The 144,179-nt window shown below is 40.2% G+C and overlaps 1 protein-coding gene across 1 annotated transcript; it reads left to right on the top strand.

Annotated features, from left to right (window-relative positions):
* Positions 1-49,443: 49,443 nt before the first annotated feature.
* LOC149300018 (A-kinase anchor protein 13-like) lies at positions 49,444-143,375 on the top strand. Its single transcript, XM_089485506.1, has 38 exons — positions 49,444-49,476; positions 57,678-57,828; positions 62,687-62,980; positions 66,348-66,531; positions 73,175-73,361; positions 74,105-76,754; positions 80,092-80,168; positions 94,426-94,507; positions 95,755-95,888; positions 101,604-101,971; positions 103,055-103,108; positions 103,739-103,801; positions 104,675-104,870; positions 105,351-105,459; positions 106,006-106,125; positions 107,356-107,398; positions 108,576-108,708; positions 119,176-119,350; positions 127,820-127,887; positions 128,378-128,441; positions 128,730-128,865; positions 129,320-129,432; positions 129,895-130,041; positions 130,527-130,777; positions 132,213-132,338; positions 132,423-132,540; positions 132,851-133,099; positions 134,099-134,175; positions 134,583-134,764; positions 134,852-134,934; positions 135,332-135,520; positions 138,908-139,069; positions 139,273-139,343; positions 139,785-139,823; positions 140,242-140,292; positions 140,873-141,322; positions 141,969-142,239; positions 143,326-143,375. The coding sequence occupies exons 1-38, from the start codon at positions 49,444-49,446 to the stop codon at positions 143,373-143,375; spliced, it is 7,950 nt and encodes a 2,649-aa protein (XP_089341632.1).
* The last annotated feature ends 804 nt before the right edge of the window (positions 143,376-144,179 follow it).

Raw genomic sequence — 144,179 nt, 5'->3', positions numbered from 1 at the left:
TTCAGCTCAGATCCAAAACATAACATTTCCAACTGTCAACTGAACTCCAACTTAAAAATGGCCACTGACCATAGAGTTCCCCACAAACAGTCCAGAGTGTCCTTTCTTAAAGCAACAGTATACCACAACACCGGTCCAGGTCAGAAGGGCCCTTTCTAAACTATTTTGAACCGGCAGCGGTAAACAGGACCGTATCGGGGGGCACGTTATGTCATGTGACCCCGAGGTGAAACCGAGGCTGCTTGCACACTGTGTAAGCAGCCAGAGAGAAAGCTGCAGGAGCAGTGAGAGGTCATCTCGGGTGGGAGGGTGGTGGGATGTATGTATGTATATGGGTTTGTATGAGCATGGATGTGTAATTTGTGTGTGTGGGCCTGGATGTTTAATTTGTGTGTGTGTGTGTGTATATGGATGTGTAATGTGTGTGTATGTGAGCATTGATGTGTAGGTGTTTGTGAGCATGTATGTATAAGTGGGGTGAGATAGAGTGTGTGTTAGTGAGTATGAGTAAGTGTGTGTAATTTGTGTAAGTGTGTTTAGATGTTGTATGTTGGAAGGGGGGGCACAAGGGGTAAAGAAGTTGTTTGGAGGCAATGATGACACAGACCAGCTGTTGAAGTTGGGGGGAGCACCGGGACAATTTTAGTACTAGGCCCCTGTAATTTATAGTTACATTACATTACATTTATTTATAAAGCGCCGGAGGATTCTGCAGCGCTGTTACAGTCAGAAGAACAATTTAGAAACACATACAATAACAAACTGGTGCAAAGGAGAAGAGGGCCCTGCTCTTGCTAGCTTACAATCTAGTCGAGTAGCGCCCCTGTTGGTGTTCAATGTATGCCATAGCACATTCACTAATGGAGTAAAATTGACTTGAATTACTTTAGCATAAGGAGGATGAGACAAAAGTAATTAAAATGCAAGATAAGTTGGGGAAGGCAGAACATGTTCAGGAATCTAGGAAAGTGTCCAAATAGCATCAAATTAAGTGTAGAACTTCATTTAATGGTCATATTGTATTTGAAGGATAGGGAATAATAAGTAAATTGAAGACCACAGTAAGAGGCCTGTGTTGAGCAACCCTATATGTATTGTGGCATTCATGTAGGATTGGTGGTGGAAGGGAGGTATGTTTTTCCTAGGTTCCTTTCCTATGTGAAGTAACACCCGAGTCTTCCACCTGCTAGGTAATTAATTTAGGTGAATGAAAGGGCGGATATAAAAGGGAAGCCAGGAGGGCAGATAGCTGTCTCTGGCTGAGGACACAGAAAGCCTGTCTGTGGGAGAGACATTTGAGTAAAGTGAGTAAAGGTTGCTGGACGTATTATGTTAAGTTGGCAGAGAGAAGCTCTCCAGCTGGTAGTGAGGGACATCCCTTGTATAGTAAGTGCCAGACAGGCAAGGTATTTCTTTTGTTGCTGTGTTGTTATATTACTTTTTGTCTTTGCAACCTTTCTAATAAACCTGACCCTGTGTCAGATTGCACAAACTTACTGCTGTTTGCCTGGTTTGAATGAAGACTTGTCCCTTGACCTCAGCGAGGGGCAATCCCTGACCTATCTCACAGTATTTACCCTGTTTTGGGTAGAAAAGACTGTTTCTTGGAAGATGTCCCTACACAGGCCTGAAATCAATACTATTTGTAAATACAATAGAACAAAGAAATGAGAGCCAAGACCATGACATGGTAACAAACATAATTTCTCAGGCTGCTTCTAAAATAATAATGACCAATAAATACATATAAACACAAAACATTCAAAAACCACCTATTTAAGGCATCAGTCTTGGGGATTCCTTCACACTATATCAGGGGCCCGCACTCATTTTTTCACTGAGAGAAAATATGGCCTTTTAGCTTGATAATGCATATTAATACAGGGTTAATTTGGCAATAATGAAAAAAGCTGTGGAAAAGTTTTTTTGATCAACTTTTATATGTCATTCTATCAGTCATCAGTCCACAAACCATTTAAAACAAGTTTAGCCAAATAAAACTACACAAGGCTGGAGCGCACTATGGGAACAAGCTGGATTTAACATGGCTGATGCACACTGGAGGCCGGCCGGATTATGAGCATCACGGGCCTGGTGCTGAGGATTTTGGTGGCCATTTTATGGAAACAAATAAGATTTATTAAAAAAGCAGATTTAAATAGAGTAAATAACACAAAGCCTTTACTTTTCCTCTCACTGATTTCTGGGCCAAGAAAGTTTTGTCCTCTGAAGTGACTACAAATTCAGGAGGATGTTTTATCTCTGGATAAGTAAAAATTAAATAGTTTTATTTATTCCTGCAGTAAGTAACGTGCCAGGAAACAGACAACCAAATACACACCAGGACAGGCTCTGCCACACTGACACCCAAACGCACACACCAGGACAGGCTCTACCACTCTGACACCCAAACACACACACATCAGGACAAGCTCTGCCACACTGACTGACAAACCAAACACACACACCAGGACAGGCTCTGTCAGGCTCATCATATTGCAGCCCTTAACTGGATGTTGAAGTCCAGAGCGGAGTGTAAGAACGCAGTGATTGAAACAAACTTCACAAATGACACAAGCGGAATGTTTGGTTAAAGGGTTTTATTACACAAAGCAAAGCAAGACATCTCACCAGAAGCAGCAGAGTAGGAGGCATATCATGCATACAGACTGCTGGGGAGTATGAGGGTAGAAAAGTCCAGGTAAGTATCCAAAAGGGTCTGGGAGAGGTAGCAAACAAAAAGGGGAAATCCAGTAGGCAGTCCGGGTCAAAGAGGTAACAGGCAGGCAGGTAAATCCAACAGACAGATCCAGCGTCTGGTATGAACTATGGCTCCAAAGAACTTAATGAACTTACACCTCTGTTACTGGGAGGCCTGTTCATTAGATCAGGTGTGAGTTGTCAAAGGCTTCAGGTGAGGGAGGCAGGGTAATGGTATAACAAAACACAGCTGAACATAAATACACAGAACATTGACTATATACATAGCCAGATAATACAAACATGGTACAGGATGCCACAAAGGACAGGGAACAAGGCAAGGAATACAGGGGATGGAGTGAGGAACTGAGATCCTTAGATGTATAAGGGAAAGAGGGCAAATAAACAAGACAGCAAGCTGTGGAGAGGAGTTCAACTCCAGGCAGACCTCTTAAAGGGGCGGCCACGTCTGGCAGTTTCCAGGGCTGGGGCTGAACCCTGACAGGCTCTGCCATACTGACACCCAAACACACACACCAGGAAAGGTTCTGCCACACCGACATCCAAACACACATCAGTACAGGCTCTGCCACACCGACACCCAAACACACACACCAGGACAGGCTCTGCCACATCAAAAGGGGCATAGATGCCCACGACAAGGAAATAATTCTGCCACTGTACAAGTCACTAGTCAGACCACACATGGAATACTGTGTACAGTACTGGGCACCAGTGTACAAGAAAGATATAGTGGAGCTGGAGAGGGTTCAAAGACGGGCAACCAGGTTATTTAGTTTGGAAAGAAGACGGCTAAGGGGGGACTTAATAACTATGTATAAATATATAAGGGGGCAGTACAGAGATCACTCCCAGGACCTATTTATACCCAGGACTGTATCTATAACAAGGGGACATCCTCTACGGCTGGAAGTTTCTACAGTTTCTACGGCACAGACGAGGGTTCTTTACAGTAAGAGCGGTGAGATTGTGGAACTCTTTGCCAGAGGAAGTGGTAATGGTAAACTCAATACAAGAGAGGAACCTGGACGTGTTTCTTGAAAGCAATAATATTACAAGTTATGGATATTAGATTAATAGGGACAGAACGTTGATCCAGGGATTTATTCTGATTGCCATATTTGGAGTCGGGAAGGAATTTTCCCCCTGGTATGGGGCAATTGGCATCTGCTTTATAAGGGTTTTTTGCCTTCCTCTGGATCAACACAGTAGGCACACAGTAGGTATATAGGTTGAACTTGATGGTCTTTTTTCAACCTCATGAATTATGTTACTATGTTACATCGACACCCAAACACATCAGAAAAGGCTCTGCCACACCGACACACACACACCAGGACAGGCTCTGCCGCATTAAAAATGGATTTTCTACACCGCTTTGTCATTAACTGCCCCTTTTGCATTTTTGCCCCCTTGTGTATTGATGCCCCAGCCCGGCCCCCTTTAGTATTGAGTAATGTCCCCCCCACAACCTTGTGTATTGCCCACCTTTGTGTATTTTTGCCCCCACACCCTTGTATATTGATTTATGTGATGTCCCAGCCAATCCCCTCCCTTGTGTATTGATGCCCCCCCACCCCTTTTGTATTGGCTAATGTGATGCCCAACCAGCCTCTTGTCTAATGATGCCCCCACTCCCATGTGTATTACCCCCAGCCACCCCCCTATTGATTTTGTAATGCCACAACCCAGCCACCCCCCCTTTTGTATTATTTAATTTTTGTCCCAAGGGAATCCCCCCTTGAATATGGGTCCACTTTCCTAAAACCCCTAACAATTTTTTTGGTAATACTTACATTTTTGTGTTTTTTTCCCCCTGCTGCCCTCCGATGGGACGATCCTCTCCTTGTCAGGGGGAACTGTTCTGTGAGCCTGCCCCCCGGAATGTCACGTCTTAAAAGGGGCGGGATGAAGAGCTGAGGCACTGCTGCCACTGGCACGGACGCGCCGTTCAAAGCAGCCATCGTGCAGCCGCTTTAAATGATGGTCTGCCGACCCAAGGACCGGCTGGCCCACCGGGAAATCTCACGCGGGCCGCACGTTGGATGTCCCTGCACTATATGGTACATTACATTACCCTAATGGAAAGTGAGGGGAGCATTAAAGGCTTTGTTTTAATCAAATAAAGTTTATGACTATGATAAATATGAAAGGCTGGTTTACTCATCCCCAGCATAGATGTAAAATGTCCTTATGGTTAAAACACTGAGAATATGCAATCAAAATGCCTGTGGCGACCAATGGAACCAACCAGCTGTTTGTCTGCTTTATATGTTTAAGTTCCTAGAACACGCAGTATAGCAAAAAGTACAGATATTACAGGTACTGTACGATTAACAAAGATTTGACTGCCTCGTATATGAAGACAAAAATAATTAATATAAACAGCTATACATGGTAAATAAGATTGTTTATTAATGCATTATTCTTAAAGACGTGCGAAAAAAGTGAAAGGTTCCCTGGTAGCTCCGCACCTTACTTACGCTACTACCATTTAAATGCATATTTCTTCCATTACTTGCTCTGAGCCATTCAGTTCCACCTATATGCCTTTTTAATTAAAAAAAAACAATTGTGGTGGAGGACCCCGTGGGTTTTGTAGCTAGGGGGTACTTGTAATGTAAAGCTTAAACGGCATTGATATTTTGGCTAGAATACCGCTGGCGCTCATGATTCATTTTTCCAGTTTTACAAATATATAGAAGATCAATAAATGATTGAACCACCTTTTTTTTAAAAAAAAATGTAAGCAAATTAATTACAATCTAAAAGCCAGTAGCCGAATCATATTTTAGAAGGGGTTAAAGCCGTCTGCAAGACTCAGGAAACAGATTTGATATAGTCTTTGTGAACGAATACGGCAGGATGTGGTGTGTCTTTTTTTTTTTTTTTTTTTTTACAGAGTTAATGCAAATATCCAGTTTCCTCAAGACCGTAACTTGTTTTTCACCTACTAACTCAAGTCAAAGCTAACCAAATTATTACATTTATTTTTCACACGCAGAAAACACTGCAAAAAAAATAATCAGGTAGAAAAAAAAACTTCTTTGGGTCGTCATGTTCCGCTTTTATATGTGAGAGTCTATTGCACGTTTTGAATAAGGGAAGTTGCAAACAGAGATATCACCAAAACGTCCCAATCAAATGGTTTTGTATGTTAATTGCCACGATGTTCAGTTTGTGTGTATTTTAACGATAAAAAAAAAAACATATAAGGCTGAAACCGATGCTAAAGCAGTACTCAGCTCAACTGTTTCTGCTGCCGAGAGTCATGGCAGGGTAGCAGATCTCCAGTTAACAGACGTTTGGTGCCATAACTGGTAGGGTGGGGTCTGCAGGAGACAAAGGTGTGCCGGTTATTCTAACCACAGCGGATCTTCCACCTTCACAGCTTTCAGCATTAACAACAGTATTTTTTAAACGTGCATATCATTTGTGCTTTTTGATCAGTGCCGTCGTTATTGAGAAATTCGATTCAGGGGCTGAAATATCACTTTAAGTTTCTACATGGGGTTGTGACGTCTTTCAGTCTTTTCTCAGGTAAATCAGATTTGAAATTAAGTCTTTGATGAACACTACTTGGTGGCCATTCTGAAGAGTGACATCAGACTGATGACATCACTTGATCGTGATATCCTAAATTCTAGCGTTCCTTTACCTCTGTCTTTATAAGGTGGCTATAGGTAAATATACTTGCGTTGTTGAGGACAGATGTGTTACTCCAGTGGTGTAAATGCAAAATAAAGGCAATTGGTTTTTGGCAATACCAACGAATTGGTTTTCAAGATAAACTTCAGAGATTATGGATCTCCCTCTATAAAGCATGAAGCAGAAGAAAATTACATACTACTTGTTATGTCCTGTGCACCTATTGTACAGCGCTACGGAATATGATGGCGCTATACAAACAATGAATGATAATAATAAAAAGTAAGGAGGTCCGCACTCAAACGGGTTTAGGAGTAGAAATAAAAGAATTTATAAACAAATTATTAGGTAGATTAAGCCGCTGTGTTGTTTTGGCTCACTTTGCCTACTGATTTTGCATGCATTTTGTGTAATGCATAATTAAAGGCCTCTCCAGCACTCAACAGGTTAATGAGGCAGGACGTACAGGTAAAATGATACAGAGTCAGGGCGTATATCGTGGTTTTGGTTAATTAAAGTTTCTTTGGATTGTGTTAATTAAACACTTTAGAAACCTCTGCCAAACCATTTGTAAAAACTTTTTTCTCCTAAACTGTTGACTTCATCCTGCCAGCAAGTAAGAATGGAGATTGACAGGGTTTACAGCCAATGGGCGAACGCCTTCCGTCCCGGACTGTAAAAGCCTGGTATCCGAGGCGCATGCGCGGTGAAGCCGCTTGCCGTCTCGACTGTAGTGGGAGCGGAAAGTGATACATTGTAGCAAGTGGTGCTGAGTGTCCATTGTGTATTTGCACGGAGCGGGTACCGGAGGCTGAGGGCCGGGTGCTTACAAACTCTTACCGAGGAACCATGTGTGGCTATTGAGTTTGAGGAGCGGGACATGGTAGGGTTCCCGGAGACACTTGTTGGATAACCAGGAGGTGAGAGGCCCCCCGGGCTGTGGGGGATGGGGGGCTCTGTAATGTGCATTATTGAGCTGCCTGAGAAGGACTGGGGGGGGGGTACAGTGATCTGAATGATGATGGGGGGGTGTTAGTTGTACGGAGCAGAGGGGACATAGTCTTCTACTGGCCTTAGAATTAACCCTTTAACTTCCTCAAACCGGCGCCTCCCGCACTGTCACTTTCATCTCTTCAGTTGTTCATCATCTGTTGTTGGACCTTAAATCTCATCATTCTTAGCCAGGGAAGGGCGAAGGTCTGTGGTCCAGGCTGCAATATGTTGAGTTTAAAATACTTTTAGTATATGCTGTTTCCCTTCTCTACCTGATCTCTTGGTCCCACCATGTCAGGACACCCCGTGTGGTGGGATTTGGTAAGAGTTGGGTGGTCGCTTCTCAGTTCGAGTTGTAGTAAAAGGTCCCTCAAGAGAGGGTTTCGGTTTAAAGCTCTTAATAGCCCTTTCCTTCTCCTTCTCTTGTTGTAATGGTATGTATTGTATACACCAGCCCCGCACTCTAACTCTGTGACTGTCTAATAGACTGCATGCAGACTGTCTGTCCCACCATGTGAAAGCAGCCTTTTGTGGATTCATCATTCATGGTGAAAGGAAATGCGATCAGCAGTTTAATATCAAATGCGATATTGGATGTGGGATTTCTCATGGTGCTTCTTGGTGCCATCATAAGATCTGATCATGTGTCCTCCTTAACAAGCATCACAAGGACTAATTGGAACATTTATATGGCTTTATAGTACTGGATCTGCTGACGGTACACTCTGCGCTGTACTCTGTTTTTGCACCGATTTAATGTGCAGCTTGAGGCTTAGGGGGATAATGTGACTTGTCCTGATGTCACAAGGAGTTCACATAAGAATTCTGACTAACCTCCTTGCTTAAGGGCTGATGCTCAGTCTGGTAACCCAAGGAAACCCACCCAACAATTACTTAAATGTGATAATCACAATTTGTTTCTGTTTTATGTCTTTAACGCCAACATCTTGCGTTTATTTCTGTTAAATCTCACTTCACTCCTAGGATTTCAGCTCCTACATCTACGTGAGAGACACTAAAGATGTTAGTCCGCATAGCAATCCTCGAGTTTATTCCTTTTTATAGCTTTGATGTCTATGACAGTTGAAGCTCACGGTCATTGTAATAGGCAAGTTCTGGATTTGGGGGCTAAATTGTCATCTGCACATTTTTGTTACGTTCTTGTTGTGGATTATCGGTAATAAAAGCATTAAAATGCATTTTATAACACTAGGTATTTGGTTACCAAGAGAACTAAACAGTATGATGGCCGATAATCATTTTGCCCAAGTAGTCTGCCTGCTTCTCCTGACGGAACGACTCAGACCTTAATCGGTCTCTTGGTCTCGTCTTAGGGGCCATATGCCATGTCACGTATTTAAATCCCCTCACTGTAGATTCCTTCCCCCACTTCTGCTGGGAGGCTATTCCACTTATCTCCCACCCTCTCGGTAAAGTAGAATATCATTGCGCAGCGTCTGTGTCTTTTGGTCAATGTGATAAATGTGTCAGTTTCATAATCTTGTGAAATCAAATTTTGCTGGCTTTTCAGCTCCCTTCTCCGTGCACGATAACTATATTTAACTCCGTTTAAGTAGAACATCGTTCTTTCTCCAGGCAGATCCTGTAGGATGCAGGTGAAAAAACAAATGTGAACTGCCCAGCCATCTCTCACGTCTGCTCCTTAGGCTTCCAGTAGTTTAACAATATAAGATTCCCCAGCCTGTGCTTCCTTAACAGAAGCGTTTGTCGGGGACGTTTCATTCTCATAGCCGTGGCAGTAATGTGAAATGCTGGTATGTTTAGTAGCACATACACTGTAAATAGTTTCATCTGTGTACTTGATGAATTTCTGGGGACTCTCCCAAAGACTAAACAAAGCCTGAGTCTGAATTATGAGATTGGAAAAATACTTTTCAAGAGCTGGGCTCCAAGAGCTAAGTTCCATCTTCTTTTTTTTTTTTTTTTTTTTTTTTTTCAACGTGCGGTTTAAACGGTTGTTGCGCTGGACGTAAAACATTTACATGGTACAAATGTTCTCTTGGCCGAGCTGCCACAACATATTGTCAATCATGTTATACCAGTTGTTGAAAGTGTTTTCGTGGTACGGGTTCTAGATTTGCTAATAGAACCCGATGTAATGTCGGTCAAGGATGACAATAGTTTCTGGCCACTGCTAGTTTTCTTGGTGTGTGCGTTTCTCTTGTGATTCCACATGTTATCAGGACCCGTGACTGGATCCATTCTGTACTCTTTTACATGTAGTGCTGGATCATGGATGGATCCAGAGCTTGCTCTTACGAGGGGAACTGGTAGAATTTGGGTTGCTGAGCATGGTCCTCCACTCCTTTGCGTTGCTTGGGGTCCACATGACATTTAGTGACCACGCGTACTTAAGTGCTGTCTTATTGACCTGCTGATGGGTTTAAATTTGTGAGATATTTTGAATGGCATCTAATCCTCCCCATTTCCCCGTTCCCATCCGCATCCTAGTCATTTGGGCATCCTGACATTTTTCTGCCTTGTCTCTTAGCTGCACGTCTTTTGGGTTTCAGACAAACTGTGGCCAAGTGTTGGTACTCGGCTGGAGCATGTCTGGTCTGCTTCATTACAAATGATTCCTAAACTGTTGATCTTCTGTTACTTTGCTCTTTATTACGTCCCCCCCCCCCCCAATACCGAAGCTTGTATTGTGGCATTTAGATTCTACGCATGATATATATGTCAGCATTGGCTATAAAACTAGTGACCTTTAAATTGTGCAGAATAACTAATCCACCTTCTGTGGCTGTACTTTCTTTGAGACATTGATATAGAGGACCCATTATCGAAGGTCTGCTTTACAGTTTCCAAAACATTAAGCATTATGTAAACTGGACGGACTTGTTTAGTTATTTTTTAAACCTACATGCATAAGCAGTTACTATTATGCAGGCACTAATAAGTTGCAGTTCCGAAAGCCTTTGCTGTGTAATATATATTTTATATTAAATTATGCGGTTTCCTCCTGGCTGCACATAAGGGAATCCTTGTTGAGAGAGTCCTCATTTCCCTGTATCTTTATATTGTACCTCAGTGGACTAAAGGCTTCCAACGTAATATCTTATCCATGTCCCAAATCTATTACAATAGTGTGAGCAAAAATTAAGCTAGACAAGTGAGACCATTACACTACTAGAGGAAAGCCTAAGGTGAGCTTTCAACCCCAAGTCTTAGTGTTACACCTACACTATCTTCTTTGGGTTTCTCCAAATGAGAAGAAGCATAAAAATCATCTTCAACAATCACTAATATTTGCAGAGTACAATGTGTGCTTTGAAATGGTGCGGCACTTGGTACACCACTCCTCACAGAGCTCAATGTAAATTGGGGCTGTTGCTGTGACTTGAGAATGGATGAAGTATTCATTGCTCTTGAGTTGGTCCTCTGAACCAAGTTGGATGAAGTGGGGTCCCAAGTCTGGAGAAAAAGAGACCTCTTAGCTGCTTCATGATTTTATTGTCTTGATTTGGGATGATTGCAGTCTGTATGATATCTAATGTTGTTTTTTGGTTTGTGTACATTGCCTGGTAATACTAAAACTCGTAAGCATTGGCATATACTGGAATTATTGTTTCATATAGCAATCACCATAGGGAGAATATTGGTTATCCATGCCACGTTTAATCCTGTACATGCGTTTACAGCTTCATTCTCATTACAATCCAATTCCCTCATCATATGTACTGAAGGCTTGAAAGTGTTTGTGTAATGTCAGCCATGTGCATAGATCCTTTGAGGCAGAACTAACCAAGACAAAATGATACATGCCCCATAGGGGTTTACAACTGTTTACTATTTTTTTTCTGATCTTGCTCTAGTATTTCTTTGCATTTAGTTTTTTCCTGATCTATTCTCATAACAGCTGTTTGGGGATAAATGTATTGCTTGTTGTATTTTCCAGTTTTTGTAAATATGTTATCCTAGTGAGGAGCCTCGGTACGGCTGATGCCACCGTTAGGGTCACGTTGACTACTCCCGCACCTAGATGCGTCATAAGAATTTGGTAAGTTCCGGTAGTCCCCCTGCAGAGGCATATTACTGATGCAAACAAAACTAGCAATGCACTGTAATCCTATTTATAATCATAGGTAGACCAATATTCCTTATGGATGTTTACTTACGCACACATATACACGCATGTGTTTAGTGAACTGAGAAGTGATGCTGGCAGGAGCCTCCCATCCTCAATTATAGTTTTCGTGAATCTACATGTTCTTGAGTTTACAGGTGTGGTGCAGGCAGGTTAACTGTTTGTGTACGAGAAGAGCCTGGGGACACTCGCATTGCAATAGTGAAGAGAGAGCTTGTCTTTGTTCTGGGCATCTCATGACACTACGGATGTGATTTGTGTTCTGTGGTTACAAATCAGAACTAACAGGTCTTTAGCGTTGGTGAGAAGTTCTTTTAAACATGGATGAGCCCTAATGCGCTTGTTCAGGGACCCCTGACCCTCTTAAGAATTACATAATGAATGCATAGTATTTGAAGGGTAGTGAAGTACCAAATGAGGTACCAGAGAAAGTTTAAAATCCTTCTCTGTAATAGTCATGAAGGCTGTTTTGGGACTGGAGCGCTTCAGCATGACATGACAGTCATTCCACCGGTAGAGGATGCGGACATTCCTTTAGTGGAGCGCAGAGGCATTTGCTTGGCCAGATCTGAAGTGACTGCTGCATTCTTAACCTATGGCTTGAGGTTGTTTGAGATACTTGTGGTAAGAGGCAAACCGGAATCACTAGACATTCTTTTTTTTGCTGACATTTTGAAACTTGCTTTTCTGTTATTAGGTTAGTCAGGAATGTTGTAACTATGTTGACCCTTGACAAAAATTGGCATTCCACTTTCCAAACTTCAGGTACGCAAATACAAGAGACGTATGTTTCTTAGCATCCCGTTCTTTTAACCTATATGTGGATATATATAGATATATATAGATAGAGATATATATATATATATATATGTATAGATATTGCGTGAAAGAATTTTGCTTTTGTTATTAAATAGTATGCTTATTAAAGCGGAAAAGTTGAAATAAAAATCTATAAACTATTATTTGGCTTTAAATGTAACCTAGAGCCTCGGAACCACCAACATCAGTCGGTATGCACTGAATGGAGAACTGTACGTAACTCTCTCAGGCTTTCCACTTCTCTCAAGTTTCGCTGTCAACGTCCAACAATCACACTGCAGTATTCTTCATTAACTCAGCGTTCTATAAAACCCACATTAAGTCGGGAAGCTTTGTTTTCATGAAGGTCGGGGACTGACAAAACATAGTGTGAGAAATTCTGTACCTGTCTTCGAAACCAAAAAAACAAATACGTTAATCTGTGTGTAAGAGTCTGGCTCAGCTCCCAGTTTGGGCTTTTGATTCAGGATTCTTTTGTTTACTGCTGTGTTGTGGCAAAAGGATAATTGGTACTTGCCTCCCTGATTTGTATCCTGTTAATGACTTTGTTGGGACTAAAGTAGAGAAAGAGAGAGAGTATTTGGTTTGAAGTCTCTTTACAGGAGATTTTTTGGATGTATGCATGGAGAAATAAAAGCCAACATAACGCCCTAAACGTTGGTTTAGATGTCTACTAGTTAAAGTACTTTTTCCATATCTTGTATTTCATGCTTTTTAAACAGGATAAATGTATGTAGAGGGAAGCAGATTAAAATAACAAGTATATGTATGTGCTAAGGCTGAACTTCCATGTGATTGGTATTCCTAAGGCTGACAAAAGAAGATGTGAACCAGCAACAGGGTTATGGCCAGCCAAGGCTCATTGATGCACGTGGGGGACGACGGCCAGACGAGCTACTGTAGGTCAAATTACTGAAAAATGTTGGTTCTGATAGAAAGGTGTCAGAACACAAGGTGCATCACAGTTTGTTGCGTATGCGGCTGCATAGCCCCAGACCAGTCAGAATGCCCAGGCTGACCCCTGCTCCCTTCCAAAGGCACCTACAATGGGCACGTGTGCATAAGAACTGGACCATGGAGCAATGGAATAAGGTGGCCTGGTCTGATGAATCTCGTTTTCTTTTACATCACATGGATGGCCAGGTGCCTGTGCATTGCTTATCAGGTGGTCCCACCTTGCAACTTACAGGACTTAAATGATCTCCTGCTTCAGAGGTCTACTGGAGTCCTTGTCTCAAAGGGTCAGTTTTGGTGGCAAAAGGGCGACCTACACAATATTAGGAAGGTAGTCATAATGTTATGGCTGTGATCGGTGTGTGTGTGATTTCTAGGAATAGACCTACCCTGAGGTTACATCTGGCTCTACCAAAGGCACAGCTAGGGTGTTGCATGGATGTCTTCTCGATAAAATTTTCCATTTGAATCCTCTATTGGCCCATGTAGGAAGTTTAAGAAAATGCCAGGGCAAGGTGGCACTCGCTCCAAATCAAGGCATCCTAGGGGGAAATTGTCCCCTGGTTGACCTCTGAGATCCCACCGGCCTCCTGGTGATGCAAAGGACCAAACCGATTTTGGTTGAGCCCTGGCTTATGCCCTTGTAACTTCTGTAATGTCATTCACTCCGAGAGCAAAACGGATATTTAAAATGTGAATATGCTGTGTGTAAATCAGTTGTAAGAATTAGCGTTAAATTACCTGGAATGTTACGGTTCACAAACTGGGAACTACTGTTTGTGTAGAAGTTCCGTTTCTCTGTGTTATGCTTTTGAATATGCAAACCTTAATATAATGAATAACTGTTTTTTACAGTGTATTTGCCTGGCGTCCTGAGTGGAGCTGTATGTCTGTTAGCCGGGCCATTTAATTGTTACGGTGACGGTTGTTGTTTTTAGTGTGTAACAGAGTACTAGCTTTGAGTGGTAGGACGTCTGGCTGCAGTTAGTCTCAGCATGGACAGTTTGTAATCGGAAATACAACAGGCTGTGACTTTTGGGAAATGAATGACATACCGTCTAGAGAAAGCGAGGCTGTAGCGAGAGCTGCGGGTTTCCACACAGTGGTAGTCAACAGTTGGTTGACTCTGTATAATGCGCGTACTTTAGTCGACTTTAAGGAAACTCGTTGTTTTAACTTTGTAGGAGAAGCTGCCATATTCCTGCATACTTCCGCTTTATTGAATACACCATAGAGTGTGAGGTGGAAAGGATTCATTAAACAGCGAAGAGGGGCTAACTACTGTTTTAAAGCCTATAGAGCTCTCTAAATGTCTGATGTCCATAGAAATTAAGGTCATATTTATGACCATTGATTCTGTCTTCTCGCGACTTAATTTGCGGCCTAAATTTGGTGATCATTGTTGTAAAAGCCTGCGTTAATCACTCATTTACATAATGCAGTGTATATTAAGTGTCAGTGTTCTTGGCAAGTGCATTCATATTTGCCAATCCTTTGTTCATTTCTATTCTGTGCTGAAACACTTCAGTGTACATTTTCATTATTGTTTGAAACATGGTTTGGTACATTCTTAAAAACCACAGAGCTCACAAAACCTCATCTGGATAATCAGTGGAAAAGAGTTTTTGTTGTTAAACTGTTGCTGCCTAGAATAGCAAGTATGATTTGGTTAATTAGGATCAGGTTATTAATTAGCATGACACTATTGGGTAGACATTGAGTTTAATACATTGGAAAGATTGATGTTTGGCAGTCCAAGGAGCTGGGGATGGGGAGAGCAAATTGGCAGGGGTGGGCGGGATTTTTATGAATTTGGAAGGGGAAAAAAATACTCTTAAGGCGCTCCTAAGCTATCATACGTGTTATGATGTATGTGATGCCTGGAATGTCTCTTTAACTGCAGACCGGATATTGCAGCGTTGGTCCCAGAATAGAATAGTGTGTGCGCATACATATTCATATAATAAATATGCTGGCATATCTGAAATGGTCCTAGAAATCTGTGCTTACATTAAGCCCCACTGGAATTTTAGGGAAAATAGGATATTATCTACCAACATGGGTAAAGCAAAGTTCTAGCATGTGCTCCATAAACAGGTTATGGATGAGTCCTGGCACTACGTAGTTAATGAAAAGAATGTCTTGGGATGTGTCAAGTATGAAAGGGGTGAGAAGTTTATTGAAGTCATGTGAGCCTTCTGCGCTTACATGGTTAGCAAAGTTGTGTAGCAACTTTTGTAATATTTGGTGGTAATTTTGTGTTGGCGCTCACGCACCTCTTTTTAAAAGGACAGGTCAGCCATCATACGCACTTTAATATATATAATAGCTGAATGGTCTCTTTAAACCTTTATGTGGTCTCCATTGAAAGTGCATGTAGAAGTTCAAGCAGCCAGTCAGCTGTGCAGAAACTGGACCGTGGATGGTGTTAAGCTGCAGCTTCTCTTGAATATAAGGTGATTTTCTTGGTGGAACGATGGGTGAGGCTTCGTGGGACACTGAAGCATTCTTAAATGAATAAAAGTTATTAGTAACAATAATGTGCCATTTTTCACTTATTTTTTATTTTATTTTTGTTGATGCTTAATCAGACCTTAGTTCTGTTTGTTGCTGTGGATTTGGAAACAGGTGAACAGAGAGCTTCCAGCCTTTCCTACTTTAAAAACAGACGAGCGCTTCTTGTAGTTGAAATGGTGCAAAGCCTCTGAGATGTCTACCAGCCAGTGCATGTAGAAGCACCCATGTATTATGAGCGAAAAGAGAGGACTAACGCAAAAAAGGAAGATGTTTGGCTCTTTGAAGCTTTCTCTGGAACGGCAGCCTTTCTGTTCTTTTTAGGCCTTTGGCACGTAAATGCACAGTTCTTCTAATTTACTTAAAAAGTCTTAAAAACAAAATGTTCCTCCTCACAAGAGCAGTTACAGGATTCCATGTGTTATTGCTTGTACTTATATCATTGGTGAGGGTCCCCCCAGGCAGTAAAGCTCATGAAGTTTCCGATTTTACTGTTGGGCCTGCCCAGACTTAATATTCCTTGCCAGATGAGAATAACTTGCTCCTTAAGGTGCCGAAAATATAAATACTAGACCACATCTGATTGATATTTTAGGAGTTGGTGTCCAACAGCACCTGCATACTCTTAATGTGACTGCTGCCAGCATTGTGAACGAAGCTTATAGTTCCAGTTGCGTTTGCATGTGTTCTCCCTGTGGGATAGAACAGCCAACTCTCCCAGATTTCCAGGTGTAGTCCTTAGCTGTGTAGTCCTTAGTATTCTCTTCCACAATTGTTTTAAACATGTTGCCGGTTGATTGTAAGTACTTTTCGGGATTTTTTGAAAGTATTGCTCTAGTTTTTGTCTTATTTCTCTAAGCATATGCATCTGCATGCCTTGTAAATCACTGAAACTAGGCTACCCAGGAGTTAAAAAGTCCCCAGCAAGTTTTTGAAACTTTGGAAACTATGTAATGAGTCTTTGTTCCCTAACGAAACCCATAATCTTCTCATGACAATTTCATGTGGCATTAGCCCTTAATGAAAAGTATTCATCCCCTTGGATTTTTTAGAAGGATGCATATTAGTATGCGGGTACCTCTCTTACATTAGTAATCTACTACAGTAGGAGATGTCCTTGGAAATTAAAATTCCCATGAATCCACTTTTTTGAAGTAATAAGTGGAATGTTGGCTTCCAGTTGCTTTTGGATGGCTAAAAGTAGCTATTCTTGGCAAATGGTGGCTTTGATTTCTAACAGCCTAAAATCAGCTCGCAAATAAAGTTTTTAATGAAGTTTGGTCCTATATAGGAAGTGCGACCAAACCACTTCTGGGCATTTTTGCTAGTGTGAAGCATTGTAAAGTATTGATTACATTGGGAGTTTTATTGTTTCATTTCTACTTTAAAAACTGTGGAGATTCATAGAATATTTCTCTTTCACGGTGTGTATAAAATGGTTAAAAAAAATATTTTGAGCAACTATTTCACTTTAAACCTAAAACTATTTAGTGTTAGAATAATTACGTGTCAAATGCAGTTGAAACTAGTTAAGTGTTTCAGTAAGTCCTGCGCATTTCCTTTCAGTCCCATGTTTACAATTGTGTTGTACGCGGTCGTGCAGAATGTGTTTATAGCCGATCTTACTTTCTACCTGCTATTTACTAAGTTTCTTGACTAACAAAATGGTCCTTACTGCTGTGACATACAATAAGAAACAATACACTAGCTAAGTGTTTGTTACCATTAAATATGTGATATTAAGAAGTGGACACCTACTTAGTAGCTATGACATAATGGTTTTTAGTGATTTTATTAAGATAATACCTTTTTCAGGTCTTTCTATATAACCCAGATAGGACGATAAAGAGTTAGTGTTGCTCAAGCTAACTCAGTGTAAACCCCTTGTAGGTTTATTTAGCAGACTGGATGTTAAAGGTGCTGTTCCACATAGACATTTTATACATTATATACTACTATGGTAGTATTACTTTTTTTTTTATTTAATCTTTTACTTGTTGAAAACATTTCAACGGGGCCTCTGACATCTTCACTGCTTAGCCCGCCCATTCCTGAAATCACTGGAGAGGCATTGCGTTTAAGGTTTATACCTCCCACCTATCGCACAAACACCTCACTCCCATCACACCTATTGCACAAAACACCTTGCTCTATCACACTCACTCCCTATCACTCCCTTTGCTACTTCACCTGCATGAGCATGGAATGGGAAGCAGAAGTGGCTGTAGGCGGTCATAGTATCGTGAAGTAATGCATAGAGGAGGGATTTGGAGGAATGACAGGACTGTAGTATTTCAATAAACTTTTAAATACATTTTTTAAGAGACCAGGAGCATTAATTAGAAAAACAAAATGGCGGCTACATTTCTTTTGCTTCTCTCTTCACAAATGCAGCACTTATCTAGGGATATTTTTAAAAGGCCACAGAGGTGGACCAGCACCTTGTAAAAGTGGGGTCAAAACCAATCTATCTTGAATAGTGTCTTTCTTACCTTATTGGATTTCTTTTGGATTAAAAATTAAGATGCTTTATACTATAACAGTCCTTCTAACCACAATACGTTTCTCCCCTGAAGATTACGATAGTGATTTTTCATGGATAGTGTTTGGCTTTTCTGCCTGATGTTTGCCCCAGTCATTAACACCACACCATATTCTGTTCCTTAATGGTTATTTAAAGCTGCTTCTTTGTATAGCAAACATTACAGCCTTTACTTAGCACTATTATGACTTCCCCAACATCAAGAATAAAGTTGTTTTTAAAGTTAATTGACATTGACCTGGATTCATATGTAAATGAATCGCTGTATGGCACAGACTTTGCTTTGATAAAGGCAAAGATATTGCACGTTGAATAGAACCGTGGAGGTTAAACCACTTCTTTTGCTGATCAATACAATCATTCTCTTGATTCACACAAGCTTGGTGCTTAATCCAGTGCTGTTAATGATTACGAATTCTACTTTCCATTAAGGAAAGGTTTCACAGCATTTCCTTTCCCACTGCAGTTAATGTTTAGTTCTCAATTAACAGCAACAGCAGGGATTTTACCATGGGTTCATCTGGATGCGGATTAGTACAAACTAATTTAGGTTAAAATGGCATAGGATCACCCATATGTTAATGTTTTATTATTAAATATTTTAATATAGCTCATGCTGGAATTCTTTTTTTTTTTTTTTATTTTTTTTAGGTGTTGGACTACCTATGAATATTTATATAATATTGAGTTGGCTTAGGTAAGTAATTGTGTCTTTGTATTTATTTTTAATAATTTACGATATATAGAAAGTAACTTTTCAACCAGGAGTTATGATTTTTCTCATTATCAAGGTTTTTATGGTCGGTTTGATATTGCTCTCTGAATACAATATACACACAGTTGTGTTTGGGACCACTTTAGAAAGAAGAAAGAAAACATCCTTGACAAGTTACAATAATGACAGCCATCCAAACAACATGTATACGATTAACACAAAGGGTGGAATTATTATTTCATGTGTACACTAGACTAGACACCTACCTAGTGAGTTTATTCACTAAAGCCCAGTTGGCAGGAGAAAATGGGGTTTGCCAAGCCTTGCCGTGCATTTACACACACTAACACCATACAGTAACAGACACATGTTAACATAATATGCCCACGTACACATATGCTAACACCATACACTAATACATACAGTTTAGTACTATATGCTAACATACACATTCATGCTAAAGACACAATACACGCTAGCACCATACTCTTATGCGCACACTATCCAACAACATGCATACACTGTATATACATGTACAAATGCGATACATATATAAAGTTACACACGCTAACACTATGGACACATACACACTGAATCTGGCACTATAATACAGTAGACATGCTGACTCTGAGATTATACATTTACACACACACACTGACTCCAGCATTATACATACATACATACATACATACATACATACATACATACATACATACAATCGATCCTACACTATACAGATACTCGCAAACTGACTCCAGCACTGTACATACAGTATACACATTGCCACAGTATACACACTGACTCAACACTGTACATACCGTATACACACTGACTTCGCGCTTGGTATAACGAGTTACCATCCCCAAGAAAATAACCCATTAGTGGGATATTAGCTGCAATGTTTTGTGTAAGAATACATTTTCTATGAATTTGAGAAGGTGTTTTTTTTTCTTTTTTTTAACCATTTTTTATAGAAGGTTTTCACAAGAATAAAGAAAAGAGGTAGAGGGGCTTTACAATAGCTGGCACAAAGTACTTACAAGCCATGTGTTTAAATACCATCCCAGAAAACACCTACTAACTAGTTCACATAATCCTTGTGACTGGCACTAAACCATCAACCTTCATGTGTGCGATAGAGAAAAAGGGAGGTGGTTAATATATTTATATAAACTGGAGGGCATAAGCTGTAAATGTTTGCACACATTGGTATTTGGTTGAACTACACTCTCGGGGATCATCTGACATACGGCCCACCTCAAAAGGTATACAGCTACTAAATCTTCTTTCTGCCTATACCACCCTTTCTCTCTCGAAAAAAAACGTATATATGTACACACAGAAAAAAAGAACACCAGTTGGTATTTTTTTTTTTGTCTTCACCATTTTGCAGGTCATCCTATTTACTCTATTCGGTACTCCGGGTGTGCTAGGTGTAGGACGCCCCCATGGCCTAGCCAGAAATACAGTCTAATTATACACTAAAATAGATCCTGATCAAAATATGTTGACAGTTTTAATTAGCCACAATTAACTTTATAAAAGGTGTGGTGTATTCTGCAGTCAGCTTCTTTGATTTTTACAGCTCCATTTTTCGCAGATACCCGAGTACAGACCACAAACTAGGGTAGCTGTAGAAAGGCATCTGGTATATCCTGCTAGCCACGGCTAAAGGTGCTTGGTATTATAATGCGAGTAATAAATCACTTTTCTGATATTAGATTGGGTTGTTTTTTTACAACGTTGGAAATATAGTTAGGCAAACTGAGCTGCTGGAAAAATCTGCTTCTCCATCTTTCTTTATTATGGTCCCCACAAGCGTGTGCAACCCTCTTTGTTTTCTCGCTAAATTCAGCTCATGTATCAAGTCAGCTTGTAAAATGTTGCTTAGGGGATATATCTCATTACTTGTATGTTATATGTTTAAGTAAGTTTACTACTAGTTCAGTAACTTTCACAATACAGTGTAAAAGAAAAATTCTAGTAATTTCAAAAATGTATAAGACCTAATGGCATAGATTCGCTGTTCCTTTCTAGAAACCTGCAATCAATCATAATGTCTTTACTACATTATGAGCAACCCAAATGTTTTCATACTGTATTAGTGCAATGGACCTGTTAAGCAATCAGATTATTCAAGGGAACTTTTTTTCAACTGAATTTTAACTCTTTTGTATTCAGCTAGTTGCAAAAATATGTTAAAGTAGCATTATTAACGACAAACACTATTGTCATCCTGTAGTTCAGACCTGGGCAAAGCACGGCCCGCGGGCCACATCCGGCCCGCTGAATAGCTCGGACCGGCCCGCAAAGAGTGTCCTGGTGACTCACCAATGAGTCCGGTGTCAGCAACGGGAAGCAGCGAAACTATGCACTCCGAAGCCTTGTTCATTTTGTTCACTTCTGTGCTGTGCTAATAGTTATTCAGGCCTTACTTATTCAAGCACCTCTACCAATGACGTAGGCTTGAATAACTTTATTAAACAGCACATAAGTTAACAAAATGGACAAGGCTTCGGAGTTTGTAGTTTCACTGCTTCCCGATGCTGAGTAAGTGATGCCACTGTAACTTCTGAGTGCCAGGATGCTCGTTGCGGACCTTGGGGAGTGCCAGGACAATCGTTCCACGCTCGTCATTGGTAAGTGTCAGGACTTTTCCCTTTGCATTGTAATTACAATAATAATAATGCTAATAATATTCACTTTTTAAGCTCTCTTCTTGGGGCAGCTCTCTGTGCCCTCTCGTATGTTGGTCTGGCCCTCTAAAACCATTCCAATTTCTCATGTGGCCCCATGGGAAAATTAATTGCCCACCCCTGCTGTAGTTGTTCGAATAGAAGGTGCTTTGTATAGACCACACAATTGTACCTATAGTGCTCTCTAAACAGTAATTCTTTTTTATTGTCATGTAAATCGATAAAGATATCTAGTATTTAGTATCTAACCTACTTGTTTTTGTCTCTATAGTACTAATTGACTTGGACTTCTATTTGAATTTTTATATTTGGAACATTCATTCACCTAATAGCTAAAGTAGTTGGCCATTAATATTTGAGAAAGTCCAGGCCTTGGAAATAGGTTTCTCAGATGAATGACTCAATTAATTCTGTGGCGTGTCTGCTTCTAAACGCTGTCCAGACTAGTGCTGTATTGCTGTATTGAAGGGGATTGTGCCAAAAAATGGAACAATGAAGAACCTAATGGAGCTGGCATTGACTGTACACTTTGTATGTTCTGCTCAGAAGAAGGAAATATCCAATGCACTTCCACAACATCTGTCCACGAAATGTTAAAAAAATGGTTTAACAAAGCTACAAAAACATTTGGTAAAAGTTAGGTACAGAATGTTTAAACAAGACTCTGTTGTACTTTCCAGGGATGGCTCAGATTGGCTATTTTCCAATAAGCATACCATCCGTTTGTGATCAGTATGTCTTCTTGTTGATAACACGAGACAGACATATAAAGGAAGCACCCTTCCTGTTGTAAAGAGAAGCCGGAAGCAGTGTGTATTATAATACAATAAAATGTTATTGAACCATAAAATACAATGCAGAGGGAGGGGAAATAGCGAATCCTGGATTTTGTGCCAACTCGCTTATTCATATGTTTTATAGGTGTTGGATTGGTTACTGTCCTAGTTAAAGTGGTTGGTGTTCTATGATGAGGTAGTTTGTAGACGTCCCTATGGTACACGGCCACCAACTGTAGACATTAAATTCAGAAAAGACCTGGATGTGTCTCCTCTGTATAGTGGATTTGGGGTTCCACCAACAAAGCAATGCACTGTATAATATCTTATGTCATCATTTTCCAACTTGCTGTAGGGAAGTAAGATCTTTTGCAACTGTTGTTTTTTCATGTTTCAGGATTTTTCCATGTGGCCTGCTTATCTCGAGAACATTAGTGTTACAAAGGAATGGTGAATTCCTGGGACATGGTGTTAGAGACCAAATATTTGCGTGCTTTGGAGAAAGGGTCAATTCTATTAGCTCAATTGTTTTGTTCTTTAGTTGTTTTCATAAAAACACTTACTGTATTATAGTCAAGTGACTTAAATGTTAATAAACATGGATTGGTGGCTGTCTTTAAGATACCACTTTTTAAGCATTGCTTGTGTGTCTTTTCCAGTTTTGTCCTGTCTCTTGGTTTTGAAGCGATGGAGGAAACTTTTAGTGACCCCATAATGTGTGAACCTCTTCTGTTCTCTAGGATCCTTTGGAAAATATTATCTCAAAAAAGGAAACTGCCCCACTTCCTTCTCTATACAATGAATGTTTGCAAGAGAAAGGGAAACGTTCATTCTGGAGAGACTAAGACCTTCGTTTAGACTTTTTGCCTATCTATTTTTACATTTGTTTTTTGGCAATACATGCAGCCAGGGCCCAAAAAAATAATTGTTACCTGGTATTCTATGAAGTTTGTCTCAAAGAATTCAGTACATCATGGGGAAAATGTACAACTTTAGAAATGAAATTAGAAATATCTAAAATAAATTAATGAAATTTAGAAATACAAACAAATGACAGAATATTTGTGATAGTTGTTTTAGCCTTTAGTGGTAGAAGGAGTTTCTCATATTTACTTCCCATGTTAGATATATAATGTTTGTATTTATAATGACTGTGAGTATTTAGATCATTATCCAATAACACTGGGCCTCCCATTCACGTCCCACAATCCTCTGCTGGCCGCTTTAATGTTGGCTTCTGTGTATGTATATATATATCTCAGATGCTGGACATCAATGCTGCATTGTTGCATGTCGTCCATAGTTCTTTCATCTAGTTTGTGTATGCGAGCCACAAATATCCTTAGCATTTTACAAGTTAAGATGCTCTGGGCGGCCTCAAAACCTTCCTACTACTGCAGTATAAATCTGTGGTTTAACAGTTTTAGTAGACTAGTATATGTTGAGGTCACATTGCAAGCACATTTTTAATGTTCAATATCTCTTAAAAACGTAATTGCATCAGATCAAAAAAAATAAAAAATTTAAAAAAAAAACAGGTCTATTTGCGCAATATAATGTTTAAGGCAGCTTGATATTAGTAATTTGTATAGTTCTAGGTCTCTTCTTTAGCCCAATATACTAGACAAACACTCCCTATTATACTGGCTGTGGTAAATAATAGTATGACTCAGTCTTAATCACGCAGTCTGACACTCCTACTATTAAAAGTCTCTGGAAGAAAGGATTTCAGTAGCATTCCCATCAAGTACCGGGTCATGTGTTGGCTTCATCATAGGTGAGCATGTCCTTCTTGTGTCCTGTGACTTTGAATTCTCTCTGCACTATGGCCTCATCTCAAGGACTGTATGTTTGCACATTGAAAGCCTTCATATTTGATTATTAAACTGTGTGGCTTAAATTAAAAATAGGATGGTGTTGCTTTTGTAATTGTTTTAAAAAGTATTACTTATTTTCTAAGGAAAAAAGTTTTTGTTCAATTATATCAGTTGCAATTATGCTTGTCTCCATTGTGGGAAAATATGGAGAAATCAGGAGGAGAAGGGAATGGACTTTATTTGGTGGGCACTTGGCCATGCCCCCTCTATGGCCGTTGATTGGAAATCCAACCAATGGGATTGCAAATTGCTTAAATGTAAAAGCTCGGTTTATACTATAAGGTTCTTTGTTGCTATGGTAATTACTCTTCCTTTAAATCTATGCTCTAGAAATCCCCCTAACAAACGTTTAACCTCCCAAAGCTCCCTGTAAACATATTTGGGAATTGGGACCGCTGTTTTTTAAGGGTTATCTGCCTACATAGTGTTGGCAGGTTATGGTAAGTTTACTGAAATCCATAGTAAAAGTGCAAGGGATCAGAGATTGTATGACTGGCATCATGGGCCTAGACGCTGATGACAAATCCCACTAAAATACTGTCACCACTATGTGAAATTACCCATACTTAAAAGTGATATGATTCATTATATGACTAACATGACCTTTATCCATATAATTGGCTGGCCATTGCTTTAAAGCAGGGGTGTCCCAAGTTTTTTCTGCAGTGGGCCACTTCATCAGAATTGTATACGTGCGAGGGCCGCGCTCATTTTTCACTGAGAGAAAATATGGCCTTTAATAAGATATGCAGATTAAAATAAAGTAAATGACACAAAACCTTTACTTTTCTCTCACTGATTTCTGGAATTTCTGGGCCTACAAATTCAGGATTCTGGATAAGTAAAAATAAAATAGTTCTATTTATTTTAGGGATGCACTAAAATGAAAATTCTGGACCAAAACCAGAATTAGCCGAAACTGAAAATGACCCCCCCCACACACACACACTTTTAATAAAAGTAAGTTACACACCAAAATTGTACAAAAAAATTATATATTATGATTGTTAACAGCAATCTCAGGCAAACCCAGATTCCAGCATGTACTGGTTGGCTGGGCATTGTATTTTTTGTCCAATTTTAGTGTGTAACCATGCTTTTATTAAAAGTAACACACAACAATTGGACAAAAAAAATCAACAATATGACTTGGCATGATAGGAGTCTGATTGCTAACAGCAAACACACTCTTTTTATACCCAGGCAACCAGTGAATGCTGGAACCTAGGCATGATGAGACTGTGATTGCTGTTAGCAGATTGCTGTTAGCAGATTGCTGTTAGCTGTTAGCAATCACACTCCTATCATCCCAAGTCAGCCAATACATGCTGGTACAGGGTGGCTGTGAGTGCAGACCCCATACTGCTGGCAGCCTCAATACACAAGGGGGGCAGCTAGCCAGGTTTCAGCATGTACTGGCTGACTTGGCATGATAGGAGTGTGATTGCTAACAGCAAACACACTCTTTTTATACCCAGGCAACCAGTAAATGCTGGAACCTAGGCATGATGGGACTGTGATTGCTGTTAGCAGATTGCTGTTAGCAATCACACTCCTATCATCCCAAGTCAGCCAATACATGCTGGTACAGGGTGGCTGTAAGTGCAGACCCCATACTGCTGGCAGCCTCAATACACAAGGGGGGCAGCTAGCCAGGTTTCAGCATGTACTGGCTGACTTGGCATGATAGGAGTGTGATTGCTAACAGCAAACACACTCTTTTTATACCCAGGCAACCAGTAAATGCTGGAACCTAGGCATGATGGGACTGTGATTGCTGTTAGCAGATTGCTGTTAGCAATCACACTCCTATCATCCCAAGTCAGCCAATACATGCTGGTACAGGGTGGCTGTAAGTGCAGACCCCATACTACTGGCAGCATCAATACACAAGGGGGGCAGCTAGCCAGGTTTCAGCATGTACTGGCTGACTTGGCATGATAGGAGTGTGATTGCTAACAGCAATCATAGTCCCATCATGCCTAGGTTCCAGCACTTACACATCCATGCTATCACACACACACACCAATTATTCATTCACAGATTCATTCCCTCAATCAGACATACTCATTCACACAACCTACCCCATCCCCTTACCTGCTCTACAGCTCTCGATGCCGCTCACAGACTTCAGCAGGGGGCGCGGCCTCCCTCGTTCTCCCCACAGAGGAGGCAGGACTGGAGCAGATAATAGACCCTCCCACAAGTAAGCAGCAGGGCTCTTATGATCCTGGCTGCCGATCTCACGCGGGCCGCATGTTGGACGCCCCTGCTTTAAAGCATTGAGGATCCTGTGTATGTGCAAGAGAGCAAATGCATAGAGCGGATTTCTGCTGTATCCCTTTAATGCGCTAGCATGCCACCCCCCAAATAAAAGCTTATACCCGGCTAGTATGCATTGAGGTGCATATGCCTGCTGGTGTGTGACTTTAATGGTATGGTATCTAGTGTTTTAGTAGACCTGATCTATATATGTTTAAGAAACATGTCTTCGCTTTTATCATTTTAGAAATATTGGATTAGATGATAGTATAGCTATTAAGCCTACCTTGCCTCTCAGACCACAATAGGCGCTGGTCTTATGGACATAGTGAGCTTACGTGACGTTGATACAGAAGCAGCACTTGCTGGCTTTGCTTTTATATCTTTCATGAGTTTTTATGGGGGACCTTTAGGCAGATTTGGCATGCACACAAGCCAATGTTTTTGGTATAAAGGGGCCAGTTTGTGAGTTTAGGATGGGTGTTTATGAACGATCTTGTGCTTGTAGTTTATATGAGTAGCGTGAGTGCTGTGTAGTTGTGTATTCATGATGACAACATTGCTAAAATGTAATTGGCAATTACCATGTGATGTGCCCTGTTGCATGATAAACCAGACACCTAGACCAAACGTGTGTGATGTCAGAAGCAGTGTACGGATTGTTTGCGCTATAAATAAAAGATAATATATCACTCTGCATAAATCTTTGGCACTAAATAAATAAAAGATAACATTTATGTTTTTGATTTTTTTTAATTGCGTTTTATAGAATTTTACAGATGCATGGGGGAAAAAAGTACCGTATTTGCTCGATTATAAGACGAGGTTTTTTTCAGAGCAAATGCTCTGAAAAATACCCCTCGTCTTCTAATCGGGGTCGTCTTCTAATCAGACCTCAAATAGAGTCTGATTAGGAGACTAAGATCCAGATCCCCCGCACCGCTGCAGGGGACCTGGATCCTCCTGTCTCACCCCCCCCCCCCCATCATACACACTTACCGGTGCTTCCTGCTGTATTGCCGGGGCAGCGGGTTGACGTCTACGCGATCTGCGTAGACAACGTCCGCTGCAGCCGGAAGGAGGTGTGGCTAGCAGCGGGGGTTGTCTGCGTCCGTCGCGTAGACCTTCCCCGACTGTCAGAGATCTCTGATCTCTGACAGCCGGGGAAAGTATACGCGACGGACGCATACAAACCCCCGCTGCCAACTCCACCTCCTTCCGGCTGCAGCAGAAGGTGACGTCAACCCGCTGCCCCGGCTGGAAGCACCGGTGAGAGAGGGGAGAGAGGAGAGAGGAGAGGGGAGGGGGGGGAGAGAGTGTGTTAGTTAAATGGGGGCATAGGGCATTTCTGGAGTGGCGTTAAGGGGGCATTTAATAGAGCACTCTGCCTCCTGAAATGCCTTATACCTCCCTATATGCCACTCTGCCCCATAATATGCCTTTTAACCCCCTAAATGCCAGAGTGGCATATAGGGGTATAAGGCATTTCTGGAGGCAGAGTGCTCTATACAATGCCTTTTAACTCCCTTAATGCCACTCTGCCTCCTGAAATGCCTTATACCTCCCTATATGCCACTCTGCCCCATAATATGCATTTTAACCCCCTAAATGCCAGAATGGGATATAGGGGTATAAGGCATTTCTGGAGGCAGAGTGGCATATAGGGGGTCAAAAGGCATACCATGGGGCACAGTGGCATATAGAGGGTTAAAAGGCATATCATGGGCCACAGTGCCATATTGGTGTGGCAAGCCTGGGGGCAGATGTGCGTAACTGGGGGACAGGCTGGAAAATACAAGAAATAAAAACAAAAAAAATATTTTTCTCAATCATAGCTTTTATTAAAAAAAATAGTTTACATGAATTAACATTTACTGGTAAAACTTTTTTCCTTTAGGGTCGTCTTATATTCAGGCTTTTTCTTTTTTCCTAAATTAATATTCAGATTTTGGGGGGTCGTCTTATAATCAGGGTCGTCTTATAATCGAGCAAATACGGTAATACAAATTTGAGTTTATTTATGAATATTGCATTTTAGTATCTATGAGGCTCACTAATATCGCAACCTAATTGGTTTTCTGGTTTTCAAAAGCTCCACTAGCATAATCTGCATTTGTTTATTTAAAGAGGGCACACGGCTAATCTCTTGATAATCCCAATGCTGGTTTCATCAGAATACATTTTTTAATTGAGCTTTGCAAATGTTTATTTGCTTAAATCGATAACTCATGCCTTAGAGAGCAACAAGGCACTGGAATGTTACATGTCTTCCAGTTGTCTCCTTCAGCATTCCAAGACATTTTGGACAATGCCATACTTTGAACTTTGTGGGAACAGTTTGGGGAAGACTCTTTTATATTCCAGCATGACTTTGCTCCAGTGCACAAAGCACTCGTGTGTGTGTGTGTGTGTGTGTGTCTGTATATAAATATATATGTATGTATGTGCGTGTGTTTTATAGTGTTTGTTGGAGGTGGGGAAAGAGATCAAAAACATTAGAATAATTACTTTTACCCATAACCCATCTATTGTTTGTAGCAATCTTCTTTTTCTTTTTATGTCCCTTGGTATATCCTTTATTGAGAAACAGTGCAGTCTTATCAATTTTTTTTATTATTTTGTTGGATTGCTGAAATCTAATATCAAAAAGGTTAATTAATACTAGAGGATTGTGTGCTTTCTTAATCGCTGATCAAAGGATACCTTTTCTTGCTGAACTTCCCACATGATTTATTGCATTTATGGCTTGCAATTCTTCCAAACCTCAAGTCAACGCCTGTCTCTGAGGTGTCCTTCGCAAATAGAAACTACGCTTAATTTATGTCCAAAGCATCGCAGGTGGATTAGAAATTAACCAGAATTCTTGGATCATGTCCATTTTTTTTCTAGGTCAGCATTTGTGACCAAGTCTGTTGTGTGTGTGTGTGTGTGTGTGTTCTCATAATAGCACTACCTAATATCACAATGCAGGAGATTAATCCAGAATAGAGCTTCCAGCCTATCTATAAAACAATTGTAAAAAAGAAAACCTGATTAACCATTGGAGAACCAGGTCGACGTTTATTGTATGGCGAGACATCTTTTTTTCAATCCTCTGGCACATTTTTACTTTCTCGAAACTTCATCTTTTGGCTTTATTTTTTATTGTAAAACACTAAGCACAGCTTATTTAACGTGTGAAGTACAAATCTTTGGTATTTTTAGTTTACAGAGCATGGAATTAATATTATTTGACTGTTGCACTAATTCTTGACACTCTTTATTACAGGCTTGTCATGGCAGGCAACACGCGGCTACTGTTAGTGATGTATTTCCAAGAATGTAGTTTTGCGCGTGAATCATTGTCTGCGTCTGAAGGCAAATTGTTTTTTGTGCGCATGTATTTCTGCAGATAATTCTTCCTCTTACAGACTACCTGGGCAGCCACCTACTGTGTTGTCTTTTACGTTATGAAACAATTGCATGCAGCAGAAGGGCATACGTGCCATAAGTTGCATAGGGTTCTAGGAAGGCTATAGCCAGTCTTGTCAGTATAAATAACCAGGCTAGCCCTTGTGGCAGCAGGGTAATAGTGATTTGCATGACGACATGTATATGAAGTCAGAAAGTACAATGCAAATGGAGATTAGAACTCCAGAAATCGGCACAGATCATTAAAGACCAGGTTTTATACGGAGAGGACTGATGCCAAAATGTGACACGATATTGTAGGTAGGTATCATGGTGCCGTTCCTTCACCTCTGTCAATATCCTGCCATCACTTATAGTGCTTCAGGACTTTCAAAGTCTCCTGCTGACTTGGTAACTCACGCAATGGAATATCTCACTACACATCCTGTCGCTGTTATTTTTGAGGTCTCATACGCGCACACAGGCTCCCTTGATAAAAACCTGATCAAACACCGACTAATGTCATGTTAGCATTACCCCTGGACGTTTTTTCTTGTTGCTAAACACACTTCTCCGTTATTGAGTTTCTTGGGGATGAAGTGTACCATCATACCAAAACAGCCCCTGACTCGAGATGCAGTTACTCATTTACTTATCAGACATATTTCAAAGTCCTAGACGCGCTAAGTGGACAGAAATATTCCCTCCTGGACTGCTTTTGGTGTCATTCTCTTAGGAATGTCACACCGCAGCAGGTCACCCTCTCTCTTGCAAGCTAGATGGAGTTTAAATAGAGGTCCCAAATCTCGGTACAGGTTCTGCATCGATCGACGGGAAACATATGCTCCCTGGCACGTATCTAAATTCGAGCGGAAAAAGAAAAATACCAGATGCAGTCTGATGGTACCTAAGATGTCAGGGAGCAGATCATTGCTTCACTCCTGTCTGAAAATATTAATTTCATTAAAAGATCTAGTTTGTAGTATGGAATACAGGATTTATTTTAAGAAAAATGAATCCCTTTTTGTGTAGTGTTTTTCTGTTCTCCTGCCAAAAGTAGTAATAAATTCTTCATAGTTGTATTGTTATATTGCTGCCCTTTTTATTTGTAGGTATGGCTGCTCGTCTCATGTTTTGCTCGTGCGTGCTACCGACAATGTGAACATGTTTTAATGATTAGGATTCTTGAGAGGTCGGTGAGTCAGGGGGTTATTAATATACGCACTGTATGCTGTCTAATCCAAGGCCAACTGGTAGTTTGGATTAAGAGGCTCGGTTGCACTACACTTGCCTGGCTGTGGTTTTCACAGAAGATCAATAAAATAGGAGATTAATTTCTGAGCTGTACTAATGAGCTTTGTTTTGAGTTTGCCAATTGGTAGCTCTCCAGCTGCTTCCCTACTACAACTCATGATTTTCAGGTAGCTGTTGGTTTGCTTTGATGTCCACCGATAGATACCTCTTATAAGAGCAGTAAATGCTGCCCTTGACATAGGCCCTTTTTGGCCGAAACATAGCTTTTTTTTTTTTTTTTTTTTGCTTTCTCTAAATAAAGTAACCTAAGGATTGGAAGCTGTTTGGAGTGCTGGGATTCCTTTTCTTTGTTCATGACAAGCATTGCTGTCAGATTTTAATATGTCGGGCTGTAGATGCTCTGTCGTCTAGTGCTTTTGGCTTCCCCATTGGGTACTGGTGAAGAGATGTATGCCGGCAGTCTTGCGGGTTCTTTTTCCATGCTTAGTGGAGTGGAAAACTGAATATTAACGATATATCCTTAGAACCTAAGCTTTTGCATGCTGCTTGATTCTGGGAAACTTTAAGCAATACCAGCGAGTTTCTCCTGAGAAGGACAGAACTGGCCTTTTATACTCTGCAGCTGGAAGACTTTATTTTCTCTGGGCCTTTAAGTAGATCAGTGTGATTTTGTATGATATTAAAAGTTAGGTAGTGGCTTAATACTAGGGGACATACATCTTTTCATTAATTGTTTTTTTCCCCTAGCAGTCTTGTATGAAGAAAAGGAAAATGTATAAAGGAAACTGGAGAGTGGCCTCCTTGATTTTATTTTAATAGGCTTTGGAAATGATTCACACAAAGAATAATTAAATGATTCAATTACAGGGAAGACAGGGCAGCCAGCCTTTGAAAGTGACATATTACTCTCTGGACCGTTTACTCAGGGTTGTCCTTATGTTTTTTGTGTAGTGCCTTTTATATTAGTCATTAAAAAAGAATATAATAGGTTAGCGTGATTAGATTAGAAAGAAGAATGTTCAATCTGCTCCACATTTAAACTAGGGCAACAACAATAATAAACACATGAAACCGTAGGCCGACAAAACATCAGGTAAGCCGGTAGTAAATGCAAGGGTAAAATAATTTGTTCCACATAAATTGAAGAGCTATAAAGAAATTGAACAATGCCACAAGACATTGTACATAGCAAGCACTGCAGCATTCAGGTTTATTTCCCTCTCCTGGAATCTCCATGGATTCTCACAAGATCAACATCCAGAACAAAGGTCCCATCGGGAGCAGGGAATAAAGCTTCAGTGTGCAAAAATATATTCTTTACTACAAAATTATAATCCAACCCGTGGTTTACAACATCAGGGATACACCTAGGAGACATGAGGATAAACACCTTTTCGCACTAAACTTCTCCCTTATTCATAGGCGATGAATCCACAATCTTTACAGATGGGAGAAGTTAGTTTTATTTTTCAAAGTCTTGGTCCAGCTTTTGCTTAAACACCATTCTACATGCAATGTATAAATAAGAAAATAATTGTGGATGCTGAAATAGAGAAGTGCTAGTGTATTGCCGATGTTCCTCCATATACTGTGTCGTGGCACAAACTGAAAGAGCACACTTTTGCAGTAACATAGTAACATAGTAACATAGTTCATAAGGTTGAAAAAAGACCAAAGTCCATCAAGTTCAACCTATATACATATTGTGTCCCTACTGTGTTGATCCAGAGGAAGGCAAAAAACCCTTATGAAGCAGATGCCAATTGCCCCATACCAGGGGGAAAATTCCTTCCCGACTCCAAATATGGCAATCAGAATAAATCCCTGGATCAACGTTCTGTCCCTATTAATCTAATATCCATAACTTGTAATATTATTGCTTTCAAGAAACACGTCCAGGCTCCTTTTGAACTCTTTTATTGAGTTTACCATCACCACTTCCTCTGGCAGAGAGTTCCATAATCTCACCGCTCTTACTGTAAAGAACCCCCGTCTGTGCTGATGTAGAAACCTTCTTTCCTCCAGCCGTAGAGGATGTCCCCTTGTTATAGATACAGTCCTGGGTATAAATAGGTCCTGGGAGTGATCTCTGTACTGTCCCCTTATATATTTATACATAGTTATTAAGTCCCCCCTAAGCCGTCTTTTTTCCAAACTAAATAACCCCAATTCTGATAATCTTTCTGGGTACTGTAGTCCTCCCATTCCCCTTATTACTCTGGTTGCCCGTCTTTGAACCCTCTCCAGCTCCACTATATCTTTCTTGTACACTGGTGCCCAGTACTGTACACAGTATTCCATGTGTGGTCTGACTAGTGACTTGTACAGGGGTAGAATTATTTCCTTGTCGTGGGCATCTATGCCCCTTTTGATGCACCCCATGATTTTATTTGCCTTAGCAGCAGCTGCCTGACACTGGTCGCTACAGGTAAATTTACTGTTAACTAAAACTCCTAAGTCCTTTTCCATGTCAGTCGTCCCCAGTGTTTTCCCATTTAATACATATTCCCAGCCTGGATTTTTCTTCCCCATGTGCATAACCTTACATTTATCTGTGTTGAACCTCATCTGCCACATCCCAGCCCAAGCCTCCAACCTATGCAGATCCATTTGTAATCGTGCGCTGTCCTCTATTGTGTTAACCACGTTACAGAGCTTAGTATCGTCTGCAAAGATTGATACTTTACTATGCAATCCCTCTACAAGGTCATTAATAAATATATTAAAAAGAATAGGACCCAAAACTGACCCCTGTGGTACCCCACTAGCAACAGTCACCCACTCAGAGTATGTACCATTAATAACCACCCTCTGTTTCCTATCACTGAGCCAGTTACTTACCCACATACACACATTCTCCCCCAGCCCAAGCATTCTCATTTTATGTACGAGCCTTTTATGTGGCACCGTATCAAATGCTTTGGAAAAATCAAGATATACGACATCCAGCGATTCACCCCGATCCAGTCTTGAGCTCACCTCCTCATAAAAGCTGATCAGGTTAGTTTGACAGGACCGATCCCTTGTAAACCCATGCTGATATGGAGTCATACACTTATTTTCATTGAGATACTCCAAAATAGCATCTCTTAGGAAACCCTCAAACAGTTTACACACAACAGAAGTTAAACTAACAGGCCTATAATTCCCCGGGTCACTTTTTGTCCCCTTTTTGAATATTGGCACAACATTTGCTATGCGCCAGTCCTGGGGAACAGACCCTGTCACTATAGAGTCCTTGAATATTAGAAATAGGGGTCTGTCTATTACATTACTTAACTCCCTTAGAACGCGGGGGTGAATGCCATCTGGACCTGGTGATTTGTCTATTTTGATTTTTTTTAGGCGGCACTGCACTTCTTCCTGGGTTAGACAGGCGACATGTACTGGGGCATTTATCTCATCCTGCTGTATATTACCTGGCATTTCATTTTCCTCTGTGAATACAGCAGAGAAGAATATATTTAATAGATTAGCTTTTTCCTGATCCCCGTCTATAACTTCTCCCTCATTACTTTTTAAGGGGCCAACGCTTTCATTGTTAACCTTTTTACTATTTATATAGTTAAAGAACATTTTGGGGTTTGTTTTACTCTCTTTGGCAATGAGTCTTTCTGTCTCCAATTTTGCTGCTTTTATCTGATTTTTACATATTTTATTTTTTTCCCGATAGCTTTTTAGTGCTTCCTCACTGCCTTCCTGTTTTAGTAGCTTAAATGCCTTTTTTTTGCCATTTATTGCCCCCTTTACATTTTTATTTATCCACATTGGTTTTCTCTTGTTCCTGACTCTTTTATTCCCATACGGTATGTACCTTTCACAGTGAGAATTTAAGATATTCTTAAAAATCTCCCATTGAGCGTCTGTACTCTTGTTTTTGAGGACATTTTCCCAATTTACAGTGTTAAGGGCTTCTCTTAGTTGATCAAACTTTGCCCTCCTAAAGTGCATAGTTCTTGTGGCTCCTCTAAGAGTTCCCTTATTGAAGGACAAGTTATAATGCATCATATTGTGATCACTATTTCCTAGATGTCCCCTGACCTGCACATTAGTTACTCTGTCAGGTCTGTTGGTTAATATTAAGTCCAGTAGGGCGCCCCCTCTGGTCGGGTCCTGTACCATTTGGGACAGATAATTATCCTTACTTATAGTCAGAAACCGGTTTCCTTTATGAGATTCACAGGTCTCGGTTTCCCAGTTTATGTCGGGATAGTTAAAGTCCCCCATAATAACCACCTCATTGTGATTAGCTGCCTTGTTTATTTGCTTTAATAATTGATCTTCTGCTGCTTCCATTATATTTGGTGGCTTATAGCAAACCCCGATCAGTATTTTATTATTTTTCTTTCCATATATTTCTACCCATAATGACTCCACATTATCATTTCCCTCACATATATTCTCCCGCAGTGTGGCCTTTAGGCTGGACTTTACATAAAGGCAAACTCCTCCCCCTTTTCGTTTTTTCCGATCCTTCCTGAATAGACTATACCCCTGTATGTTAACCGCCCAGTCATAGCTATCATCCAACCATGTCTCTGTTATACCCACTATGTCATAATTTTCTTCAGACATTATTAACTCCAGTTCGTCAGTTTTATTGGTCAGACTTCTGGCATTAGTAAGCATACAATTTAGAGGTGTATGGTTTTTTTCCCTATGAAGCCTATCCCTATTAACTATTCTAACCCCTCCCTCTGCTCCACCCCCAGGTACATTTATAAGCCCCAGCTCTCTATCTACACTATCTTCCCCTTCTATATTGTAGTTTCCCTCCCCCCCTTTCCCTAGTTTAAACACTCCTCCACCCTTCTGACCATCTTCTCCCCAAGCACAGCTGCACCCTCCCCATTGAGGTGCAGCCCGTCCCTACCGTAGAGCCTGTATCCGACAGAGAAGTCGGCCCAGTTCTCCATGAACCCAAACCCCTCCTTCCTACACCAGCTTCTGAGCCACTTGTTTAGCTCCCTAATCTCCCGCTGCCTCTCTGGTGTGGCACGTGGTACAGGTAATATTTCAGAAAATACTACCTTGGAGGTCCTTGCCTTAAGCTTGCTACCTAAGTCCCTGAAATCATTTTTAAGGACACTCCGCCTCCCTCTCACTTTGTCATTGGTGCCAATGTGCACCATGACTGCTGGGTCTTCTCCAGCCCCTCCCAGTAATCTGTCAACCCGATCCGCGATGTGCCGAACTCGAGCGCCAGGCAGACAACACACTGTTCGGCGATCCCGGTCTTTGTGACAGATCGCCCTGTCTGTCCCCCTAATAATTGAGTCCCCCACTACCAGCACCTGTCTGGCCTGCCCTGCGCTCCTCCTTCCCTCCTTACTGGAGCAGACACCCCTCTGGTGGTCAGAGGCAGTGACTTGCTGCAGTACTGCTAACTCTGAACTAACATCCCCCTCATCTGCCAACCGGGCAAACTTGTTGGGGTGTGCTAGATCAGGACTAGCCTCCCTGGCGCTTTTCCCCCTACCCCGCCTTCTAACTGTAACCCAGCTAGCTGCCTGACTGTCCTGTACCTCCATCCCACTATCCTCCCCCACCTCTACCTGCGAGAGAGCTTGCTCAGTGAGCAGCAGACTCCTCTCCAAGTTGTCAATAGATCTCAGTGTTGCCAGTTGCTCCTCTAGACTCAGGATTTGTGCTTCCAAATGAGCAACCCGCACACATCTCGCACAGCAATATGCACCCTCGAAGCGCTGCTCAAGGATTGCATACATTGAGCAAGATGTACACCTGACCGCATTGTCAAACATGGAGGACATCTTGGCAATGGGGATAGCTCCAATAACTGGCAAAAACAGACAGTAAGGCGCAAAATATATATAAATATATTATATGCAATCACAAGGATTTATACTTTACCCTCCTTCTTGCTTTTTAACTCCTTCTTGCTTTTTAACTCCTTCTTTGCTTGTAACTCCTCACTTAGAGATGTCACTTAGGAGATTCGCCCCAGCTCAGGATTCGCTTGTGTGTCCAAGCTAAATGCAACTGCAAAAGCCAAGCAGAACTCACAGAGAAGTGATTAACTGTAGTAAATTGTCTCAGCTTCCTTCTTCAGTGGGCACTGAGAGGTCAGGTTTTAAGGATTTCTCAAATTCCAGTATTTGGAATGACTACAGACTCGGCTCTATGACTTGGTGACTCACTTGTCTCCGTCCCCACCCTGTAAGCACTGATTTGCGTTATTTCCCACAACACTGTCAGGGACGTTATCCGGTAGCAATCCCAAGTGTTTTCTTCACAGTGGGGAGACCCACTGATTCAGTGTCAAGTCCTTGAAACTATTACAAGTGCAATGGTATATTTGTGCTTGAGAAAGGTAAACTTTGGGTAGTCAGGGCTTTATACTCCCTTTTTAATAAAATTGTGGAAAGAATAAGGAATTGATGATTTACAGTCTTTTTTACATGAAAAGAAAACTAGAGTATGATACATACAAGAGCTCTCCATGGCAATGTTTGAGTCAAGTAGCGTCTATTACTGCTTCAATGCCTGCCCTGGAATATGTGACAAAACTGTCCTTTGCCGAACCCTATAAATCAAGAAGTATAAGTGAGAAAGTAGTCCAAAAATGTTCCTGATTACATTTAGAAACCCCCCAACTTCCATCTTTTGTGTAAGCTAACCTCAGATAGCGGAGACCAGTAATGTCTGTTGTCTCAACCTTTAGGGTGATTTATTGCTAGATTTCATGTAGTTTAAAAGCAAAACTCACAAGGGAATATGTGTGTTGCTCAAGTTGGCATCTGAATGAACCTGATTATGATTTGTGCAAAGAAGAGCGAATTAAACAAAATTTAGGGGATAAGATCTTTTTCTCTTTGAGCATAAAACTCAGTGCAGTGTTCATTTAATGCAGGTTAGCATTGACAGAGACTTGGTTTTATCTAATTTTGTTCCAATAAACGTCCTCTATCTGCAGACCTGGAAGCTGCCATTATTGTCAGTCATGTGATATTTTGGATGGCTTTCCCTGCACAATCACCACACTGCGCTGATTCTTTATAGCAATAATATATGAATTATAGTATATAATAATATGAAGCCTACATAGACTTTTCTTAGTCAGCGTGTCCTCCTGCTGGGTGGTTAAAAATGAGCCATTATATTGTTTACCAGGGGCAGTATGATAGGATTCAAGGTGTTAATCACGGAATGGTCCTAGGCACAATGAAATTAAACTGTTGGTGGCAAATCGGAACATAATACTAACGTAAAAAATGTTTACAGTGCGTGAAGCAGTGCTTTGCAAACACATCTTATGGTAATTGATGCCTTTAGTAACTAACTATTTTAATGCAGAAAGCTGGACCCAAGAACCCCCTAATAGGACAGGTTTTCAGGATATCCTTAAATGTGGTTATGTGTCCCTTGTATTGATAAATATGTATTAATAAAAATGGATCACAGAGTGAAACATCTGACTTTACTTGAGGATATCCTGGAAACCTTGTGCTGTTTTGAGGAATGTTAAATGGCAAAGGCCTTTGTCTCTGTTCTCTGCAGCTCTCCTTCTCATTGTAATCGTAAGCTGAAAAGAGACAGAACAGTAAAAAAATAAATATATATATATTTTACCTGACCCAAAGGGTGTTTAATATATAGTTTTAAGTTAATATTGTGTGTTTTGAGGTTAGTTAGTGGGGAATTGTTTATATAAGATAAAGTTGGGGTTAAAATAATAAATATAAATAAAAACCCCCCAAAAATCTAAATAAATGAAAATTATATAGGAATATAGGGTGGCTCCCAAATCACGGGAGATTAACAGATTGTTTTGACATACCTGTAAAACTGAAATGTTTTTCTTAAATTTTTTTAAAAAGTATATATCGAAATATGTATATCGGTATGGTTTGTCGAGAAAAAAAATATTTGCGCGAGTACACAGAATGAGAGAGGGAAATAACAGTTGAATGAAGGACTACTTAAAACCTGACAATGCTCTGGTCCTGTAGTGTAGAATATATTTTAAGGGGTTAAATGTCACCAGACCACTTTTTGTCCTGCATTGTGTCCTATAATGATACTAGGATCTATAGGTCATTACAGAAGAAGGTGGTCAAATGAGGACCATGTTTGAGATATCTACTCTGCAATCTTTTGTTCCATGCTTTCTTTCTGATCCACAGATTTTTGCTGTAAACATAAACCTGCCATACTTTTTTGTGTGTTGCATAATTTTGGTTATTGGGATTGTCCCAGCAGATCCTGGACTGTTGGCAGCTCTGATGATTTTAGCAAGCAAATTACGACTTTGCTTCCCTGTAAGATCTGTATCTTTTCAATAGAAAAGGTTGTAGCAATTGTTTTTTTTAATGTTTCAACCTTAGATCTTGTATTGCATTTTCCCCCATTTATCCTAATGGATTTTGACATGCAACCTGTGAAACGGAGCATGGCATTGGCCGGGGTTTCAGTTAGTTGCTAATGTGTAGGTATATATGTATACATAATAGTAAATGGTATAGTATATATTTTGTTTGGGTCCATTACTGTTATGCTGTGTATGTGGGTGCATTTGTACAGTAACTGACATTGAGCCTATTTCTTTCCTATAGATCAGGCAGCTTCTGTTTGTCTCCATCGCTCATGCATGCTTTTCTACACATGCTTTCAAGATTATGCTAGAAGTAATGCCTTGATTAGAGTAACATCATCCAGTCAGAAGCTACTTAATTCCTAACCTCAGATATAAAGGCTAGAGGTCACCCTTTTCTAACCAAAAAGAACGTGTTTGTGTAGAATGTTTAAGAGTAGTGGAATTTAAGAACTAACCAGTTGAAATGCCACCATTGATGGTATCAATGAGGTCTGTTCATGAAACCCTAATGTTACTGAAGAAACAATTTAAATATAAACTCAATAATAAACATTCTTTGTAATTGCTGATAATTTGTGAACACAGCATACCTTCCCAGGGTGATTGTACTTGGCAGGTAATGAAAACGTATAAAAAGTACCAAAAAAGAGGGCCACATGAAGCCCTAGGGTAACTTTAACACATCTGCTGTACACAGGCCTTTGTAGTCTCTCTCTTCATGTGGGTCATGAGGTTTGAGGAAGACCTTGCCCTTGACATAAACCTTCTGTACAGTTGTGTTATCTTGGAACCAGAATCAGAACAATGTCACAATATGTTGTAGTAACGGATTATTTTAAAGCCATGTAATAGCTCTTTTTTTTTTAAAGAACAATGTGATTTTAATGAAGCTGAAATCAGATAGCTACAAATTCAGGTTTGCTAAGTTTCTATTGGTTATCAGATTGTAACGAACTTTTGAAGTTTGCACTTGGACACCTTCCCAAATAATTGCAGCTATTAATATTGGTGGTGTTGACAAAAGTGAACCAGATTGTCTTTCTTTAAAAAGGACTCCAACGTCTACTTAATATAAGGCAATACCAAAGACCAATGAAGGTCTGTTTTTTAGCAAACAAAATCTACAGACTAGATGGTCTGGATGGTTCTTATTTGCCATCTTATTCTATGTTTATTGCCCATATAATTTCACTTATGCTGACCTATTCTAATGGTTCTTGAAGCAGTAAACTACAACATGTTCCTGTTACAACCATCTCCTTGTTCTGATATTTTTGACATTTATGTCCATTAAGATATTGTCTGTTCTGTAAGCAGCAATAAAAGTATGTGGGAGGCATCATCTGGTATTAATGGCCAGTCCTTGTCTGGCTGAGGGGGGATAAAATGCTAGTTTTGCTACCCTTTGTCTCCAACACTATAAAACAGATGGCAAAGACATAAGTTGTATGAATTAAGTTATGGTAAAAGCTGTTAAGGTGACACATCACATTTAAACTTCAATGAGCCATAAAAAACTTTGATGCCATCTCTCAACAAGGAGAAACTTCGCTGGACTGGCAGGCAGTCTACAAAGAAGGACAGATATTTAGGTTTAAGTGACAGGTTTATTCCCTCAGAAAGCTGGTGTCTTCAAAGGCTTCCATTTTAACAGGGCTCAATACTATGGAAAGCCAAAACCGCTTTACTTTGAATCATTCGTTCATCTTAAAGAAACATAAATATACTTTTTTCCCCTTTTAACAGCCATATTTAGACCCGGTTCTGTGTGTGTCTGTTAAGAATGTCAATTTTGGTCTAAATGCCCTTTTAAATTATAATGGAAGTACCATCAATACCGAAGCTATTATCTCAGGCAGTGGGGCGAGGAGCTTCACATAGTGTACTGCACAGGAATAATCGTACCAGTGTTTCTTAAATTAGCAGTATGACCTTTATTTATACAAATCCACATTTATAAAAATGCTGTAATGCACCTATGGGGGTAAGAGACTGAGCCATCTAATCCCAGCCAGTTTACTGATAGATGTGAATAAAAGCATCCATTTCACAGCAGGAATAGTTTCGACCAATCTGGCTGTTGGACCTGATAATGATACTGATAATGCTCGCTGTTTTCCCTGCCTCCATTGTGTACGTTTACGTCATAGACTGATTTGGAAACTTGGGCAAGTTGGGGGTAATTTGACGGGCTTGTGGTACTTCTGCTTAAAGCAGATCCGTTCTCCCGAAATGTGTACTTTACAGCTAAGCACCAAAACCTCCATAAAAACAACAGTATACCTAAAACACTAATCTATCTATAATTACTATATTGTGATGCAGCTTGTGTAACAGACTTAACTCTCTCATTTATGTTATAATTTGTTGTATTCATATTCTCATAGTTTTTGCAAGTTTTAAATGTGGATAGGGTTTTCACTGTTCATGTTGCAGGGGGAATGTGTTTGGGGTAGGACTGTTACTCAGAAGGAAATGGTCTTGGGATATACTGGTCATAACAGTCATACTGGTCATAACTGTAATACAAGAGAGCCAGCATATCAACAAGAGTTATCAGAGTCCATCCTCATATACAAGGTTGTTTAGCAAACCCCTGAAAGGGCATAAGGTCTGTATATTTTTTACTTTGTACTAGTAATATGCAAAAGATAGATAATTTAGGGATAAGTCATTAATGCATATTATTTGTATTTTGTTTAGCTCTTACGGTGAATTTTTGGAGTTAAAGGAAAGTTTACAATAAAGCTTTTAAAAATCATCAGTAAAGTTTTGGCCATCATTCAGACGGGGTCTGCTACAGTAAGAGCTTCACCTTCGTTGGTTCAAATACCTGCTGCACATGGTTGCTTAAGGTGGCAATATTTAAGGGACTGCAGCATATTGGAATCAGCATGATGGTCTAAGGTGCTAGGACATTGTAAAAGAGTTCACTATGGAGATGGACACTGAATATCAAGAATATGAAAGCCTGTCTCATACAGAAATAGAAGGTAAAAGGGAAAATAATATGAAGGGAGCAGTGAAACTTAAAGATAAAAATATATCTGAACTACAGTGTTATGTACAAGAAAGGGAAGAACTACCTAGACGGTCAGAACGTCCACATATTATTACAGAAAAAATGCTTGCTTACCAGAAAGATGAATGTTGTAAGAAAGAAAAGAGGCTAAATACTTTGTATGAACAATGGAAAATAGATGTTCGTAAGGCGAGACATGAGTTAAAATCAAACATATCTGATAAGCAGCTCACTGAAATTGCTGATTCTCTGGAAAATAAAATGAACTGTATTATGAAAATCTTTAGTGAAATAAGGGAACATATAACACCTGTGTCTGATTTAAGACGTAAAGTTGATGCATGTGAAGCTGTGACCAATGACATTGTCAAAATTGTGTTAGAAAGATTAACCATGGCAGATGATGAGTTTGATGCAGAAAGGGAAAGGAGCCGTCTACGTGAACTTTCAGCTCATAGCTATGTTCGCTCTATATACGATTCTAGTGCTTCACAAGCAAGTGTCAGCAGCTATTCTAAATCTTCTGGTGCAACAAGCAAACGAGCAGATGCTGTGGCAGAGCTTGCTGCAAAAGAGGCTGCATACAAGATGATGCATTCAGAAAGACAGCAAAGGGAGAAAATAAAAACTCTAGAAGAGCAACTCAAAAAAGAGCTAGAAATTCAAAAGTTTGAATTAGAACGGCTGCAGTTAGAAAAGGACTTGGAAGTTGCACGTGCCAGAGTAAAATCATATGATGAAGTAATAAAACAAGAAGCGAAAGGTCAATTGAACTTGATACAAAATGAACATGAAAGTGAGAGAAACGAAATCTCTTCTACAACACATCCACAATACAATGTTGTTCAGTCAACAAATCTCAGTGAAGTGGCTCTCCTTGCTCAAGCAGTTCAGGACAGCATTGCCATCAACAGGTTACCCACACCTGAACCTACAGTCTTCAACGGAGACCCAATTCAGTTTGTGAACTGGAAAGCCTCATTTATGTCACTTATAGATAGAAAGGGCATCTCTGCAGCTGACAAACTTTATTATTTGAAAAGGTACGTGAGTGGCTCAGCACACAGATGTCTTGAAGGCACCTTTTATCGAAATGATGAGGAATCCTACAAAGATGCTTGGAACAAGCTTAACCAAAGATACGGGCAGCCCTTTATCATTCAAAGAGCATTCCGGGAGAAGCTATCAAAGTGGCCTAGAATACAGTCCAAAGATGCAGAAGGTCTGAGAGCATTTTCAGACTTCTTAAATGCCTGTCTGCAAGCCATACCTCATGTTAAAGGCCTGGAAATATTAAATGACTGTGAAGAGAACCAAAAGCTGGTACAGAAACTTCCTGACTGGGCAGTCTCCAGATGGAACCGCCAGGTCACAATATCCCTTATGGATAGCAAAGAATTTCCAAACTTTAAAGACTTTGTAAAATTCATGTCAACGGAAGCAGAGATTATGTGTAATCCTATTACTTCCTTTCAAGCTCTGCATTTACGTGAGTCTCAAAAGGAAACCAAAAGAAACAAAGCAACTGTCTTTAAAACTCAAACAGCTTTAAACAATGATAAACAGACAAAAGCAAAGGGACAGTTAAAAACACCATGCATGTTGTGTCAAGATGACAATCATCCACTTTGTAAGTGCCCAGAATTCATGCAAAAGTCTCTGAAAGACAGAAGAGCATATGTCAAAGATAATAAACTTTGTTATGGTTGTATAAAACCAGGTCACTGCGCCAAAGAATGTCGTCGTCGCCACACATGTGACGTATGCAAGTTACGTCATCCCACATGTCTTCACGATTACAGCTATGAGGCTAACGAAGATAGGAAACAATCACTGTCCATGGTAAGCAATGCGCATGTACAGAATGGTGAAACTACTAATGCCATGTCACTTAACATCACAAGCACAAGTCATTCAGTCATGACATCTATGATAGTACCTGTATGGGTGTCGTCTGTTAAAAATCCATCCGATGAAAAGCTTGTCTATGCTTTGTTAGACACTCAGAGTGACAGTACTTTTATTGACGAAGAAATAAGTAACGTACTTCAAGTAGATACTCACCCAATAAAACTTAAACTTACCACCATGATAGGAGACAATATGGTCATCAAAAGTAAAAGAGTGTCTAATCTTCGTGTAAGAGGGTACAATTCCTCAGTGTATATCAATCTTCCTCCAGTATACACAAAGGAGTGTATTCCTATTAATCATGATCACATACCAACGCAAGAAACAGCAAATAACTGGGCTCACTTGAAGGTAATTACGAACGAAATGCCACCTCTTCTCAATTGCGAAGTAGGTTTACTGATCGGCTACAACTGCCCTAGAGTGCTAGCTCCCAGGCAAGTCATACTAGGTAAAGAAGATGAACCTTATGCTATTCTGACAGACTTAGGATGGAGTATTGTGGGCTTCTGCACACCACGCATCAACGTATCATCAGCAACCAGTCTTTGTCACAGATTAACCACAAAGGAGATACCAGCATTCACACCCGTGGATGCAATCCGTATACTAGAGTCAGACTTTAAGGACGTCACAGCAGATGACCAGACAATCTCGCAAGATGATATTGCGTTCCTAGACAAACTGAAGGGCAGCATAAAGAAAAATGCTGAAGGACATTATGAAATGCCCCTTCCGTTTAAACAACGTCCATACTTACCTGACAATAGAGAACATGTTAAAGTCAGACTTAATCAGTTGCACAAGAAGTTCTGTAAAAATGAAAAATACAAGACAGACTATATTGCTTACATGAAGGACATAATTGAAAGAGGTGATGTAGAAATAGTAAATGAAGATGGATCTAACGGCGAAAAATGGTACATACCTCATCATGGCATCTACCACCCAAAAAAGCCAGATAAGCTACGTGTCGTTTTTGATTGTTCTGCAAAATTTAAAGGCACAAGTCTTAATGAACATTTGTTACCAGGACCAGACATGATAAACAATCTCACAGGTGTCCTTCTGAGGTTCAGAAAACATCATATAGCTATAATATGTGACATTGAGAAAATGTTTCACCAGTTCCATGTTCAAGAAAGTGACCGGGATTACCTGCGCTTCTTATGGTGGGAAAATGGAGACACAAATTCAAAGCTTCAAGATTACCGAATGAAAGTGCATCTTTTCGGTGCAGTATCCTCACCAGGTTGTGCAAACTATGGACTAAGATATATAGCCAATGAGCATAGTCAAACACACTCATTAGGCGCTCAGTTCATCACAAGGGACTTTTATGTAGATGATGGAGTCACAAGTGTAGAGACAGTAGAAAAGGCCATTCAGTTGGCAAGGGAAGCACGAGAGTTGTGTGCAAAAGGTGGTCTTCGACTTCACAAGTTTATTTCAAATGACAAAACTGTCCAGCAAAGTATACCAGCATCAGAATGTGCTGTAAACTTTGAAACAAAGGATCTTACCTTCAATGACATGCCACTCGAGAGAGCTTTAGGAATTCATTGGAACATACAAAGTGATAGTTTCAAGTTCTACAGCCCATTAAAGGGACAATCTACAACACGTCGTGGCATACTGTCAACCGTTGCTTCCATATATGATCCTTTGGGCTTTGTAGCGCCATATGTTCTCAATGGTAAGAGGATCCTGCAAGAAATGTGTCGTCAAGGTATAAGCTGGGATGATCCACTTTCCCCTACACTAAGCCCTTTGTGGGAGAGATGGCAGAATGATTTCTTCAATCTAGAAAAGGTGAATATACCACGATGTTATGTACCTGCTGAATTCGGTCAAATTGTTGAAACAGAAATACATCATTTCTCTGATGCGAGTATCTGTGGTTATGGTCAGTGTTCTTATCTGAGAGTGATTAATGAGAAGGAAGAGATTCACTGTACTCTACTCATTGGCAAAGCTCGTGTTTCTCCTACAAAAATTACTACAATTCCGAGATTAGAGTTGACGGCAGCAGTGGTATCCGTCAGAATGAGCAATATGCTCAGAAATGAGCTTGACCTTAGCAATGTCAATGAATTTTTCTGGACAGACTCAAAAGTGGTTCTGGGTTACATAAATAATGACGCCCGTCGTTTTCATACGTTTGTAGCCAATAGAGTCCAGAAAATACGCCAAAGCACGGTACCCAAACAATGGTTGTACGTCCCAACAGATGAAAACCCATCAGACAATGCTTCTCGAGGAAGAACAATAAATGAGTTACTCTTATCTAACTGGTTCTCCGGTCCCTCATTTTTATGGAAAAAAGAAATACCAACCTCAAATGTTGTATTGGAACTCACAGTAGGAGACCCAGAAGTAAGAAAAATTCAGACATTACAAACAAAGACAACAGAAAGTAAAAATCTTGTAGACCATTTGTCCAAATTTTCATCTTGGTCTAAGGCTGTCAAGGCCATTGCACGCCTTCTGAGGCGGATTAAGAAAGATAAAACCCATTCACCTGCATCCGTAAGTGAACAAGATGATGCAAAACGCTTGATTTTTAAGGGTGTCCAAAAACAAATATATCAGAAAGAAATAGATGCTCTGAGTCAAGGAAAACAACTTCCAGGTCATAATAAACTTCATCACCTGGACTCCTTCTTAGATACAGATGGTATAATCAAGGTGGGAGGGAGATTAATCCACTCGTCGTGCATTCACTCATTCAAGCACCCACTGATTCTTCCTAAAGATCATCATATAACAAGGTTGATAATTGCACACTATCACGAAAGTGTAAAGCATCAAGGAAAAGGTTTCACAATTAATGAAATCAGATCTAGCGGATATTGGATACCTGGAATAAACAGAGCTGTCACATCTTACATTCGCAATTGTGTAACTTGTAGAAAACTGAGAAAATCTGTTGAAGGCCAGAGGATGAGTGATCTCCCCAAAGAACGCGTGGAGCCTTCTCCACCGTTTGTGTATTGCGGTATGGATTGCTTTGGTCCTTTCATGACTAAAGAAGGAAGGAAACAGCACAAAAGGTATGGTCTGCTTCTAACTTGCTTTTGTTCAAGAGCCATTCATATAGAAATGCTAGAAGATATGTCCACGGATGCTTTTATCAACAGTTTACGCTGCTTTATTGCAATTCGAGGCACAGTACGGCAGATCAGATGTGACCAAGGTTCCAATTTCATCGGCGCAAAGAATGAACTTAACTTAGCATTACAGGAGCTTGACTCAAAAAGGCTCACTGCTTTTCTTGCAGATAAACAGTGTGATTTTGTTATGAATGTCCCTCATTCCAGTCATGCAGGTGGTGTATGGGAGCGCCAAATCAAAACTGTCCGGAGTGTTCTTAATGCTACAGTTTCCCTCTCATCGGGCAGACTCAATGATGCTTCACTACGCACTTTGTTTTATGAAGCCATGGCTATAGTCAATAGTCGCCCCCTTACAGTGGACAACCTAAATGACCCCAAGAGCTTAGAACCACTTACACCTAACCATCTGATTACCATGAAATCCACCACAGCCCTTCCACCACCAGGAGAATTCACAAGAGAAGATTTATATGGGAAAAAGAGATGGAGACGAGTACAGTATCTTACTGAACAGTTTTGGAGTAGATGGAAAAAGGAGTATGTTCTCAACATCGCTACTAGGCAGTGTTGGCATGCTTCCAAGAGGAATTTTCAAATTGGTGATGTGGTCATGGATGCAGATGATAATTTGCCAAGAAATGAATGGAGACTTGGACGGATTATAGACACCATAACCAGCCCAGATGGACTAGTAAGGACGGCCACAATAGCACTTGGTGATAAAACACTAAACAAGAAAGGAGAACGGATAAACAAGATCTCAGCAGTAGAGAGACCAGCACAGAAGTTGATCTTATTATTGGAAGCTGAATGACTGAATGTTCTAAAGGACTTCACTATAATTTATTATAGTTATTAATGTGTTATTAAGTGGAAATTACTCATGTTTGGAAAACATGTATAATTTGGTGGGAGTGTAACAGACTTAACTCTCTCATTTATGTTATAATTTGTTGTATTCATATTCTCATAGTTTTTGCAAGTTTTAAATGTGGATAGGGTTTTCACTGTTCATGTTGCAGGGGGAATGTGTTTGGGGTAGGACTGTTACTCAGAAGGAAATGGTCTTGGGATATACTGGTCATAACAGTCATACTGGTCATAACTGTAATACAAGAGAGCCAGCATATCAACAAGAGTTATCAGAGTCCATCCTCATATACAAGGTTGTTTAGCAAACCCCTGAAAGGGCATAAGGTCTGTATATTTTTTACTTTGTACTAGTAATATGCAAAAGATAGATAATTTAGGGATAAGTCATTAATGCATATTATTTGTATTTTGTTTAGCTCTTACGGTGAATTTTTGGAGTTAAAGGAAAGTTTACAATAAAGCTTTTAAAAATCATCAGTAAAGTTTTGGCCATCATTCAGACGGGGTCTGCTACAGCTTGCAGTGGCACAAGATGTAAAAGCAAATATACATAAAATTTCCAGGGGTGCGGAGAGTGGGATCGCTGCACGACTGTCTCTTGGGCAGGTGAAAAGTGGGGCGTGATAAGCAAATCAGCGCTTATATACGGCTGGCAAGAATAAATGCGATTCTCCCCCGTTAAGAATGTATACGGACATTATAGGCCTGGTCACAGCCAGAAAGACCTTCCACGCTTGGTAATATTGGAGTTAATGAGATTGCCTGTCTGTTACAAAGGATACAAGTTCAAAACCAAACTCTGATTTAGAAAGCATAATTTCACAAAATGAGATTATATATCGAATGTTGGATCTAGTGATGTCTCTGAGCCGTTTAATTACGTTTTCTTTTCTCTATTTACAGTGTCCTGTGACATGAAACTTAACCCCCAGCAAGCACCATTATATGTAAGTAAATATTATTTTAAAGAAAATACATTTCGGCATTCTCACTTTATTGGATGATGTGTGAGGTTTTACATTATTGACCTAGAGGTTCAATGTAAGGATATATGTATCCTTACATATATCCTTACATTAAACCTGTATCCGCGTGTCCCTTTCTGGAAAATAAAAAGTCCACTCTTTCTAAATAATATTAAAAAAGGCAATGAGCTATACAGCTCGTTATTGTTTTATATAGTGCCATCATATTCTGCAGCACTTTTTCATTCTTTTCATTTTGTATATAACCGAGTTCCCTGCAGATGAACATCATTCTTATTCCCTAGAAACGTAATCTGCTCTGGAATCTTTTTCATCTGTGAATTTTACTTTTCCTGGAGATTATTAAATGTAATGAAAAACTAAGCATGAAATGCACTATTGTTAAAAATACGACTTTGGTTTTCTTTTTAGGCTATAAAATCTCATATACATGTTGCAGCAGTACATTAAATAGCAAATGTATAGGTAAAAAAATTAGTATGCTGTCAGCCAAACACTACAAATGTGTTAACTGGTGGACAATGAAAGCATCCGAGAGCAAGTCTGGAAAACCTTTAGGGATGTTTAAATTTTTCTCTGTACATATGCTTAAAAAGCATGTATTGATAGAATTGTGTATACTACCTGAAGTGGGGCTTGTCTATTAGGAGCAATCTTCTATTGAGAGTGAGTTGCAAGATGCAGGAAAATGGACCTTTGCTCACTAGTCACACTCTGCTTCCTTCAACGCCCCATCGTTAGCTGATTGATCAATCCACGATGCAATCTATCTTAGAACTGCCCTAGGGGAAAATCTACCAAAGGGGCACATAGAGCATTTCCTCCATGGCCCTAGAATTGTAGGGGCCCAGAGCTCATCATCATGTAATACTTACTTGGTTTGTAGTAGTCTGAGCTCCTCTACGGATGTCCTATACGGTGTGGCCTGTGAGCTCTGGATTAATATGAGTGACCGCTGGCAGAGAGGATCCGCTCTACAGCAGGTATGTATATTACCTGATTAATCCTGTGCAGAGCCGACTCCTCTCTCCCACTGTCCATCTGCGCCCAGACAGGAAGTGTGGGTGGGCTTTAAGGCACATAATAAGCTCTGATTGGCTGATCAGGCTTTTGCTCCATTCTTTGCTTCACTGCCCTTCTTTTCTGTTTCCTCCATGTTTGAATGGATTTGTGTGTCTAGTCTCAGGCTGTACCCGGCTGGTGAGAGGACCGCAGCCCCAGATAACAAGAAGGTTTCTTTCAAGTGCAATGCCTGATATCTAGGTCAGTTTAGAGGCGCTTAGGTGCCTGTTTTTTTTTTCATCCCTATGTTGAGCGGTATATGTGATATTACGTTGTACCTTATATGAATGGGACAGTCTTGCCCAGAAGTTATGTGCCACTTGTCAACAATCCTGTTATTATTTATTGTTTATATAGCACCATCATATTCCGTAATGCTATACAACGGGTGGGCAGGACATAACAAGTAGTACATAACATAACAATTTGACTTATAGAAACAGGTGAGGGGGGGGCTGATCAAATGGGCTTACAATCTACAATCTTGTCTAATGTCACTACAGATTGTCACTTGATTGGCCGCACATCTTCTCTTACAGAGAAACATTATGCACAGTGGGCAGGCCTTAGATTAGATGGGACACGATGTGAGGCCAACACTTAATATGAACAGTGTGACATCATGAACAAATTGTAAATCTGCAATGCATTTTTGTATTTTATTTTACATTATGTTTTTATTTGTGTTTGACGTGGAAAAATAGTTTGACACAAAAAAAGAGGGCCTTCTTTTATTCTTTATAAATGCTTTAGGACCCCAAGGTTTATTGATCAGTATCTGGGAAATAAAACTGGGTTGCTTTAATAAGTGAGCACCAGCAATAGGGGCCTCACCAGAGCCGGCCCTTACATGAGTTCCATTGGGTTGGGTTCATGGGACCCAGGTGTCACTTTTTAAGGGCGACAATTTGCAGCCCCAAGACATGTTCTTTCGGGATAGCGTTTCTGCACCTCTCTTTGTCCACCAATCTATCTGCATTATTCTAGGCCTCTTGTTGCACTTTTGCAAAATGGTGTAGCCATGGGAACAGGCTTTCCCCTGTCCCTCCAATCGGGACTGCCCTTTGTAAACAATCTTGGACTGCCCCCTGAAAGTAGCATTTTACGAGAAACGCATGGCTGCTCACGGGTGGAGGGAAAGCTGCGGTTGAAGTAAGGGAGGGAGGGATAGGAAGGGAGTATGCATGCATGAATGACTGTATGTGTGTGAATATGTATGTGTGTGTGTACATGTGGCAGCATGAATGTGTATGGGTAAATGTGTGAGTGGGGATGTGTTGAAAACACAGTTGGGTATTGGGCAGGCACTATATTAGATTTTTTTGCCCAGGACCCATCAGAGCCTTGAATTTGCCCTGGCTGGAAACAACTAACATTAAAATATGGCTTCATCATGTGTGGATTTCCCTGGTCGGAAAAGTTCTTACTCTTCTTCCAAAACTATACATTAGGGGAACAGAATTCATTTATGGCTAAAACAAGACACAAAAGGCGAGCTTTTATATCAAAGATATTCTTATAGTGAATGTCCACTGCGTTTCTTCACAGTAGCAAAGAATGAAGGAACAAACTAGATCTTTCAGGTTAAGTGTGGTTTTCCTGTGACTACTGTGCATCTGAGCGTTTTAAAGTGTAACCGCATTCCTCCTGTGGATAAAAGGAATGGAAAGATAAGCTAATCTTTGGCGTGGAGAGCTGAGGTCTCAAATGCTTTATGACTGGTATAATATTTGCTATTGTACTATCTGAATGGTACAGATTTAGAACAGTTTTTTGAGGTCAGATAGGGATATCTCTGGTTATAACTGTCTGTTAAATGAGTAGTACACAGTTGGCATTTCATTTATTAAGTTAGAAGAGTCCTGCACTAAGAGATTAATGTGCTTTTGCTCTATTTACAATAATTATCAGATCAGCAGTGCAGACCCATTGCAGCCTTTTCGCAAAAATATTGCTAATTAGCATACCTGGGAACTTTCAGGCCCCCCGGAGCCCTCCCACTTCGGGTACACAAACACTCACTGTCAATGTAAGTGAAGGTGAGTAACGGAGGCCATCTGTGCACATCGTGCAGACCCCCACCGGCTGACAGAGAATCGAGGTCTCCTGCAGAGGATCATCCTCTCTTTCAGCTGGTGGGGGTCTGCATCGCACACTGCCTCTGTTACTGCCTTCACTTACGCTGGGGCTTCTATGAAGCTGCAGTGAAAGTGCCTGTCAGCAACGGAGGTTCACAAAACACCAGGGAGTCGGGAGAAAGGCAGAGTGGTGTATGGGAGGGGGGAGGAGTCAGAGGGGTGTATGGGAGCCACCCTCCCATACACCACTATGGCTCCTCCCCCTCCCATACGCCACTCTGCCTCTCTACCCAGCTCCCTGGTGTCTTGTGAACCTCCGTTGCTGACAGGAGGCAGAGTGGAGTATGGAAGGGGGTGGAGGCAGAGTGTAGTGTCTGGGGGAGTTAGTGGTGTATAGGGGGAGGTACAGTGGTGTATGGGGGTATAATGAATTTCAGAGTGGCATATCTGGGGGAGGCAGAGTGGTGAATCAGGGAGTATAATGAATTTCAGGGTGGTGCAGGGCATTTATGGGGGGATGGAGTGGCATATCAGGGTTCACAGTGGCATATAAGGAGGTATAAGGCATAAATGGGGGCGAGTGGCATATTGGAAGTTATAGGGCATATAGGGGGTATAAGGCATATCGATATTAGGCATATCTGGGGGTAAAAGGTATATCAGTGGGCTCAGTTGCATATCACTGGCATATAAGGAGTATAAGGCATATGGGGGGCACAGTGGAATCTCTGGCATATAGGAGGTATAAGGCATATATGGGGGAAGAGTGGCAAGCTGGGGGTCAGATGTGCATAACCGGGGGCAGTTTGGTAAATAAAAGAAAATATAAACAAGGCTTTTTTTCTCATAGTTTTTATTAAATATGAAAAATAGTTAACATATGGATTAATATTTACTAATAACTTTGTATTAAAACCTAGTTTGAGAAACATTGTGTTTGGGTTCTTGTAGCTTTTATTATTATGTCAGTAAAATAAGAAGGTGAATAGGGAGAGAGAGGCCATTACAATAAAGAGATAAAAGTGTAAATTGTACGTTTTTTATTACATTATTTTAAATTGAAAAAAATTGCATTTTTTAATCCGATTAATCGAAAAAATAATCGGCCAACTAATCTATTATTAAAATAATCGTTAGTTACAGCCCTATATCTTTGCACACCTCTCGCAATTACCATAATTCCCATATTTATGCCACCCTGGATTGTAAAGCAGTACCTTATGTTTGAACACATTTACAAATAAAAATCAATGTTTAAAATTAGTTTGGAACTTCTTTATGATGGATCCATTTAGGGAAAGAGAGGCTTTTGTTCAGACAGTACAGCATTATTAGTTTTATTGCGATTGTCTATTGCTGAAGGCAATGTGAACAGTAGGGGATCACATCTAGCTCGCGTGGGTTAGATGGCTAACTACACTCCTACTGGCAAATGTTTCATTTTTTCATGCTATAAATAGGATACAGCTATCATCATATCCCTAGCCTCGCAGGAAATCTATGGCAAGCCACAGAGTTTGCCTCATTGTATACCAGCCTTTCAAAGACATTAGCAAGTTGTACTTCCATTATTTAGGAGTCTGTGAAAATTCAAGCCCAGCCGACTTGATGCTTTGTTAAAATGTTCCTTTTTGTTCTTCTAACCCTGGTAGGAAAGATGTTTAAAAGCTGTGATAATTCTGGCCGAATTCCCTGGGGCACACTTGGGACATGTTGTGTTTACCCAAAGGCTGGTGTTTGCCAGCCACAGCAAATTGTAGACAAAGGCTAATTATAAGAGGGGGTGACTGCAAGGGGAGAACATGCTGTGCTGCTGAGTAATTAGCTAGTAAAATAAAGCCCGTGGTGGGATATTTGGCTGGCTGCGCATTAGAATAGTTGATATGCAGTGGAGCCCTGAATCATAGGACATACTTGGTACATTTTAAATGCAAACACGATGTGCATATTACGTCAGGGGCAAGGACTTTTGAGTATTTGCTGGCTTCCTGAGACTGGAGGTCTAGATAGAGCATGTAATTCTGCCTATAGAAGTTCTCTTTATGATCATCGGCTGTAAAAAGCCATTTTAGGCCGCTGTGGACACCTCGACTCATTAGCCCAGCTGCATACTCTACTCTGTATTTTAGTCACTATGTAAGGTGCTGGTTTTTCTGTTCCTATAATCATTATCTATAGACTTCTTCCTCTCTACAGCCAGACGATGTTGGTCTCTCAGGTGACGAAGGGTTATTTTTGGCAGAAAGGGGTCAGCTTCTAATAGTTTTTCTCAGGATAGCAGTTTTATATGAACTTTCGCCCCTCCTGCCCTGCACTTCCTTTATGTCATTAGACACACGTGTATGCAATTTCCTGTTTCACATCTGGAGGTCACTTGTTACAAATAGTCCTTTTCTTGTTGTTGTGTTGATGGCCATGTATTAGGTTAGGAAAACTAGAAAAGAAATCTAACGTTAATATTTCCATCCGCACTGTTTATTTACTGTAGTCACACAGACACAGACGTCAAACATTTAATGTTTATTTTTATTAATATCTTTCACAGTTTACATAACGCTTCTTACATACTTTCAAAGGGTACTTTAATTAGGTAAAGAGGTCCCTGCTTGCAAGCTTACACTCTGCGGCAAAGATATATATATATATATAAAGGTGGTAGGCTTTAAGGCTTTAAAAATCTTGCCAGGGCTTTTATAATAAAATCTTAAATTAAGTGATTGTGCACTCATGGCCTGTTCTCACTGCCACTCATGTTGACAGATATGATGCTCCATCTATATCGTTATCTGCATGTAAGAGCCGCACTACACTGGGAGGCTGGATTTAATGACTTTGACCTTCCCTTGTACTTTTGACCCAGTTCATTGCCTGCTGCTTCCACTTTATCAAGTGTTTGGTGCTCTCTGGACTGATAAAACAGAAGGTGAAGTCATATACAAAAGTATAAATAGTTGAGACTGACCAGAAATTATGCCTTCCTGCCAGGATAAACCTGACCGATTTGTGCACTCACGTATTCTTTGCTTTTTTTCCTCCTTAATTGCTTTCTTTAGAATTTTGCAACTTGCACCCCCAGTGTACCCCAATCTCTTCACTGATACAAATCATTGCCTTTGTCCCTTGTTTATGCGCCACCAGTCGCATGCGAAATCTCTGACAAACTTCAAGGTGCATTTATATGCCTTCTATAACGCTTTTCAATTGTTAATAACAAACGCTTTTACCCTTCGAGTCAAATTAAAATATTTCATGTACCGTCTGACTTTTTTTTTTTCTTTCTTAGTATTTTAGTGTCTTCTGACTTTAGTTAAGTTCCGTACACAACTAGATTAAGGGCTTCTTGTAAAGGGTGTGACTTTTTCCATGAATAGAAACGCTTGCCTTGTTCATTATACTAACTGGATGTTCACAGAAGAGCTTGGTGAAAGCTAGCAGATGGTTGTGAGGGATTAGACAAGTGTGTGTAAAAATATACAGCAATCCAGCCTGAGACCGGCTCGCACAGTGCCACCACCACGCTAATGAATGTTGTCACATGAAGAAATAGAATTTGTACTTCTTTGTACTGTCTGATAAACACGTAGAAAAAGGCTCTTTTCATATGTCTGTACAGTTTCTATACATGCTTAGAAATGGTCAAATTATAATTTAATGCAATCCAGCCCATTGCCTGTTATAGTTTCCAGAAGCCACTCATGTTCTTAAATATTACGTCAAAAGAGAGTGTTTGAAGGGGCCGTGTCATCTGATGCTTTATACAATGAACATGGAGCTTAGATTGTTAGTGGTGCAAGCATAATTCCGTGTAATCACGTAGAACAAACCTTATTTTATGCTACCAGCCCTGTGCGTCACCCATAGACATGTGGAACCATATGCAAGTCAAAGGTCACCTTAATAATTTGCGTACGTTACCGCATATATCTAAAGAACAGTACTCTTGGATGTATTCACTGAAGTGTGAGGCTGCAGGAACATGTATCCCTTATAGTATTATGCAGAGCCAACCCCAGGGAACCTCTTCTGCAGGAAGAGCTTGCTTGGCCCTTTATAAAGTATGGTTTATAAAGGGCCAAGTGTCGGCTTAACCCTTTTGACGGAGAAACTGGCAAGGATTGGCCCTTCACAATGCATCGCAAGTCAGTAAGTTGGAGCCATTGGGAATTTCCAACGATGGACCAGTGTTGTTCACATGAAGACTAAAGTAGGGCTCCACATTATTTTGAACTGCTGAATTAAAAAGTCTGCGGTCTTCTTCCAGCCTTGGGTTTAGAATATATGTTTCCAAACCAAAGATCTTAATTTACTTTGGATTTAATTGGGGACTTTACGGGTTTAGGTAGATATACTATTTCATAAATATAAGTTATAATATTATAATATATAAAATCTAGTTTGGCTCAATCCACACCATTTAGAAACAGAAATGGGATTCCTAGAACTGTTTTACATGTTAATTGCATTTTTGCAGAAGCACTAATAAACATCCTTAATCACATGATGATATTTATCAAATATTGTGGTTTGATGCAGCTGCTGGTTGTGGAAATTGTCGTGGTCCCATAAAGAAGCAAAACATTTTCAAAAACAGGTGGAATCGGCGAATATGCAGCTGATTTGCTTTAGAATTGAAACTTCTCTTTTTACAGTACGATGTTGATATACTGCTTCGTAATTCAGTCAGTGGTTTACTTCTGAATTCCCAGTTGTGTTGTGTTATATTTTGCTTGCACGTCCTGCATCACTTTGGGCTTTTACTAAATATTATTTTCTTATATGAAAATGTGGTTATGTGTCTGCCGAATGACAGATGGGAGTTGCAGAATAGGATGTTGCTCTATTATATGTCCTAGATCTGGATTATATTGAAGAGGTCTCTTAGACCCAAAATTCACCCATCATAGAGTAAATGGAGTGACATTTACTACTTTAATATATTTATAAGGTGCATTGACATCAAACACGCTTAAAGGTCATAAACAATGATGACATGAAATTCAAAACTGCCATTTTGTATCGTAGGGTGACAGCGTCCTTACCGTGCAGCTAACCGAAGACAAGGAACTGGAAGGTGGCGACGCTGTGTTTTACCTTCTGTTCACTGGGTCGACACTCAATCATTTAACCAGTACTCGGAAAGTGAATGCTGCCACCCTAGAGACGGTCACCCCAGGTGAGGAACATTGAAGTGTGACGCTATGCCTTGGCTGTGACAGGACCTTTTATGTCCCTCCAGATATCGCCACTATCTGCATAAATGTTATAACAGTATTTTGAATATTTGATGTGTTCTGGACCTGCATGTGGCTATTTTTACCCACAGGAAAAAGAGTGTACATTTTTAATTTGCAATTTGTATTCCTGTCCAAGCATATAAATTCTTAATTATTCTATTAATGTTTGATATTTGAGAAGAAAGCCTAAATTAAAATCGATTGTTCTATGCCAGACCACTGAAATAGTATCAAGATTACTTAAAAAGTCTCTGAAGAATATTTATTATTAAAACCTGGTAGCATTTTCTTGCCCCCCCCCCCTTCCTAAACTGCTGTTATACATGTTCATCATGTGATAGTACAAAGATAACTTTTATATGGCATAGTCCTTTATGTTGGGTAGCAGGTGTTTTATGTGTAGCTAATATAAGCAATCATCTGTATTTCACCTTTTGGTAGCCCGAGAATGATAGGATTTATAGTCCCTCAGATGATATTCTGTAGCCACTATCTGTTTTATTAAGCAGGAGCACACGAAGATGGGGCATCTATAGGACCCCCAGGGCCCTCGTGACTTTCTGTAGTTACAGAATATGAAGGCATTGTATACATCAATAAAAGCATTTAGATCTGTTAAATTTAATGTTGCATTTTTTTCTTTTTAATACAATATTGTGTTGATCTCTGTGTACTCGGTGAAGGTTAAAGGTGCGTCTAAAATTTGGGTGCAGATCGTCTTTGCATTAGATTTGGTGCAACTGACATAACTTGCGACTAAAATGTCAGACTGCACATTTCTCTGTGATTTCTATCTGGATTTGCAGACATCTGCTGTTGTGAAGCACATGACACAAACAGCCCATTCTTGCTAAATCAACAGCAAGGGTGGCTGGTTGTCCTCGTACGTTTAAATGCTCTCATTTTTTTTTTATCCTTGCATTAAGCTTTTAAACGTTGAAAAAGTTTCACTACTTTTAATAAATGAATGATATATTGGTTTGAATGGTGCTCTTAAATAATTTTAACACTAACTTTTAAAACAGTCACAAAACGTTTAGGATTTGATGCTTTGATTTGACTGGTCTACCAATTTTTCATGCAAGTCTAGAAGTCGCTAATCAGTGAGTTTGTCTATAAATTACGAGACAGGCGGACAAATCTGGGAGCCCACTTGATATTTTTCCATTATGGGGTTAATATCAAAAGATTGTAAGGGTCGAATCATTTGCAGAGTTCTCAGTTATGGTATTTATTCAATTTTTACCAATTAAAATAAGCAATATTTATGTATTATAACTCATCTTTTGTGTGTAATATGTGAGTAGCCATCTTATTAACCTCATGATCTGTATACTTTTTGCTGCCTGTTAAATCGCCTATTGTTAGGTTGTTGTTTGGTTCAAGCAGCCTTTGTCAGGACAGGATAAGGAAAAGGGAGATCGGTTTAGGACAGGAAGTTGATGAGATAATGCCATCTGTGCCACGTGCAGCCACTGATCATGGTTTCTATGAGGTTACTTACAAAATATATACAAATAGGTTCCAAACTATTGCTAAACCAAGCATGCTGATTAACAAAAAGCACAAGGTTTGAGTAGTTTTAACCCCGTAACGACAATTGACATGTCATGGGGATAAAAGGAACTTAGAAAGCCATCGTCAATCTATTTGTTCGTTTGTTCAGCCGGTGTTGGTGAATATCTCAATATTGAAGCATTTGGCAGCACAAAAACAAATTGCAGGGGCAAAGGCTCAATCCCTTTCAGAGCATTTGCTCTGAAAAAACCCTCATTTTATAATCGATAAAAATCGATTCAACTAATCGATAATGAAATTCGTTGCCAACTTGAACAGCCAAGTAATCTCCGACTAGAGAAACGTATGCTCCTGCCATGTGATAACACATGTGACAACTCCGGGGACAATGCTACCGTTGCTTGTTTCCCTCATGTAATACTTGTGTTGCTAGGTGGCTGCCCCTTTTTTTTAAATCAAAAATTGTATCGTATGCAAGTGTGTATTTTTACCATTACCAGAGAAATATATCCGTTTGGGGAACGAGCTGTTCCTTTAACATGGAAGTGATTTCCATCAGCGCTGGTCTAATTGGATTAGGGATTAAGTTCTATTTAGACATAATGACGTTGCATACTCTTGTCTACCTGTGAAAGCACTCGGGGCGCCTCTGCGTTTTTTCCAACACGGCTCTTGAGATTTCTTTCATATTTTCTATTTACTAACGTTTGTCTCTTTCGCAAAGTAAAAACATGAACATAATATTGAAATGACATAATTCTGGTTTGTGTATTTAATGGGCTAATAGGTACCCACGTATACCTGGCTGCTGGTTGCACGTATTTAAACAAAAAATAAAAAGCTATAAGCTTTGTAACGTGTATAATGTATATTGCATGAGAGGCTTAGTCTAAATGTCAAGTAAAAGCTAACACATTGAGTGCCTTCTTATACAGCTTTATTATATGTTTATTCCGCCCATGTGTTGCATCTCCTGCTAAGAAATAATGAATCCAGAGTCTGTCTCTTCTGTTGACCGCACAGTAGCGTTAATGCTGTTTTTCCTGTGGATTTTTATTTAATTGGGATGTAAGTGCATGCGCTAAGTATAATAAGAAGTGTGTATATAACATACTTTACCAGTGTTACATTTTAATTTGTATTTGAGATTTTTGGGTCTCTGTGGCCCGTTCCCTAGTCCATGCAGGACGTTGTGCTAAAGGGTGCGGAGTGTAAATCCTGCCCGGCTCGTTCCTAGACTTTCTTTGGGCCTGGCTCGCTCTGTCCCTAAGACTTTCAGCACAGTAAGCTCTTAATGTCTGCAAGATTAAAGGAGTTCTTCTCTTGATCCTTGTGTTTGACATCCTGCTAATGCGGTCCGTGAGTCCTTTACATAATCTTTTTTTTATGTTCTGCAATCATTCTCAGCTCTCTTTGTTCCGCAGCATTGTTTTCCATTGTGCAAAACACACATGTAAAGAAGGTCAGGCTAGCAGAGCAAAACATTGCTAAATAGGAAGCGAACACCCTTTCAGCACCACACTGCCCCTCCGTCCAAGATGAACCATCCAGCGATAAATGAGTTTTAAAATGACATTTTAATGCCTTAAATCACCAGTCCGTTTAGTCACTGACGCAGTGCCTTTGTGCAGCATTTTCTTTCCTGGCATTGTTTGAGCCGTAGTGTTTAATATTGTTCAACACCCACCCTTCCTGGGCACATAAGTTGAATGACTTTGTAGAGTCAATGACCAGCGGGGCAGCAGATGTACTTTGCGTGGTCACATCGCATTCGGCCGGTATGCTGGGGGTACTGCTGTAATGGACCTGTTGATCTAGAAGTGCCAGAAACAGAAAACTGCAATGAGCTGCAGGGTAAGTCGAAGGAGCCGAGCGTCTCCTGCTTCCTAACTGTGAAAATGTCCCGTGGGCAGAGAATGGTGGCAATTGTTATGCTCTGATTTTATGGAAGGATTTTGTATAGTGAGGGACCTGAATTGCTGTGAAGCTCCATACCCGGTCTCTGGTGTTAGTAGCAGATGGCTGGTGTATGGTTTATGCCGAAATTCCGCTAAAAGCAGCGTTGTGGGCCTCATAAACTTCCACAAGCCTTGTCATGGACACTGCAGTCCAGGTACAGGCACTTTGCCTAGCCCTGATTGTGAGTAAACCTGTGTCAGTGTGCAATGGCACACAATGTATCGGCATTGCCGTGTAAATACTGTAACTGAGCGGCATTACTTATAATAGGAAATATATGTGCATGGTGTACACATGGAAAAGTTTGCCGAACTCCGCGAAGGTTTAATGTTTTTGATTGGAAGTGATTGTCAGGGGCTTGAGGTTTATATGACAGTTTGTGCTATGGAGCATTTCATTTTAAACATTGATATAACATAAAAAATGTGTAAGTAATGTTAAATATACAGCTCGGCATTTTAAAGAATTGATATCTGATCATTTAATTTAATAAGGGTACATTAACACATTAATGTAACCGGTCACCAGCCTTTTTGTTAGACGAAACTGCAACTTTCTCTTTACTGTAGTCTTTGTCGTATTGTTCTGTATACAAATAAACCGGACAGTCCCACTTGGAAGGCTCTTATTTCATCCTGACAGCCTCATCATTACTTCATGTCTTAGTTCCTGGTGGTTAATTGAGCACAATGTAGTAGGTTTTGTGTGTGTGTGTATTAACCCTTCATTATGGGTTATTCTCCCCATTATCCTCTGTGTGTTATAGTTCCTTTGGTTTACTGCATTGCTTTACCACTGCTGCAAAAATACACTGCAGTGTACAGCACTTGCAAGTAATGCAGTAAAGCGCGTCTGTTCTTCTGTTTGTTGTCTTAGGAAAGCTCCATAATGTAGGTAGTGCAAGTTACAGTTGGGGTTGATTGTCTCCAACCAGGAATCATGAGAGTTGTCATTCTAGAACTACTATGTGGTTCCCCAAAGCTCACTGTTCATGTTTGCGGAGTATGTGGTTTTGTGCTCGTTGTTTGCTTGCGTTGAGAATATGTAGGCTTATATCTGCATTTCCGCAGCAGCTAGTTTGTCGTAGCAGGGACTCTGAACAGAAGCCCTCTGTGCCCCTATGAAAGGGTACATGCCATTTTCATTTAGCATCCTGCTCCCCATGAACTCCTTGCAGCGGTACTGTATATGTCTACAGTTACAAAAAGCTGAACAATTATTACTTTGCTGTAATGTATTTGTTTAGAATTACAATAGAGATTCAATTGTGTTTTAACAAAATGATTTGGTTTCCATTATAGAGTATGTTTTCTTTCTCAGGTCACGACTGCTGTGAACGAGTCAAGGTATCACTTTGTGCTTCCAGGAAAGGGTTTTCTGTGGTGGTGGCGGAGAACAATTTTGACTTTGTGCAAGACGAGGCATACGATTCGGCTCAGTTTTTAGCTGCCAATGCAGACAACCAACAGGCACTAATATTTGCCAGGTTTTTGGACAGATCGAGACCATCACCTGGGGATGTGACTGTTCTAGATGAAAAGATCACACTCGCCTTTCGACATCTGCACTTGCCCAGTGATTGGAATGTCCTTGGAGGAAATCCAAGAATAAAAGGTACGGTTGAATTGATCCTTCTGCATTACATCTATCTCATGACGTCATCGTCATCAAACCGAGTAAAAGCATGGTGAAAGCAATGGTTTAACACAAAGTAACACCAAACAAAGCTCTGGTAACCTCTGGAAGGTGATGCATTGTAGAAATATAAATCTTGAGATCCGCTAATAATTATATAATATACACACACAATGCAAAGTATGGCTCATCAGGAAATACATTTTTATATAATGGGGTTCCATATGGAAGGGAGTTCTGGTGCAGTGGTCTGCTGATTGGGCCATACCATTTACGACATTTTGCAGCTGGAACCCTTTTTACACGTCTGCAGCACGATCTGTAGAGGCACTTCCCTTCCAGGAAGCGCGTTCTCTGTATGTGTTTCTTAATGGAGGTTTCTTATCTGCGCTCACTTCTGAGTGTCTGGTATAAATTAGTTTACGAGCTTATAGGTGCTGTTCCACTTAGACAAAACAGTAGGTTTGATGAAATAAAAACGCAAAGCTTTTTTTTATGGCCGCAACCTACCGATACCTGCTTTTGTGTCACACGGCAAAAGTTCACAGGAAAATTCATGACTAAGGCAACCTTTTACATGGTTAAGTTATTTCTGGGTAGGTTTAGGAATTCAACAGAACTAGGGATTATGTTTTTAATGCTGCATTTAGTTACAAAAGTGTTCAATTCAATAGAGCGGGTGAAAGAATGCATTAAATGTGTTTATTCTCCAGACAGCTTAGGCTAATTGCTGTTTCTAGACTCACAAGGACAGGGAAGGAGATGGCATTGCTTTATGTTCTATATATGTCTGTGCTTTGGAGGAAGATATTTAAAGACCATGGAGTCTCTGCTGAGGGAAATCATTCATTATCTGGAGAATGATTCCGGTATCTCGTACTAAACCCATATCCAGTGGGTGGTATCTGTCACCAGATGCACTGAACACATTTGTCAGTTTACACCAGTTCAGCTGTCTAAACAGCCTCAGCTCCCATCTCCAAGCTCCTTGAACTTCACATCTGTGAGACTGCTGAACATCGCAGCAATAACAGTCCGCCAAGGACACTTTAAACAAACAACGCAACAGACTCTGTATTCTGTGCTCTGTTTGCTTTTGCACGGTGGCTTATGCAAATAGACAGGGCATTAGATTGTTTTCTCTATGTGCAGATTTTTGTCATTTTTATCATCTCATTTTGTTAAAAAAGATAAGACCACATCTTCATCAATGCAAGACTGTTGTTCTTAATTGTTTGAAAATAGAAAGTTAAATACGTTTTTAAGACGAGTTGACAAATTTTCCAAAAAATGTAGGAATCATTTTTTCTTTCCTAGATACTAACATACTTAAACACACTAACACACAGTTATACACACACTGATATACTAACATATTTACACGCACAGTAAGATGCTTAGTGTACTTACAAACACACACAGCGACATACTTGCATACATACTAACACAAACACTGTTTTTGTACCTTTGCCTGTGTTGGTTCGGTGGGCCTTCGTTGCAGAAAGTACAGTGCTCCCTTGCAATTTTTTTTTTTGCCATGGCAACTTGGGGTTTGTTGAGCCCTGGTTTAAGGTATGCCTGCTTTCGCACTGGTAACACACATAATTGAATGGCACAGTAAAAGTATTGATATTCTTACAACTGGCACTGTGCAGGTTGACCATTCTCCTCCTTTAGCTTTGCCATAGGGGCAAAAAAATGGAGAAGACTGTTAGTAACATACACTCGCTGAGGGACACAAAATAAATTCAACTTATTAATTGATGACACATTAATGGTTCTTACCTAGTTATAATATTGGAAGTGTCAATAGTTACGCCATTTTCCATATAGAACCTATACCTTCATAATTTCCTCCTATGTAACAATGTCCAATAAAAACCAAGCCACACCAACCAAAATAAATCTGAAAAAGGTTGCACCGCAGCAGTGGCTTTAGAAAATTAAATGAATAAAAGGTAGGATTTATATGTGATTTTGTATACGTAATCTAAATACGTATAGAGTATTGGAGTGTGGATGTATACCCATAAATAGACTATTGATATGTTTGTTGGATGAGCGTGAGAATGTTTTGATTACTTATGGAGGATTAAGGTCCATTACACGTGAAACCAGTGTCCAGATTAAGGAACTGGTGGAGGTGTGAAAACACACTATAATGATTATGACTGTTGTGTATACTTGTTGCTCAAAGACCTGGTTAAATCCCTGTTCTGCGCTGAACTCTTCAGAATAATTAACTGATGCCAACAAGTGGGCCAACATTTAACCAGTGGGTGGCAAAATATTCTAGGCCGCTTTCTGTATCCTTTTACAATGCATTTAATGTGCAATTCCATGTAGAGCCCCCATGATCTCTGGAGTGAGTGGGACTTTTGGTAGGATCCAGAGGATGACTGGGTTGTTTGTGTTCAAATCCCCTTTGGATCGGGGTGGAGAATGTTGCCAAGCGTGCTTTAGCTTCTTAATTAGCGGTCACATCCAGAGAGAATGTTACCAGCCGTCTTTGTGGATAACAATGTTATAGTAAATACTTAATGATTGTATACTCCCCGCAGTATAATGCAAGGTTTGTTGGGACTTTCCATAGTTGCAAAGCAGCTGTTTGAATACCACCCGTGATCTAGAGCAATATGAGTCGGGCCGAATGATTGGTTTATTGTTCTTTATTAATATTGTAGTTAAGGTACTGGCGCTGGTAGAATAACATAAAGCTGAGGTGTAACAGCAATGCTATGAATGTGGAATGTGGCCTTATGACTCATAGTAACCAGCCAGCTGCTAAACCAAGAACAGTGCTGGCTGCCGTTCAAAATACACAGGTGAGCAGACTCCGCGACGAAACCGGAGTCCGAACCCTCAAACCGACTCGCGTCTCTCGCTGCCGTCCGCTTCTCCCCTGGGACTTTTTTGCCGTATGGGATCCCTTGTTAGTAATCATAGTCACAAGGTATGTTCTGATCTATGCATCTACTTTTCAGTAGGTATCCCTACAAAAGTTTTAAACTTTTTCAGAGTAAACTTGACCCTCAAAGTGGTTCACTATACTCTTCCAATCTAGATTTAATGTTGTTTTTTTTCTGTGTGCGATGGACAAACGGGGGTTTATTCACTTAAGCGGCAGTTGTGGTTTTGACTAGTGTTATGCGTGACTGGCTGGGCAGAATTGACTGGCTGACCTTAACACCAAGAGTCATGGATATCTCCTTTATTGTTCCCATAGACCTACATGCAGTTGTCATTTCCTACTTGCAAATACGGTGCATATAAATGTGAGTTTAAGACCTCCACCTTAGTGCTGGTTGTAATTTTCCCACCCTGCTTCTCGGTTTTTTTTTTTTAGATGTCCAGCTGCAGGAGACGTTGATGCACTTTGCAGCAAGACTGGGCTTGTGTCGACTGTCAAAGTTCCTTTTGGAGCAGCCGGGAGGAAGACGAGCTTTAGCTGTACCCAACAACGAAGGTGCTACACCTTTAAGCCTGGCTCTGGAGAGAGGCTTCCTCAAATTGCATCATCTGTTGACAGTGTAAGGAACTGCTCTCTGCTCATAATAAAATATGTACTTTAAATACCTAATCTACTGCCATTCTGCAGATCCATTACTTTAGATGAGGTTAAATAAAACCTGAAAAGAAGAATTAAGAGACGCAAAGCTGCACTGTCCGGTGTTTGAACTCTGGTTATCCCTCACCCGTTTTCAGCCATTGGGACACTCCGAGTCCTATTGGCCGAGGCAGCGTCGCTACTCAGCCAATGGGAGCTCCAGGTTAAAGGGTCCATCTAGAAACCCCCCGCATCAGTATGGATCTGTAAATTCCTGAACTCTGCTGTCATAGGAAAACCAGTGTACCGTTTCCAAATGAAAACTCTGTGAAAGGAGCTATCAAGAAAATAATGAAGTTGTTCCTTCAAGGCATTTATAACACTTGCTAGCCTTATTGCTTTGATCCATCACCATTACTGGCCTAACCTTTATACAGAGCGCTTCAGCCAGACTTTATCAGCGTGGATTTCTGTATAACCAAGGGCAGCTCCGGTCTCGTGTGGCCTGTAAAAGTATATTACATATTTTAATTTCGGTGCGGGTCATAAATGTGCTATACAGCCATTACTTGGCCAAAGAATATTGGCCTTTAAGGTTCACAATGAAGCAGCTTTCCAAACATGCAGCGATAAAGCCCTCATTAATCAGCAGGGGTTCTGTAAAGAACCCAAAGCAGCCCTTTTAATGTATGTTTTTTATTGCTAACCTGTAGTATTATTAATAGGAGAGAGAAACATTCTATTGTATGTTTTTGCAGCATCGTATAACCGCAGAAATTGCCCGAGGATCTAGGGGAATGGAGCCCGTGCATTAACTCTTTAATTGTGTTCAGCGCACCTCTGACTTATGCATTAGATTGAGTTGTGACTGGGAAGGTTTTCATTTCTCATTTTAAGCTTATGTTCTTTTTTCTGCTCTTGTTATGATTTCATTTGTTTCTACAATTAGTTCTACAAGTCATTTTTAAAGTTAAAAAACAAATAACCCCTTCGACCATTTTCAGTGCCACAGCATTGATCTTCAATGCTGATGTTTCTTGATATTCCCGTAACTCTAGGCACAGGTGATGGTGCCCTTATAGAATGCCATTTTCCTGGTTTCATGCGGGGTGATATAAGTATGTATCAATTTTAACCCACGGCCAAAGGCAGAGGGAAAGACAGATGGACCATGGAGGGCACTCCAGAGAATAGGGGCAGCCCTTGAGAAGTTTTGCACGCCTGCATGAGATCCAGAAGTCAGAGGAGAGGACAGAAGGAGATCATCGGATGATGATGATGAGACAGACTGAATGTGGGGAGTGAACGAGAGGTCAGAGTCAAGGGTGACACCAAGGCAGCGGGTGTGAGGGGACGGGGAGATGACGGCTCCATTAACATTGAGGGATTGCATTAGAGGGGGATAAGTACTTGGGATTTTGCTGCCATGTTGTCCACATTCTGCTAGTTTTAATAAATCAAAGTTTTGTGCTTTTTGTGAACGCTGATGAATTATACAAATGAACGCAGGTTTCCATTTAAGTGGGCTTAATGTTATACATGTAACAGAACATAAAGTCCCCCCCACCTGCTGCAGACTATTTTAGCAGGACGCGTATTGCCATTTGGAGCCAGGTAGTCTGTCTCCAACTCGCTCCTCAGTCTGCCGGCTATCATTATTCTAATTGAAATACATCGTATATTTACTCTCGAGCATTTTCCCCTTTTCATGCGTCTTATCACTGAAAGTTCAATGGTTGCCACAAAATAAATACCATGAGATTAGACTAAATATTTCTGCAGTTTCCTTAATAGCCCTTGGTTATGTACCCTTCTTTGTGCCACAGAAGCAGGATACTTTATATAAAGCCACGTGGATTATCGTGTATCATGAAGCAGTTAATCCCCTAGATGAACCCAATATTTTCCCTGTAATTTCCTTGTATGGCAGTAGATTTTAGTACATTTTCACATTCTCAACGTATCTTGTATTTTATCACCTGGAGCAACCTTTCTATACCTTGAAGCCCTTCTCCTATTAAAGGGTTAAACAGATGGATACATTGCTTCTGAGAATAACAAGAGTTACAACCCGGCCTGCACTGGCACACAGGGCAAATGCCAACATCCCTCCATACTCCTCTGGAAAGGCAGATGGAGGGCTCCGGTGGTTGCCCCCGTCTGGATGTGCTATACAAGCAGAAAAACATAACTTGTGGTCTGTGATATCCAACGGTCGGCTTACCCCATTAGATGGCTGCTGGCCTTAAAGTGCCGGGGTCGCCTTGTTACCCCAGTAATGCTTTGGTTACCACATTAGTGTGTGAGTAACAATATATGCCATACCAGTAGCACTGTAGCTATTAATTATTGTGTCTGTTTAGAATACTAAGAGGCTTAATAATGCAAAGAAATATGAGGTCATTAAGCGTCTGCAAGGTTTTATTTTGCAAGCAAGTAGCCCCATCCCCTCCCTCGTGGGTCACGCAGGAAATCTGTTCGGCTCCTGCTGATTCGCTACCGTTGGCTTCACGGCTCGGCGTAAGATTTTATCTTTAGATTTGGTAGTCGGAAGGGAAGTTAATGCGCAAAGTGCAGAAGCTTCACCGGAGGTTTGTTACGGAAATAAATTCATCTTTATTGACTTTGGGACCGTAAAAAGAAAAAGGCAGACATTTATCTTTATAATTCATATTCTATTGCATAGGTCAGGGGCGTCCAACGTGTGGCCCTCCAGCTGCTGCAGGACTACATCTCCCATACTCCTCAGCCAGCACCTTAGCCGAAAGAGCATTATGGGAGATGTAGTCCTGGAGCAGCTGGAGGGCCGCAGGTTGGACGCCCCTGGCATAGGTGTTAGAACCAAGGATCACACCGTAGGATGCTCAGTGGACGCCCCCATCTGTGTTTCTGCTGTTATTTTGTGGCAAGGCATATGGCATAAGGTTGGTGATACGCACAAGGTAGGGTCTGGGTTAAATGCCTGTGTGATATCTGAGCTCGGTGTGTAAATCCATTAGGTGTTGTGTTACACAGTACACCTGCAGTACTGGGAAGCAATCAACCCACCAACAAAAGGGTATCACGGGGGCAAAGAAAGGTAAAGAGAAGCTTATTATGCCAACGATTTAACGTGTAGTGAATGTTATTTTTAACGGACACTCTTGTGTTTATTATGGCATAATTTGCATGTGCCTGATGTCATACACACCGTGGCGTAGTGAACAACATGATGTAATAAGAAATATCTATATTGTTGTTGCCTTTTAAGACTTTTCCACTGGAACCTTCCAAGCCTACTGCTGAGTGCTAGCTCTGGCATTGCCACTACTCTTGTTGGCATTTCAAGTCTCAATTTGTTGGCTTAGATGTAATGTGAGTCTTTCTTCACTAGGAGAGAGGTAGATAAGTGGAATTGCCTCCCAGCAGAAGTGACTAATACTGTGAGGCTGTTTAAATATGTGTTGGATAGACAAATGGCTCCTGAAGATAAGACCAAGGACTTAAGGTCTGAAGAAAAATGGGCAGACTAGATGGTCCAAACAGCTCTTAGCTGTCATCAGATTCTGTTACTATGTCACTCTCTAATCTCTATGTATAAACATCATCAAGAGTATGTGTAATAATAGAATTATATAAGAATAATTTTACTCGGACATCTAAAAATGATTGCTTGACTGTGAAGTTATTCCCACCGTCCTCTCTATCATTCCCAGAGTCCTCTCTGTCATCCCTGTCCATGTGTGCAACCATCATAAAAAATGACAGCTTTCTTAACCCACGCATGCTTCCACGGGATCAGGAACGTGGTTCTTCTCAGCAACCTAACTTTTTTGTGTTGTCACCTGTATATATTTCAGCTGCATACCTGAAACATTTTACTGGGTAACTGTACACCAAACATCACTGCCTCCGGCCTGATTTTTAATTCTTTAAATAAATTGGTGTATAAAGTCCTAAACACCCCCTTTTGTTGAACCTGGCACCTTGGCCTGTGCGTATGCATCTGGCTTCCAACGGGCCACCAAGGGGGGTAAGCGTGTGGTGATGCATTGAGCTGGTACTTCTAACTGGCCCTCGTTCCCACTGTCTCAGGGGGCATCTGGAAGTTAAGTAAACAGAGCAGGGTTTTTCATGGAAGCCATGGTTATCTGAGGGTGGGAGCTGGACATTGATATGTTTTGACAGGAGTGGGGGGATCAAGGAGTGGGGGGATCAAGTGCACAAGGGGATCCGCCCCACCTACCCTGGCAAAACTTTAGAATTGAAAATTGGGAAATAATAATTATTACAGTCTCTTTGTTTAAAAAAAGAAAAAAACCCCAAACTCTTTTTAGGGAAAAATATCTTTGAATTTGGGAAAACCCCCTAAATGATTTAAAATATCTTTAAATATTTCTTGATCGCTGATTAGAATGTTTTCCCTTCTGATCATGAAAGGACCATTGATCTTTGGTGATGCAGATGATGTCACGTGCCTAATAGTTTATCCCAAGCCCTGCAGTTGTTGTTGTTGGCGTTTCCATGGCTCGGCAGTTTGGCTTAGGCGACGGGAGGGCAGGGTGAAAAGTTGCTAAGGGAGGGACTCGTGTTGCTTTTTCCAAATACTGATTTAAGTGCTGTGCGTTTTCAGCTTGTAACAGTATGATTAAACATTACAGAAATAGCATCGTGACCTCACAGCAGACAGTGACGAGGAAGTGTTATCCCAAATAGATGCCATTCATCCACGTTTGCTTTTCATTATTCTCATTAGGGAGACGGCAAATATAGTGTTTGTTCTGAGCACTTTAATGATGATTATGTAACTTAATTAATGGTCATCTGGGTGTTGGGTAATTGCCACATCAGTTTTCATAGGCCACGTAAAACACAGTGTGTAATCCATATATCACATTTTTATGATTTCAGTTAACCTTTACTCTCCCACAATAAAATTCACAAGTATGACTTTAATTTCCGGGATTTTGTGGTAGTGTCTCTGGTTTGTAAGCATCATTTCCAGTTTGATCTTTGGGTGCTGAAGCCACCTTGCAGGATAAAAAGAGACTCTGTGAGAAGTTGTTGAAAGGAGTCTTATCCCCATGGCAACCAGTTGGTATGGTCCATTAAGCAGGAACATTCCATCGACTGCTATGGGGATAAGACTACTTATCAGACTTTTGCACCAGAATTTTTTTTTTTTTTACTGGAACATGAAAATGAAACTTATTTAACACACGCCGTGCTGGGAGGTACATCTGTTAAAAAAGCCAACACAATAGTCTTTTAATCAACTGAGAAATACACATACCATTTTTTTTTACTGGACCATGAAAATTTAACTTATTTAACACACGCCGTGCTGGGAGGTACATTTGTTAAAAAAGCCAACATAGTAGTCTTTTAATCAACTGAGAAATACACATACCATACAAACAGGGCAGACATAAATGTGCAGTTACTACATTGTTATAGGACTACATTTCCCATAACGTCTTTTCAAATAGATTCCAGAGAGAACCCCATCTACAGCTGAAGAAGGGATATTTTTATGCTATTATCCACAAATATCCAGTTCAATGGGGTGAATAGCAGTTATGGTTCAAGCTTGCGTAGCCGGGTTCCTTAGTGATTGCACACCTTTATGCAAGGCTTTCTTTTTATATATAACCCCTATAGACACAGTTTTTCAACGTCTGTACCCTAGCAACATAATGCAAAGTTTAATGGAAATGGGATTCCTCGATTTCCCCTTCATCAACACTATAATCTGTTGAGTGGTGGAGGTTGAGTGCCTTTTTTTTTTTTTTTGGATAAGTTAAAAAAAAAATAAAAAAATGTAACAAACACTATTAAGCTTAAAAATCCTTGCAAAATAATTTAAATGAATTATAATAATTTTGCAGCAATGCGTATGGTGCATTTGTTAGTATGCTTTCATTTTGCATGGCCTGTAAATAAGCTGGTTGTGTTTTGTATAAAAGCAGAGCAAGGTGTGTTTATTGATCACGTATTCTTATTTTAAATAGTGTAGCTTTGGCAAAATGCTGTTATGGCTTAAAAAGGAAGTCCTATGGAAAAAAAACTTTTCTCCTTAAGCATGAAATCCAGCCCTATATGTAGTAATGTAGATCAGAAATTGCAAAAGCCTGGCTTTATCTCCTTTTGTTCCAATATATGTTGTTTATCGACCGATCTGGAGGCTGCCTCTGGTGTCAGTCTTGTGATATTTTGGGTGACTTTCTCTGCACAATCTCCACACTGAGCTGATTCTTTATGGCTCTAGGCTGTTTAGTCTCTCCCTTCATAGACTTTCATTAATTGGCATAGCCAGCAGCAAGAGGCCATTCCATCATTTAACCACAGGCAGGGTGATAAGGAGTCGGGGTATTTGTCTAGTACATTGAGCTAAAATAATAGAGCTAGAACACATGCAGATGGCTAAAAATGGTATATAATGTCAAAACTATTTCAAAAAGCACATCTTAGAAAGTTATTTTTTAAAGCTGATACTCGTTTAACTTTTCATGTGTCCTCCTAAGTCCGTCGGTATAACTGACGGTGCTTATAAATTACCCGAACTCGGCACCAAAGGTTACTTTTTTTTCTCCTAGCAAAGTCTGAATTCTGTAAACTAACTTTTCTGCAATGCCTCATCTCTTTAGGGAGGAAGCTGGACAGCAGGACTTCGAGAGTGAAGCCTCTCACGTTGAGCGTGTCGGAGACTCGTGTGTGAAGCACCACTGTGGATTAAATGTTTACACTCTGAGCAAAAAATCCCAGGACGAGACCAACATGGAAAACCGCATCGAAGAACTGAACAGCTACATTCGTAGCCATTCTAACTGTCCGGTAAGAGAGAGAATAAGGTCATGAGTCGCTATGAGCTCATTCACCGATATCTTTGTGATCCGAGCCTTTACTCACTCCGTGTCAGGTTAAATAGAGTGGCGTGTCACACATTCAAAGCCTATTAACTCATAGCTGAAAAATACTTGTTTAATAAAGTTAAATTAACTACATCCTAAAGTTGGGTCTGCCTCCGACACTGAAATGACTGAAAAGAGCTGTTTGTTCCCGAACAAGTGGCACTTTTGTTTACTTCTGAACTTTCAAAGAGAACAGCATCTTCAGTGTCCAGAATTCTTAAAAAATGATATTGGAATATTTTCTAAAACATTTTGTTGTGGGAATTTGTATGCACTTTGAATGTTTTATTTATCTGGAATAATTGCTGACTAATATAATTAATTATTTTAAAGATGTTTTAGCAATTCCTAGCCCTTCTAGGTTGTATATAATTTTTTTTAAATGACATTTCATTTTAAATAGGTGTATGTAAGGGAATGGCTGCAATTTCTCAGTTTTATTTTGCTGCCGTTTTATTGTGAACAATGCAGACTTGGTAGCCCAGTATTGTAGGCTTTCCACTTGCTGTAAAATAACTCATAATTTTAGGGCTGTTGTATCTGAGAAATAGATGGGAACTTGTGCCGTTATCTGGGCAACAGTTATACTGTACTGGCATTGATTCACTTTTGCCCTCTTTTGTTAAAGTGCATTAAATTAATAACCTTCTTTTCTGTGGGTTTTAGGGCAACCGTGTAAGAGCAGAACAGGAGACGGCTTTGGAACAAACCACTGATTTATGCCACTTCCATGATGACCTACAGAACTGTCCTGTTGATAAGACACTCAGTCCAGGAAAAACCGTACTCAGTGATGCTAAAAATACGGACAGCCCAGACCTGCCCTTGGCAGATGCGGAAAAAAGTAAAAAAGAGAGCTTTGTTGAATTGGACAATACTATGGAAACTGTGGGTGAGGAAGTTGCAGTGTTTTCCTTTGAAAGTAAAAATAAAGATATAGAAGCCAAAGAGGAAGAGGTGGGGTCTGCGCCTATTGTAGAGTCAGAAAATGTATCGCCAACCAGTGACTATATACAGAGCTTGTCCAGCGATCGACACACTGTTGAAAGCCTTCTGTCGGGTCAGAATCGAAATGAGGAAACTGGAATGACATCACCTGGAATTGTTCTGGACCAAGAAGGCCTGTGTGAGAGAGATAGCACTAGTCAGGAAATGATAACCACTGAAGAGACAGCGTCTGTAAATGCATCGGCTAAGGAAGCTAGAAACCAAGCCAGTGATCTTACAAACAACTCAAGTGCAACTATGGGACAGGCTGTTTCTGGCTATTGTACCAGCGCTGAAGAGGCACAGAGTTATACAGAGAGTAGCGACCAGGAAACCAGCGAGACTGAACCACTTCTGAACCTACCTACTTATTCACTAAGTAATTCTGTCGATATCACTGATGTGAGTTCTGACCAGGAGATGAGTGTACATGCACTGCAACAATGTAACACATTGGACCCGGAGCAAACAGATCCCACAGCAGAGAATGGACTAGTCGGCCTTGATACACCTAACGGGATAGAAGGTAACAAAGAAAAGCCACTAGACAACTGTTTGGATATTTTAAATAAAAGTATAATTCTCGTCAATGAACCTGAACTTCCTGATGTAATCATGGTTAAAAATGGATTGCATTTTCCTCAAGAAAGTACTTCCACACCAACCCCAGTTTTGGAACCTTCAGTCTTGGAGGCCTCAAATACATGCATGGCTTCAATAACAGGGCAAACCGATGAGAAAACAAATATTTTTCAAAATCAGTTAGATACTTTGGACCTGTCTGAGAGTGATCAACAACAGAATATTTTAGAAACGGAAATAGATAAAGTTCTTAAACCTATGGATTCTCACAACCTGGATATTAAAGCTGAGACTCCTCTTTCAGAATTTGGAGAAAGCATTAAAAGCGCAGAACTTTCAGGTAGAAGTTTATCAGAAAAAGCACAAAGCAAGGAAGCAGATCTCTGTCACAACAAACTTCTTGAAGAAAGTTCTTCCCTAACGTTCCAGAGTTCCGACACTGGCCTACTGACAGAATGCAAGGAGGAAAACATAAACTCAGCTGCTGATGAACCAAACCAATCTCTTACTAATCCTAGTATAGAGTTTTTTGTAGCAGATTTACTGCAGGGGATTATAACAGAGCTGGAAATGACTACATCACCTGTTCTTACAGAGAAGGAGCAAATGTTAACTTGTGTTGAAAATGTCAAGCTTCCCCCTGCTGGGCAGGCTGCCCCATTGCATAGTGAATTGAGTGTGTGTGCTGAAGGAGTGTTAAGTAGAGACATGGACACTCCCTCGCTGTTTAATAATAATGACTGTCTGCAAAACCAGGAAGTCGTTACCGAGCATTCAGTATACAAACATGCAAGCACTGAAATGCAGGAGGCTGCTGTGACTACAACCTGTCAGGCAAACATTGACCAGGAGCAACTCATTGACTGTGAACAAGATCAAAAAAATGGGGTGCTTTATATGATCTACAGTGAACCGGATACCCAAAGAGCTCAAGATCACCTTTTCAATCTGCCGCTTTTTAGTCAAAGTGAAGTAACTGGGTCTGATAAGGTGGAACAGAAGCCGCAGACTAAAGAAGATTGTACCGGTTCTTCTGAAGGTGTGCTGAAGCCACTAAACAGTAATAATCTCCAAACAAATGAGTCCAAGAGGGCATTAGATGAATGTTCAGCGGAAAGCATGGTTGAGAACGAAGTGGAAATGGCGCAGGCAATTCCACCAAATGACCTCTCAGATCTAGAGCCACCATGTCTTCTTACTTGCGAAAAGGAGGAGCCAGAGGAGGTTGTCAAGGATTCTGTAGTGGAGGATGACACAGACGAGGAGGATCCTGAAATCTTGAAGCTCTCCCGAGCATCACTTCATCCAATAGCAGAGGAATCTTTACAGAACGGAGACTCCAGTTCTGATACCGCATCAACATGCAGTGACAGTGAAGTCTCCTCTGACTCTATTAATTCAGAGAAGACAGCGGAGTCGGATGAAGAGGTGCCGGACGCCATCAAGCAAAAAGTGGATTTAGTGGACCAGCTTTCACATAATGAAGAGGTTTCTACAGTGAGCTTACTCAAAGGTCCTAGTAGTACACCTGGCGTGGAGGATGGATTGGTTACTGATCCTGGATTATTAGTTAGCAAGTCTCCCCAGTCTGTCTTGCAGTCTGATACGCTGCAGGATAAATGTAATGATGTACAGGACCCTAGTGACCCTACTTGTTCACTTAAGGAGGAAGATTCTGGACTGGATTTATCCGTGAACATGGACGAGATTGCCTGCCCCAGTGTATCTGACACAGACATGGCCTCAGGTAAGAACACTCTTCCTTCTGTTTCTTTTAGTGCAAACTAGAGGATGTGGAGCAGATCAGTCATTTACAGGCACAGATATCATATAGAAATGTAAGTCTGATTATAACTAACCAAGGTAGCCCCAAGCGTAGCCTTAGTATAGCCCACTACAATAGAATATTGTAATGTAAGGATTATAAGCGATGGAATAATTCCATCACACCATTAGTGCTGGATTCATGTCCACTATCACAAACATTGTGTCAGGCCGGTCTTTAAGCAGCAGTTCTGATTTAAATGATCTTTGTGGAAACAGCCAGGCTTGTTCTTAGTGGGTCTGGTTTACTAAATAATCGTCATACATTGTTTTTCATGAAAAGCTGTTTCTCTTTAAATCTTGAGTAGTGATCTGATGAGTAGTTGGTGGGATGACATTTCAGCTGTATAGGAGTGGCTGCAAGCTGACACTGGGGAGAGATAATTGCCGCTAAGTCCTGCTATGCCTCTGGCTTGGCTGGTCAGACCGCTGTGATTAATTGTACACCTGCTATCGGATATGTGTGTTTTAATGCCTCATACATTCAACAGGGACAACGTGCATGACAGATGCAAACAAAGAGAACTATACTTATCTCTGCTTGTCTCTTATATCCATTTATGATATTAGCCGATTCACCCAAATTTCCCTTACAGTCCCTACTTTGAATTTGCTGCGGTTTATTAAACCTGCGATTACGCTCTACTCTAATGTGCATGCTCTGGTGTTAAGAGCTGCATGCTGGTTTATGTTCGTTAAAGACATGGTCTTACGTGATTGATGATTATTGTGGTATCCATGTGGGCTTCACTTTCTGTTCTAAATGTCCCAGCTGGGAATGCAAGGATGAAGAAAAATTTAACCCTTTAGCTGCTAATGATAAAAAAAATAAAGGAAAAATGTTGATCCTTTTGCGTCAGATTTCTCCTAAGACCTACTCTGTATCTGTATTTATATTATTCTTATAACTCTCTGCAGTAACCTGTCCTCTTGCTTTATATATGTGACAGTGCCCCCCTCTCGCTGTAGTGAATTCCATACCTTCACTGCCCTCATTGTAAAGAAGCCTTTTCTCTGGACAGTTTGAACTTTCCTTCCCTGAAAACCCAAAGGGAATGTTTGAGTGCAGCTGCATGTTGTGATCATACTACAGTTTGATGCCTATAGATGCGTCTAGCAGACCTCGGTTCCTTATGTAAATAGTTGGAGCGCTGATTTTATATGCTTTTTAAAACTCTCTGTGTCTGTTTTAAATATAAATGCTCACACGCAAAGGATTAAACGTCAAGAACAAAAGTGAATCAGTCCAGATGGTTTTGTGGCAGAATCAAAACATGCCTGTGCCGTAAGCCCCTGAATTGACTGCGAGTAGCTGGCTACTATCCTGCCTTCTTTATTATGTAAAGGATGGCCCTAGAATCGGAACGTTTCTGCTTAAGCCCACAAAGAAATTCATACATTTGTCAGATCTCTATGGTTGGGGGGGGGGGGTCTGTTAAGTGATGCTAACGTTCCTCTCAGTGGCTGTTTTGCTCGGGTATATTGGACGGGACCAGCCTGTATATGATGAAGAATTGCCTTTCACTTCCTTTGCATAATTTCTGTCCCTGTAAATGGTGATATTAGTATTCTCTATACACAGGCTGCTAATTTCATGCCCTTGAGACTGAACATACATACATACATACATACATACATACATATATATATATATATACACATACACACACACACACACCTTATTGCACACAACCTGCCGTCGGCACAAGACACCACCGATTGACTGCTCGGTGGCAATGTGTCCCTTTTCGTTTTATGCTGGGTTTTCTTTTTTCTTCATAGCACCAGACAATGGAATCTTTTGCATTGTAAAGCGAAGTCATTGTATGGACGCATTCCACAAACTTCACGTGCCTCCTGGCATTTGGAGATCTTCTGCCAACATTCATCGGGCAAATACAAGTCACAGCAAAACTATGTGTTAATTGAACAGGTTACAAGACAAGTTTGATGAAAAGCTCGGTTAAAATAAGACTTGTTGGTTGCTGCGGGGAGAGGCGGTTCCTTTGGACAGATTACAATTTAGTTCTACACTCTTGATGGCACAAAACCTTCTACCAAAGATCTTCTGATCCCAAACTGGCTTCCACAGGTGTCTTTGAATTGTGCAACCTATAAAAGCTATATATATATATATATATATCTCTTTATGGCTGCCAGAAGCATATCCATGATTTACCGGTATATGAAAAGTACATAATCATTGATGCAATTGTGTTAATGCTCTAGAGTTATATTTCCATAGCATATGAGAATGAGTTCTGTTTGGCGTCCTATATTGCAGAGGTTAAAAAATATATACAGAAAGGTGAGCGCAATTCCTGGGTTAAGTGCATAAAACAGAGCAAGAATTCAGCGGATATCCAGGGAACACCATTCAATAAACACCTGTGCAAGGCATAAATATTGCAGATTCCGTCACATACTATATGGCCATATATTGCGTAGCCCCCCTCTATGTCAAAGTACCCCATGTTTGACGGGTCCTATCTAATCTTTCATGGCTATATTGCTTACCAATAGGCTTTAAATTCCATAGACGGTTGATTGGATTAAAATGCAGTTCCGCTGATTTAGTTCTTTACACAATATAGCCATGAAACCTAAGAGAGGAGTCGCCTCACTTGTGGTTCTTTGATGTAATGTTTTGTATGTTGCAGAGGTAGCCCTTCATCTTCCATCTCAGAGATGTGGGAACAGCACAACTTCCTTAAATGTAGCCTTTCAAACGTGTCTTGACTACAAAATCCTCAGCAGGCCTCTAACAAAGGATTGTGGGTGGTTTGCAGTAGTACAGGCCTGTGATTTGGTGAGCAGTACAAGTAGAGCCACTTGGGAGAGAAATAGTATAATTGCTGTGTTCTGCTTTCTAGTTAGGGGCGATGGCTTAGTTATGACTAAACTTTTTTGACCACTTTAACACACATCACCACCTAACTTTGTGATTCAATTAGTTGTTCTCCCACCATTGCTAGACAATAAGTGATCTCAGTCCCTTTGTATTGGATTACTTAGTATGAATAATATGCAGCCCCGTTTCCTCTTAAAAGATTTTATAGCACTTTAGGATTCTTTTACATTTCCGTGTACGTTAAAGATGCAAGTGGTGATTTCCAACCCCACTTTCATTCTCACCCGGTTTTATTGCCGGCAATTAAGTGATTTCTAGATATGGTGGGGAAGATGCCGCAGATATCACAGAGCTTGCACCCATCCCTTTGTATAATTCACCAATCTAACATTTCGTCTTTGTGTCTTAGCAGAAAATCAGGCCGGAAAGACCGAGGACGACGTGGACTTTGTAAAACAGCTGTGGACGTTGTCTGAGACTCAGGCGGTAAGTGATCGCTTCGTAACGTTCAGCAAGGGGGTTTGATATGAAACAAAAATGTGTTATGTCTGGTTTTATATGGAGCAGAGATGCTGAACCTCAGTCATTTAGACCGTCTTCCATTTGACTATATTTATGTGAAGTTCTGGGAAGCTTTGGCATCCTGGTGAGACTTAAGTATGTATATATGTGTGTGTATGTGTATGTATATATGTGTGTGTGTGTGTGTGTATGTGTATATATATATATATATATATATATATATATATATATATATATATATATATATAATATACTTATCTTGGGATTAATCCCAATTGTATCCCGATCGCTACCTTCATTGTGTGTCTTCCTAGTTTTGTAGTAGTTGGTCACTATTACGTTTTTTTAGTGCAGTACCTGAATTATTGATTAAATATTATTATTATCGATCAGGATGCCATAGGTTTCACAGGTTTCAGGCGATAAACTAGCTTGTTGAGGTAAAATGAGTTCCATTAAGGCAAAGGTACATGAACAATTCCCGTTGTCGCCTTTGCTGTAGCGAGTACCCGGCTCGCCGCCGGCGAGTTAGTTTAAATATCCTGCTTTAAGTCAAGCAGCACTCATTAATAGCCAAATGTTACGTATTTGCATCTGGGGGTCGATATGTCCAGCAGCGCCATGGTGAGCACGGTCGTCACTCATCTAAATATAGCTTGTATTTTTTCTGTTTCTAAATAGTTTATGTAAAGTACATATTTTAGTTCCTTCAGCGTAATTGTGCCCCAAAACATTTTTTTTGTGTATGTGTTTTTATTTTATTATTATCTACCGTCAAACTTTCGGCACACTGGTTCATAACATTGGTGCTTCTTTTTACGTGTTTTTTTGTTTAAAGGGCTGTTAGGGGTTAACTTGTATTATATGTAGTCAAAGTTTCTTTTCTGATAAGCTCCATGCAGACTATCAGATTGAGCTGGAACAGAAAGTCCCCTTATTTTAGTAATCAAAGGTATCTTTAGTGACTAATACAAGGGTGTTCGCTTATGTCGAGAGCTCTGTGGCAACAACATCAAAACACTTGCGTCCTGAGAGAACCGCTTCCCGCTCTTTTACATCGCCACAAAGTACATTCTTAGGGATCAAATGTAAGCGTTACTCTAAATTCTAAATAAGCACCCGTTCAATAACATTTAGGTTCTTTCATCTTTCCCCTGCTTTTAAGTTATTTTTATTTTTTTTTTGTTCCCGGGCATGGAGAGTGGAAAGTGTTCTATAAGAGTTTGGGTAAAGTTTCCTGTTGCTATGATTTACAGCAAAACAAAATGGCTTGCAGGCCATAAAAATAGAGCAGAATCTGCAGTAAAGTGGTGCAGTGCCTCTGCCATCCTAAGAATAACACCTGGTTGCCGGCCGCAAGCTGCCGTTAATTGCCATTTTCGCAAATGCTTTCCTTCCTTTTCTGTTCTGGGTAGGTGTTCTCTTTAACCCTTCGCTGCTAGACGGATGTACGATGCTTGGCTATACCTGAGAACTCTGCAGTTCAGCTCCCTACCATGTTGTTACCCTCACAGCTTTAAGTCATTAAATCCTGCTCATAATATGTGCTTTTCTCGTTTCTAAATGTTTTTTTAAAATTTAAGTTGAGTTCAGTCCAATGCCAGCACACCAGTTCATGCCCTGGGGTGGTCTTCATTAAAATGGCGCAATGCCACCATTTACATCCAACTCTTAATCCTCCTAAACCTTTCACGCATTCACTCATTCTGGGAATCCAGCTGCCGTAGACTACAACTCCTATCCTGCTGATGAGATTTATCATATCGCCTGGATGTGCACACCTTAAATAATACACGAAAATGTGTGTATGTATATATATATATATGAAAGTAAAACAAAATACTCAAACATGAAAACAAAATTAATTGTACCAACGTTTCAACCGTGCAGGGTCTTCATCAGGGAAATGTAACCCAAAGCAGGCTGCCCTAGGTGCGCATGATGCCAGATATTTTCTATGCAAAGCCATTGAAAATGTCCGGCATATTTAACAACATACCGGTGTTTTGTGACTTTATGACCTATGTGATTTGCTCCTCGGTGTGAATCCGGTTTGTCACAGGCACAGCATTGAAGGAATTACTGGAACCCCTCGTTGCTTGCATCTTTCTCCAAAACTTTCTCTGACCTTCATTAAGTGATTAGACTTTTTTGGCTGCCATATGTGTGAATGCTGTGTCAGCCAAAACTGCTAGGAAAAGCAGTATTTGAAGGATAAAGAGGCCAAATCCCAAGAAAAACCAACTGCTAGTCTTATGCCCATCCCTACACATCCCTCCAACGCTTGGTCATTGATGACGCTGTAATGCCGTCAGTGCGTTCTGCTGGCATTTAAAGCTGCATGGCGGGGCTGTGTGCTCCTCGCGGGGCTGTGTGCTCCTCGCGGGGCTGTGTGCTCCTCGCAGGGCTGTGGGCCCTTTCATGCCATTACCGTGTATACTCAAATGTTCTATGTCTGTGTTGGACTGTATATCATTCAGAACCCTTGACTGATATAATGGTCTACAGGGGGATTTCTGGTGCACATAACATTCTGGGGCCAGTGCTACAACTTGCAGGGCCAAGAATCAGATGTGTGGATATGTTTTTTTTTTTCTTTTTAATATGCACAATAATTCTGTAAATACAAAGGATTAAAATTATCGTTTTTATTGTTTATGGAATCAAATACGTACAATATGGATATTGTATCATTTCTATTTATAGTGTAAGAATAGTTCGTATATTGAGGGCAGTCTCTGTTCTTTTTTTCTCTGCAACGCAAATAACCATGATGTACATAGCAGATGGGGCAGTAATCTGAGGATGGCTGGTACAGGGGACACGCTGGCCCTAGGTCAAGTCATGGTCTTTTTCGTAGCCCTTGTGGGCCTAGAGAGATCTGCCTCGTTTTGTGGCCGAGGGGCTGAAGCCAAGTAGAATACACCAATATACAGTTCTTCATCGCATGTGGGGTTGTTTGTCATTGTAACTGTATTATAACCATGTTCTTACATCCATGCATGTGGTTTTTGCCTTCGCTTCCATCCTGTTGGAAACCATCACTTGGTAAGCCCCCTGAATCGCTCGCACATTCCTGCATTTAACATTTGTCTGTGTTCGTATGTTGCTTGGGAAAGATCCACCGGCTTCTCCTCCCAGTTCATTATTGAAGATACTTTTTTGCGACGTGTCCTGGGGTAGAAAAACTCCAGAATAGCCTCACATGCCCCGTCATTTCAATGGGTAAATGGCTTCACATTTCAGTTTAGCTCTCTGTCATCATTTCGTTTCCTCATTTCTCTCGGTTCTTCTTTCGTTGTTCTGCATCAGTAAAGCCCAGAGGAGTGCGGGAGCCGTAGCCGGGCAAGTTCTGATAAGTAATGGTGACACAAACTATCCCATGAACGCGGTGAGCAGACGTCCCCACACATCCTGCCTTTGTGTCTGTTTATTATATTTGAAGGTGATGTCACGTTCTCTTGGCATGATCCCTCTAAGAGTTATTAATGTACACAAAAAAGCCCTCGATAATGCACTTGCAAGAATTGTTTATTTTCAGCTTAAAAGATTAACAATATAACATTTTTTCTGCCGTTGGTTCTGAACTCGGTATGTTATGATGGAGCGAGCCTAGTACTGATGCAGGGACTAGATGGACGCTCATCTCCTGTGCCGTCCTTCTCAGCCGATCACTTGTGATCCTTAAGCATAAGTACATCCTCGCACATATATACACGCTCTCACTCTGGGGTTCGAAACGGACTTCTAGTGTGTTTATTCCTATTATGGATGCTTGTTTGACGTGTATGTGAGTATATTATAAACCTCAAGTGGCAGCGAAGTGTCCTGACCTATAATCTACATAAAGCGACTGCGCTGTGTGCTTTCATTTCCATGTGGACTGCCCAGAATCGATGGGATTTTACACGTGGGTGATTGCGAGGGCAATCATGTGATGCTGTATGTGCTTACACGTAATGACCGTTAAACTTTAATGGTTTTGTTTATTGCGAGCCTTTTCTCAGAAACACCAGTCATGTTCACTATTCTCACCTGGAACTTCTACATCATGTCAGGCTTCATCTTGTAAACGGGGAACCTTGATATGATATGTCGCTTACAAAAGTATGAGATTAGTGAACGTGACAGATGTTACTGACAAACTGCATTAAATGAAACTAGGGCCGGCAATGAGTCCCCATCAGAACTATTAAAGGTAGATTGTGACCGTGTCTGTGCATTTGCAGCACCCTCCGGAATACATCTAGCCCCGCGTGATTCCGCTTGGTCAAACCCGCACGTAAACCCACTACAGCATCTTCCTGGAATATTCTTGTTCACCTTTTGGGGTGGATCAAGGCTTTCGGAGATTATCATGGCGTCGGTATTATTTCAGTTATAGAGTGCCTGCTTTAATAATAGTGGAGAATAACAAATTAACAATAACGTTAAAGCACATAATAGCCGAAGGGGAAGACCCCACCGACGACATTTTTTTTTATTTCTTTTTATTATTATTTTTTTTAATTTAACATATATTTGCACCAGTACTTATATTCGGTTTTCACTCCCCATTAACACTAATGGTCAAGAAATGAAGATACCCTCCCATTTTGGCGACTTATGTTTGTATCCTGTATTTGTTGTATATGTGTATATACTATACATGTTAAATTATAGGAGGGAGCTGATATTTCAGCCTGACGGGTTCACTCAAGCAAGCGGCACGCGGGAGCATGTACATACTTACCTGCCATGCGATACACTTGTAAGGAATTCTCCGGCTTAAAGACCTTTTAGTCTATTTTGTATTGGCAGAGAAATATTTCTGTTTTCATTAATTGAAGACCTATTTTTCTTGTTTGGGGGCTATTTGTCTTCCCTTATCTGTGTTATCTTTCATATTTATTAACTGAATGTCCGGCTATGTGAGTGAGAAAGGGTCTGAGCTGTCAGCATGAATTAAGTTACACAAACACAGGCGTCTCTGATCCTCGGCCACAATGTACCCTTACGGTACGTAATGATTGTGTCCTATTATTATTATTATTATTAATAATATATTTTATTTATATAGTGCCAACAATTTGCACAAAGCTTTTCAATTTATTGTTTAAAAAAAATATCGCATTAAGACGTAGAGTGCCCCATATTACTATATTTTTCCAACATGTACAAGTAAGGCGTACTGTCTGGAGTATATGGTTTTTATTTTTTTTCTCTCTCTCCAAACATTTCTTTGGTTTCCTCTGTAGCAGTAGAAAGTTCATGTGCCGTGACTACCAGAATAATTATAATATGATTAGCTGTCAGAAATGTACGTAAAGGAACAGTTATTCTGATTTGAAGGTTGAGCCGGGGATTTCTTTTTTTCTTCGATGCTCTGTATAGTATTGCCGTCGGTAATGAGGAGCTTCACACTTGTACGCCATATTAAACACTAAAGGTCTATGGTTTGTTGGCATACGCAGGATGTCCTGTGGTTAAGCAAAATATCATTCTCCTTGCATATAGTAACGTACGTTTGCCTAGACAAAAACCTGTTTTTATCCCTTCTTGTTCCAATAAACTTCCTTTATCTACAGACTTGGCGGCTGCCTCTGGTGTCAGTTGTGTGATATTTTGGGTGACTTTCCCTGCACAATCACCACACTGAGCTGATTCTTTATGGGGTTTTTTAATTATTTTTGTGTGTTTTGCACTGGGATCCTGTCTGTATCTGGGCTCATTCAGGCAGCCCCTTAACTTATAATCATGGCGGTCCACGCAATCACAGAGGGTGTAATCTGAAATCATGACGGCATGGAACGCCACAATGGATTCATGGGAAGATGTGCCAGAAAATGCCTGGCTATGCCTTTGGTGGACATAGATGTGATGTTACACCCCTTAAATAAATTCTAAAGCATTAAAATATAGTAGGAACGCAGGTGCTTTACGCTGGATTATGTATTTCTTTTACGTTACACAGCTGTTTCTTGTAAATTGTGTTTCCAACACCCTTTAACCCCTTGGCTGCTAAGCAATTTCCCACCCTGGTGCTAAACTGGTTTTCGGCATTTTGGTGCATCTCACATTTAAACGCGTTTAGAAGTACATTTCTTGGGAATAAACTATACAAACCATGTATTGTTTTTTTTCAGCACACCCAGCAGATTCCAAATATACAATTTTTATATGTATATGTCTCATTAGGTTTGCAAAATAAAGCCAAAAATTGGAAAAAAGTGTAATCTTTCACTTCCGACTCAATAAAAACTAGTTTGTAATGTTATTTTTCTAAACTCTAATATCAAAAGCTGTGTTGCTAAATATTTGTAGTAGGTAACCGGTCTAAAATAAACAGAAATTGAGAACAGTAGACTGTGTTTTTCTAATATTTTATAGCTAAAAGTTAAATTTATTAGACTATCACAAAAGACATCTTTACATTTAATGCATGGCTGGCGTCAATTAACCAGCTCTAGCTGCCCGGGATGTTAAAATATGCCAACAAAACTATATATTTTTAGAAACTACACCCCCAGCTTCAGCAAATGAGATCTTAGTTGTATTTGTATCACAAATCTGACGTGCACAACAAATAAGTGAATATCACACTTATAAAAATAAATAAAAATTTAAATTAAAAGCGACAAGTTCATTTATGTCTTGCGCACTCCAGTCTTGTGCTACGAATACATGCAGCCCCTCATTTGATGCGCCAAAGGGTGTTGTTTCTGAAAATATATACTTTATGTACCATAATTTAACTTTCCAGTTGTCTAGAGCTGTCTAAATGCAGGCATCACCCCTAAATGTTTTAAGACAATTTAACAAGATTCTCCAATCTGCCATATCTGAAGTTAAAGTGGTCTAGACATCTGGGAAGTTAAATTAGGGTACATAAAGTACATATTTCAAGAAACTACACCCCTTGGAGCTTCAAATGAGGGGTTACATGTATTTCTAGGACAAAAGTTGAGTGCACAAATAATGATGGAATATGTCGCTTTGGCTAGAAAATGTTTTTTCTAACCATAGCGACATGTTCATTTGTGTCTTGCGCACTCCAGGTTTGTACTAGAAACACATGCAGCCCCTCATTTGATGCGCCAAGGAGTGTAGTTTTTGCAAATGTGTACTTTTTGTGCCATAATTTAACTTCTAACGTGAGCAGTAATGCCACGTCAAGGCTTCAACCCTAATTACTGACCATTCACACGCCTTTCATATCTCCATTCACTCGCAGAAGCACACGCCATTCTTTCCCCTTACAATCCCAAAGAAATGATGGTAAAGGGAGGAAAAAAAATTACTTTTACAGCAAAAATAAGTTTTCCAGTAAAAATGCAAGGCGCTGAGATGGTTATTCACGTACCGCACAGGCTAAATGGCTGATTTTAATATTATTTGCAGTTCATCGGGATTTAAAAAATTGCCTTCCTCTACCATTGGCTAAAATTTTGTATTGGCCATTTTTAAAAAGGGAATGTGACTTTTTCATAGCTATATGATCACTGTGGTAACATTGGCTACCACAGTGATCATTTAGCTAGAATACTTAAACTTTTTTTTCTTTTTAAAGTTAAACTAGTTTATGTTTAGATAATTTAATTTGGGGGTCTCTAGGCAATTTTGATCTTTATTTATCTGCCTTTAGAGACCCCCAAATTTTTGTTTTACTTTTTTTGTACATTTTTATTTTTTAACTTAATATTTTTTATTCGTTTATCACAAGCATTATACCGTTGGAAAGGTGAGGCGATTACCTTTCCAACGGTATATGTTGGGGTCTGTAGCTGCTTAGATGCCTGAGATACAGGCATCTAAGCAGCATGCCCCCATACTGCTTTAACTGACAATTGTCAGTTATTAATAAAGTTGCGCGGTGACGTCATTGCGTCATTACCGGCTGGATCGGGTGGTCCCAGTGATGCCCTTAAATATGAGGGGCAGATCGCCGGGGTAGGTGGTGATGGGGGTCCACAGACCTCCATCAAGGTAGGGTAGTGCTAGCGACGGCATGGTGCCGTCGTTGGCACCTGACTGGGACTGCTAGCGACGGCACCATGCCGTCGTTAGCAGTCAAGGGGGTTAATGTGTAATATTTACTTTGTAATTTAACAATATACTCTGCGCGCTAAATAAAGATTGGTTTTAATCACTTTGTATGTGACCTTTTGGCATCAAAGGGTTAATTAGTACAAGTGACTAGTATGCTTTATGTATTTGGTTGCCAAAAGGAGAGGGTAATTACCCATTGAATTTCACTTAGGTAAAGGGGGATCATATTTCAAAAGAAGCAAAGGTCAAAGGCCTGAAGCTAAATGAGTGACAGGCTCCAGGGACATGAGAAGTAGAAGGAATAATGACCTAATGGAATAGGCTCCCAGATGAAGTATGTGCTCCTCAAACCACTTCTCAGTGCACCACTAAATACCCACCATTCTTGAAGGAGCTTGTATTTCCCCAGAGGGGACCTTCTTCAGGACCTTAAATAACCCAGGCTTCCAAGCAGCAGGTTTCAGGTTGACCCTTGACTCGAGTATAGATAAGAAGATGCTGCTAGTTGGCTTTAGATTATAATAGTAAATCCTCAGATGATCTTTGGGGCTGGGGTTTCTAAATGTATTTCCTTGGGCTTGAGTGCTGGTCATTTCTCAGTGAGTTGGGATTGCGCGAAGCCACAATGCATCCAAATTCTTGAAGTTAATTCCTTGTATTGGGTCAACATAGAAAAAGATGCCAAAAGTCACACAGGTTTTTCAAGACCTTAGAGATCTCTTTCCAGATGGAATGGCCATCTTGTTCTCGGCTAATAAGACTATATCCTTTTTCCCCTTAACTTTTTTGGGTTTAGGTATCCAAAATCGGTATCACCACGTGGGTCAACTTTGTGAATAAAGCTTACAAAGGCCTATTTTGCAACAATTTTGAGGCCCTGAGTGATGGTACATTCTATAATTGGCTGATATATCTAGAAGAAAGCTGTAATGGATAAAAGGGGGTAAGGAGTTAATTCTACCCTTGCAGTAGTTTGCATACGTCTTTTTCAGCTGGATCGATAGACTTTTGCATTGTGTGTTAAAACATCTGGAAGTCATTGAAATTCTGGAAACAAATACGTTGCGTCAGCAAATAATTATAATTTCCCTTTTTTTCCCCCAACCAACCTCCAGAAAGAAAATAGCAATAGTTTGGGGCTTAAGTTCTAGTGATTGAAAACTGCAGGCTGATGTTTGATGGCCGGTGGGACTTGCTAAGGGCAGCCAGAGAGAGAATCACATGAGGCTACCGTCAAATTAGTCCGAGAATGAATTATGACCTGCTTTTCTGACGCATCAGTTATAGTCACAAAGGGATTTAAAGCTCATGGCTATTAATGCTTGATGGGGTGGAATTAGCGCTTCTTATGGTTTTCCTATTCTGTAGCACAACCTTTTACTTCAAGGACTAGGCTCTGAAGAGCTTGTGATCGCTTGTAAACAGGAAGACTTAAAGGCCCCGATCGTTGTTACTACATTCACAGGCTACGGTCCCAAATGGATTAATGAAATAAACTAACAGTGATGGCCGTTTCCTTTTCCATTCTAGAAGCACGCTTGGCACCTAAAGGGTTTAGGTGCTTCCTGGCAATAGGCTGATCATTTCGGGAGACGCTGCACAATACCTGACCTCCCATCAGGCTCCTCGGCACGTCCCTTGGCTGAATCTATTAGTGAACCTCACGGTTATGTCAGGCTGCGTTTAATTGATACCTTGTGCTGAGTTTTGCCTGCGCCAACGTATTTTTATCAATAGACACTCAACTGTTTTTTATCTACAGCTCCGATGATACTCTGATAAAGTTGAGCGAGCAGCACCGGGGCTGTAGTTTCACAGTTGGAGGGTCTCCTGTTTCAAGCTGTCGATATGGCTGCCAACTGCTGCGGAGAAAGATGCCAAAGGCATGAGCTAATCCTTTGTGGCAGCAGTAATGTGTCTTAGAACCAACAGGTGTACGTAGAGCTGCACATACTACAGTACAATGTACATTCATTCCAGGCTTAATGACCCAAAGAGCTTACATTCTAAATGTGTATAAGAAAAAGCCATTCTGGTACAGAGAGCTAGAAGTAGAGCAATCTGGGCAAACATTTCATTGTTTTCACACTTATCGTAGCAGCAGAATTACTTTATATACAGAACTTGGTTTCCAGTCTTATTCACCCAGCCGGACGCTCTGACTAATGAAAATCTAAGGAGCGATGGACTTCATTAGCATTGCTGTGAAGAATCGGCTCGGCGTCTGTGCAGGGAAAGTCACCCAAAGTGTCACACGACTGCCAGCAATTGCAGTTTTTTGCCAATGCTAACCTACGTTACTGAATACTGCACCATATATTATGGTCGAGAAGAACCCCCCCCCCCATAACAAATCCTGTTAATCTGGGGCCCTAATGAGTGAGAAGAGATCTCAGATCCATTTGTTGTCGGTGACCTTCTGTCATCACCGTTGCCCACCCGTGTCTGCCGCCTCTATTAGCCGTGTCAACGATCACTAGTCGCCGGCAGGAAAGTTAAGCGGCAGCAGTTGGGAGGTATTTATAGACGTGTGTGAGCACACGAGTAGACACACAAAAGGATACTTTGTGGATGTATTTTTGACCTTGCTAGTGTAAGCAGAAATCGGATTATTGTGTAATGTTTTGCGGTGTACAGCAATGATTACAGTTACATATCATCGGAGGACATCAGGCATGCACATCCTTAGTGCTGGAAGAGGCAGTACCGGATTCATATTGAGAGAGATCACCAAACAAAATAACGCCGTCTGGCTGGGGGGCGCAAGATTGATTCATCGATTTCCTGACCACAGCGTTCATCACACCAAGCTTCAGAAAGCTGCCTGTAACCATGGCCTCACCCACCATGCTAGGAGTTGTAGCATTAATGAGGTTTTTTAATGCCATAGACTTATGGATGCTGTCAATGCCTTAATAGAGAAGGGAAAGATTGCAGCAATTATTAAGTCTTTAACTACATGTTTGTAACATGGAATCCTTTAAAACAGTTGTCTTGTACGTCATTAGGTCCCAGGGCTAGTGTGTGTGAGTGAATGTATATAGTATAATAATATGTGTCACCCCCTCCGGCCCCCAGTCTTCTGCTTCCATCTCCAGTGCAGACAATGCACTGTACAGTTAAAAGCTCTATGGAAAGGTTTGCCTCCCATGAGGGGGATGTGGAGTGTGTGATGCTAGGAGGTGGGGGAGGGGAGGGTGGAACAGTCGGAACACAGGAAACCATGTGGCAGGGTAACTTCATGGGCCCCAGCTGATGTGAATGAGTGCATTGACAGAAGCAAATTAGTCAGCCTCGTAGAGTCCTGTCACGAAAACGACAGAGAGGAAAACAAAATCTGCTCCCTCTTTAACTGACCCTATCCTAAGCTACATATTTTCGCAGCTTCTTCTTTTGTCTTCCGAGAAAATGTGCCGGTTTCCTCTTTCATACGCATGAATCATATTTTCTGGTCCATACAGGGAGTATCTTGGCTCTGAGGAACCTCCTTTTACTCCTGTAGCTTTTGTTTTGTTTGTTTTTTTATTCTCAAGGGTGATGCTGGCGAACATTTTTTTTATTGTTTTAAGAGCTTCGAAGGGCAAACAACCTTGTAGATGGTGAGAAGCAGAACCTCCGACAGTGTGCAGCGATTCCCCCCCCTCACACCCTCTACCATTGACTGGGTTGGTGATGGCACTTGAAGTCCTGACTCATATTCCCACAGAGTGGAAAAGGCAAATAGTGACGTCCAGAACAGGAGTGGCTTTTCCCTCCTCTGAGTTTTGATTGGAAAATAAACATATTCGGAACAAAAAAAAAATCTATTCAGCACCGACTACGGTGAAGAGACTTTTTGCAGCTGTTTCAGATTTCGCCTCAAAAACAGATTCTGTGCTTCTTTGAGCAGACGTGAGAAGAAAGCCGGGCTGGATTTTATTCTTCGTTTTGCGCGTCAGTGGATGGGATGCTGAAGTCATGTCTAGACAATAACTTGTTTGTTTTTGGTTCTTTCGACCTTAGTGTTACCGGGCTTCGTAATTCAGCCACCTAGATTTTCATATTTGCTCAGCTAAGAACTTTTGTGAATTAGTTTGATTACCATCTACCGGCCTCGTATGATAGACTTAGCCCGTGAATATTACCGGTTTCCTTAAGGAAAGCCTGCAGCGGGAATGTTTTTATGGGCAAGGAAGCCAGTAGGTTTGGGATTTTGGTGGCAAGCAGTAGCCAGTGGCTTTTTCGCACGCTAACTGGAGACCTTCGGACTTCCGCCTGTGACTTGTCTCTTTCTGCAACCCTTGGAAAGATGTACGAAAGATACAAAAGACGTTACAGCCTGTGTGATATTTCCAAAGTTGACAGAGCTGTGGACGTGGTGCTTCTAAAGGTACTTTGCTTTCACAAATGTCACTGCTACGTGTTAGTATTTTCTAACGGCTCTTGCAATGATTTAGTTGTTTTTCTTGCTTTACATTAAAGGTTCCTTATTTGTGAGGTTGGTTGATCATGCAGAGCTGGGCAAATCTTAAACTTTATGCACAAACTTTTTTTTATACTTTCGTTTCAATGCCCCTTCTTAGCATCTAAAAAAATTAAATCCTGATACTGCTAAAGTTCTGTGTAACTTTTTCCGACAAAGTTACGATAATATTAGCAAATAATAAATTGGTTGTATTATGGTGATTATGGATCGTTTCTTAGAACGAATCCCTTGTGATCGGTTTGTATCGGCTTCCTGTTTTCATTTTTCTAAGCCGAAGCGGCTGCAACCTGCGGAGGTACATGTGAAGTCTTAAAGAAAATGCTCCATGCTTTGTTAGGGCAGCTCTCGTTCCAGAGCAGCCCCTGCCAAGCTAAATTTAGAAAGTGCAGGAGAAAACCAGTGGCAGTCTGAGAAGGTTCCACTCCTAACGGTTTTTGCAATGCGGAAGGATCTGCCTGGCAATGAACATATAGGGCTCTGCACCAGATCCAGAATCCTGCCGCATAAACCACAAATGTCCTTCTCCGTGCTAGCTCTTTTTGTACGGTCTCACCTGGACTCGTGTATTCATGTAGGCAATAAGTAAATTGCACAGTAACGATGCATTAAACGATCCTGGATAGACAAACTTGATACAGTCACATTGCAAGCGCTGAAACAACACACCGTTATTACCCTGCATGTCGGTATTATAGGAAGCCTGGCATAGTAGGCGTCAAATTAACATATTAAGGAGATATGGACGAGGGCATAGCGGGTGCAGGAAAACCTTATTGCAATAGATTAGGATTAAAATATTTATTAAAGATAAAAATAAAAATAAACGTCTCTGAAGCAGCCATGTTACTTTCTTACCAGACTACACCAGAATTTAAATTCTCTTATCGCAAATGTACACCATATAGCCTTACATTTAAAGCTAGTGACATATTTGATTATTCTGGTTCGAGTTATAGCGTATACAATATTATCCAAACTCCTATGTTTTATATTTGTAAGAAAAGTTTCTCTTTTGCGTACCCTTCACCTTCTTAGTGCGCCCAATGTAAATGCATATTTTTGCGTAATGTAGGGACGTATTGTAGAGACGTATCGCAGACACGTTTTGCCGTAATGATGGAAGTTGCTGTACATTGAGTTTCTTCGGCAAACTATTAAGGAGTGATGAGCATGTTGTGTGCTGTATTTACAGGTTACTAAGAAAGAGTTAATGAGTTTCTGTTTAAAGAAGAAAGGATAGATGTTATCTTTAAGCAGTTACATGCTTCAGATCTTATCACCTGTGCAGCCCCATTGGGATCCCGGGGATTAAAGAGTTTGGCTCTCCACCTGTGCGTCCCGCTGTTGTATCACTGGGTTTCTGGTTGGCATTAATGCAATCTTAGCCTAGTGAACAATCTCAAATTCTCTCATACTACTGTATTTCTCATACATTGTATTTGTGTGTTAATGAAGATGCAGTTCCACCAGTGGAATGTTGGTAGGAGCCATTATATATGACACAACACCTTTGTGTAATTTTGCCTGTTAGAGGGGTAATACAAACCATACAAAGTATATCCATGTGCACAAGTTTAATAAACATCTAGCGATGCTTTTGATGAGGCTCCATATTTAAATAACTGTTTGAGGGACAATATAACTCCCGTGTTCGGTATAGTTTTGCATCATTAAGCCGCTTATTTTTGATTGCTAATCATATTGTTTGTTTGCCTGTTTCTTTTGCAGATTAACAGAGACATCTGCTGCCCCATAGACCAGTGTTCACATACAGATCTGCTTGGTCCAAAAGAAACGAATAATTCTACAGGTATGTAAATTAGAGTAAAGGAGGGCTTTTGTATGTAGTAAAAAAGGCCCTTGTAGTGCCTCGGGGGATAGGACACCGGAGTGTGACATCACATCCCGGTACAGCTGCCGGGCTGCGTGCCAGCCGAGAGACCGACATCTTACTCCTTTACAACCATGATCCGTGGAAGAGAATGGAGGAGGAAGTCAAAGAGCTCCAGGCAAGGACCATTTGTAAAGCAATTGATAGCTAGGTTTCAGAATTAGTCCAGCTAAATAACATGACAAAGTGGAGAGAGCGTACAGAGAAAAGAGTATTCGTGGACAGAATAGATTATCCATGTCCTAAATAAACATGGCAGTACGGTGAAGCAAGGCTTTGCACGGTAGAGCAGGGCTCACTCAAGTGTTAGATTCCTATACAAAGACGAATGAATCCAATCCTAAGTAGTAGTGAACATACAATATGTATTTTGTTGTGTGGTGCCATCGTTCTTGGGCCAAAACTCCTGTTAATGTTTTCATGATCCAAGCATCTATTATCCACCATTTTGGCCTGTCTCCCCCACCTAATTTTCCAAGATATTATCTGCTCATCCATAGAGAGGTTTTAGTTAATGATTTCTCATGGAATACTCAGCCCGAGCATTCCCCTTTTCTGATCCCCCCCCACACACACTGTTTGAGATAGTTCTGTTTGGGCTTTCCTTCTTTGCAGTGCTTGTTCTGGTAAATCCATTGTGTATGTGTGTTTTTCTTTTCTTGCCCCTTTCGGTGTCTGCTTGCATTTACTTTATTGTGATGATTCTGGAGCTTCCTTGTGAATTTTCCATGGGAGTGTCGACTAACAGATTATTTTCAGCCCTTTTTTTCCTTTCTGTTACTTGGAAGACAGCTTGGAGTCTGTTATTATTGTGTCTGTTCACTTCGAATCTAAGGCCAGGGAAATGGTTTACACCGTATCTCTAGCGTCTGATAATAAATCAGTGACTATTGTTTATTTTTTGTGCTGTGGGGAAATCACAAGCCGGGAAATGTTTAAAGTGCGAGTGCTTAGTGTGTCTGCAACATATAAATCCTCCTTCCTTGTTTCCTACGTTTCACGTGATGTTGCTCAAATGAAAGGCATTTATTATAAAAAATAGCGTTTCTAGTAAAGTGTGTTTTGTGCCATAAAGCAAAATACTGTCTACTACAGTGTAGTCTACAAAAGCAGCTCCATGACTTAATGATCCCCCCACCCTTATTTTGTTCCTACTACTTCTCCAGACTGTAAGCACTTTTTGGAAGATGGTCTGGAAACAGGAGGTTCATCTCAGCCATCACTGAAACAGGATTCTGCCAGTGACCCGGATTTGACTTGCGTGTCTTCTGAAGTGCTGGATGAAATGCTTTTCACAAAGGTACGTTTTCTTGGTCTGTTGTGTGTCAACGCTTCCGATCCCATTGTGATCATGGTGTTGTGCCTTTTAGGTTAAGGTTATGATACGGAGGATTGCCAAACCACACTCTCCCAGGAGCTTATCGATTTGGAATTATCTCAAAATGTACTTGTCCAAGAACACTAAGTGAATGGTGCCCTTCCACCTAACATGATGAATTTGAACAGCTTTATAGCGAAATGTAGAATTTATATGTACTGTTAAATTCACAAAGTGTTAAATTGGCAGTACCTAAATGTTCGGTAGTTATCCTAAGCAGTATAGGTAGAACAATATCTTTAGTGATTGCTTTCTCGTTATGGGCAGACAGTTGCTGATGTGTTGTGTAGACAGTAGTAATAGCATTACAATTGCCCCCTGCCTATGGATGTGGCCTATGGGAATCCTGGCTTTGGTAATGATCTAAGTTTTATCTGGATATAAGACCTTTTTAAGTCAGAGAAGCTTATTAGTTCTTTCAGATAGCTTGCGTTCAGTTCCTATATAGTCCTGTAATAGAGGAAATGTTTTTCTCAGTAGTTCTAAAGCAACGATGCAATCTTTTATTTTACTGTATATGGTATAGGGTAGCCTTTATAGATTTACTCTCTAGCACTTTAAGGGTTAAAATGCCACCATTACGCCAATTTACATTAAAAGGGAGGTCAGGGTTGTGCGTGATTAATGCAGAAGACTGGCCGTATATGATGCCATATGGAGTCTGTAGAAAAGCTGTTGCTTATGTTAGTGTATATCGGAGATCTGTCTGTCACTTCATAGACTGCAGTGTTCAGACAGAGTTAGTACGGCAGCTGTAAGATTATTACCGGCAGGACATTCGGCAATATGGCACACTTCTTACATCTTCAGAATATGCCATATGAGTTTGACCAGCTCCCTCACTAACTATATAGGCCGTTTGGCCTTCCTGTGCAAACACTGCAAAGCAAATTAAATCTAAAGTATCTAAAGTGAAAGTAAATTTGGCAAGTCTTACCCCCTGTTTAAACTACCACTCTCGCAACCCCTGACCAGCCGTAAACCTCTCTGACATTGTGAATAGTTTGTCCATTCTATATCACATAAGGATCTATAGCCAAGCCTTGCCTTCACCTGCAACGCAATTTCAAAAACATCAGTTATTTTGCACTCCTTCTTTAACTTTAAAATAACTAAAATAACAATTGCGGAGAATGAAATTGATTCATAAATGATACTAGATAACGTTGAGCTACAGATGTACTGTGCACTGGGACCCAGTCATGCTGGAATATAAAAGGGCCTTCCCCAAACTGTTCCCACAAAGTTGGAAGCAGACATTTAAATGTCTTTGTAGGCTGTAGCATTAACATTACCTTTTACTAGAACTAAGGGGCCCAAACCCTGAAAAACAGCCCCAGACCTTTATCCTTCCTCCACCAACGTCTGCAGTAGGCACTATGCATTCCATTAGATAGCCTTCTCCTGGCCAAACCCAGATTCGCCCATTAGACTTCCAGATGGTGGAGCTGGGATTGATCACTATAGAGAACACATTTCCACTTCTCCAGAGTCCAGTGGCGGTGTGCTTCACACCACTCCAGATGACGATTGGTACTGTGCATAGTGCTCTTCAGCTTGTATGCTGCTGCTCAGCCATGGAAACTAATTTCGTGAAGCTTCCGACACACAGTGCTTGTGCTAAAGTTGCTTCCAGAGGCAGCTTGGAACTCTGTAGTGACTGATGCTACAAAGTAGAGCCCTGCGCGGGACTACTTTTTTAATCCCGCTCCCGCGGTTTTTAATCCCGCTCCCGCAATGTGGGTGTGCCGCTCCCGCCAGTCCCGCGCGGCTGCCCTCGAGTTGTTCCCTCACGGCGTCTCTTCTCTTGCTCCGCCCAGGAACAAGGCGGAGTCACAGGAAGTGACGTCACATCACGTGACTCCGTTTTGTTCCTGGGCGGAGCAAGCTAGGAGACACTGTAAGGGAGCAGCAAGAAGGCAGCCTTGCGGGACTGCGCGGGATTACCGGGACCCGCAGGTACAGCGCCTGACCGCCCGCGCCCGCAAGTTTTTTGGCGGGTCCCGCGGGACCCGCCTCCCAGTGCAGTCCTCTACTACAAAGGACAGATAATTTTTCTGCACTAAGCGCACTCGGCAGCTCTGTGAGTGTGCACGGTCTATTACTTTGTAGCAGAGCTGTTGCTACAAATATTTCCACTTCCCAATAATAGCACTTACAGTGGACCAGGGCAGAAATTTCACGAACGTGACACTGAGCTCTTCCTTATGACCCATTCTTCTGCCATTGTGTCTATGGAGATGCTGCTTTTATACACCTGTTAGAAATATGTGTGGCTGAAACCCCTGAATTCCATAATTAGGAGGGGTGTCCCAATACTTTTGTCCATATAATCTATGTTGAGTCTATAACAGTGTGCAGCAAAACTGCAGATTCTGTCTTGTGACACCCTCATGTATGTGTATATATAAAAAGTCAGTATGGGAATAAAGGAAACTTTAACATAAACATAGGAAGAAACATGTTTTTATGTAATATTTTAACACGTTCAATAACCTAAAGATGATGTTATGAGTGTTATTTACTACTTTGGTTAAAAATGTAGAGATCAGTAAAGGACGAGAGGCTTCCTTCACTCCCACTGTTCTGAAAGCCCTGTATTACAACACTCATAGGAAACTACCTTCTACCCCTATGCTCTTGGGGCATCATTTCAATTGGTTTGCTGAGGATAATGAGAATTAAGTTGTTTTTTTTAATAAAATCATATAGCTGTCACTAAGGATCTGTCTGGCTTTTCTCTTCACCGAAAATTGAAATGACACATATGGAGCCTGGTCCTTTTTTTTTTTTTTTTTTTTTTACTCCGTGTGATTATGTAAAGCGATATTGTTCATTGTATACAGGGGGAAAATGGTTCTTCTGTTAAATCAGTGCTGGATGACAGCAAATATTTTCCGCCAAGTAGGAAAAGACCACAGCCCAGACAGAGTGATGTCACCTTCTATAAATGACCGGAAATCTTCGCCCTCCCGCTCTTAATGATTCAAAGTCACAGTGACTTCTCCTACTCCCTAACCTCTCGCAGAAAATCATAGTGAGAAAGACAGGATCCGTCTGCTAACGGAAACATGTCCGTAGCGCCTGATCTCTTGCTCTCCCCCAGCACTGGCAGAAGGGAGTTTTATACAGAGAGGTTTGACAGAAGGAAATCGAGGAAAGCCAAACATTTTTTACAGGAAATTTAGAAAATAATAATACAAAAACACCCTTTTTTGGTATTTTAGGTTTCATGATTATTCTTTGTGAATTGGCAGTATTGTGTTGAGAGCTGCCTGATGCCAGGCCTCTGGGGGGCCTCTGGGGGGTAAGGGGTTAATGCAGCGTAAGAAAAGAAATCTGTTTTATTCAGCTGTGTCTCTTTCAATGCCAGAAAATGACTCTCATATACAGACTGTTAGAGGCTGGCTAGAAACCATCCATGGCACCTTCTTTCATAAACACAGCTTACAGACAAACTTCCCGGTGTATTAACCTCTTAGGGCATGGAGGAGATAACATCAATATTTCATCATTGAGACAATTTATGTACTTGGGTTTGGCGCACAGGACATTATGAACATAAATAATTATTCAGGACTGCATATGTTGGTGCTTTTTAGTTTCTTTTCCACCCAAGTGCCCCAAGCTAAAATTTTTTTGTTCAACTTAGAATCAAAATGTACTCTTGCCAAATACCTTTGATTGCTGAAATAAGTATTCAAGTACATTCAGGTCCCACAGAAAATAACCTCATGTAATGTACAGCACCTAGGCGGCTTTGTAAATTACATTTCAATGGGAGGTAGTGGCCCAAACATTAAGAACATTGATGGGAGGTTTCAGCTTTGATGACTGTGTAGGTAATTGGTCTTTGCTCGCTGTCGAAAAGAGTGGTCTGAGGGGTCACCTTGTTACACCGTGCAGATACATTTTGAGGTCATACAGAGGAGCTTAGGTTAATGCTTGATTGGCATACTTCTGTACTTGGGTTGGTTGGTCCAGTTCTTCTCATGGATGTGGACCAGTGCGATCAGTGACCTTTATTGGCACGTGGATCATGTGGTGTTTAGTGACGGCAGGAATGTCGGGCTCACTTTGTACAGATGCTCAGAATGATAGTTTGTCTGGTTTCAATGACCAGCAGAAGTACATTTTTTTTTTCTTAGTTGTGTTGGTTAGTGGGTCTGAGCCAATTAATAATGTGTTTTATGTCAGGTTCCCTACTTTGTCCCCCAATTCACACTCTGGCCTGTGTCTCACATCTCGTACGGAGAGAGAAATGTTGCATGGTTTGGCTGTGATACCCCAGGGCCCTGTGAGCAGAAGAGACATCCCTGTACATTTTGATATCACAGTACGAGTCCAGCGATTCTTGTCGGTCCGCTCTTTTCCATTCGTAATTGGCATAATGCATTGCAGGTGTCTTGTGAAAAGATGAAGCGTTAGGAAGGCTTTCAGCCAGTGACATATTTGCTTGCAGCAGAGCGTACATTCTTCCGTCAAACACTGGGCTCTTGTTCCCTTTCTATACCGTGTATTGATTTTTCTTTGGTTTGTTAGGATCCGGCTAGAATGTGTTTATTTCTAAGAGGCTTCTGTTGCTACTCTGTAGTTTGTGTTCCCCGGAGTAAATTGGGAGTCTATCAGCTGAAGGCGGACATTGCTGCAGTGTTTCACAGAAGGATGAGTACTGGATGAGATCACATCCTCTGCCGTCTTAATCTCTGCTCGCTCTTTTCTTATTTTTTCCTTTTCATTGTACAGTCAGGGAATAATCAGCGGCCATGATGATTACTGGCCAGCTGTAGAGGACAATAAGAAAATGGCAAATGTTTAAACAAATGATTTCTTATCCCTAGAAAATAACAAACCATCTCCATCAACAGAAGTTGTATACACAACATGTCTAGTAGTGTAATATGTGTGTAACTTGTTGCATATGTAAAGTTTACTATGTTTTAACAGTAAACATTTTCCATTTTTTTTTTAGCCTGTTTTTTTCTCTTTTGTACTGTAAACCCTTCATAAAATATACCTTATTAATAGTAGGATTAGTCTAGCTTAGTGTTACTTTGCATATTACATTTTATGTTTTCACATGTGAGAAAGTAAGTAGCCTACCTATTCCCACACTTCTACTGGCATTGTTCTTTAATGAGATCAGTAGTTAAGGGTCATGCTTTTCATCGGGAGATTAATTTGTTCATGAATGAGTACTTTTCTGGTGGTTTGTGATCATTACTAAATGCCGTTTCACCGCTGATGATATCACAACATCAATCAGTTGTAGTTCAATGGTGGACATGAAGCTAACTAATTTGCAGTTCTCCAGCAGCTGGGGAGAAGCAAATGATCCATTACTGTTCTAGATGGACGAGTACAGTTTAGAATATCTATTACAGAAACGCATTTCCCAAAACTCACAGTGGAATATCAAGGCTGATCGGTGTATGTTGAAGTATTTGTTTCATGGCTGAATGTTTGTTTTACTTTGAAGAACCTAACCTCTGAAGATAGAAATGCTTTTCATTGCAATGTGTAGAGAGCGCCCTAATCATTAAATAAATTGCAGTGTTTAATAATAAAAATAATTGGCCGTCTGAAAGCTGTACCCAGGGAACATTGATATGATTATTTTGTGGTTGACTTTTACAGCTAGAAGAGCAGTCCCCTTGCGATGCTACCAGCTCAAGCTCTTCAACAGATGACACGGCTTCTCTGGAAAGGCACTCTTCCCGCGGCAGTGATATTTCTCTTCCTCATGGACTGAACACGAGAAAGCACAAGAACCGACACAGTCTGGACAGCTGCTGCAGCAGCACCGTGACAGCATCTGTGGATGAGCGAGAAAGTGAGCACACAGAGGTATCTGAGATGGAAGGAGAAGAGATGGACAGCATCACGGAGGTCTCCATGCCCTCATCCCGATCAAAGAACTCCATGCGCTCGCTTTCTCCGTTCAGACGGCACAGCTGGGAGCCTGGTAAACATACCGGCAACGATACGGAGATCAACCGCAGGAGGTAAGCGCATCGCTGCGCAACAGTTTCTATTTGGGGATTGCACGTTCAGTCATTTGATGAAAAGTGGAAAATTTGATGTATGGCTTAATTCTGAATCAATTTAACTCAACAAGGACAAGCATTCCTGCTAAGGTTATTAGCAGATGCTATTTTGAGCAACTTTCCATGTAAAAATGATTATCATGTGTTTTTTGTGTAACAAAAAAAGTTTAGTTCCCCTGCATTCAAAAGGAAAACACAAACACACGTAAATGTGATGGTTTGCTGGTGTACAACTTGATAAATCTAGGACTTTATTGCCAGCACTACTCTGTGAATTATCAGTCAACTGGTAAATACAGTAAACGTATCAGTAAAGCTGCTGGTTAAATGTGTTGTGTGCGGCCAAGTTGTATTTGTTTGTGATCTGCAAACACAGAAAATAGATACGCGCAACCTTTCATTAAATGATGAAATTAGCTTGTTTCTACATGAAGCGAGTGCTAAGGTGTAAGGAACATAAAAATATGATGTTTGCATCATATGTACAGAAGAAATTAAATAAACATAGTAGTAAAGTATTGTAAAAAGGGTCAACAATATAATAAAGATTGCCCCTCCGTGAAGAATTCACGTGTACAAAATGAGTTGTCCATGACTAGGCACCACCAGAAGTTTTTTATTAAGACTTTAGACAATATTTACCATTTGCGTAATAACCAAGGCTAGGTTATCATCAAACCATAAGTAATAATAATGTTTGGTTATGAACACAGACCAGTAGAAGGAAGGTTTTTTCCAGGGTTGGCCAGATGTTACCATGTAGACAAACTTTTGGTGCTAATTGACATGTATAGTTATAATTAATACATAACAGATGTGGCCAGTTGACTCTACAATTATATTTTCTTCAAACCTTGAAAGTAGGGATTTGCCTACTGACAAACCTTATTTTGCATCCATCAGTGGATGTAGTTGTGTGAACTGTATGCTGGGATTCATTTTCAGTTGCCCTTCATCACCTAATCACTCAAGCCATTACCTGTATACCCTGTTTCATCCATTCTTTCCTTCCAAATGCTGATCACTGTCATTCATTTTCAGTTCATTGAGAGCTCTGGGGGATGTTGTAAGGAGGCCTTCCGCTCATAGAAGAAGGTACTAAAATAACACAGAATCTCTGCTTGTATTCTCGCAAAGACTAACATTTACACACTCTAGGTGACACACCTCGCTAATAAAAGCCGCAGTCAACCAGCAGACCATTGAAAGCCGCGGCTGCTGAAGTAATATTTTGTCTAGTGCCTGAACTGTAGGATCTTTCCTGCTGCAGCGACAATAACCGTCAAGTATGATCTCAAATTGTTGAGTATTGACTCATTAAGACTGCAGAATCTCAAGGGAGTTAAGCGCCACCATGGGTAAAAACCCATTTTAAGTGGTCACCAATATTGCTTACCTGTTAATTAGAATACAAGTGGGATCCCTTGAACAAATTGAATGTGTGATATAAATATGTAGCTCCGCAATCACATATTTCCAGTATTCAGCCAACCAAAACCAAAGTTCTAAGAAGAAGAGAGGACATTGTTCGCTCTTCCATAATAATGTCTAACTGCACTTGATGGTAATCCATCTGCAGCAAATGTACTCCAAGTTAGTCTATAGGGTAAGAGTTGGTTACCATTCTTTTTTCCATACATCGTAACACACACACACAATCTCTAACACACCGTCGTAAACTCCATTAACATGACATTTTCCCCTCTCTTTGTGGTTACTACTCAGTATGAGCTGGTGTCCTTCTGCTGTGCAATTCACTTCTGTGGGTGGTGACTTTAATTATAGAAGGTATAGTATTAAGTGTCAGGAGAATTAGGAGCTGCGTCAGAAATGGCTGCACTTTTTGTTTTTGCTCAAGTCATCGTCTGTTGCTTTGGAACCTGCTTCGCCTGCGTGTACGTCTGCTCTGAGCACAAACTCATCTGCCAAATATATATTTTATTTTTAATTTTTTTCTCCCAAAAGCTTTTTTTTTGTTTTGGTTTTTTTTTTAGTTAAGGGAAAATTAAAACAGTGAAAGTTTATCCTTAGGCTTGGATGACATCAGCTGGTAGATTCCTTGAAGTGTGCTAAAGTATATATCTGTTAGCCTTGAGCATAGAATACAGCTTTACATAGTAATATAGGTTAGCTTTAGCAAAAATCTGTTTTTGTTCAAAAAAAGCATTATCTGTGAGCCTGGAGGATCCCATAGTTATGAATTGTGACATTTTGGGTGACTTTCCCTGCTCAGACACTACATTGAGCTCATTCTATATGGCCTTGCTGATGAAGCTGTAGACTTGTCATTAGTCAGCGTGCCTTGCTGGACGATTTAAGACTGAGCCATTCTATTGTTTATAGCAAGGCAATATGGTAAGGGTGTTAGTCTAGTAGATTAATCTGCTACTAGTAATAAAATGCTTTGAGTCTCCTTTTTAAGCAGTTATATGATGAATCAAAACTGAGTAGACGCTGGAATTAACCCAGTTGCTCTTGTATGGGATTAGATGGAACTCTAATTGCTGACTAACGTGAATGTCCGTTTTGCTTAATAAGAAATACCTAGTATAACCATGCTTGCATTTTAAACGTATCATCTTGTGAGCTTTGCAACAAAATAATTGTATTTTCCTTGTTGGATAGTAGTACTCCTGTATTGACCACACTCCTCTTATGTAGTTACAGCTTGGAAGGCCTTGCAGGAGATGCTGAAGATAAGAAAACCCCAGGTAGTACTTTGGAGGCGTCTTCCGCTTGTTCTAGGAAGTTGGTGGGAAGGCAGAGTTATGAAGGAGAGGATCGAGGCTCTTTGGTTTCCCTTACAGAAGAGGAGCAGGAATCTGAACAGAGAATGAACAGAACTTTCCAACACGAGGTAAGTCACCTATGAAATTAAACTGCTTCCCATCCATAGCATGCTCTCAGCTAAACATAATATGCTAGAAACCAAACGATGAAATGGACGTTAAAGACGTTAAATTTGTTTTTGCCTTTTTTATCCTTCTGTTATTCGAAAGGTTTATATATCCTGTATGGAAAAAATGCCGACATGTACAGAATTGATTGCTAATAGCCGTCTGATGCAACATTATCATCTCAATAAATTACAAAGTCCAAATTTCATTGCTTTAGTGGCAACATATGCAGAGACGTAAACACTTGGTAGAATTGATTAGCCCTTAATTTCATCTCAATTTCCCCTACTACATATCAACTGCGTTATTGGGATATTACAAAAATCACACTCTGTAGCTATTGTATTTTTGCGCATGTGCGGCCAGCTGCAAAGTCAGCAGAAATAGTTGGATAACTTTCATGATTTATCTTTCCTAACCTTTTGTTGTTCTTACAACAGGACTCTGAAAGAGCTCACATGCGTGGGTTTCCATTCTCCAGTTCAGCTCCAGCTCCTCATTTGACAAAATCTATGTCACTGTCAACAATAAGCCATTCTGCAACAGAGAGTGAGTTTACAGATCAATGTACCTACCTCTGATAGACTAAGTTTACTTGTCTCCTAATAGTAACTGAGGTTAGGCTTTGAACATTTTTCTATCATGTGCACTTTTCTTCCCCTGTTGATCTGAGCATTTCAAAAGCCTGAAAATTATTGAAGATAAAGATTTTTTTACAAGAAAAGGCAATGTTGTTTAAACATTTAATAGGAAAATATGTTATATATGTATATTATGTTTATGTATTATATTCAAATTTATATTTGGGCAAGCCAGAAACTGATTTTCTACAAGGTCACTGAATGTAATAAGCCACCCATTGGTTTGAAAAGTGGCCCTCATTTGCATTAAGGGACATTTTTAAGAAGATGGGAGGATTCTTACAGAGCTGTCTTATTTCATGTCATCAAAACGTTCTTCTGTCTCCCCAATCATGTAACAAAACAGACTATGCTGCGCTCTGCTTTGCTTTTTCAAGAGTGCCTACCGCCTGTCTCGGTTTCTCTTGCCTGTGTTCATGCATGCTCTAACATCTACTGTTAACCCACTTCTCAGCTCAGGGACGGATACGACCTAAGAGGCGAATTTCCTTCTCCTTCAGCATCTCTCCGCTTGTTCCTAAGTCTAAGCATATGTTTTCTGTTGGCTCTTCGTCCAGTGATGAGGAGTCAGATAGTAAGTAAATGCCGTTAGAACGGAGAACTGTAAGTCTTCTGTAGCAGGACCTGATGTTACTGATATAGATGTGTGCTTTGCTTGCTTGTGCATGTGTTTTAATTCTTCTGTATCTGTTTGTGTGTCATGGTTAGGCCATTGTTGTTTTTCATTTTTGTTCCATTAAGGTTGTTGTCCCCACTTCCCTTTCATGGTCTAAATGTTCTTTATAACAGAGGTAACAAATATGTTCTCACGTAGTCAACACCTGAAGTTCAGACGTCAGGAGAAGTGCTGTAGTTTTATATTTAACAGAGCTTCGTAAATCTGTCTCATTAAAGAACTTGATGTTCTGTCCAAAGGCTTACAATCCATATCTAATGGGTTTCCATTGGTGGCCCAGTAACATTGTTTTTATGTACACAATGCCATGACATATATCATGTAAAATGTGTCACATTATGTTGTTTGGTACAATAGCGTTATAAAGTCAATGATCATTAAATAACCTGGGATTAGGGACCTCCTCATGAGTTCACAGTTTGATGATGCATTGTACCCAGTAAGTCATGCATGGTTTTAAAGGTGCTGTTCAACTTATGCTGCTAAATTGTTAACACTTTTGTAACTAAATGCAGCATGAGCAACATCATCCGTAGGGCTGTTGAATTCCCAAACCTACCCAGAGATAACACCGAATTGTCACAAAAAACAGCAATGGTGGGTTGTTGCCATGAAAACTCTCACTTCGTTGTTGTATAGCTCAACAATCTGTTATTTTTAATATTAAGTGGAACAGCGCTTTTAACCCACCTTTAGTGAGCTCTGGGCCTAACTCAGGTTTCTGGGGGTGGAACAATGTTTCAGCCATATAGGTTAAGTTATTTTGAGTGGGTTACCCGTGTTCCAATTGAGTTAAACCTTTCTTTACCTAACAAGGTCACTGAGTTTGAGAATATGTAAGGATCACAATTATATGCCATATATCTCACACCATCATCCAATGATTCCCCAGACATTTACACCATCAGTTCTTTACTCCGTTCTCTTTAAGACTTTCAGCATTTTGCTAATAGGTCAAACTTGGTCTCATGTGGAAGATTAGATGGAAACAACCTAAATAGGATTCCAGGTTACCTGTACATGTAACCTGTATGTATTCCTCCAGAAAATGTGTCAATAGGGTTATTATGTCGCTGACCAATAATGCCTCAAATGCCTTTGCCTGACTATTTGCTATAATGTTTTCAGGTTCCCGTTCATTAAGCAACACAAGCAGTTCATTGTCTCAGAGGTAAGTGAAAAGTAAAAATCACGTTACTGATAATATGCCTCCTGGGAGAAAGTTGTATACTAAATTGAGTAAAAAGGCAGGGTCTAAGATGTGTACAAATCGCTACAACACTCTGTGGGAATGCCGCTGTCCCACACAAAAACAATAATACAAAAGAGAAAGGAGGTGGTGCAACCCGCCACAGTGAGTGGAGCGAATAAGGAGATATAGCTTACCCCTTTGGGGTTAAAGACGATCAGAATCCGGGATGTACATAAAAGATAAAAGAAACAAATAATAGTGCAACCTGTGTGCAATACAAATTAATGCAATAAAAGTATTGCCAGGACTCGAGATGGTCACCAGCTCCATTTGACATAGAAGAAAGAAGTCAAAAGCTTTATCAAAGAAGGGAAAAATCTTTTGTCATATTATTTCCCCTAGGCTCTGTGGTGGGTTATACCACCTCTATTCTCTTTTGTTAAATTGCACTTTTGACTCTTTTTTTAAAGATTCTGTTCAAAACCGCTCTCCATTTTTCTTTCTGTCTTTGCCATAACTCTGTATAGTACATTTACTTTCTCCCTCCCTACGTCTCAAATAATAATAATAATATCACAATTCTGCATCACAAGGGTGTGAATAGATTTATCATCGCTTCTTTCACCTAAAGAACTAAGTGCCAAATAGGACCAGGCTTGAGATGATCAAACCTGTCCATAGAGGGGAATGGGTCAGATAGTGATAGGGTACTTGGTAAAAAAAAAAAAAAAAAAAATAAAAAAAAATAAAAAAATACTAGCGATTAGGGACTGATCGTGGGCATTCAGCAAACTGTGTAAAACGGTAAGTTAGTTCTGTTCTATATGAAATAAGGGCAATATGGAAAAAGTTGAAGACCTTTCACTCCAGCAATAAAAAGCCCCCCCCTGCTTCTTGTGTATATCTGTAATAGTTTTAGTCAACAGGGTAGCACTTTTAAATTATAACTGGATTTTAACTGGATTACACCCATTTTTTTATGTAAAGATTGTTATAATTGTTAGATGTGGTGACTGTTGGGCTGCATTCTGCAAAATCAGTGATTTTCTGTAGTAAAACCCTAGGAACCCCAAACCTGAAGATTTACCATGCCGCCTTTTTGTTGCTATCATGATTGTGATTCAACTGTTAGTCATATTTCCAAAATGTCTTTCAGCATATCTGAGGAAAGCTGCACCCTCTTGCCTACAAGCCCTTCACGGAAAGACATAGAAGCAAAAAGCGGGACGAAAGTAAGCCGTACATTTAGCTACCTCAGGAACAAAATGTCCAGTGGAAAGAAGACCAAGGTACGAGTCACGCCGTTTTAATGATTATATTTTGTTCATAAGTATCTTTTGTTATATTCATTGTCTAAGACGTTTCTTGTCAAAGGATTTTTGCGACTTTTATCCTTATCTGATATTCTGAAACCCAGGCCAGCACCTCAGCCATCCCCGTCCAAGGGGACACCATCCTCATTTCTGGGGGCCAGGATATGGTGTCATATTGGGCAGCGCCTAATAAAGCGCTAGGTTATTCTGTTATCAGTTGTGAAAGTTTTGTCCAAGGCACACTGGTAGATAATGCTGTCTTTGACTCTAATATATGAACACACAAGATAAATACACAGATATATACATAGAATAAGTTACCAGCAGAATATTATATCCCAGTGTCACCGTGGCAGATGTTCTCACCAATTGTGGAATTGTGGGATTTCTGTTTAGGCCGATAAACCAGTTAATAACACCTTACCAGCTATTATAGAGTTATTGGATATGCCTTATAAGATTCTGGTAGGCGCATCTTTCTTGATTGTCCTGTTAAAATAGTTGCCCGAACACCTGGTACCCTTCCCTGCCCCAATTCAAAAGTTTGAAAATAAGAAAGAATGGCATAGTATAAAACTTACAAAAGGCAAAACTATGTATGTGAGGTATTATTCTTCTCAGAGGCTGCTACTGAAAATCAGTCAATTTGTATTATTATTATTATTAGTGGCACCTAATATGCCACCTTTTGGCTTGCCCAGTGGCTTGCCCAGCTTTTAGTTTTTAAATAGTGATTATTGTGCTCGAGGGCCGCCCGAATGCCAACAAGCTGCTTGAGTTTTAAAATAGCAATGCCACATTCTTTTAAAGAAATTTTTTGTTTAAGAATAGACTTCCAGCTAGCCCGGCCTCCATGCCTCTCTATTTTCCCACCACCTCCTTATCTGGATTGGCGATGCATTGGATCCCCGCTATTCCTCCTTTTTGTAATGCGATCGCTAAATGGACTGGGCTGACTGCATTTTCTGATACTGTTCATCCCCTTTTTCTTTATTGAACAGAACAATAAGAGATTGTCACTTATACACGACCATTTAAATCTTCTGATGTGCTTTGTTTTTTTTTTTATTGTAAGTGGTTAAATTCCACAAAATTGTGCTGTTTTGAATAACTGTTATAGCAGCTTAAATGATAAAATTGGGAGTAATTGACAATTTTATCTTAAATTATGCACTTTTTTCACATACCTATATATATATATATATATATATATATATATATATATATATATATATATATGCACTTCAATATCTTCTTGTCTGGGAAACTACTAGACTAGTCGAATTGATAAAATCAAAATTGATAAGATATATTATAAATGCACTTTAAACAATGCACTTCTTTTTTTTTTTTTTGTCTCTTTTGCACATTTATACACATATATGCACTTTATTGAGAATAACGCTGGAAATCCAGTACAGATCTCAAATTAGAACTGATCTTCACATGATAATACTTTTGTATTAATATATATATTTTTTTATTTATTTTTTTTAAGTTAAATCCTAAACAAATGCGCTGTGTTGAAACATCGCTATAGAAGCGTATATTATAGACAATGCATTTTTTTGTATATTGATTCATATTTATATGCGCTTAAAAAACTGACGAAAAAATGACAAAATCGGAAACCAATCGATAAATTATAAATTCACTTTAAATAATGCACTTTTTTGTACATTTATATTCATACATGCACTTCATTGATGGGAGTTTAGAATAGATCCCGAAGCGGAATTGATTTTTACATGATATCACTATTTATTTATTTTAATTTTTTTTCCTCTCTCCCCTTAGTTAACACAACCAATGGTTATAATGTATGCAGTGAAACCTTAAATATCTCTGATGTTAGGTACTGTAACTAAAATGTATCGACAAAATCTGGAGCAATTGATAAATTATAATTCCTTTTTAGTTATTGCACCCTTTGCACATGGATATATGTATTGTATTGAGACTCTGACGAGGCAAAGCCGCAACAGATTCTGCAGTAGTTTAGATTATTTATGCGATTTTTTTTAAATATAAGACAGTAATTAAATTCTAATTATCCATGCTATTTTTGAAAACTGTTTTTAGCAGTTTAAAAATAATGACAAATCTGGAATAATTGATAAATTCTAAATGTAATTTAAATACTGTATTTTTATCTATTGACACATACATACATAAGCTCATCATTGAGACTGAGGAAGCAAATCGGTATGGAAATGAGCAATTATAAGATATTTTACTAATTATATATAATCATTTATTTATTTATTTTTTCCTTCTTCTTTATATGGAATTTAATGATTCTTTTGTTTATTGCACAGTAAGATCTATATACCTGTCTCAGTAATCAGTAATTATTAATATTACCAATAGGGCTGCAACAACTAATCGATAAAATCGATAATAATCGATAATGAAAATCATTGCCAACGAATTTCATTATCGATTAGTTGAATCGATTTTTATCGATTATAAAATGAGGGGTTTTTCAGAGCAAACGCTCTGAAAAATACCCCTCATTATATAAACCGTTTCAGTGACTCACAGCAGCAGCTCCTACTTACCAGCCCCTCCCTGTAATCACTGTGACAACTGGCCCCGCCCCTTCCTTCTCCCAGAATGCCAGAACCACATGGCTGTGACACTCATCTAACTGTAAGTATAAAATTAATATTTGGGCTGCTGAAAGTTAGGGGAGGTGGGGGTTAATTTAGGGGAAGTTATGGTTAATGGGGTGTTTAGGGGCAGCTATGGTTAATGGGGTGTTTAGGGTTAATTTAGGGGCAGTTATGGTTAATGGGATGTTTAGGGTTAATATAGGAGCAGCTGTGGTTAATGGGGTGTTTGGGGTTAATTTGAGGCAGTTGTGGTGTATGGGGTGTTTAGGGTTAACTTAGGGGCTGTTGTTGATGGGGGTCTTTAGGGTTAATTTAGGGGATGCTGTGGTTAATGGGGTGTTTAGGGTTAATTTAGGGTAGTTGTGTTTGATGGGGTATTTAGAGTTAATTTAGGGGTAGTTATGGTTAATGGGGTGTTTAGTGTTAATTTAATGAGGACTGAGGGTTAATTTAATAAAGTTAACTTAAGGCGCAGTTAGAGGTAAAGGGGGGCAGAATAAGGGGAATCTAAATCCTGGGGGCAGTGAAGATTAACCCAGTACTTATTTATAAAAGTATGGTGTCAGTGTGATGTGAACAGGTCTGTGACTCTGAGGGGACTATGAGATATCTGGGGGTATAAGGCATATCTGGGGAGGATGGAGTGACATATCTGGGGGTATAAGGCATATACAGTATATAAGGCATATGTGGGGAGGGCAGCGTGGTATGTCTGGGGAGGATGGAGTGGTGTATCAGGGGGTATAAGGCGTATCAGGCACAGTGGCATATGTGGGAGGCAGCGTGGAGTGGCATATGTGGGAGGCAGCGTGGAGTGGCATATGTGGGAGGCAGCGTGGAGTGGTATATGTGGGAGGCAGGGTGGAGTGGTATATGTGGGAGGCAGGGTGGAGTGGAATATGTGGGAGGCAGGGTGGAGTGGAATATGTGGGAGGCAGCGTGGAGTGGTATATGTGGGAGGCAGCGTGGAGTGGTATATGTGGGAGGCAGCATGGAGTGGTATATGTGGGAGGCAGGGTGGAGTGGTATATGTGGGAGGCAGCGTGGAGTGGCATATGTGGGAGGCAGCGTGGAGTGGCATATGTGGGAGGCAGCGTGGTGTGGCATATGTGGGAGTTGGGAAATAAAGACAAGAAATGCATTTTATCAGTTTTTTTTTTTTTATTCTGCGTTCGTATTTAACATCATTTGTTTATTAAATTATTTTAAATAAATGAAAAATGTACATTCATTTTTTTATCCGATTAATCGAAAAAATAATCGACCAACTAATCGATTATGAAAATAATCGTTAGTTGCAGCCCTAATTACCAGCAAGGTTTCCCATCTCTACTCCTCCTTTTGGTTCTATTGGAACCTAAGCATGCATCCAGATAACTTTATCATTACGATGCATTTGTTTAGTTTATTTATGTCAAGAGGTATTTTCTGGTGCGTGTTTGTTTTGCTTTATTGTGTTTGTTTGCTCTCGAAATAGAGCTTATATGTTGAGTAACATTTTTTGGTATGATTTTTTAGTATGTTTTAATATGTCTGTAAGTGACTTTGGGATGGAGCTGTTGTATAAGAGGTCGATAAATGCTTTTTTTGATCATAGACGAGTTATAACCCCTGTAGCAGGTCGAGATAAAAATACCAACAAATACCCTCATTTTAATGGGGGTCAAATGTATTTCAGTTAATGCTCAGGGGTTGATCTCGCCGATCAAACGAAATAGAGTATATGCTTGCCTACGCAAGGAAAAGATCGATGTTGCTTTTTTTCAGGAGACACACTGGAGGAACATTGACAAAATCAAATGGGGTGGTGCATTATACCCATATAATTACCAAGCTTTAATGCTAGACAAAAAAAAGAGAGGAGTAGCAATCATGTTCTCAAACAGAGATAATATAAATATAAAGTAATAAATTAAAGAAATAAAATTAAAGTATCTTGAACAAGATAAAGAAGGATGTTACCTTATATGGGTGGGCACAATAAATGACGTAAAATACACGCTTGTAAACATCTATTTTTCAAATACAGCGCCCCTTACACACCTTCAAAAGATTTTGGATAAAGTAGATAAAGTGGGCACTTATTCTAGCTGGTGACTTCAACTGTTTTTTAGATGAGAATATGGATAAAGAAGTTGGTAAACATAAGTCTATTACAAAAAATCTAAAGAAAAAAGAGCTAAATCCTTTAGTAAAATCATACAAAGAGCTAATCTTTATGATTTATGGAGATTAAAACACCCTACAACAAAAGATTATTCTCATTTTTCAAAAGTGCATTATACTTTTTCTAGAATCGATATAATTTTTGGAGACGATAAAGCACTAAACCAACTGGAACAAATAACTATGAGAGAGAATGTCTGGTCAGATCATAGCTATATCCTGTTCAACTTAAAAGATAGGTGGGATCCTTTTTCAAACAAAACATGGCGTCTAGATGATTCTATTCTTTACTCTGAAGAGAATAGGAATTATATTTCGGAGATGTCTAAGATCTTTTTCTTAGAAAATAAGGCATGTCAAACAACCCATGTAATCAGATGGTGTGCCTTTAAGGCGGTCATAAGGGATATTTCATTAAAATAAAAAATAAAAAGATGAAACTGAATTATGAGCAACCGCTAAATGAATTATATATTTCCTACTACAAATTGTCATCCAAAGCCAAGCTTGATCCTACCCTGGGATATAAAAATCTACTACAATCCTTTAGAGAAAAAACTAGATACTCTATGGATAAACTCAGAGAAAGATATTATCATAAAAGTAATAGACCAGACAAAATAATGACCAACCAACTTAAAAAGAAGAGAGCCAATGATACAATAATTTAAAATTGTTTCAGACGGAAGTAGTAAACTTACTCCGGAAGATGTGGCAGAGAGCTTTAGGTCTTATTATGAAAAACTCTATAGTATCCCAACAAAAACTAGTGACACAAAAATAGAGGAGTATTTGGAATTGGCAAGCCTACCGGTTCTATCAGATGATCAAAGAGAATTATTACATAGACCAATCGAGAAAAAAGAATTAAGTAATATAATCGATAAACTTCAAAAATATAAAACCCCAGGCCCAGATGGATTCACTAATTTTTTCTATAAAATTTTAAAAACAGACATAATGGACCAACTATTGGCCATGTATGAAGAGATCTCAAAAGAGGGTATATGCTCAAGAGATTTTACAGGAACATCAAATTGTTTTCTGCGATATTGGTAGAAAGATTAAAACCTATGCTGAATACTTTAATCTATCAAGATCAGGTAGGTTTTGTACCAGGCAGAGATTCTACCAATAACATTCGACGCTTGATAGATGAATTGGATCATGCCGAAAAGGAGGGATACCCCCTCCTGATCCTTTCATTAGATGCTGAGAAAGCATTTGATAGGGTCAGCTGGGGGTTTCTTAAAGCCACACTTAGATCATTTGGAATTACTGGTTGGTTCTATAATGCTATTTGTTCTCTCTATTCAAATCCTAGTGCACGAGTTGTCGGCCATGGGCTTTGCTCCAGTTGGTTTAACCTTCAAAATGGAACCAGACAAGGTTGCCCTTTGTCTCCTTTACTATATATTCTCACACTAGAATCTTTTGCTAATAAGATAAGAAAAAACCATGACATAACGGGTATTAAAATTAATAATGAAGAATTTAAAATCTCATTATATGCAGATGATGTGGTCATCTCGTTGTGTAATCCAATAACTTCAATAAAGCACTTCATACAAGAAGTCGATACATACAGCTTAGTCTCGAACTATAAACTTAATTTAAACAAAACTATAGTTCAAGCTAAAAACATTAATCGCCAAGATATGGAGACTTTACTTGAATGTTATGATTTAAACATAAATGTAAATGAACTTGAACATCTTGGAATTATTATTCCCATAAAAACTGAAAATATTGTTGAAAAAACTTCCTTCGTCTATTGAGATCAACAAATGAATCCATTAGAGAATGGCGTAGAGTTGAACTATCGTGGTGGGGCCGAATAAATGCCCTTAAGTCATATCTAATGCCAAAATGGCACTATCTATTTAGAATGCTTCCACTAAAATTCCCACAGAGTTGGCTTGACATCATAAACTCCAGTTTTACTAATTTTGTTTGGAAAGGGAAGAAACCTAGAATCAACAATAAGTTGATGAGTACTCGGTTCAGAGACAGAGGAATGGGTTTCCCTCAAATAAAACAATCATATCAGGCTAGTATTATATACCATATTGCCAAAAGTTGTCAGGATATATCCAAACGAGAGGCCTGGTATACGATAGAACAAAATCTATGTGAAGCTAGCAGCTTAAATACATTTATTTGGCCCCTAAAAGATAGGGATGTATTAATACAAATTAAGGGGAAAAACAAAGTATTAGAAAATATACTACCTGAATGGTTCCAGTTTAAAAAGAGATTAGGTATTAAGGACAAATTAATTGACTCTTTAAATTTTACTATAATACAAGAAATTATCGCCGACATTTCCCTTAGACCTTAGATACAGGCTGGAGTTAATTCACTGGCTGATATCATGTCAAATGGAAAGATGATCTCTTTCCAAACGCTACTAAGTAAATTTAAGTCACTTAATTTAACTATCTTCAATTATCTACGGATAAAGAATTGTATAAACAAACAAGTTTTAGGCACTCACAATATTATACTTCAGAAATTAGCTCAACTGTTTAGCCCTAACCACCAAGCAAAACTATTCTCTAAATGCTCAGAACTAATGAGGATAATAGAAGGAAATAGTAACATAGTAACATAGTTCATAAGGTTGAAAAAAGACCAAAGTCCATCAAGTTCAACCTATATACATATTGTGTCCCTACTGTGTTGATCCAGAGGAAGGCAAAAAAACCTTTATGAAGCAGATGCCAATTGCCCCATACCAGGGGGAAAATTCCTTCCCGACTCAAAATATGGCAATCAGAATAAATCCTTGGATCAACGTTCTGTCCCTATTAATCTAATATCCATAACTTGTAATATTATTGCTTTCAAGAAACATGTCCAGGCTCCTTTTGAACTCTTTTATTGAGTTTACCATAACCACTTCCTCTGGCAGAGAGTTCCATAATCTCACCGCTCTTACTGTAAAGAACCCCCGTCTGTGCTGGTGTAGAAACCTTCTTTCCTCCAACCGTAGAGGATGTCCCCTTGTTATAGATACAGTCCTGGGTATAAATAGGTCCTGGGAGTGATCTCTGTACTGTCCCCTTATATATTTATACATAGTTATTAAATCCCCCCTAAGCCGTCTTTTTTCCAAACTAAATAACCCTAATTCTGATAATCTTTCTGGGTACTGTAGTCCTCCCATTCCCCTTATTACTCTGGTTGCCCGTCTTTGAACCCTCTCCAGTTCCACTATATCTTTCTTGTACACTGGTGCCCAGTACTGTACACAGTATTCCATGTGTGGTCTGACTAGTGACTTGTACAGTGGTAGAATTATTTCCTTGTCGTGGGCATCTATGCCCCTTTTGATGCACCCCATGATTTTATTTGCCTTAGCAGCAGCTGCCTGACACTGGTCGCTACAGGTAAATTTACTGTTAACTAAAACTCCTAAGTCCTTTTCCATGTCAGTCGTCCCCAGTGTTTTCCCATTTAATACATATTCCCAGCCTGGATTTTTCTTCCCCATGTGCATAACCTTACATTTATCTGTGTTGAACCTCATCTGCCACATCCCAGCCCAAGCCTCCAACCTATGCAGATCCATTTGTAATCGTGCACTGTCCTCTATTGTGTTAACCAGGTTACAGAGCTTAGTATCGTCTGCAAAGATTGATACTTTACTATACAATCCCTCTACAAGGTCATTAATAAATATATTAAAAAGAATAGGACCCAAAACTGACCCCTGTGGTACCCCACTAGCAACAGTAACCCACTCAGAGTATGTACCATTAATAACCATCCTCTGTTTCCTATCACTGAGCCAGTTACTTACCCACATACACACATTCTCCCCCAGCCCAAGCATTCTCAATCATATCTACAATAGCACGATGGGAAAAAGAACTAAACATTAAAATTCCAATAACTGACTGGTTAACTGCGATTAGGAGGTTATCCTCTAGGATACACGATCTCTCTCTTCTTGAGACTCAACTGAAAGTTATATATAAATGGTACTTAGTACCAACACGCATAGCACATATGTCTCCGCTTGGCTCTAACATATGTTGGCGCTGCAATCAATCAATAGGAACATATTTACAGATATGGTGGTCATGCCCCCCCATAGTTAGTAGATTCTGGAAAGAGATTCTGCACTTTTTAGAAAAAATAGACAATATTGTTATTCCAGAATCCCCAGCCTCGCTTTTATTACATTTAGGTTGGCCCTCTCTAAATCAAGTAACTATCCATATCTGTCTAGCAGCTAAAAGACTCATAGCTAAGCAATGGAAACAAAATTGCTGTCCTACCTTGACGCAGTTTGAGTCTCAATTAAAATTCCAAATTACGATGGAAAAGGAGGTCTCATGGACACTATATTCCTCCTTTAAAAGAACTCAAGTGTGGGATTCATGTCTCCATAGAATAAATACCTTGAATTTTGGTTGCAATAGTACTCATCTATAGACTTACCTCTTTCATCTATAGACTTACCTCTTTCCTCAGCTTTATTGTATTTTTTTTTGTATATGATTGTATGGTACATGTAAATCTCTATGTAAATCACTATTCTCTACTATTTTATAAAAGAAAATAAATATGAATTTGAAAAAAAAAAAAAATCTTCTGATGTGCTGAAGAAATTGCCACCATAGCTGTGGTTTTGTAAAAGCAGAAGTCCGTGTCTTTAGTTAAAACTTCCTTCCTTGCCCATGTTTTGTTTTTATAACACCATGAGATGCATAGAGACGGCTTAAGCCACACAGCCGGCATGGATTGACCATTTTGCCCCTTTTGGGTGCGCTCCCTAAGAAAAACATGCCTTGGGGTAAATGTATTGATGGGTCGCAGAGGAGGTGGGGATTCTGGCATATTGAGGTAAGGAGAGGTTTTCATTCTCATCACTATTGGAGTATAATTTGGTACAAAGCTTTTTTTTGCAAGGAAGCAATGTTTCTGGAAACAGACAACTCTAGTTGTGCGAGACCTTTATGATTTTTTTATGGGATGATCAAATGCAATTTAAAAAAAAAAAAAAAATTATCCTAAAAATTATTTGTAAAGAATAAAAAAAATACAGTGGGTTAGAAACCTCCATTTGTTTTGGAATTACATTCTTATGGTTTTGCTTGATTATTCCTCACCATTGGTTATATTACTCTTTCACATTTATTATTACTAATAAATGAATTCCCTGGTGCTAAAATCTATGTAAGTGACCGTTCTTTTTTAAGTACCGATTGAGCTCGTTTTGGAAATCAAATTACAGGATTTTTTAGAGAGACAAAACAACAATGTGAAGTTACAAGCAGAGTCCTCTAAAATGAATGTTTATGCCCGATAATTTAGGTCAGGATTAAAGTATATAGCCGTATGGATGTGTAGGAGGCAAGGACTGCGTAAATACAACATAAACATGCAGCTATAGTAGAGGACCTGTCTGTACGGCTTCCGTATTATAGGAGAATTCTGGTGGACATAAAATGGACAACCGCTATCAAGACCCCCAAAACTCAATAAACAGAGGCAAAATAGTGTGGCAAAAGTGTGCAAAACCGCTGAGATTATCTAAAGCTATGTCGAATCATGCCATTCCTTTTCCATTAGCTTTTTTCTCTCTTTTTGTCGTTAAGTGGCAAACTTCTCCCTGCCTCCTTCTACAAAGCCTTTTCCCTTTACTTAACAGGAGAAAGAAAAGGAAAAGGAGAAGACGAAAGAAAAAGACAAGGACCCAAAGGAAAAAGAGAGAGATAAAAAGACTGTGAACGGCCACCTCTTTAGCTCTACCCCTTTGGTGGGGCCGATCTCCTGCAACAACTGTTCCAAGGGATTCGCCGGGAAAGATGGCTACCTCTGTGCAAGTAAGTCATCGCCGATCGTCGCCTTTATTCCCTGCCTCGTCTTTGTTATGTATGACCCCCATGAAGAGGGGGCTTAAGCGTGAGTGACCACAATGGGTTATAAAATAAACCTTCTGCTTTTTTTTCTCTGCTTGTTTATAAGGAGAGCATTGCCCAACACGCAGAACTAGATATTTCCGCTTTATTGGACCTTTTTTGTTTGTTACAAGGACATTACGACACTTGCCGAGCATCTGTTACAAGCAGAGCGGTGCAATTCTTGCAGTGGCTTCCTTCGCTTGCTGTATTAGATGTAATTATTCCCCCCTTTGCGCAAGCTGAATGAAAGTGTCTGTTTAAAGTAGATGTTGTGTTTATTCCCTTTCTCAGCGGGTGCTCATTCAGATTTAGGGTGTGTAAAGAAACACCGAATTTGACGGCAGATGAGAGCCATCTAGTCTGCCCCTTTTTCCCGCTGTAAAGACTCAGACTTTAATCAACCCTTCATCTTGGCTTCAATTCAGGATGGATTTGCATCGTGTTTAAATTCCCTTGCCGTATTAACCTCTAACACTTCTGCAGGGAGGCTGTTTAACTCATCTACCACCTTCTCAGTAATGTCTCTATATTCCTTACATTACATCTAAGCTTCTAACCCTCTAGCTAGGTGATGACCTCTTGTTCTAATATTTCTCCTCCTCTTAAATAAACTTCTCACATCTCCTCGCTCTCCTCTTTCCTCCATGCTTTACTCATTGAGATCCCTTGGTGTTTCCTGATCTTTATTATCCTGCAAACCATTTAAGTAGCCCTCCTCTGAACGCTCTCCATTATGTCTATATTCTCATGGAGGTGAGGGCTGACCAGAGATCTGCAATGGGCCAAGTGGCTAATATCCTTCTTAAATAAATCATGGCTGTTTTCATATCTAACAATCCTCGAGGGAAGCCTGCCCCCATGGGTCCCGTCCTTTCCCTGTACCGGAGTGCGAGGTGTCCTCATACCTCTCCCCCACAAGTCAGAGAAACTATTAATCAGGGGCAATAATATTCATTAAGGATGAAGCTACTGCCCTCCTCAAACACGATGTGCCCGGTATACTGGGACAAATAGTCTGACAAAAGATGGCACCCAGCGCTTTGAATTCCATATGTATGACAATGCTATTAATCGTTGTGTTCCGTTTGCTAAATATGACACTTTTATGTGTATTCTCATGTTTTCAGCAAGGTCTGTCCCTGCTTATAACCCCTAACGGGAAGCACAGTCCTTCCTCAGGGCTGATTTTCCTCGGGAAGATGGTCCCAGTGTCCTGTAGCGCGGGGCGATCTCAGAGCCGGATTCTTTCTGGTTTAGAAACTGCTTTTGCTATAGTATATACAATAGCTGTTGGTGGTTTATGATGTCATACCCATATGATAAAATTTTTACGCAGTGGGAATTGTGTAGGCGCGTTATATTTAATTATAAACATGGATGATGAAACGCAACTGGTTTGACCAGATGATAAAACGGGTACGTATTTATACACAAGTATTTTTAGATCTGTATACAGTACATATTGTACCCGATTCTCACGTTTCAAAACCAAGAGGCTGGTTTTTCTAACTAATAATAATATTTTTTTTGTATTTGAATTGACAAAATGGCCAAAGTGGACATAACTCATTGCATACGCTGAAATGGATCAAACCCCCCGTAGAGAGTTTGTCTCTAGCTCGTTATTCTTTTTTTTTTTTTTTTTTTTAAGACGCAGATGAGTGGATTCCGTGTTCGGCGGACTGTTACTGGGACACATAGACTCCATTTGGACAGTTCTGTTGAAAGTCAAATATGTTTTTTTTTTCTATATCTATTTTAATGAGTAACTGCCTTAAAAATCGCATCCATTCTTCACTACCCAGAAAAGGTTTAGTGCTGAGAAGTTTGTGTTCTTGAAAGCTCGGCCTGACAGCCGTCCCGTCTACATCTCCGTGGATTACGATGGCGCTGTATAAATCCATAAATACTCATTGCATCCATTTATTCTGTTCACTTTTTGGTATTTTTGAAAATCAGATCAAAACGCTAGGGATTTCCACCCGTTTCCATGGTGATTACTCCACGGTTAGAAATGTAGCCCGGTATTGTTGTCTCTGAGGATGTTTGTGTCGGGTATGCGGAGGTTGATGGTACATGCCGGTGAGTAATTGTGCGGCATTATCTGCATTCCTCTGTGCTTGTACATAAACATACAGCGCTCCACCTCTTTGCTGCTCGCCGAATGGCCGCTGCGGGCTTTACGTGTTTAGGTTACACCTGTTGGACCTTCATTCAGCCAGCTGGTGGATCTGCAAACATGCAGCTTTATTGCGTCCGCGGAGCAAGTAAGTTCCAGTTTTACTATTGAAAGGGGAGAGGTACTTGGCATTAGCAAGCGGCTTTTTCCATTTTAGTCTTTTTTTTTTTTTTTTTTTATTATAAATTGGCGTTGCTCTCGGGTTCTCTGTTCGTAAAGTACATCACGTGCAGGATAGCCTTATGTTTCTCACAAGCATTCCTGCAATCCCCCATATCTGCCGGAAGGCAGTTCAATGCATGGACCACACTTTCTGTAAAGCAGTTCTTATTTTTGGTCTGTATTTTGTCTTATTTTACAAATCACTGGTGAAAGTAGGGTTTTATATATGATATACGTGTCTCTGAAATCCAGCTGTTATGTGTATATAGTGCATGCAAAATGGTTTCTGTCCCTGAATGGCAGTTCTGTGCGGCATGATTAAATTGATTGCGTTTTTAGTTGGGGACTTGATAGCACACTTTGTATTAAAACAATAGTTCACCAGAGTTTAGATCACTGAAATGTTCTAGAAGTCTCTACTGCTCCGTCCCTGGCAGTGTTTGTGTTATGGACAGAGAGGTTGGCAAAACACAAAAAGGTCCCAATTTGACCTCTTTTCCTCCTTTGTGTGTGATATATATATATATATATATATATATTATATATAATTATATTCTGTAGCAACATCATATTCTCCGCAGCGCTGTACAATGGGATATATATATAAATGTGTGTGTGTGTGTATATATACCGTATTTGCTCGATTATAAGACGAGGTTTTTTTCAGAGCAAATGCTCTGAAAAATACCCCTCGTCTTCTAATCGGGGTCGTCTTCTAATCAGACCTCAAATAGAGGTCTGATTATGAGACTAAGATCCAGATCCCCCACACCGCTGCAGGGGACCTGGATCCTCCTGTCTCCCCCCCACACACTTACCGGTGCTTCCTGCTGTATTGCCGGGGCAGCGGGTTGACGTCTACTGATCTCTGACAGCCGGGGAAGGTATCCGCGACGGACGCAGACAAACCCCCGCTGCCAACTCCACCTCCTTCCGGCTGCAGTGGAAGGAGACGTCAACCCGCTGCCCCGGCAATACAGCAGGAAATTGGAAGCACCGGTAAGTGTGTGTGCGTGCGTGTGCGTGTTAAATGGGGGCATAGGGCATTTCTGGAATGCCTTATACCCCTATATGCCACTCTGGCACTTAGGGGGTTAAAAGCCATATTATGGGGCAGAGTGGCATATAGGGAGGTATAAGGCATTTCAGGAGGCAGAGTGGTGTTAAGGGGGAATTTAATAGAGCCCTCTGCCTCCTGAAATGCCTTATACCTCCCTATATGCCACTCTGCCCCATAATATGCCTTTTAACCCCCTAAATGCCAGAGTGGCATATAGGGGTATAAGGCATTTCTGGAGGCAGAGTGCTCTATACAATGCCTTTTAACTCCCTTAATGCCACTCTGCCTCCTGGAATGCCTTATACCTCCCTATATGCCACTCTGCCCCATAATATGCATTTTAACCCCCTAAATGCCAGAATGGGATATAGGGGTATAAGGCATTTCTGGAGGCAGAGTGGCACATAGGGGGTCAAAAGGCATACCATGGGGCACAGTGGCATATAGAGGGTTAAAAGGCATATCATGGGCCACAGTGCCATATTGGTGTGGCAAGCCTGGGGGCAGATGTGCGTAACTGGGGGACAGGTTGGAAAATACAAGGAAATAAAAACAAAAAAAATATTTTTTTATATATCATAGCTTTTATTTTAAAAAAAATGGTTTACATGAATTTACTGCTAAAACTTTTTTCCTATAGGGTCGTCTTATATTAAGGCTTTTTCTTTTTTTCCTAAGTTAATATTCAGATTTTGGGGGGTCGTCTTATAATCAGGGTCGTCTTATAATCGAGCAAATACGGTATATATATATATATATATATATATATATATATAAGTCCAAAATTAACAATTTCACACCAATTACCACTTTTTTAGCCCGGTGCCAAGTAGCTGCAACAGCAAATCATAAAACATCCAAAAATTGTTACCGGCACTCCAGGGACTTCTTTAAATAATCACTCCAGAAACTGCAGTTTTCTAATCAACGTTTCAGTCTGTTTATTAGACTTTCATCAGGACATATATATATATAAATGTAAGCTTTTATATAAAATGACGTATTAGAGTGAAATGCTGGTCGCCCTTCGTTTCTACGAGTCCAAATTGTTATGTGAGGCACTGCTTATTACTGATTTGTTTGCCTGTAGTACAGCACCTCTGAATATGATGGCGCTATATAAATCAATAAATAATGAATTACATGGGACACCAGGCTGACGGGACCCTTAGAGCAACTTAATTTCATAAACTAAGTTCACAATTGGCTGAAATTGATTTTATTTCACGTTTATAAATGTAGATGCAGTTTTTATTTCATCTACGTCTTCCAAAACAAGGAATCCCTAGCAAACGACGCACACGTTACTCACGCCGAGCTCAGCGCACCTCGGCAGTCCCTGAGATATGTAGCAGAGCATTCAGAGCGTTTCTCGCATGACACAAAATGAGTGATTGTGATCTATTTTTGGGAAAGACTCACCATGACTAAGACCCCCGCTGTTTTGATGAAGACCTTACACACTCGTTTGCTTGGTACCTGGGAAGCGAACGGCACGAAAGAGGAAGCAATTCCTTATCAGTGAAGCTGGGCCAGGGTTTTTTATGATGACGTAGCTGAGAAAATATTTTTTTTTTTGGAGGATACAAGTTCATGTAAATCACACAGATAAGGCAGAGCGCACGGAGAGCTTCAGGGAGAGGAGCCGGATAATGGCTGCAGCGTAAGGTAGGGAGACGCTGTTGAGCTCTATTACAAGGGACATTTAGACCACTCTTCTCAATCCAGAACGCAGGGCTGATAACCAGCAGCGGCCCCTCGTCGGCTCATAACTTCTGGTGTACGGCATTGTAGTCGCCAACCCTTGTCCGTCTTCGAGTTTTCGTTTTTTTTTTTTTTATTATTTAATCATGAAACTATTTCACACGGTTCAGATCTGAGACATGCTGTGGTTCCCGTATTCTCAGCCCTCGACCCCCTCCCCCCAACAGGTGTCAAGAAGGTATCTCTGCTTAATCACAGGTTTTACCGCTGTTAGTACAGGTGTATTGGAGAATGAGCTGCTGAATTGTGATCAGCTCCTATGTATATTTAACTCAACATTTTGTTGTTCTGCTGAAAAATTGAACTGGGGGGGGGGGTCACTTGTGATGGGTGGAAAATGTTGCTTCCTAAAGAGATGGAGCTCTGTTTTGTATGTAGATTGATGTTAATGTATATGTTCCTAAACAAAGCAAAATAGTTTCTTATGTCTTTTGTCCAAGTAGCGTTTTTTTGGTCTATATTTTAGCTCCGTTACTTAGATCCTTTAAACCATTTGCCTGCCTTTTGTGATATCTCAGTTCAGCAACTTGGTGATATGCGCCAAAGCATGACATCACCTGCGATGCATGCGCATGAGATTTGCCAGATGGTGCCGTAAATGTAAACATGCCATGTGAAGATGTCATTAAGAGAGTGTTTGCCAGTTGAGATCATCCAACCCCTAGCCCTCCCTAGTGTGGCTGTAAGGTTAAGCTCACATGAGCTCAGGTTAATCAATGGCCCGTTCTGTGTCACGGATCGAGATTTACCTGCGGTTGTCTTCAAATCGCTCTCAAACCCCCCGCGATCATCTTCTGTATTATAATTACTGGTGTCGGCAAGCACTGGACTATATATATATATTAAATATTTATATTTTATATATATAGTATTTATTGGAATCCCCTTTCATAAATCCCCCATAACACACACAGTATCATGAAGCATCGGCCCTTTTGCTTTGTACAGATCCAGTTGTAGGACTGTGGGATGGAAATACATTTCCGGGATGCAAATGCAAATTTTTTTTTGCATATGTCTTCACTAAATTTTTTTTTAATTCATATGTCTAACAAATTTCTTCACTGGGCTGCATCGCGCTGCAGCTGACGTGATGTAGAAATAGTGTAAGAATGATGGTCGATGCGTCATTCTCGGAGGAGTGAAAAGAACACATTGCGTTTCTCGGGTCTGTGTTGCAACACTGTAATTTTTTCCGTGACCTGTTTAACACGCAAAGCGCTTTAATCCCTTCAAGTGGTGAGCGATACGCTGCTCACCAGCCTAGCAGCCAAAGGGTTAAGAGTCTGATTCCTTGACAACCCGGTTATGTCATCCTGTAATTACATTGACATGTTCCATACAGCGATTGAGGTGCGGGGTGTTTGCCTAAATACACAAACATACCCAGACACAGCCTGGGAGCTGGGATCCCGCGCATGCTTTAACACGTGATCACGGGCCAGAGGACAAAATGAGCAGCCAGAGCGTGTAGCTGGAAAGCTAGTTACTGGGACATACTGTAAATAGGTTCTAGATTAATGAAGCATGACTTAATCACTTCCTATTCTTTCAAAGGCTGTCATAAGGTGCAAAGGGTCCAAGGATATCCCAAAGTGTATATGAGTATATGCTCACAGAAAATACACATCAACTATCAGTAAGGGCAGAAAAGAACCATGTGCCCCATCTAGTTCTTAACCAGTCTTTGGTCGCGTCTTAGATTCAAGATAGATAAATAAGCATCACGCTTCCTTATGCCGTTCTTTTTGTGCCCACGGTGACACCAACGTACATGCTAACCTCACACTCAATGAGCTATTCCTGCGCCCCCCCGGCGTCATCTGCAGCACTTAATGTGAGTTTGGGAGATTATTCATTAAAGCCCCCGCTGCGTTTTGGTATCTCTGTAACATCTCTTATGGGCAAAGTTTTTTTTCCCCACTCCAGGTTTGGCAAACAAAATACATTTGAATGCCTGATAAGAGCTTTGCTGGTGCCGCCTGGAATGCGGAGATCCCGGTATCTGTCGAGCAATTCTCTTGTTAAATGGATTTTAGTTAGCGGGCACATTTTTACTGTTCTTATATAAGTTTTCACCCTTCAAGTGCCAGCGAGGAGCCCAGACCTGAATGCGCTCTAGCTGTAACAGTTAACGGGATTGAGAGGAAATCTTACAAGGCCGGGCAGAGGTAATAGTGCGGAACTTGGTTTTCTTTTTTTATTTGGACGGCTGAATAGCAAAAATAAATAAGAAACCCCTTTCCTGCTGTTACTATATGTGAGGTTGTTTCACACAAACGCTTCCTTCCTGCGGGAGGAGATACTGGACTTTTCCAATAGTTTAGTAATAGAGCGAGTTTCTGATCAAGGTTATCGCCAAGGATGAGAAAAGCCGTTATCATGCAGCTGTTTTTGATCCGATAACGGGCTAAACAGATTACCTCTCCAACACCACGTCATTTCCCAAGGGGTAAAGGGATCACCTTGTTTACGGGGTCATAGAGACGCAATGACAGAACTATACAGGTCAGAAGATTTTGCTGCAGGTGTGGCCCCCCAAGCCGTCTTTATTGATAAAGGTGCCCCAGTCAAGTCTCTGCTTTTGGGCCCCTGTATTCCGGGGGTTCCTCAAGTGCCCCCCATCTATACTGACAAGTAAGGGTCTTCCTAGGGTAATAGAACAAAACTTTATACTTGGGTATAGAAAGTGGCAGAGAGGTATTTGACTCAGATCTGCCAGTGAGCACATGTTAGACCACCTCAGACACCCACCCAACAAACCCCAAATAAAGCGGACAAGCATTAGGAGCAAGTGCTTTGACACTCAGGACTCCGTGGCACTTTGTTATTGCCCTTTAGATGAGGTCTTCTATTATAGTAGCTCTTGAAACATCTCCCTAACCCCAAACTGATTTCTGATTACTCTAAAATGGTAAACCACAAGGGGAAAGAGACTGGCCAAAGCACAAATGCAATAACATGACAGCTGTCTCTTTAACAGTTCATCCAGTGCTGTGTCATCCAGATACCAGCATTCAAATTATCTGCAAATCCACCATAACCGCCCCATCGTTTCAACGCGGGCGTCATCCGCGCCGGGGCTATCGTTGTGAGCGAAGAGGCTGATGCCATCTGTTCTTCAGTGACACGAGGCTTAAAGCCATACTTCGTAAAAAGTCTCTTCCGCTGTATCGTTTAATACAGTTAAAAAATAACTTTGGAATTTCTTTTCTCTTTTCATCAGATTGCAACTCGATCGTACACAAAAGCTGCCGAGAGAATTACACTCCTTGTGCAAAGGTCAAAATGAAGGTAATGCCTGTGATGTGATGTGTATGCCGATGAAAAAAATCACATGTTGCACGGCATGAAGTAAAAGCAAGCGCTTGTATGCATAGGAGAGCGACAAGTAGATTACCGGCAAAAGACTTCCACACTTGGTCTCTTTTGTATTCACCCATGAATTGTATTAGTTTGGTTGTTGTACGTTCCAGCAAAAGCCGTCTAAGAGTTAATTTTTGCAAGCGTGCAACATAAAGAAGCCTTGGGAATTTCCTTCCTAGGAATAAAGCAGGAAAAATCTCAGAAGCATTAAGCAACTGGGCTTTGTGATACAAATATTTCATTCCCGAGGCAATTGGAACACGTTCCTGAAGGTGTGGTGTTATCCCATAACAAAGCTGCCGCACCTTTTGTCTGTGCACACGTGTGATCTGGGAAGAGAAATGCCTGCTATGTGCCGAGCATAAAAATAATGAGTACTTACTGGATTGTTTATACGTTATTTCTTGTTTTGTTTCAGCATCAAAAGGTTCTTCAACCTCACGATACCTCCTCATTACCTGCTGTCATAATGAGAAACAAAGGTGGGACTTTCTGATTAGTTGTTATGGCAAAAAGTGTAGGTGATTTAATGGAACAAAATCTTATTAAAATAACTTGTGCATTTCTGTTGAAGGCCATGTCTAGTTTGCATCTGTGTCTGTCCCATTTCACAAAATCCTCTCTGTGCACAACGCTGTGCCGTCTCCCTGTGGCGGTATTTAACAGACTGATAAGCGGGAACGTTCTGACAGTTCCTGCACAAAGTTATTCTTCGGTAAACACAATGTCACATATCTGTGCATTTAATATAATTCTTCTTTTTTTTTTAGGTTCACAAACAAAGGAGAGGCCTCGCTCTGCAATTGTTGCTCCAGATGAAAACACATTTTCAGCATTGATAAGTAACAGACGGCCCCAAACGGCACTCTCTATTTCAAAAAGTATCTCGACTCAGAATATTGCAGGGTGAGGAGTTGTTTATCCTTTTGTATATGTTATACACGTTTTGTACCCTCTTTCAATGCGAATAAATCGTGACTGTAAAATACCAGAGTTAGCCAGACCACAAGCTGTCGGCCACAGTGGCAGCTGTAAGTTTTGAGGGCCCCTACGCAAATGGGAGGCTGTTTTTCACATAAAAGGGGTGAAAAGAATAGTTTTCTGTAAACTAAGTGACACAGTATTTACATAGGTTGTGGTAGTAACTTTATGAAGAATATGCCTGACCTGGTCCCTTCGACTGGCAGGGCTTTAAGCAGCTGCTTACGTCGTAGAGCTACCTCTTGGAAGTTTTTGTAGGGTAATTAACGTTTGACATCTCCTTGTGTAGAGCTTCTTGAAGAGCCATAATGGCAATTTATGAGTTGTCTTTATGTTCCATCACGGTCATTAAAATGTCCTTTAAATCTGCTTTCTACAGGGTTGGATATGATGAGAGCATTCTTACTACCTGGAGGGTCCTATCACAGTCAACAGACTCTTTACACAAAATCTGCAAGGTCAACGAGTCCATGGAGTCACTTGTTGATGAAGGTGAGGACCTACTCAGATCATGGCTTAGCAAGGGTAATCTTCCAGAAGTGCCAAGCTCAGCTGCAAAACCCCGCAAGTGACCTACAAAAGCATTTTGACACATTATATGTAACCAGCATGTGGTAAAGGAAACAATATGTTTCAAATACTTGCCATTCATTTGGTTGTGCTTTGTAACATCCATTATAAAACCGTGGAACCGTATTCACCACCTTTTAGTATTGGTATTGTATATTATCTGAATCATCGTAAAAGATGAATAAGAGAATTTAAGATTCAATTGACAAAATCCTCCCAAAGTGTAATCATAGGCAGTGATTTACATCTCAATAGAGTGGAAATGGTGGCTAAGGTTACAAAAATAACAAATTAGTTCCTTTCTTCAAACTAATTTTGTGGGTCATGTGACAATAAGGTCCACCTGAACTGACAGAGCCTAACCATGATCTTCTGTGCTGACAGGGATGGATTTGAATGAGGGACAACTCATGGGTGAATTTGAGATGGACTCGAGGCAGCTAGAAGCAGAGTCCTGGAGCCAGGTGGTGGATAGCAAATTTCTTCGACAGTTGAAGAAAGATGTAGTGAAGCGTCAAGATGTCATCTATGGTAAGACTTTCCTATTTCCTGACAAGACCTCCTACGATGTATTAGTGTTTTAAGATTGCTTGCTAATGCTAAGCAATGAGATTCTCTAAGCCAAGCACATTTCTGGTTGTCCAGCTTAAGTAAAACACTTATGGGACCCACTTAAGTTCCCAGTAACGCACATCTTTTTGTTACCAGGCTTAAATTTGTATTTGGTACTGATTGTTAAACCTTTAGTATTTATCTTTATATTAGAAGAACTTATTACATAAGTTCAAGATATATATGAAATGTTGCTGCCACAACTGATAACACTAGCTTGAGACGACATATTCATGTACCAACTTGTCCAAAGAATCACCAAAAGCAGTGGGGCTCTTTTGATCAGCTAATGAAGCTTCAGACAATAAGAAAATGTAATTTAATGATATTTAACACCACTTCAACCATGCGGTTCCTTCCGTTGAATACCAACAGTTGTCTTCTCCAATCCCTTTGAAACACAGAGCTAATGCAGACTGAAATGCACCACGTCAGGACGTTGAAAATCATGAGTGACGTGTACAGCCGTGGGATGGTGACGGAGCTGCAGTTTGAGCAAAGTGTCTTGGAAAAGATCTTTCCCTGTTTGGATGACTTGCTCAACATCCACAGTCAGTTCTTTCAGCAGATCCTCGAGAGGAAGAAGGAATCCATGGCTGACAAAAGTGAAAAGAACTTTGTCATCAAGCAAATCGGGGACATTCTCGTCAATCAGGTAAACACGGTGATCTCTGCTGTGGCTTAAAGGAAAAGTCATCCCTAGAATTTTACCTGATGGAAAGAAATGAAGCAAGCTGGAATGGTAAAATGGTATATGACCTTGGGCAAGCCTGCCGAATTGGTCTTCCTGCTTTACTATAATTTCTCATTGGGATACTGAACACATCGTTATTTGCCTTATTTTTCTGTGGTAATCTCCAAGCAATTGGGTGAAAATCAGGGTCAAAGGCACTCCAACAGGAGCTGCGTAGGCTCATTTCTTACCTTAAACTGTCAGGTTTTAAGTGCTACAGATCATGCCCTTATAGATAGCTAATATAGATTAATAAATGACATTTTCATTTACTTTTTCTGTGCTTAAGTATCGTGATAATTTGAATCACTGAAGCAGGAATTATGGTTCCAACTCCTTTTACAGTCCTTTTTCTAATAAAGATTAAATGTCCATTGTCCACATAACTGGCCATAAATCACATAGATGCCTATTAGAAAGGGTAGTGTTGAATATCACCCCGGACAGACCAAGATAGTACAGTAAAGCCGTGCAGAACAGAAATAGGGAGACGTAAAATTAAGAAAGCCAAACACACAACTGGGCTGCTGGCCGGAGCCAGATGCGGGATTGGCAGACTAGGTGGAACAAGTGGTTCTTTGCCACCAATAACATACGTGTCACGTTGTCGGCCTGATGATTATATGTGTTCTACCAGTCTGTCGATTTTTCCTCATGTAGGATTAGTGCGAGACGTGCTGCGCAAATGATACTGATCGCTAGCTCTGGGTCTGGCACAGACTACTCGCTCTTTAGCTGATATAAGTTAATGTGAGTCACGTAAAAAACACAGCCTAAGCCAGTAATGAGCGTGTCGGAACAAAACTATGAGTATTCAGCAAATTACAGGGGAGGCCTGAACATATTGATTAAATGTACACTTCAGGCATCATATACACCTTTAATGCATATGATAGGTGAGCATTCGTTTCTAATTGGCAGAAAAAAAGGATCCATTCCCTCTATTCATCAGCAGCTCAGGCTCTTGCAAGAGTTACAGTGAATCTAAAGAGACCCCCAAACTGCCCGAGCAGAAAGCGGTCCCACTCATTTCAATGGGAATGCTATCCTGCCAGTGACTGGCTGCTTCAGAGGGGCCGTGGAAAGCACTTCCAGTGAACGTGGTGGGACTGCTTTCTGTCTCTTTAGACCCCCCTGGAACCCTTAGACGAGACAGCACTGGGGTTAGTATGTGTGGCAAACCTCATCTTCTTCAACACAAAAAGCAGGGGGCAGGAATGAGATCAAAGAGATGCAAAGAGAGGGTTCTGATGACCTTCCAATGCATTTATTGTTGTTGGAGCACAAACCTGTCCCGTGAAATTGAAGATCCTTGTGAGTTTTATTCCTTTTTAATAAGTTGTTACTGTTTACTTAGTTTTCCGGAGAAAACGCAGAACGGATGAAGAAAACGTATGGCAAATTCTGTGGCCACCACAACGAGGCCGTTAATCACTTCAAGGATCTCCTGTCCAAGGAGAAGAGATTTCAGGCCTTTATAAAGGTACCTGACGATAACGTAACCTTGCATACGCTTTCCTTAAAACATCACTCAGCTGGCTTTTGACAAACGTCTGTGTTATTTTAGAAAAAGATGAGCAGTGCTGTGGTGCGAAGACTGGGAATCCCGGAATGTATTTTACTGGTTACCCAAAGGATCACAAAGTATCCTGTTCTTTTGCAAAGAATCTTGCAGTATACTAAGGGTAAGTGTTGGCCACGCAATATCTACAACAATACCTAGAGAGAATACCTGGAGAATGTGTGGTTTAATCTAAAATTCCTTGTAGTCCCCTTTTAAGAAACACTGAAATGCATAATAGATAAATGAATTGATGTTCATAAAGTTAATTTATTTTTATTTCTTTAAATCTTTGTCTATTTTTTATTTCCCCCCACTAAGACACCCTGACTCTCGGAAAGCTAGAGAGAATGCATTTTTCATTTGACGGAAAATAAATTCTCCTTCACCTGTATGACCAAAAAACTTAGATCACCTGGTTTGTTCTGTTACAGAAAATGAAGCGGAGCATCAAGATGTAGCCCAGTCTCTAAATTTGGTAAAGGATGTTATAACCGCGGTGAATAGCAAAGTCAGCAATTATGAGAAGAAGATGCGTCTCCATGAAATCTACAGCAAGACAGACAGTAAGTCCATTCAGAGGATGAAGAGCGGCCAGATGTTTGCTAAGGAGGATCTGAAGCGACGGAAACTCGTTCGAGACGGTTCAGTCTTTCTGAAGTCCACCACGGGTCGGCTGAAAGGTGAGGCTTGATGTGTTTATGTAAAGGGAATATTGTTGCTCTTTGCCATATCTTTCATTTTGTTTTGTAAAGCACTATTGGTAGATCAGGACATTAAAATAAGGTATATTATGCACTTTCAATTTCAGTAAGACACTGCCTTTTCCAAACCAGCCTATGGGTTGTATTTTCAGTGGGTAAGCCCACGTTATAATATATGTACTGTTAATAGTTGTGTCGTTATTTTTAGAATATGTTTAACAAAAGCTGTAAGTAATAATAGAAAGGCAAAACACAAATCCTGTTCTCCGTGAATGCCTCGGGGTCTTAGGAAAAGGAGTATTTTTCTTGCACGCTTTTCTCTGAGGCCTAGTTCTGATGAAAATGTGTGTACAGTTATAAAACGTTATAGTCTGAAGAGCGGAGTGGCCGCTGTCGGTGATTTAATTTAGTCTGAGTGAAGAGAGAGCGTCTTCCAGGCAGTTTGTTTCTGTGTTTATGGTGTCTTCGGGATGATGCACTAGGTAGTTAGTCATCCTCACCCGCAAGAACATCACTGCCAAGAACAACCAGTTCTCCCAGTCTCCACCCTACCGGAGGAGCGCTTGTTTTTCTCTGTTCCATCATCGCCAGCTTTACTTGGTAACCTGGTTTTCCACCGACATTAAAATTGTCCCTTTGGCAGAGATGGATGTTTAAAAAAAAAATAAAAAATCTTTTAGCTGGCCAAGCAGCCCAGAACCGCAGAGCATGACAGTTTTAGAGAAGGCGTTTTAGCTAAGGAACCAAATTACTGTAGCCATTAATTTCACCTGCGGTTTTTAATAGCAAACTGGAACATTTACCTAATGCAGAACATGTGCCTTTCAAATTTGAGCCAGGATTGAATACGAACTGACTTTCTACAGAAAAGCTATTGAGAGGGAACTGTGTGAGGTTTCAACCCAAAATATGGCAGATAGGCAGGGCAAGAAATGGGGATTCGTTTAATTTTGCAACCTTATTTTTTTTGTCATACAGAGGTCTTGGCGGTTCTGCTGTCGGACATTCTAGTCTTCCTCCAAGAAAAGGATCAGAAATATGTATTTGCATCACTGGTAAGCGAAAGGAACTCCAGCAATGTTTGATAGCACTCAAGGTCTTGGAGCCTCACCACGTATTACATTGATACAGACTCTATTGTTATTAGGTTACTTAATAGATTTATACAATAGCTTCATAAGTGATAAAGCACGGCATGGAGTGAAACACTTTATTATTCTTTCAGGCATATAGAATAAATTATAATTCCAGTACTGTCTTAATGCCTTCATTTAGGTAAAATGTCCAAGTGTACACAAACAATATCTTATATTACAGAACAAAATGTCTGGTTTGAGAACAAAATAAAGACCACTGGAAAATAATTTTGAGTTTCTATTTGTATTCTAATGGAAGTGAAAAACATCTGTCTGACAGAATATTGTTGTTTATGGCTTTATTTCTCATGTCTGGTCTTTCCTAGGATCAGAAATCAACTGTCATTTCTTTGAAGAAGTTGATTGTGAGGGAGGTGGCGCATGAAGAGAAAGGCTTGTTCTTAATAACTATGGGAGTGAAGGACCCAGAGATGGTGGAAGTTCATGCAAGTTCGAAGGAGGAAAGGAACAGCTGGATTCAAACTATCCAGGATACCATAAACACAATGTATGGACCAATGTTTCAGCAGAGTCCTGCCCTGGTATCAAATGTTGACATTTACTACCATGTTCCTCAACTTATTTGTCTGTTTAGGAACAAGGATGAAGATGAGGGTGTACCAAGTGAGTCAGAAGAAGAAAGAAGAATATTGGACACTAAAGCGAGAGAGCTAAAAGGTTAGCCATTCTATAAGCTGCGTTCTGCTTATATATTCTTATAAGGGATAGCTTCTTAGTGATAACAGGGTCACAAAACATACAAAATGTACCCTTTTAAATTCAAAGTATGTAGACAGCAGAGTTAGCATTTTTGCTATTACTAACAGTACCATGTAGGCACATTATAGCACTGGAACGCCATGCATTGTGGCACCATTCTTTAGTGCTTTTCAAGACCATCTCACGCATTTATTGAAATCACATTACAGAGGCTGAAAGTTAGATTTGCAATGTATGATAATATATTCTTTTGAAACCCAGACCCAATATGTCTTCAATCATCAGGAGGTAGCAACAGTGATCTGGATGTCCTGCAAATAATGTGAATGTTTTTAATTTATTCTCCCAAATGTAGAGCAACTTCAGCAGAAAGATCAGCAAATTATAACATTATTGAAAGAAAAAGAGAAGATTTTTCAAAGTTTGACTGATTGCTGTGGCAATGAAGAGAGCTCTCCCACCGCATCTGGTCGAATGTTGTTCAGAGCAGACACAGAGGACAGCCCCAGAGGAGAGCCGGTAATGAAAAGTGCAATGAAAGAAGGTACGGATCTAACCCTTAATGCTGTCTCTGTGTCCTTCATAGACCTTTCCATATCCTGAATGTAAAAACATAGGACATGTTTATAATACAAATACTTTCAAAATGTATTATAAAGAATATTGCTGCAAAAGGGCTGTAATGGTCCTTACTTCATAATAATGTCTTTTTTAAACTCATTTGGAGATCACGCAGGCTATTTAACTAAACCCATGGTAATCTTCTGTATGCTTGCTCACGTCATGAGAAGCCTGGGCATTGTGGACGTTGGTGTTGTATTGTTTGGTACAATGCCTTCCTGTAACCCCTTAACGACAATTGCCGGTCCTGGCACGACACGGAAAAGCATGTGCTTTACGACAATTGACGTGCCAGGACTGGCACGTCTTTAAACGGGTGCAGAAAGCGATCTGTTTTCGCTTTCTGCACCCAAAAAACGTTGCTGAATGCCTCGACCTCGAGGTATTCAGCAACGCCGCGATCGGAACGAAGGGGCCATCTCTGGCCCCTCCACGGGGCGTCAACATCCGCCATACTTTGTATGGCGGCGGACGCCCGTTTTAAAAGCGTTTAGGAGGCGATCGACGATCGCCTCCTAAACTTAAATGGTGTCGCTGGAATGCCTCGATCAGGAGGCATCCAGCGACACCAAACACTTACCTTTCGATGGGCTGTGACCGCTCCGGAGAGCGGTCACAGCCGCAGCTGCCGATGATCTTCGCCATCAAGCAAGATGGCCGCTGCCCTGTAACAGGAACCAACAAATTTTAAAAGTTCGCTAGATGGTCCAGACCATCTAGAGAACTTTGGCTCCACTTGCAGGTTGAATACAGGTACTGCATTCACCATGCAAGTCAATGGAACCCAGCTTTCTAATCACAGTGTGATTAGTAAAAATAAATTAAAAAATAAAATAAAATTAATAATAATTAGAAAAAAAATAGTAAAAAACTAGTAAAATGTAAAAATCATTTCCCACTGATGTCACTATCAGGGGAACCTCCAAGTTGAAAAAAAATGTTAATTTTTTTTTTTTTAAAAGACGAAAAAAAAAAAAATATATATAAAAAATATATTTTTGTGAGCAAGTCCTAAAATTAGCATATTAGCTTAAAACAATTCTCGCATGGAAAGAGTTAAAATACTGGCATATTAAATGCCCGTGGGGTGTCTACTTTTAAAAAAGGTATGATTTGATGGGGTAAATTGAATTGGCCAGGTTCAACAACGTCCCAATTAACACCGGGGGAAGGATGGCCACACACCTAATTTCCAATTAGAAAAATGCACACGTACCAAATGTGGCCTTTTAGTTCCCACAAAAATGACACACCCATGCATGTGGGGTATCACTGTACTCAGGAGATGTTGCTGAACACATTATGGGGTGTCGTGTGACAGCGGCATATACCAGGAGCTGTAAATTCATACATAAAGTAGGTGTGTGTGGGAAAAATACACACACAAAAATACTACTGCAAACTTTGAAAACATGCTGGTGGTAAAATGTGTGCATGCAAAGAGTTAAAATACCAGCATTTAAAATACCCTGTGGTGTCTAGTTTTGAAAAATATATGGTTTTGTTGGGCACACTGAAATGGCCCGGCTCAAAGATGTACCAAATAGGGCATGGGCAGTGGATCCCCAAATGCCAAAGTTCAACATTGAAAAATGCGCATGCCCCAAATGTGGCCCTTTTGCCCCCAAACGGCCAGGCAAAATCATTCATGTGAGGTATCGCTGTACTCAGGAGATGTTGCTGAACACATATTGGGGTGTTTTGTGATAGTGACATAAACGAGAACTTTTTAATTCATACCTGAAGTAAAATGTGTGTGGAAAACCAAATGCAAAAAAATGACTACCACAAAGTTTGACAAAGACTGGTGGTAGATATGGTGCATGGAAAGAGTTAAAATACTAGCATTTGAAATACCCTGGGGTGTCTAGTTTTAAAAAATATATGGGTTTATTGGGCACACTGAAATGGCCCGACTCAAAGATGTACCAAATAGGGCATAGGCAGTGGATCCCCAAATGCCAAAGTTCAACATTGAAAAATGCGCATGCCCCAAATGTGGCCCTTTTGCCCCAAAACGGCCAGGCAAAATCATTCATGTGAGGTATCGCTGTACTCAGGAGATGTTGCTGAACACATAATGGGGATAGTGACATAGTGTGATAGTGACATAAACGAGAACCTTTTAATTCATACCTGAAGTAAAATGTGTGTGACAAAACAAATGCAAAAAAATGACTACCACAAAGTTTGACAAAAACTGGTGGTAGATATGGTGCATGGAAAGAGTTAAAATACTAGCATTTGGAATACCCTGGGCTGTCTAGTTTTCAAAAATATATGATTTGATGGGGTAAATTGCATTGGCCGGGTTCAAAGATACCCAAAATGGCACATGGGGGGAAGAATTACCAGATTTGGAAAAAATGGCTTTGAAATAGCAAAACGCTACCTGTACTTATTGCCCCATAATGGGTAGAAAAAAGCAAAAAAACATAAAAACATTGGGTATTTCTAAACTTAGGACAAATAGTAGAATCCATTTAGCAGGTTTTTTCATTACCTTTTATAGATGAGTAAAAGATTTTTCAACTAAAAGTTAGAAACAGTCATTTTTTTCTAAATTTTTCACCATATTTTATACTTTTTTTAGTAGTAAATAATATGATACAATCAAAACAATGTCATCTAAAGAAAGCCCTTCTTGTCCTGAAAAAAACAATATCTAATGTGTGTGGGTTCAGTAAACGGGAAAGAAGAAAATTACAGCTAAACACAAGCAGCGCAGAAATGTTAAAAAGGCCATTGTCACGAAGGGTACAAAAAGTAAAATCAGCCTTTGTCACGAAGGGGGTAAGCATGCGTAAGTGTTAAGGATTTTGACAATATCACAGGTTGGTGAAGCAGATCATTTACTTTTCCTCTGTGGAATACAAAATCCACTGAGGGTATATTGTGGCGAAATGGGTCTTAATTTCCATTCTCAAGATCCACATGCTTATTCCCAATTATCTGTCCCCTGTTCAGTTTGTTGTTGATTGGTTCAGGCATCCTTTGTAAGGTTTTTGGAACTTGAGAGACAGGCAATTGATTGGATAATGCCGGCGCTGCCACTGATCTCAGCTTCCATGAGACCAAAGTCTAAACATAATATCCTAAACAATTCCACTGTCCGTGTTTAAGGTTAGTATGTTCTGCATTAGAACATCATAATACTGCCTTTTAATCAATGGATTGTTTGCCAACTGGTAACATTTATACCTTTCTCTTCCGTACGATCAACTGCAAGACTAGTTAAAAACGTTACTGAAAACAAGTTTTATAAGATCGGTGCAATTTGTCTAATCACAGTCATGTTTTTACATCGCAGTTGAGACGCTTCAGGGCCTAGTGAACAAGAACCTGTGGAGCAGCGTGGGCCAGCCAGCTACCAGCCCCACGGAGCTGGAACCTGGAGTGGGCCCTGTTTCCCTTCCCCGAAGAGCCGAAACATTTGGGGGGTTTGATAGTCATCAGCTGAACGTTTCAAAAGGTAGGTTTCCATTGCATTTCCACATATGTACCAGGAGCTTTTACGGTTACACCGCCCCGAACATAAGCAACCACCTTTCTCTGTTTTCTTGTTGACGTTTGGGAATTTAATGCTTTCTTTTAAAAATCTTATTTACGTGTAGATTTGGGTGCATTAAGGGTACTGACATATAAATAAATCCCATATTCGTATTTCCATTTTAGTTGGCGAAAAAGAGGAAGGAGAGGATACTCAGGATCTCCGTAGAACTGAATCGGACAGCGTTCTGAAAAAGGTGACCTATTTTGGTGTTTTCTAGTTGTGTAGCTTCATAAAATACATTAGAGACATTAAGCAGGAGTTTCTATCTCCTCTGTTCAATGAAGCATCAATGAAGCTCTATTTTGGTGGGATGAATGCAACATTTCATTGAGAAACCTTGCTTATTCCCCTACCCAACACAGTTGGCGATTTGGGCAAATGTATTAATTCCCTGCAATTTCTCTCCAGCTCTGCTTTAGTAATGTAAGGGAACATCTACCTATACAATTAGTTATGATTTATAGTTAAATGTATATAGCGTCTCAGCTTTGGCCCCTGCTGCTATTTTATTATAGCTTCCTACGGTATATTGCATTTAGCATTTTTCTAAGACTCTTCGAAGGCCAGTGCTTTGTGAGAATAAAAACGATTCCCTCTAATATGACCATTTCTGCGTTCTTATTTCTCGCTACAGGGGACAAATGCCAATTTGATGTTTAAAAGAAACAGTGAGGTAAGGAATTGTTCCCATTTTGAATAAATAATAATGAACACTTTATTAATGGATAATAATGAGCTTTTTTGCTGATGTGGGCAGTCCTAGTGAGATCTAACAGGATCAGTGTAATTCAGCCTGAAGTAAACCAGGACAAATATCATCCCCTCCCTTAGAAGGTCCCTGCAGGGCGACCGCTTTCCTCTCTCCCTCATTCTCGTGGTCAGGGAGACCCATCACACATGTCACACGCGTGAGGGGGAAGTTGGAGCTTTCCTCGCCCCAAATGGGCCTTCCAATGCTTCTTTCCCCAGAGCCCCTGAAATGATGAGGCCTAATAGCAACAGAAGCAATATACCTTATACTCTTTTACAATAAGATGACATTCATAAGCAACGTTCACTAATACTCTGTCTTATTTCTCATTTAACTGCAGCAAGTTCTCCAGTCTGTTACCAATCTCCATAAATTTCTGAGCACTTTGCAGGTAAGTTTTTTTTCCTTTGGTTAATTTAAAAATATGAACTTGGGATGTGTCTGCACAGTATAAAAACTCAATTTTATCAGAAAAATGTAGGGTGCGAACACCATGTCTTGCTTGCTTCTGTTCACACTTTTTTGTCTCTCAACAAACACATATTTATAATGATTGCCTCCAGACGCACCACCCGGTTTGTAAAGAACATAAGTTACGCGGTTTCCACTTTTATGAACAAGAGGCAGACTTGGGCAAATAATAACAGGAACAGTATAATGTACACTGTAACAGTGTATTCTCACATGTAAATATCACGTCTGTTTAACGATAATATCATACCGAGCCTTTGACAAGAGTTCCCTCGTGAAGTTAGGTGTTCACTAGTTCAGGACTTGACCAAGAAAATGTTGACATGCTGGAGAGACTGACCCTTTGTAAATCTGGGTTAGGAGAGAGGACAATGTTTATGAGTATCTGTGAATATATTAAAGCTTGGTAATGTGTTTTTGTCATTATGGCTGTAATGGATATTTGGTGGAAAAATGAAAACAGGCGTTTAAACCACACCGTGCTCTTGAATTTTCTCCAGGTTGTGGTGTTACAGCAGGACACCTACATAGAGGATCAGAAGCTGCACCTCAATGAGCGAGCTCTCACAAGGACTTCTTCGAGACCAAACTCGCTGATTGAGCAAGAAAAGCAGAGAAGCTTAGAAAAACAGCGACAGGAGCTAGCGAACCTTCAGAAGCAACAGGCGCAGCACTTAGAGGAAAAGCGTAAAAAGGAACGTCAGTGGGAAGCTCGAGAGAAGGAGCTGGCGGAGCGGGAAGCTCGACTGGCAGAGCGAGAGGAATTGGCACGGAAAGGCGTTCTAGAGGTGGAGCAAGAAAGGGCCGAGCTTCAGAACAAGAAAGATGAATATCAGCGAGATCTAGAACGTTTAAGAACAGCCCAAAAACAACTGGAAAAAGAAAGAGAACAGATGAAGAAAGATATGGAAAATGTATCAGAAAAGAACAGGAGGACAGAACACAGTCAGGTAAAAGAAGATGTTAGTGCTCGGCAATAACTGTGTTCTCTGCTGGGGATCCTTTGTATTGTGTGTCTAAACAGTGAGGATCTTCTCGTGGGAAGAATTAGTATTTTAATGTAGACGATAATGAAGATTGCTTGGCTGTTTGTATGTATGCATCTTGATCCATATCATAAAATCATCCGGTTAATCTCCAGTCAACATTTTCATCTACTAAACCATGTTTCACTGGAACATTAGTCAATTCTTGTAAATTTAATGTTCTAGATTATAGAACTCATATGCAAAAAAACAACCACCATAGACACTCTATATCAACCGGATAGAAGAGCATTGGCTATCATCTGGTTACCGCTCACTAAACCAAACCACTTTTATTAAAGGCAGCTCTTAAAAAGCTTTGATATATATGTATCTTATACTCTTAAGATATCTCCCATTAATGTAATAATTCTATAGACTTTCTACATTAATACTGCACATATGACTTAAATATTTATGGTTGGTGCTGAACTAGGGAAAAACCTACCGCTCAGATCCATTTTACTTGTGAGGCAACATGTAAGAAATGTACAGACCTGCCAGCCACCTCTCTGCCCTGTTTGGTCTAATCGGCAATTGTGACCTTACACTGATCGCTATTCTTTTTCAGGTTTCCTGTCAACACGATAAACTCGGCAAGATGCCCTCACTTACTGCTGGCACAGACTGCAAATGGCACAGTTCTAGTTCTTCCAAACCGGAACATTTAGAATCGGAGCTTTCTGCTTCCCCCAAAAAGGAAAGTTTGTTACGGACTGACAGCAAACAGAAAGGAAAAAGCCACTTCCCTTGGCACAGCACAAACCAGACTAACAAGGTATCAAAGCCAAAGGAGAAAAAGGACAAGAAGAAGGGCAAAGGTGTCCGATCCGCAGGCACAGGTGAGTACACGATACATCTCGTCCCTACTGTTAGGTGGAGACACGCGGGCTTCATGTAAGAAGCAGAGATCTTTTAATAAATAAATATGTCAACGAGATCATTGAACATTTTAAGTTAAAGCGCTCTTGTTCTGCAAATCATCTGTAGGTTACAGGCGGATATGAAAATCGTGGCTACACGGTGCCTGCCTGTTCCTGAACATTTTGTCCTACTGTCCCAAGCAGTGTACAGAATGCAAAACATCCTCAGGCCTTTATGGAATATGCAATTCAAACACAGGGGTTTTTTGCTGTGCTTCCACCGCGATCATCAGCTGGGTGGCTGATGCCGGCTGCCTAGCAATAGACAACGAAAAATATAGCTTTTATGCCTCTTTCTGCTGTGTGCTGGAGACAGGAGGACAGTATAGCGTAACACACAGCCAACGGGCAACACTATTGTTACATTTTTTATGAAATTAATATTTTAATCAGATTTAGTATAGGTTAGTAGGGACTTTTATACAGGGGTAAAAAAAAACTAACTAAAAACATGTGTTTGGTTAGGAAGCTTGGTAGTTTAGTAAGTTTCATATGCCTAGTGTCATTTATTATAATTTTATTTAGTAAGATTGTTTGTTGCATGGGTGGCTCTGATAAAATTCACTTGAATAACTTTCGACTCAAATCCCCTTCCCCTCCAAACAACAACAAAAGAATATGTGGAATAATCTCTGATAGAAATTCCAAACTTGAAGACAGAAGTCAGAAAAATGTATTTTCTTTCTTCTATCTCTGGTATGAGAGCAGTTGCATGAACCACAGATATGCCGCTATTCAGAAATATGTCATTTTCTTGGGTTGAATTGAAACTGGTTATTACCGTACTGCTTCAAATAAAACACTGCAATACTATGAAAACAGGATTTTTAGATTTAATCTACCTTTTTGGGGTAGCAAATACAAAGTGGATTTTTTAAATGTGTGGATTAAAATATAAATGCCTTGAAAGGATTTTAACCTCCAGACACTTTGCGTGCATACTTACAGTGGACAAAGTCTTGTGTTGTTACCCTGTGTTAAGTTTCCATGTCTGACTGTTTTCAGATACGCATACTGTGGAAGGAGCTACGCCGGAAGAAGAGATATTCTGCTGATCTTCCGAACTCTCCAGGGGTACCAGCAACCTCAACAAGGACATTGATCGGAACGAGTCCGGTCCGCAGTGTGCCAGCTGTGCTGATTTGCATGGTCATTGACCACTGTTTTGGAGAGAACTGCTGTATTCTGACGTTTGATGGTGAAAGGGTTTGTTTTAGACACACTGATTACTGTACATGCTGATTCCACAGTCAGGATCGTTCCCTCCTCATATAGGAAACTCATCATGAATACTGCGATTATCCAGCCAACAGCAAATTCCCATTGCCACATCTTTCCTTTGTGGTCATACTTTCCATAAAACCTCTAATCTCCAGGTCCCGGCATCCTTTTGTTTACCGAATGGACCGAGGAGATGATTAAGGATGCATCCCAACACCAAAACACGGGGTACATTTAGATTTGCTTTTCGGCTTGGTCTGTGAATGCACCATAGTATTCTTTCAACACATCAGGACCATCCTAGTAAGAAAACATCTAGCTGGGGAGAGCTATGATTTCCCACCATATTAATGTTTGGCTTTATACTTGACAGATGCTTGTCAGCTTCTTGGTTAGATTTCTTAGAAGCAAGGAGTTGGTGAAAATAACTCCATAAGTGTGCCATGGATCAGACAGATTACATATTAAGTACCACTGATTGGCATTGTTATGGATGTGACTTATGACATCACTTTATTTGGAGAAATAAGGTGTTGTCTGGGTATATATTTGGCCAAGATGGGGCATTTGTTAGTTTGATATGGTTGAAGGTGCTGTTAGCAGCCAGCAGGGGGCAGAGCCGACGTTCTGAGAGTATT

The sequence above is a fragment of the Sceloporus occidentalis genome, unplaced genomic scaffold, assembly GCF_023333645.1.
Source record: "Sceloporus occidentalis isolate IW3139 unplaced genomic scaffold, rSceOcc1.0.p SCAF_26, whole genome shotgun sequence".
Lineage (NCBI taxonomy): Eukaryota > Metazoa > Chordata > Lepidosauria > Squamata > Phrynosomatidae > Sceloporus > Sceloporus occidentalis.
Note: the sequence above shows the minus strand (reverse complement) of the source record. Positions and strands in the feature narration are given on the sequence as shown.

What these genes read in the sequence shown, in the direction of transcription:
- LOC149300018 (XM_089485506.1), top strand. Translation starts at nt 49,444, where the DNA reads ATGAAACTTAACCCCCAGCAAGCACCATTATAT. An exon ending in GTAGCCATTCTAACTGTCCG is followed by an intron (nt 73,362 to 74,104) that starts GTAAGAGAGAGA and finishes TGTGGGTTTTAG; the next exon opens with GGCAACCGTGTAAGAGCAGA. An exon ending in TGTCATAATGAGAAACAAAG is followed by an intron (nt 128,442 to 128,729) that starts GTGGGACTTTCT and finishes TTTTTTTTTTAG; the next exon opens with GTTCACAAACAAAGGAGAGG.